Genomic DNA, 107,536 nt, shown 5'->3' on the forward strand with positions numbered 1-107,536 from the left:
TTGTATCACCAATTATACTCAAACGTTCACTCTATTGCCATTTTAAACTACATTTTATTTGTTTTAACTCAAACATGAAATGCACATAACATATATCGAAGTAGGTTATTCAAATACAAAATTAATCTATATAATTACTTTTAGACCATTTAATATATATCCAATTATAACTTATCAATATTGTTTAAGTAATTGATTTGGTTATACACTTATACAGTCATAGTACTCTATGTGATCTCAAGTTCTTTTGATACAATAGACTATTTTTGAGTAACAGTGTGTTATATGATGATGTGGCAGATGTGCAATGTGCAACTAGATGTCTCTTTAATTTCGAAACTAATTTAAAGATTAACAACCTTACATGATTCAATATGCTCATATCGTTGCTGGCTGCCTTGTTTAACAAAATTGGAATGAGCTATCCTACCCTCCCTGTAAGTTCATATTTCTTTCATCATGATGATGTCATCTTTACGTTGTTTACTCACTACTTTGATGATCTTGCATGAACTATGAAAATTTTTTTAAAACAGACATATTTGACGGGTGTTTTGTCAAACAAGTTTTGGTAAAAAAAAAATTATAAAACCAGTAAACCCGGTATTCGGGTGGTTGCCTTCACCTTTCTTTCCCCGTCTATTTGAATAAAGTTTTGGGTCAGTTGTGATGTGCCCTTATCTTCTGAACTTAAATTTTTTAATTTTTAGGTACATGCCGGTGAATTTCGAGAAATATTTTTAGAACATATATGCTTGTGTAAAGTAAATATATAAGAGCGTATAGAGGCGTTGCTGCCTTTGTGATGCTGGTTTTTTCTGCTTCAAAACCTACACGAAATGTCTTTATATTCATCGTTCTCTTGTATCCATCTATCATATCCATTATCAGTATACAGATTGTTTATTTTAATTAAACAAAGTCTTGGCTATACATAGTCTAAATTAAAATAGCAATTACACCAGACTGAGTTTAAGAAAGCTTAAACAGTTTTGTCATTGTAAATTGGTGTATACGAGCATAGTACCAGCGCGTTGCAGCGGTAGAGAAAGAGAGCAGCGGCGGAGGGTTATAGAAAGTCGATGAGAATGTGTAATGATTAAAAAGTGGGGAAATGAGGGTATATAAGAGTTTTATATTTAAGTAAGGGTATTTTGAAAAGAAAAAAAATGCTGAATTTTAAGAAATCAAATACTCTTTATAAGGGAGTAGATAAACCGCATTTGGTAAACTCTTTAGCATTTTCAAAAAAACTTACATATAGCCCCTGTAGTAGTTGTGACATTTCAAATGAACATTTTTATGTAAATGACACATTTGACCAATATTTTTAGGAAAAAATACATTAAAAGGTAACCTATTTAGTATTTACCTAAAATTCCTAAAAATGAGAACCTACTTAGTTTTCATCTATTTAAAGGATCCAGTTTTCATAAATTTCCTAATAAGGGGAACATCGTTAGTTTTTTACACCAGACATCCGTTAAGTGTCATATCACCCATACCACGTCATCATCTTTGCTTACGTGGCATTGACTAAAACATAAAATACATTAAAAAAAGAAAATAAATAAATCAAAATTACACATATACGGATATATTATACGTATATATATATATATATATTTCTTTACCCCTTTCTTTTCACTTTCTCTCTCCCCGATTCTCTTTTCCTCCCAAAACCCATGAACCCTAATTTTTTCCTTCTCAAATTTGATCAATTTCTAATCAATTAAAGAATTGTGGAGAGAAAAAATGGAAAGAAGGGGAAAAGAAATATATATATATATATACACGTAATCATGGTGATAAATTTACAATACAAATTTGACATTTTAATAATTCTTTAAAAAGAGTTGTATATTATGCTGTAATCAACTTCTACTTGTTGTAAATGTCAAAAATATGTCAATGAGTATTCATTACAAAAGTTTAATGAGTAAAAGCAATACGAAAATACAATTAAAGCATGATTAGTATTTATTCAACATGTATATGAAGAAAAAAACTAAGGATGGACATGGAATAGTACCGTGATACGAACGATATCGATCTCAGAAATAGTCAAAACATATATAGTAGCGATGTTAGTCTATTTGAATAACCGATTATTTACACGACTCCAACTTCAAAGATAAATCTAATCTTCCCCAAACCTTGTATCTTACCAACATATCAAGTTTCATCATATTTATATAAAAAATATAAAAGATAATAAAAGTAAAAACCTTTCATCTAAAAAAATTTAAAAAAAAAAAAAAAAAAAAACCTTTCATCTAAATAAGACTATACTAATTAACTTTTCATCTTAATTATCTTAATATGACTATACACGTACCAAATGGAACCCATAAATGGTAATAATTTGCAAATACGTAGTTAAATTATCAAAACCATATCCAAATAGAGTGTACTAATTAACTTTTCCAAATGGCGTTATACCCACCATACTTTCTCCCCAAGATTTTTCTTTTTCATTCCAAATATGAACACAACTTTTGTAACTATAAATACCATTCTCATATCGTTCTATTTCCTCATAAAATATAGACATGGAGATTAACGATGACCCGGTTGCAATGGCGACAACGGCGCCAATGGCACCAGTCACGGCCCAACGCTTAGTTAGGACTGACCTTGAGTCATCTATTCCTAAGCCATGTAAGTTATTGTTTTTCTTAATGACCCAATTTGTGCCTATTGGTTAGGCTAACCACGATTGTGTTTTACAAAAGACTTGGCTCGAGCCATGGCTGCACCAGATATGGAACATCCTGATGGGGCACCCGAACACAAGGCTCATGGCATGAGCGTACTTCAGCAACATGTCGCCTTCTTTGATCAAAACAACGATGGCATCGTTTATCCTTGGGAGACTTACACTGGTGAATAATATACATCTCTAGTAAAATACTCCATTTTTTTCTATTGTATGCTAATGGAGTATATATATTTCAGGGCTTAGAGACATTGGGTTTGGTATGCTGTTTTCACTGATCGCTGGGCTCGGTTTCAACATAACATTTAGCTACCCCACTCTACCAGTAAGTTGAAGTTCATTACTTAGTACTGATTTTAGTTCTCATTAATTTGGCTTCCAACTAATTTGGGGTTTTTTTTTTTGTTCTGTTATATATCTGTGTTTGTGTGGTGCAGGGTTATATACCCTCTCTTCTGCTTCCTGTTTACATAGCTAACATACATAAAGGCAAGCATCCAAGTGATTCCGGTACATATGATACAGAAGGAAGGTAGTTTCATTAGCCCCATTCAATCAATGTTATAGACACAATGGGCGGGCGGGTTGGGTAAACAGTAGACTAGTTCTGACAAAAATGCCTGGCCAACAAACACTTTCTAGCTAACCGGCCCGAATCAACCTCTCTACCCTTGGGCTTTAGATGTGGGTACTCCCCCATACTTAGTCATTAACGAGATTGGATACCGTTGTTATATTAAATCAGTTATTATAGTAAATCATTGCTTATCCATATTGGAAAATGATAATGACTTAATGACATCCGTAAAAAATTGTCATTGGAAACTTATTACATGCATAAAAATTAGTACTTGATACATTAAAAACCATCTCTTTTAGAGAAGTTTAGCATAACAATGTACATATTTTCATGCATCCAAATAAATTATAAAGTAGTTAACAGCCCTAGGGGTTGTTATTAACAAAACGTACCCATATAATATATTACTTTTAAAGTACCTATATTACGTTAAACGACAATAATTGGGTTACGACTTTCATTAAAATTTAATTATCAAATTTTTTTTATCATAATCTTAATTATCACATGATAATTATAATTAATTTTGTTTCAACTTTCATATATCCAATTTCAGTTCTGAAAACATTTTACTCATACTGGATATATAAGTCTCATGTTGATATAAATTCCAATCCGTTTATTGTGGTCGATAATTTCCATATTTACTCAATTGTGAAATTTGGGTATCACGCAACTATATAACATTATAGCCTAGTAGTATACAATAATTGACTGATGTGGGAGTTTATCTAGCACCACTCAAAATAATACCCATGTGGACTCATCTCATATGTGATTTAATCGCATGTGACTTTAAATATAACTACACGTGATGTGATGTAGGTTTTCTAATTTTTATTTTATACTCGTATTTTTATAGTCCATATTATGAACCTGTCAAAGTCAGATGTGGTAACCAAAGTGAGGCAAGAAGGATAATCCTTTCTTCGAAATTAAAACTTTACCGTATATTTTTAAAAATTTATTATAAATTTTCATACTTTATCCCCCTTTATGAATTATTTTTTATGAGTTTTTTTAATTTTGTATGTTCTTAAAAAATATTTTGATATCACCTCTCTCAAACTAATAATATAATCTATACATTTTTTGATAAAGCTATTATAGGGTTATTTGAACACCTCTCAGATGAGTTTCTACCCATTTGACTTGTTGAACCCGTTTGAAAAATATGATCCCATATCAAGTCTGATAGTAATTTAAACCAGTTGAAATTGCCACAATTATTCATACTCGGTAACATCTTCATTTTTTAGGTATTCGCCGGTTAACTTCGAAAATATGTTTAGCAAATACGGCAAAACAGTGCCGGATAAACTAAGTTTGAGAGAGCTATGGAACATGACAGAAGGAAATCGTGTGTCGTTCGACCTTGTGGGATGGTTTGTGCTTTGATCACTACTACAATCAAATTGCAAAATGTTAGACTTACAAAACTTTTTCAACCGTCTTAAAAAAAACGAAATGGCATGTGATGTGGATCAATCTCATTATATATACTTGTTTTTCCCCTTCATATGATTGGTTTCGAATCATTTTGTAAAAAATTGTAAGTCTAACAGTCTCCTTTACTTGAGACCGAGTATAGATTATAACTGATTGTCATCTAATTACAGGATACTGAATAAAGTGGAGTGGGGCGCCGTATACATTATTGCTAAAGATGATGAAGGTTTTCTCTCAAAAGAAGCCATGAGAGGTGTCTTTGATGGCAGTCTATTTGAAAATCTTGCCAAAAAGAATGCACCCAAAAAGGAAAAATAGATGTCGTAGAAGCAAGTAATTGTGCGCATATATAGACAAATGTTAATGTGGACCGTGGACGTTGGGAAAAAAACATGCATAGTATAGAAGATACGACACTTCAGACGCAAACCCATGTATATGCATATATAGACAAATGTATCATTTGGATACTTTGACAATAAAAATAACAGCTGTATGTTGGATTTAAATATAATAAAAAGGTATGCTACTTTAGTAAGAGTCGTGTTAGGGAGCCCGGTTTCGACGTGAGACCTCCAGCCACCACATAAGTTATTTTCTTGGTCGTTTTCACTTTTCAGGGTAGCCTGATGGTCTTGGCGAAGAGATTATCACGCAGTGGAACTTGGCAAAATGGCAAGGTTTTGTTTACTTTGAAAATATGTCATAATAACAAGTTAAGTAAACAGAATTACATAATCAATTAATCATAACTAGCTGACATCTTAAAGATCGCAAAAACTACACCCTAGAAAGTCCTTGATTGACTCATACAGGATCTGATTAGAAAATCACTTGTAAAATGAATTTCATCTTCAATTCTTGTGTGTTTTTCTGAACAACCGTGCAAATCTTATAATGCATATGATCATTGAGTTTTTGAAATTTCAAGAAAAAACAAAATACTAAAATAGAAGATTCGTCAATCGTTTTTAGAAAAAAGAAAAAAAAATCAAATTCTTAAACAAATATTACCTGTTTATTTGAAAAGTCTCACACCAACTTTCAACCATACACACTACCACCATCAACCAGAAATGGGAATAATTTGTACGGCTAGTAAGAATTTCGTGGTGAATGGTGTTTCTAGTAATTATGTCAAAAACTTTTACAAATCTAGGAAGTCCGCTGTTTATATAATACCGGACTTTTACCACATCACACAAGCCCGGCATATAGGTGGAGTTTTTTTTATAATCAATGTCTAACACGTGTTCAATAGAGTGCAAGTTTCTAAAGTTGCAGCAAGAAAAGCGTGTAGCAAGCTGTTGTGCAATTTTGTTCTTTTAGTTTCTTGATGACGTGTGTATTGTAGTAAAAGAGATCAACATATTTCTATTGAAAAGTAATAACTGGTGCATGTTTCTAAATTTACTTTTCTATATTGGAGGTTGATAATGTAAGCCTACATTAAAGACAGTAGTTTTAAAATAGAAGGCAGTCCACGTAATGTAAGGTCGGTATTGGCAATGCCGTGGTTGGTCAAAGTCCGGTGTTAAACACCGGACTTCATATATTTGCAAAAGTTTTTGACATAATTACTAGAAACACCATACACAACTAAATGGCTTCAAACACATTTGAGTATTTGACTCAGAAATAGAAACCCAAAGCTAACGGTCTGTAAATAAACAAGTCAAAACAATATCTGCAAATGGCTAGCAAAGCAAATACTAAATAAGAACACAAAAGCCAAAATCATATACTCTTGCATAGTTTAAAATAAAATATCTCAAATTAGAAACCCAAAGCAAACGATTTGTAAATAAACAAGTCAGAAACAATATCTGCAAATGGCTACCAAAGCAGGTACTAAACATGAACACACAAACCAAAATCATATATTCTGCATAGTTTAAAATAAAATATCTCAAAGATGTTGATTATCTAACAAGATCTAAACTCCACTAGTTTCGCACAATTAAAATGATACCCAATAAAACAGAGAGAAACATTTGTCATTCCATAACAGTAATTCAAACGATAGCATTTGCAGCACTTGCAATCCTTGGCCAAAGATCAGCACACTCTTTCCCGATTGGTCCAGTAATGGCAGAACCTACATTGGTAACAAATGTGTATTAGGTATAAAACGATACCATAAAATGCACACAAGACTATACACGAGAGATACAGTAGAAATAATGTAAATACCTTTCATTTCTCCTTTGGGGTTTACAATTACACCAGCATTATCTGCTCAAACAAAAAGGTAATGTTAGATTCATAACCATGAGAAAACACTATTCAAAATTGCTTTAAGTATTACACAAAAAAATGATAATCAAATGTAGAAACCAGATGTAGCAGCTGTAAGGAACAGAATATCACCAAAGCTGTAACGAATGGTCACAAATTGTTTTTCCAGACGTGTAACAGCATCAAACAACTAAAATGAAAGATACTTGACTAGTCTGGTTGAAACATTTATAAAGCCAAACACAAATACACAACTTATAAATAATATACATAGGAGTTAAAATGGGGTATATGTAGAGCCTAAATGGAACAAATATGAGCATTGTAAGCAACACATCTGTAACGATAGGTACAATAAATTTTCCAAACAAGTAACGGTATCAAACCGTTGAATCTAGGTAGATACCTGACTAATGTCTGGTTATACAAACTCAAAAAAGCAGAACCATAGTTGTCAAAAGCAAAGGCGAACTCAAAGCGCAATGACCCCAAATGTGGCATAGGCGAGTGGCGCAAAAAAAGTGTGGGCCCAGAGAAAAAAAAAAGCGCACTTAAGTAAAAAACAAACCAAATGCCAGTTAAATTACTAAATACCATTTAAATGACCTATAAAGCTTTCAGCCAATAAATTCAACACAGATTTTGTTCAAAATTGAAAACAAAAAACTTCAAACCAAAATATTCATGTTGAAACTTCAAACTTGTTTTGATATACACACCTGTTTTAACATGAAACCTGTTATGAAACTTGTTTTGAAATAGAAACCTCTTTTCAGAAACAAAAAACTCATTTTGATAGAAACCTGTTTTCATATATTTTATATAGAAACATGTTTTTGTTTGACTGTTTCTATATTTTTCTATAGACCTTAGAAACCGGTTTTCACAACCTCATAATCAAAACAGGTGTCTATATCCTTAAAACCCTTTTCTGTATCCTTTAAAAGCAGTTTCCTTTCTTTTATAGGGTTTTCCATCCCTAAAACTGGTTTCCTTTCTCACTATTGCGCCTTTCACATTATAGGCCTTGAGCCTAGGTTTTCAGACGATGAAGCTGGGCTTTGCCCTCGCCTTGCGCCTAGGCGCATGAGGCGCACGCTTTTAACAACTATGAGCATAAGAAAATCAAGTATTAGCACATTAGGTAAGATTGGTTTGCAGATCTTTACTTAAGCTAAAATAGTCATATACATCAACAATACATTTTAAGGATAAAAAAATAATTAAGCTAAAACTATTATATGAGATCACTGATTAAAAATCATTTTCAAAGCTAATCCAATTACATGTAGTATCGCTTTTGAAGTTAATATCAAACTTAACAAATAAGCAATCTCTTAGCTTAAACTACAAAATTGGGGTTTTCCTAGCCTAAAATAAACAAACAAGCTTACTAATAAGCAAATCCAAACACGCGTTAACATCAATAACCGGGCATGATCCTCCCATCCAAAAGAAAATTACAAAACTATTTGAGTATTCATAAACATAACATATATTATATGTAAATGTAGAACCTAAATGGAGCAAATGTGTGCATAAAAACATATAAACACATCTGTAACGATAGGTCCAAACTAAATATTAATATTCCAAACAAGTAACGGTATCAAACTGTAGATTCTAAGTAGATACCTGACTAATGTCTGGTTTCTATTCCTACACAAATACATATTATATACATATACACACAGATATATAGATATAGAATGAAAATGAGTACTAAACTACTTTCAAATAATTAATTTTCCAAACAAGTAACCTGACTGATGTGTGGTTTCTATACCTACACCTAGATATATACATATACATATATAGATATATAGATACAGAAAGTAGATATAGAATGAAAATGAGGAATATATAATTAAGCTACCTTCAAAGTACATGAAAACACCGTCCTTTCGGCGCCAGGGTTTGCGCTGACGAACAATGACAGCTGGCATGACTTTCTTTCTCAGATCAGGTTTTCCTTTCTTAACAGTAGCCATAACCATATCGCCGACACAAGCTTGCGGCAACCGGTTCAACCGTCCTCCAATACCTTTCACTGAGATGATGTACAGATTCTTAGCTCCAGTGTTATCGGCGCAGTTCACCGTTGCTGCCACCGGTAAACCTAGTGACATCCGGAACTTGTTTCCGGCCGATCCTCCTCTTCCTGTATATATATAGATATAACGATGAGTGTAATTAATTTTAAAAAGAAAAAAAGTAATGAAATATGAATGTGTTACCTCGCTTAGACATTTTTGAGTGTAGCTGCTGCTGCTGAGGAAATTAGGGTTTGGATTGGGGGTGCATACTTATAGTGGTTTTTGGTAGGGTTTGTATATTTTGGATATATATGGGCTTTTCTCGTTTCTTGGACTTGGGCCTGAGGAAAAGTTCTAAACAAAATTATAGAGCCTCTTTTGGGTTTGCTCACTATATTGTTTTTTTTTATTAAGGTATTTTAATTCCTTGTTTTGTAGAGTTTAAAGTATGGTGGACTCATGTTCTAGTTAGTATTAGAATGTGACAGGTATTTTAGGTATATTGAACTTCTAATTTAAGAAAAGGAATAAGGTTTGATACTTTATATAGGAGTCGAATACAATAATTGTCAACAACTTTTTGTTCCTTAAAAAGAAAATTCTTGCTATTTTACAAACAAATCACTAACATATATGCACTTGCAAAGTTAATCTCTTCTCTATACTAAATAAAAGACGACTTATTTAAAGTTACGAATCTTTTATTACAAACAAAGAAACCTTTTTTATAATTATTATGTTATTCAATTCATCATCTTTATATCGATTTATAATTAATAACAAAATTTACATGTATAATTTATAGTTTTATAATTTTAATTAAAACGTCCGGGTTAAACCCGGGTAAATTCGCTAGTTATGTATTAGATGTAAATTTATATGAGATTAATTTTATAGTTAAAAAGTTCGATTTAAATTTAAATTTAAGAAACTTTAGAAGCTATCAATCATCACGGATCTGCTTGTACAGTCTAGTAACAATTAGCAAGTGTTCGAGACATCATCATTTAAATCACTATTCCAATTGAGCAAACGATAACATAACTAAAGTTCTAGTTGAAATTAAGAAGTATTAGAAATATCATCATACAAATCAACTACTCCAATTGAGCAAAAATCTTAAAATGCTAAAAGCCTAAAAGAATTAGAATTAAAAAAAAAAACACTAGAATTGTATCTTTGCAAGGCACGATATTGTATGGTTTTTTTCTTTAAAAAAAATTAAATTCTTTTTATATCAATTAAAAGGTTTAAAAAAAAAATTCATAGAATTTGGTTACTCTACGCGATAAGGGATGATAGTAGCCGGTGGTGAGCTTCGCCGATTACCAGCTGTGTATTATGCTAAATAGGGATTTGGGTTTATATATGATTTGATTAAAATGGGTGACTTTTAACACTAATTAAGTATCACTTTACCGGTAAACTAGTTTCATAGTACATATTGTCATGTTTATGAACATGTCATGTGTAACTAGTCATATACCCGCGCGATGCGGCGGTACGGTGGTGGTAACGGCGGTAACGGGTGGTGGTGGTGGTGGTGTCGGCGGCGCTAGGTGGTGCTAGTGGCGGCGGTGTTGATAGTGGAGTGATTATTAATGTAAATGTAATTGATATAAAACAAGGTATTGTAGTTAATCATGGGTTGAGGGATCTATGTTAATAATTTTATTAAGGGTAGTATAGGTATATTAAGTTAGGATATTTATATCAGTTAATAAATGAAATGGGTAGTTTGGGTAGATCAAATTCTTTTTTGATAAAATAGGAAGGCCAAATGTTTTATAAGTTAGTTAAGATATATTGTTTATTGCATTTACTTGATACTGACATCCTTTACTTTTTTCTTACATAATTAGGCATGGCAAAATGGGGAACCCGATACCCGCATCCGATTTGACCTGGGAATCCCCGAGTTGACCGGGGATGGGGGTGTAAAATCCCCGATGTGGATAGGGGCGAGGATGGAAAACCGTAAATCCCCGATCCTTATACCTGAACCCGAAAATACTATATATATCTATTTAAGTCATGAAAACAAAATGTTCACAAAAACACATATGTATCCGTAAAGGCAATAGAGTTCTGAACAAGAGTGGTTGTGTGCACTTCAGTTTGTATACGCTCCGCATCTGAGAGTTGGGCTACGACTATGGATTGCTGCCACGGCAACTGAAAGTGATTGCAGAGGAGATAAATTTGATTTGTAACAGATACTATACAAACCATCACAGAGATCCACCATTTTAAAAACTGGTTCACTTTGTTTACGACCCTACAAACATAGAAAACTATCAAGATATATTACAAGTAGAACTGATTTTTTTGACCCGTTTACTTATGAATTTGTCAATTTGGTTTACATGTCAAATAAGAACTAACTATAAATAAAACATGTTAAATCGATCGAAAGGGTTCAAAGAAGTAGTAACTGGCCCAAATAGTATGATAAAATGTTACAGATATATCATATATGATAGAAAGGTGCTTTCATTATTTGTTAAAGATATATGATAAAAAGGTGCTTTTTAGACTTTTGGTCAACACAACCCAACCCGTCTTAGTCACTACTAATTTTGACAAAGAAATTCATTATCCAAACCACCCATATTGCCCAACTCTGACAATATTTCGTTTAAAACAGTATGTTTTGACAGTCGTGAGTCGAAAATACGATATGTTACCTGTACATATAAATCAAATGAACCGTTCTCCCCAAAACTGTGACCTTGGTGATTCAGCCCAGCATGGAATACAGTGAGTGGACAACCAAGGTCCCAACCACCACAATCGCAAGACCCGTCATTCCTCCACCTCTCAATGAGGGTAGACGGTCCACCACCCTTTCCTGTTCTAGGCCCACTATGGAAACCAGCAGGGACAAGAACATTTATGCTAGCATTTCGTTTGCAATCGCAATGTCTATCTTTTTTAAGAAATTTCAAGCCCCAACCACCAACTTCTACCGCTTTTTGACTCTCAAGGATATAATTTTTCACAACAATGGCGGCTAGCTCAAGTTTTGGCTCTAACATGTTTTCTTGAACAATCGAGAACCTCTGTCTATAAGAGCGATTCTTAGAAATAGTAGACTTTTTTGACAACCCGTTATTCTTGTCTTGTTTTTTATCTAAAGTATGCATATATCCTTCAATATCATCACCATTGACAGACAAAACAAACTTTGTCTCCATGATTTGTGTTCCATGTGGACAGAGTTCAAAAGAGGTACATACACTCATTTTGCCAAGAAGATGCAACTCTCTAAAATAAAACATGTAAACATAATCCATACCCTTATCGCTTCCCGATTCAATTTTTATAAGCTCTGCTGTTATAGAGACTTGTCTCTTTCCTGCTATATTGAAAACATAGTATGGAAATACATCTTTCCACGAGCAGTGCAGCGTCCCTTGAGAGTATTCCATGTATAAATTCAACTCAAAACAATAACGAATAAACTTTTCTTCAAGATTCTTGATTTGCTTTGGAAGTTTCTTGTTTAGACCATATATAAGGTGAATCCACAATTTCTGTATGCAAAAATAACTTACTGAAAGCAATAGAACTTCAAGCTTTAACTCCACACGCAATCGAGAGAAACAATGATATTCTGATGATTTCGTAGTATTGTAGTCAACTTCTTTGACATGCACAATTGCACAATAATCCATCCTCTCTAATTCTCATGAAGTTGGGTTGCAAAGGTGGAAAACTGATTTACATATTCCAAGTCAATTGTGTTTCAATGTTGTGTCACTAAATGTCAAAAGAAGGCTGCAAACAATAAAAGAGAACACGGGATAAGAATAATGCATCCAAACTTGTTACCTGACTACTTTTTCATGAGAACAAGATACATTTATTAATGAATTTCATAAGTAGCATAGATGGACTAACATGTAACCAGCTCTTATATATAGATATATTTGATTTTATACAATCCATCAAACGAACATGTTGCCATTTCATAAATCATAATGACATGAATTCTTATTAAAAATTTGCAAATAACTAAGCACAATAATGCTACCAATCTTATGCGCTTGAATAAACAATAAGCTCAATATTGTTGGTATTTCGATTATCTTATTGAGTCATTGTATATTCAACCACATAAGCTCATACGCCAGGGGAAATAACGCTTAGGCTTAAAAGATAAAACTTTTTTTTTTTTAAAGAAATACAAGTATCTCACACACGTCCACACAAATTTGCAATTTGTTCACCACGGGACTAGAACTCACAGCCAACTTATTTGATCGATGGGTCACATCGAATACATCTAGGCCAAAGACCATTTAGTAAGAAGAGTCTAAGCCAAACACCCTTCTCTTAAGAAACCGCTTACTGACATAGACAAAAAAAAAAAAAAAAATCATCTAATTTATCTCTAGCTTTGCACCTACAAATCATGGTACAATTACTTTCATAACACACACCATGACACCTTATAACACAATTTTAATAAACTATGTTAGCAAGCATATTCATAAAAATTCCTTACAATCAAAATCATATAATTCAAATAAGCAAGAATTGTAACATAACATCAAAATTCAAGCCAAAAGAAAAAACAAGAATGCATACCAAGTAGATGGAAATTTAGTCAACCCGATAAAAGCCAAGACAAAAGTGGTATGATCACTAGTAGTTTTTTCTTCTTTTTTGTTGTGTGTGTGTGTTTATTCCACAAACAAGAATTTGAATGAAAGAATATGTATAAATATTGAATATAGCATAAACAACCAACGAAAAAACTACATACAAATAAATTAAAATAATAATGATACAGAGTGTTATTTTAACAATAAAAAAATAGGCAGGACTATACCAACTTTCAGAATTTGAGTTGTAAGCCACGTTAATGGAGGGAAAACTGGGAAGCTATAGAAAAATAATAATATTCGATCAACTGGTTTATGGGTGTGGGTCCAGGTTGATTGAAATAATGCAATATATTTGCAGAAGAATTATATATAAATGATGATAGATACATAAAGTTGTATATGTATATATGGATAGTTGAGCAAGGGAAGAAAAGGCAGCTCATGAAAGAGTAGATAATGGTGGGGTCGACGGTTCCGACATGACAAGTTCGGACTTTAGATTGAGGGAATAAGTCAAGCATTCATGTAAATGAGTCAATGTTAGTTTGGTAAATTTGTTTTTTTCTTCTGTTTTTGTTATGTTATGATTAATGATGATTGATTTTCTTTATTTATGTATAGTAAATTAATAATAATTAATAATGATTCTTTTGAGATTTTGAAATTTGATTTGTGTTATACTCTTAGCATAAAGAAACTCCTATTTTAACAACACATTATCGAGTTCTTATAACATATCGAATCAATATAGTGTATTGAACTAACTAGTTTGTTTATATTACATCATTGTCCATATTAAATTAAAACATATGTATTAAATATATATATATACACATATTTTTTTATAGAAAGTACAAAATTGAAGCTAATCCTACAAACTCAATTTATCTTTGGTGTATTTGAGAACCAATTGATATGACAAACAAGTGGGGGTGCAATATAAGCAAACAGATGTTCAGTTTATTCATTCAAATAAACCGGTAAAAATTGTCTTTTGGAGTTTGCCTAATGGTGGAATTTAATTATATGATATTATAACATGACGACAATGTGTAGAAGTAGATGGTCCAATGCATCAAGTTTATCGAGCGTACGTAGAACAATACAAACAAGATAATATTTTTAACTTGACCTAAACAAAAACTTTGAGTAGCATTTTATGTTGTTGTTAGTTATTAACCGGACAGATTTTTTTTTAAAAGAAACGCGTAGATGTTGCACAATTTATGCTTTTACTTATAAACTATCACAAATATAATTGTAAATTATGCTCATTATAGACTTCTTAATATCATTAAGAGGCGCTAGCATGGTACCGTGCAATGTGGCGGTAGTCGTCGTGGCGACGGTATGGTGGTAGGGGCGACTGTTGGTGACGGATGTCGTGTTGAGTGGTGTAAATTATTGATGTAAAAGTAATTGATGTAAAGAGTTAATGAAAATATTTTGAAAGACAAATAATTGATAGTGTAATTTTATTATTAAGGGGGTAGTTTGGATAAAATATTTTTAAAGGGTGTTATGTGTAAATATTACATAACTTTCAACATTTCCTAAAATAAAAAACTATTTTTTTATGATATAGTATAGAAGTATAGATAAACCTCTACCAAGTTTGCTAACCCTACATTGACAACAACGAACGAACCTAAATAGCTCAGTCCCATATGCTTTATATTGAGTTGGTGTTTATACGTTTTGATTTAAATTCAAACCAGATAACTTGATTAAGTGGAACTTGAGTTATCGGGTAAAGAATTACCCTGGTCAGCTTTTATATAAATACTAAAATCAAAGTTCAAGCAATCTAGTAGAGTACTAGATTGAGTGGAACTTGAGTTATCAGTAATTACTAATTAGTAATCTATATTTATAGTCATTTATAAAACATGAATATGAAAAATAACGTAAATTTAGGATTTAAGTATAAGAAAAATACTATTCTACTGATATCTACATAATCATTTTTATGGTAGATATTCCATTAACAAATGCTAACAAACACAATTTATAATTCATGTGTAACAACCTCTTGTCCTAACTGAAGTTCATACAAAAAATTCCAATTGAAAAATCATTCAAACACCTTAGGACATGTTTGGTTTAAAGGAATTGAAATCTGAATTTCATTCCTTAGGTTGTTTGGTTGGAAAAATGATGAAATTGGAATTCAAAATTTTCCTTCAAATTCCTTAAAATACAGATTTTACAATTCCTTCACTAAATCTATGGAAGAAAGTTTCAATTCCAATGGAATTCAAGCAATTTGACAAAAAACCACCACAAACTATACAAACCTATTTTCTCTTGAAACTTGTAACCAGCGGATGTTCATTGTTCTGCCGCCACCAACCACCCGATCTACTGACACACTACCTCCCTGCCACCCTTATTTAAGGTTTTCCGGCCGACGCTGCTTATAATTCCCGGTAGCACCGATCAAACTCCATCAAATTTTTTTTACTAAACAATAGTGTGCTTGTTCTTTATAGTTGTTAGATTGGAAAATGAGATCTTGTTGGTCTAGAAGATTATAAAAAGAGCAGATAAAGACTTCTGGAGAAGAGAGGAAGTTACCAGTAAAGTAAAAGACTTTTGAGGGAAAAGTGATGGTATGACTTTTTGGTATGTATGTTTTATACTGCATACATCGACTATTTATATATCAGTTTATTTATTGTAATTATTATTTTTCTTTGTAATAAGATCCATTATTAATAATAATAATAATAATATTATTATTAATTACTAGTTAATTAACCCGGGTTCAACCCGGACATGTTAATTAAAATTTTAAAATATATTAAATAATATATATAAGGTTTGTTATTAAAATATTATAACTTGATACAAATCTAATAATTTAACTAATTAACGCAATAATTATATAGTTAATAAATTAACTAACACAATAATAATTTTAAAAATAAAAATGACTATTACATTAAGTAAATAAAAAAAAAGACATTTTATTTGTAATATTATATAATAAAGAATTTTTTTTCTTTAATTAAATGATTAATACTTTTATTAAAGATGTAAAAGGCTTTTTTTATTTTATTTATATATGACATCATAATTAAATAAAATAAATTTTTAAGGTGAAATATGATTTTGCCACATCAAAAATTTTCTAAAAATACTTATAGGAAACAATCTTGTTTTATTATATATAGAGATTATTATTATCATTATTGTTAAAATGCCAAAAAACTTGTAAATATCTATAAAAGGGTAATTGTGTCATTTGTTACAATTTAGATTCCAATTCAGTTAACTGAATCCCATTAAATTTTGTCAACCAAACACATACATATTTTAAAACTTTCAGATTCCAATTCTGAAAGGACTAGACTCGAAAAACCAAAACACGATTTTTTTTTACAACAGTACCCCACTGCGGCGCAGTGGAGAAGGACACTCCCACTGCGGCGCAGTGAGGCAGCATATGCCCACTGCGGCGCAGTGGGAACCTACTGATCAAAAACTCATTTTTCAGAACCAGCATTTGACACTTTAAGTTGCTTGAGATACATTCAGCTCAATTCCAACCTTTCAAAAACATGAACTAAGACTTCAAATCACATAAAATATCAATACGTCAAGTTTTAACATCTATACAACATGCACAACCTCATTGACCTCCAAATGGGTCAATTACCCTACTTCGGTAAACACCAAAAATGATCATGTTTTCCTTAAAAAGCTTATGACTCAACCATGAGTCCTTTACAAACTGAAATCTTGTCCATACCAACTAAATCAAATGTTTCCAAAACGTCCAAACCAATACCAAGAGCCATTGATGAGGTGAGATGTCTAAGTATCTACACACAAGAACCAAACTACCTTCAAGTCTTTCAAAAGTCTTTACTCCTATCACTTCAAGCTTCGATCAACAACTAGTTCCTTCGTCCGGAACTACCTATAAAATGGTAAACAACTAAAATATAAGCAAAGGCTTAGTGAATATACTTGCATACATTTATGAACACAAAGGAGGGCAAAGTACAAGGACTATTACATGCAACCTATGACACCGTCATGCCACATTTACATGCTCACCTTGCATACTAAACGCTATACATGGATCCATATAAGCTAAACAATCATAACAATAACAACTATCGGGATTCTTAGGCCCCGGAGGTTCTTAGGCCTCATCTCAAATCAACTATCGGGATTCTTAGGCCCCGGAGGTTCTTAGGCCTCATAAACACTATGCCCCATATGTGCCTACGTCAAATCAATTACCACACATGGATAAACAAACTTCAACATAATATGGTCAATTGACCCAACATATACATAAATGTATGCAAATATATTCGCCTCCTCCGCAACTTGGACAATGACTTGATAAAAAGATAAAGCACACAACAAGCTTCAACCTATGATCATAACATACAATGTATAAGCTTAAATTCACAACTTGACTAGCTCAACCTAGTCATACTCAATCACTAGCCTTTCTAAACCCAAACCCAACCCATTTGTCATTGAGTTACTTTCATTCTCAACAATAATACTAGGTAGTTCAACCTACCATTTTCATCAACATTTCAATAACTAGTAAAAACTCATCTTTTCTCATAAACTAAAATTATAGCATGAACTTATCAATTTCATAATCAAACTCAACACATAACTCAATGAAAAACTAGGTTATCTAAGGAATTGGGGAAAATTAGCCATAATTTATATTCTAGCAAAAACCTCCAAATTGGTTCACTTCATGAACCCTAATTCAAAAGGAAGATGAAAACTCAATTAGGGGAAATCAATACCTCCACAACAATAAGCTAATTCAAGACTTTAAATTTGGAAATCCTCCTACTCATCTTTTCCTTGAAATTTCGGCCACCACCACTCTTTCACACAAACCCTAACTTTTAATTTGCTTGATAAAGATTGTTGGTGGTGATTGTTATTCTTATCCTTAAATTAGAGAGAATAAGCTTTGATTTTGAAAGAATAAGATGAAATGCATGAAGAGGTGAAGAAGAAGAGTGGTGGGGGATGACTCAAGAACAAATTGGATGGCTGGCACTCTTTGGAATGACCCATCTCACTTTTTGTAGGTATTTTACCCGCTATTCGCTAAAGTTCCAACTAAATTAACTCAAAATCTAAAAATAAAGTACCAGGAAATTAATTTAAAACTATAAAAATGAGTTAATTTCTTTACTTTAAAAAAAGTTTTTGGGGTGTTACAAATTCCTTAGACAAATTTCAATTCCTTCAAAAACATTTTGTGAACCAAACGTCCCCTTAGATCGTGAGGATGTGTGGCTACGATTGTAGTAAATTAATAGATATGATGATGGGTAGTTCGAATATTGTTAATGGGTTGCTGATGGGCTCATATCAGGCTGCTGTATTGATGGGCCAAAAGCGTATGATAGATTATTGATCGGCATCATGGTCTCAACTAATTTGTAATCGAATCACAAAAAGAATAACATGTACCTTTCAATCGGTTTCCATTTTCTTACTTCGGAAAGTTTTGCACATTTTCTTTTGACAAAGTCTACAAAAATGACATTGCATCAAGTTGGTAAAGAAGGTAAGATAGATAATAAGAACTTGGCCAAATTCCATTCCGGCTACTTTTCCATCATTATCTTTAATTTGATTCTTCATTCAAAAGACTCCAATGTACACTTCCGTTTTGTATAACTTCACTATCACTTTCGGTATGTGTCAATCGTATACTAGAGATTAGAGAACCGGTCCGGGAACTCTCTCAACGAGTTCAAGAATATAAAAACGCCGCGTGATCCTTAGGTAGTCTTGTAACCTCTTTGATTCCTTGAGATTGAGATGGAGCATTTGATTTTGAGTGGCAATTAGTTATCTAGTGGTCCTTTAATTTAGTCTATTTTTGCATGGTACAAGGTTCAAATGCTTTAAAATGTGTTATCTATGAGACTATGACAATATTACCACATACACATATCCCTACCATGGAGTATTATTATTCAAGATAATATACAAATATATCAACAGAATCCTATACATATATATTATCATGGGTAGGCTTATATCACTTGAAAAATATCAAAGTTATTCCTTCTTTTGTGCCATCGAATTTGGGTTTAATCGGGTTGGTGCACTTAGCTTTCATATGGTGCACCATTTGACTAGAACTTAAGACCATATATCTCATTCTATTCCATTGCTGAGTACAAAAGGAGTACTAAAGTTGGACCTTAAACATGAGTCCATTCTTTGGAACAACGAATGAAGAACAATCGTACAAGATTTATGAAAACGTTTCAATTTGTTGAGGTTTATGTTATATGCTATTTACACATGTGTTTCAAGTTTCAACTATATATATATATCATGTCATGATCTAAATATCATATTTTTTTTTTCAGGAACAATTGTTGAGCCCATTGAGTGCTTTTGAGTTTTGTGACTCAGATTTGTTCCAAGAAACCATACAAAGCTCTGAAGTTGTATCTACCTCAAATTACTGCCACGGAGAACAGTCTTTTTACACCACGGACCTTACATTTCCGCCCAATATAACCAAATGCCCATCTCTCGTGGATGATGTCACCACGACTACCACCAATGACTTACCTTTAATATTCGAAGAAAAATTCGCTGATGATGGCCTTTCTACCCCTCTTGACCTCACAAACACTTCTGTTTTCACTAACCATCAATACCCCAATTGTAACCAAGTCCATTATGATCTCTCTTTGCTCCAAAACCAAATGCCTCCAACAACAAATAATAACACCACATCTAATGATCCTATCTTTTCTTTCCATTATGAATTTTCAAATGATCACGATTTTCCCATTATCGGGTCAAACACATTGCAAAGTATATGTGAAAAAGACAATCTATCATCTATCCATCCTTCGTCTTCCAACTATTCTTTCATTGACCCGTCCATAAATTCATACCTTCCAAGGTTAAAAGAGGGTTCAGAAATTTTTAGCGAAAACTTTCTCTTAGGAAACGACATTCAAACTCATGAACTTGAATTTCAAGGAGAAAACACTGTAAACTTTTGTACCGATCCTCTACCACATTCTTTCAACTCCAGTGAACTTAAGGTACACATATACATAGTGCTTTGATTTATATCGAGATGGTGAACTGTACACCATCAAGCATGTTTCATGTTATTATACTATACAACGCCTTAAAGCATGTTGGATGATGCACAACTTAAAAAAATAGGGGTGTATGGATCATCACCCTTTATATCGTGGTTCATTCTATATCTTTTATCGTCTCTTACAATGCTCTTATTGTTTTTTCAATTTGTATTAATGCTATACTACTCGTATCATTTTTCAAAAATTAAGGCACTTAGCAATGAAGATCAACATCTTAGAAACAATGTTGGGAGTTCTACATCTCAATTGGCAGCGGAAATCAAAAGTATGGAGTCAGAAACCTTCAGAGGTGCCAACAAACTCACAACTGAAGAAAGAAAAAAGAAGATCCATAAATACATGATGAAAAGAAACCAAAGGAATTTCAGCAAGAAAATCAAGGTAAAAACAATAATTATCTAAAGTTTAATTGATTAACCACATTCATTTGGGATCTTCATATACATTTTAATTTCTTAGATATGCATTAATTATTGTTAAATACAGTACTAAAATGCTAAGTGCAGTGTGTCTACATTTTATGGTTACAAAGTTGCTACTCAATAAGATAAGATTTTATAAATGAAACGAATTTAAACTCCTTTTGCAGTATGCATGCCGGAAAACTTTGGCAGATAGTCGGCCACGAGTAAGAGGAAGATTTGCAAGGAACGATGAGTTTGGGGAGAGCAACAGAACCAACGACAACCACGAAGAAGTTATGCACCATGAAATGAGATTTTTCCATGTAAAGTACCTTTCATAAACTTATTAGAAGCATATTTTGATCAATCAACATCGATTACTTTACTTATATACGCCAAATCACATTTTATTATTATATATACTGTGAAATGTTCATTTTAAAACTAAAATTTCGGTGAAAACTAGAAAACTGGCCAAAATACACTATGATCTGAATCTAATACAAAGCGTTTTTTAATTCTGTTTTTTAATTGCGTAATCTAAAAACACATTGTATTAAGTTTAAATCACAGTGTGTTTTTGATAGCGCTTGAAAATCAAAAAATTGTTCAAACATACTGTGATATGAACTTAACACAATGTATTTTCTAAAAAATATATAAAAACACATTGTGTTAAATTCATATCACAGCGTGTTTTTGCCAGTTTTCTAATTTCACAAAAATTTTAGCTTTCAAATGATCACAACCCTATATATACTATAGTGAAAGCTATACACTTTTTGTAAATAAGCAGGGTGTCGTGAAAGAAGAAGAGAAAGAGAAATTTGAATCGTCAGAAATTTTTGCACAATTTAGAGGACTCAATTCATTTACATACAGCAACTACCCAATGAAACAACTGATTTGAATCCAATGTGATGATGTTGCCTTGCTAAAATCTATCCTTGTGAAAAAATATGATATATATAAAATTTTACGTCTAAATGGAGTAGCTAGACAAACTTACCATCGAGTTCATCATCTTTATAAATTATGTATTTTTTGTATATACGACTATATGAGTATATGACCAATATTTATGGTATGTAGTACTTACATGATGCGTGCACTTGTAGTACCGTGTTACAGTCTCACATTATCCTTCATCACGCATCTAAAGAAAAAAAAAAAAAACATGCACCGTGCTACCGCCGTACCACATATATTAACCGCTTAGTAATATGCTATGTATATCGCTAGCAAATGGACTCTTACGTTATGTTCTTGAGTTTTATTTTAAAGGAAAAGAATTGAAGTGATGTGATAAGAAGAGAAGAGGTATTATCCTTTCAAATCATTCCAAATATGAGAGTAAGATTTTTAAAACATAAACCACTAAAAAATCCTTCCAAATCATATCACTTCATTTCCTTTCCATCATTAAAAATAACTTAAGAACTCAACTATGTAATAAATCATTTGGATTCTCTTCTTTTCTTACCTAAAAAGATCTTAAGAACACAGTGTTAAGGTCCTATATCAGCTATATGTTGAAAACATGGGTTTAATTTGTTACACGATAGTAATTAAACCAAGAAAATTAAAAGTCTGTTGCTATATTAAATTGGTTATAAGCATAACAAGAAATGAGAAATTCTATGTTTTCAAAGTCAAAAGTTGTCGTAAGAATATTATCCTTATCTTACAACTCGAAAAAAATACTCTGTACATTCTTAAGAAATTGTATTATTCTCGAGATTTTTTGAAAACAAATGATTGATCAAAGATTTTAGGGTTGATGATACAAATAAGATTAATACACCATAATGATAATGATGCATTATTGCTTCCTTTTTTCTTCCGGAAATAAAAGTGCAGTGAATAAATTATGAAATGCGAGATTCTTAAAAAACCACTAATAACCCATCTAAATAGATAAAGTTTTTATTGCCAGGAGAGTTGGATCGGAGATCCTTATAAATGTGACAAATGAGAATCGAACTCAAATGAATCCGTTTAAGATCAAAGATTTTACCAATAAACCACCATCCCCATTGACACTTCCCAATATTTTAAATCAATATTAATATACCCGGTCTACTAATTTTTTACGTGCAAATACACAATATTATACGGTAGCGATTTATAAATGGTTGAGTTACTAATTATTAATAAAGAACTTTTTTTCTTGCATTATACGAATTAATAATCATGTGTGACACATGATGGCTATTTATATAATTATTGATCTTTTTAAAAAAATATAATCAAAGTTTTTGTTGAGATAAATTTAAACGACCACAAAAATTATGTTTTATTTTTGTCAAACAACTTGTCAATGGTAATAAAATTTTCAGTCCAACACTGTAAATTTAGGGTTGGACCGTAAGTTAAACCATAATTTACGTTAATATTTTTGGACTTTTTTTTTTAAATACACTTAGATTTTACGCTGGCATTAACTTTAAGGTTCTAGACCAAAAAATTTACAACCCTACCTTTAGAACTTTGTTTTAACACCAAAATACTTTCCATAGTATAACACTTATTTCAAAAACTAAATTAAGTGTAAATCTACGTTGTGTTATAAATAAAACTCATTTTTATTAATTTTTACATTCAACAATTTATTAAAACCACATTGTATCAATCACCTACATCATTTGTTGTCGCCATCGTCGTGCACCACCAGTCCACCACCACCCGTCACTGCCACGACGACCACCATTAAAGTACCACCACCGCCGCCGCCGCTACTAGCGTTGCACGCTACCGCCATTGTCACCATTGCCACCTTTATTACATCGTTGTCGCATCACGTGAGTACCTTTCTATCTTTTATAATATATAATTCCTTATAAAGCAAAAGACTCTTTGATCGCCGCCGCATTGTACGGATACCCCTCTCGTTTCATTAAAATGATAAAAGACATGCCAAACTTGTTCAACATTCAATTTACCCATAAAAATGACCAAACGGGTCAATGGCCTAATTAACACATGATAAAAAAAAAGCAAGTTTTTTTATACCACGTGACCACTTACAACCTTACATATCATGATTATCCGTAAAAATGTTGTGACCATATATATACACACTAATTTGTCATCAATTCGACTACAACATCACAGGACGACCAACTATATATCAAAACAACCCGATTCTACTCAATCAAACTTGTAGCCACGTGGTCAATTTCCTAAGGCCAATCCTATTAAGTAAAATTTAAAAATTGCAAACTGAACACCAAAACTCATTTTTTTTAATGTTCGTGTTACAGGACGGCTATCCGTTACATCCATTTGGGCATACAGTCACTAGCGACTGATCCACGAAGTCAGGAACCACATGGGAGGGAAAACCCACCAATTTAACCGCTACAGAAGGCACGACGTTAAATTAAAGGTAAAACCTCGTCTGCTCAGACTCGAACCCTGATCTCCCAAGATCCAAACATCATTACAGGACTTCAGAATGCCACTGAGGTTTAAACCCATTGTCATTTTCGTAGGGGTATTGAATAGTTACATGTAAACGATTTGCGTGTGATAAGGTAATCATGAAACCTTGACCAATATACCTTGCGACTCGTACTGTTTGTTGACCATAATTCATGAACTCAGTTACCATAGGGAACATATCGTGAATATCTATAAAAAAAATAGGATACTTGTTTTTTTTCTTGTTTGAGACAAGTCGTGAATATAGAAGTATTTTTTTTTAGAGTGAAAGAAGTTGGGAAGAAGTTGTTAATACATTACCTAGAGAAATAGGTAAAAGAAATTTCCATCCAAGATTTAATAATTGGTCCATTCTCAACCTTGGTAAAGTTCATCTTGTTGCGATAGGAATGAACAAGAACAAATAAGTTTAGCTAATGTAATAAAGATACTGATGTGACTAATTTATACCCATTACCCACCTCGTTATTGGCCATTTTACTATATGTTTTAAGTCATTTTTGTATGCATTTGGCGCGTTTATGGTGTTTATTAGTGTTACAGGCTCTAAATAGGATACGCGTTCATTTGGTACATTTTCGGATGATTATTGGCCTGGAAATGCAATATGATTTTGAGAGTTGATTTGAGTGGAAGAAACGGCAAAGTTTGGCAAGTAATCGAGATCGAAAGTAGTTGGTTCTGTACAAGCCATGACTGCGCCGCAATAGGGATGCATGTAGCCTACTGCGCCGCAGCCAATATCCGCGGAAACAAATGAAGATTGCCCCACTGCGGTCGTAAGTAAATGACTGCGCCGCAGTCTGGAAAGGAAGAAAGGGGGTCGTAGATTCATACTGCGCCGCAGTGGTGATCACACGAACCACTGCGCCGCAGTCACTTGAAGTCAAAGTCAAACTATACCTCACTGCGCCGCAGTAAGGGAAGGCTCAACCCCACTGCGCCGCAGTGGGTGCACGGGAGAATCAGACTTGCCTTGTTTTTGCATCAGATTTTGGAGGAGTATAAATAAAAAACCCTAGGTCAAAAATTGGGCATCAAAAATCTTTCTAGGAGCTGTTCTACAAGGGTTCTTCTTCCTCCAATCAAGAATATTTCTTAGGCGGATTCGTTGAAGATTCACGGGCACCCATCTAGATCGTATCTACTTATTGTCTTGCATTTTATTTTCTTCAACGATTGGTACATCATGTTTCTCTTCTTTTTATTCATTATTGTGAATTGATCATGAGTGGCTAAACGTTTAATCATCCACCTTGATGAAACTAGACGGATAATGTGATTGCAATATTTTTAATTCAAAAAAGGGTTTATTTAATTATCGTTGTTCTGTGATCTTGATGATGTTAACTCTTTTCATTAATTAATTTTGATATTGGTTGAATATGATTCTTCGTTGGTGGTACCAGTTGAATGTGTATGTGATTTTAAAATGGTTACTTGTCTATAAGTAATTATCACTAGTTCATGGTATGATAGTGAATATCATTTTAAGAAAAGATTAATTTTGTCAACGTGATTGATATCGGTTGGTGGTACCACGCTATTGTCACATAGGTTCAATTGATAATTTAATAGTCAATAAAACTGATTGATAGAAGAATTGTCTTAGTTTGGTGGTACCGGCTTGGGTAATTTGACTAGCAGTTAGGTGATTCGATAATTTGTTCACGGTTGGTGGTACCACGTGAGTATCTTAATCTTGTCACGATTATCTTTAAAATCTAGAGAATTTGATCTTCATTAAATGCAATCACATTTGAAGTCGAGGGAAGTCAAGGTGGATGACTTTTAATTATACTGTCTGAAGTTTTCTTTTAAATTTATGTAATTATTTTGCAAACCCATTTACTTTATTTGTCAAAAGGATTTTCGAAGCAACACCCGTTTTCCAAACCATTTCATGAGCAACTAATCATTTCCCAATCCCTGAGAACAAACTCAGACTTACCTATTAACTATATTACAAACGATCGGGTTCACTGCCCGTGAGTGCGTAGTGACTTTTTGGGTAGTTTTAGTTTTATAAATTTAAAGCTCGATTTTGCGCATCAGATACCTATTATTGTCGTAAAAACTCTACCTCCTTTGGCAATTTCAAAAAGCTCAGGAAAAAATATGTACGGAATAGAAAGATTCCAACCCCCCAAGTAAAGATCTGTTACAAATAATGAAGAAACTAATAGATTTAAGTATGAAGCAACGTAAAATAAACCAAATTTGATACCGGAATATTCGGTTTGATAACTTGCTATTAATTATTCTTCTGCTTCTGGTAAATCAAAGGTAATCGTTAACACTCGGCTAGGGAAGAAATTAGAAAAAATAAAAATCCTATAGGTTGACACCACAAATTGCATCCCCAAAAACCATATTTTGACTGTGCTTCAACTATATCAACTATACTTAAATTGTTAGATAATCATAGTGGATGATAACATCACTGTGTGCGCCCCTATCGCAGAACCGTACATGAGATTTTCATCTCATACGGCTCCTCAAAGGTCACAAATAAATCTAAGGACCCGTCCATTATTATTTTTCTTGATATGTTTGTAGGATAGAAAGATAGATAGAGATAAAAAAAATCCATCATAAGGTCCCCTATTAGACGCTAAAATTCTGTCGGCCATATTTCTAATAAAGTGCTTCTGAATTCATCTTATCTTTTAATAATTTAAATTATTCTTTGACGAATAGGATTGGCCTTAAGAAATTGACTTTCCTTTTTTTTTACTTTACATCTTTAAAAGCTTTGCAATTTGCATTTTTTTTTTACTTTACTCCACTTTTCATTTTTTTACTTTACAGCTTTAAAAGACCCAAAACCTCATTTTTAAAAGTTTTTTTTTTAGTTTAAGTATATATCTAAAATACACTTAATGAAATAAGATACGAGATTTATCACTCAACTCCAAAAATAACTAAACTATCTTCTTTCACATAAATTAACTTTACATCAAGTAGCACCATATCCACGCAATGCGAAAATATTTTTGACATTAACGTTAGTGTAATTTAATATAAAAAGGATGTATAGTGTAATTTAATCATTAATGTTAAGGATATAATGTATGTGAAAATATTTTAAGGGGCGATAGGTGAAAATATTTTCCAACACTTCCAAAAATAAAGTATAGATAACCGCATCGCCACCACCGCTATCACCACCAGTCACTGCCATCGCCACCATATCATCGTCGCTATTATCTTCTAGTCGGATCACGCAAACATCCGTCTAATAATCAAACACATAAACATATTCTCTTATGTTAAATACTTCATAAATAAACATATACTAAATTAAATATAACCTAATGAAAACGATTTTTAATTAAGTTAAAGATGTAAAAAACTCTTATTTTCTTTCTTTATCAAAAGTTGAAACCATTTTCACCGACCCTTTTTTTCCTTCTTAATTAACACAAAAATTTACCCAAAACACAACTTCAAAACTCACATTAGGGTTTTGTTTTTTTTTTTTTTTTTTTTTTTTTTTTTTCTTCTCGTCCCTTTTAATTTTTATTTTTTTAAACCATAATAAACCATTCATCCATTCCTTGGCGCTGCGATATCTTCCGAAACCCGATCCCATTTTACTCCTCTCTGCGCCTCTAAAACCCTAAATAATTCTCTCCTCAGTCCTCACACGATGATCTGCTCAAGTAAGCTTCTCTTTCTCTTTCTCTCTCTATATCTATATATATATATCTATATATTTATATCTATAGCTAATTACACTTTCTCACTTTATTGTTAATATATTTCCACTTTAACTGATTCGTTTCATCTTTTTTTGTTACTCTCACAGTTTCCGGTGAGGTTCCGGAAGAACCTGTTGTTTCGAAAACCTCCGGATTGCTTTTCGAGAAGAGATTAATCCAACGGCACATTTCGGTTAATTCATATCCTTTTTGCTAGGGTTTATATAATATATATATATATATATATCTATGTTTTCCTGTGCCCTAGAAGTAATTATAGTTATTGCTGCTTAAATATGGTATTGTTTTAGTTAAATTTTATCGAATTTCAATTTAGATAGTTGCAAGTGAATATAAGAGTTACTTTTTGCTAGGGTTTATTTATACTAAATATTGCTCAGATGATTTAAAATCATATTTATTGCAGCACAAATATGTAATTGTTTAAAAAGTTGTCCATTTATTGAATTTGATGGTTTAAATGGTTTAAAGTAAATATAATAGTTATGATGTTTTTATTAGCTTTTCGATGTGTTTTGATGGTCTTTGTGTGATTTTGACTAGGATTTTGGAAAATGTCCGGTAACTGGGGAACCTTTGACTATGGATGACCTTATTCCGATAAAAACCGGCAAGGTTTGCTTCTGATATGGACTTTGTGTAGATTCATCTTTTACTTTTGAAATTTGTTTTGTAAGCTTATGGATGTAACTGAAACGAATGCAGGTGGTGAAGCCTAGACCAGTCCAGGCTGCAAGTATTCCAGGGATGCTTGGAATGTTCCAGAATGTATGTGTTTCTTGTTAATGATTTTTATTCATCCTAGTTTTGTAGTGTATGCTATTTTGTATGGCGGCTGGTGTAGTATTTCTTATTTCCTCTTAACTCGATATGATACGAAAACTTTTGTTTTTTAAAATTTTGAAATGTTTTCTGTTGTATATTTGACGCCAGGAATGGGATGCGTTGGTGCTATCTGCTTTTGCATCAGAACAGCAGTTGCATACAACAAGGCAAGAGCTTAGTCATTGTTTATACCAGGTATTGACAATAACTATTTTTTTTTTAAAACTGGGTTCTTCTCCTTGTTCCCTTATCATAACTATTCACATTGCTAGCTACTTTGTTTAGCAACCCTTATGTTAATATTTTTCTTTGCTCTTAAAAACATAAATTGAGACCGAAAGATATTCATTTCAGTTAAGGATGTCTCTTTCTTGTACGTCTTCCAGTAACTATAGTCTGTTATAATACATTCAATTCATACATGATACACCACCGTATACTTTGTAAGAAAGAGATATTTTGTATGTTATAGTATAATGGCTATATAGTTTCTAGTTTTCAGTATGGCTCATTTTCCTAGAAGTATCAGGTTAGTTCCAGATGCTTGTGATGTCCATCTTGAGATCCTAGGTTCCAAACGAATTAAGTTTTCTCTACGGTTATGTGTTCCTATATAGAAGTTCAACTTAAGTAGTATGTATTGTTGCAAGTTTAATTAGAACTCATCCGTTAGCATGTTATTTGAGGCCCTTTAAGGAGATGATGTTCTAATACGTTCATAGTCTTGATCTTCTTCTGATGAAATCCCATTAGGCCATTACTGTTAACAAGCTTGCGGGAACATCAGATTGTTGATGACTCTCATGTTATTTCCATAATAATGAGTTGCACCTTTCCATGAAAAGTCAACTTAAGCCGTGTTGAAGGAATGTAAGAGAATAGATTGTGTTAGGCAATGTTACACAACACGATTATTTGCCTTGATTGTTGGTATGCTACTTTTTAATCGAAGATGAAAGGTCTAACTTGTAAGTTGCTTTAGTCAAAATAACTAAATAAGCAACACATTACTAACCTAATATGTAGCTCCTTTATACTTTGAGGTTCAAAATTTTTAACAGTTTTTGTAATCCACACATTCTTCTATCCTTTTATTTTTATTTATAACAGTCAGAACAAAAGAATTTTTTTAACCTGTAATTATTATTGTCAGCTGGTTATTGAATCGAAGACTTTGATAACTAAATTAAACTAAAAGTATTGAAAAGAGCACAGTCGAAATATTGCACCTTCATCTTGCAGCAAAATATGACTTATGTGTAGAGCTTATAGGACACCCATATGCCAGCAATGTCATTACTGTACAATTTACTTTACTTCATACAAAACCAATGAAACCGAATTGATACCAAGTTCAAGCAAAAGGTTTTGATGCAGTTTATAAATTTGTCTTGACAGCATGATTCAGCTTGCCGTGTAATTGCGAGATTAAAGAAAGAACTTGACGAAGCCAGGACTATGCTGGCACATTTGGAAAGGCAAGCACCAATGCCAGCAGCAACCATGACAGCAAATACGTCTGCTTTAAGCAATGGGAAAAGAGGTCTCTTTACGTTGCTTCTGACTTTCTGGTCCCCCCTATGAACTTGTCTTTGTTCTTTGATGACTTATTTATTGAACTATCTAATTTAATCGTACAGCTGCTGAGGATGATGAGTTGGGTCCTGATGGGAAGAAAATCAGGCCCGGAATATCAGCAACTATAATTACTGAACTAGCAGACTGCAATGCTGCACTTTCCCAGCAAAGAAAGAGAAGACAGGTATCCATTCCATAACGAAAATTGTTACTGCTTTTTGGATTTTGGCGGGTGGTTAGTTACTTAGTTACTAACATGCAATGTAGACTCTTGTGGCTCATTTGGCATTTTAACTTTTTTCTTTTCTTCAGGTTCCTCCCACATTGGCTCCATTGGATGATGTTAAGGGATATACCCAACTTAATAGTTATCCTCTCCATAAAACAAATAAAGCTGGCATTTTATCTATTGACATTCATCAATCTAAGGTACACATTTTTGTTTCTACTGCATTTATACACAAGTACTTTATCAGTTTATCTTTTCGGTGTTGAAGCACTCACATTGTTTTTTGGGCATAACCCAGTTTGCATAAAATCAAGTATCTATAGCTTCTCTTCTTCTTTAGACTTTTGATTTGATTTTGGGTTTTCTGTTATTATGCTTTAATGTATGCAAGTTCTGCATTTTTGTGTGACCTTATAGTTTAGTAATTCACGAAACGGATTTCGTTTTAAGGATTAGTTGTGTAGTACATAGGGATCTTAACCTAGCGAATGCCAAACCAATTATAAATTGCTATTTGGATACAATGTTCATAAAGTTTTCTAAGGTTAGTGCAGCTGGATATGCTGAGCAGATGTCAGTTCTAATTTGTTAATTCATTTGCTGTCGACAAAAGTTTGTTAATCCATCTGCTCTGGACAAGTGTCTTTTTGCGGAGTAGTCCTATTACCTAAATGATTGCCCTGAACCTCAATGCTAAGAAATACTTTTTTTTGGACAAATATAATACTTTTTGAGTAAGTTTGGGTCTCTTAAACTAGTTCTTTTACATTGATTGAATATGTTAAGTTCTTATGGGTCTAGATTAACAATAAGATCATTGCTGTAGTGCTTAATTATATTATTGTAGTTTGAAAAGTCTGTATCAAACATGCTACTGTTTAAATTTGAAACTGTATATTTGATGGATGAAGAACGATCTGTTTTGCATGTCAGGATATAATTGCTACTGGTGGGGTTGATACGAATGCTGTAGTCTTCAATCGATCTTCAGGGGAGATCTTATCTACACTTAGCGGCCACTCCAAGAAGGTGTTTACTATTTGGTAAACTGTTGCATTTGACGTCACTTTTAGATGTTGGTGACTCATTTCAAGTTCTATTTTCTCTTTGTTTTTAGGTCAACAGTGTCAAGTTTGTGGCTGATGCTGAGCTGGTTGTTACTGGTTCAGCTGATAAGGTTAGTTATCCTTCAATGTGTATTTTTTACGTAGGAATTTTTAATTGATTTCGCCAACTTCAAAACAAAGTGTATTTTTTATATTTCTTTTCTCACATGCTGTGTTGATAAGTTATCTTGTATTCATGGACTTTTTTTCTGGCTATAGTGCTATACACATACTGTTGAATCAAGTTTTTACCGAAAGCGATCAAGCAAATGTTCTTGAGTTTTTTTGATATCTAAAATAAGTTGCTTGGTGGAGTTTATGGTTGTCTTTTTTGTGATTAAGCTAATTTTATATGTGCAGACGGTTCGTGTGTGGCAAGGGTCTGAAAATGGAAATTATGATTGCAGACAAGTCTTAAAGGATCATACAGCTGAGGTAGTTTTCATCATCTTACTTATCATTTCTGTTTAACATTAATGAACACTTTGTTACCAACGTTTGTCTACAATCTGTTTTGAGTTTCATCAAGAAATAGTATTCCAAAGCTTAGAAATCTATCTTTTGTAGCTTAGTTTCCTTTTTCTATCTGTGTATATTTAATAATGTGTATGGATTGATTGTTAGGTGCAAGCTGTTACTGTCCATGCTACAAATAACTACTTTGTGACTGCCTCTCTCGACAATTCTTGGTGCTTCTATGACCTATCATCCGGCTTATGCCTTGCGCAGGTTTCTTTTCTACATATAAACTTATAGCATTGATAGTTAATAATGATCTTTTGACCAAGAGATTATCCCTGTTAATTTGTAGGTTGAGGATTCATCTGCATCTGATGGATATACCTCTGCAGCTTTTCATCCAGATGGGCTCATTCTTGGAACAGGCACATCTGGGTCTGTCGTGAAAATCTGGGATGTAAAGAGTCAGGTATTCTATAACCCTTGATGTGGCATTACAGTTGCGTAATTGGTCATATAGGTTTGGTTCAAGGAAACATGTGTCTGGGTTAAAATAAGTCATGGCTGACACGACAACACTCTCTCCTCCATGCTTTACATGTAGTAATTAGCTAATGTATCAAATATAATCACAACAAGTACTATTAAAGTGTTAAGAATATACAAGTAGATTGATTTAAGTCATTCAACCTCATTTTTAGCTAATTCTATGGATTTTCTCTGTGGCACCTGAATTAATAAAATGCTATCTTAATTTTCAGTATGATTGGAAATTCTTTATATTTTTTCACTTAATCTAGTGTTTTTCTGGGTATTTCAGGCAAATGTGGCAAGGTTTGACGGGCATGTTGGGGCAGTGAATGCTGTATCCTTTTCAGAGAATGGTTACTTTCTTGCTGTAAGTGTGTATCACCGAATCTTCATGAAAACGGTTAGCTAGCTTCAAATGTACCAACAGTTTTTTCAAAATTTCAGACTGCCGCTCAAGATGGTGTTAAGCTATGGGATCTTCGTAAACTGAGAAACTTCAGGACTATTTCACCGTATGACGAGAACACCCCAACACAATCTGGTATTCTCAAAGTTTCTTTGATTTTTTATTTTCTTAGGATACCATTGGGAAGAACCCCCAAATTTTTTTTAGTTGATTGACTATGCCTAGGAGGTGGATAGTCTGATCTATTTATTTAGGAAGGATTAAAACTTGAAACGATTGATTTCTTTTTTGTTATATCTATAAAAGGGTCGATAGGCAAAATATCAAAGTTTACTCAAAAAAATGGGTCAGGACTCAAGAATCTCACAAAGTGTTTTCAAATGCTTACATTTGCTCTATTACAAAAAATAGGATATTATTTTTAATGATATATTTTATGTTTATATCTAATTGTTTAAAATAACTTTATAATCACATCTAATACATTAATTATATATAGTAATTAGGAAAATAGATTGAAACAGAACCAGTTGGTCGGCCAAGCCCAATCTATTTTGGACCGGTATTAAATTAAAAAGCTGCCTCATGTTATTTAATACCAATCCTTTTGCTTATTATAATATGCGCTGAGCTTATGTTAAATATGAAGTGTACAACTATAACAGAGAAAATCTGCTAGTTTTGTTAAGATTATCTTTTATAAAATTGGAAATTGATATTGTTTTCCAGCTTTCTACTGGAGCTTATTTTTGCTTGACATGTGTACTTTATAGTGTGAGCTTTAACAAAAGAGGTCATTATAATTTATCAGCTATTATTGGTTTATCTGCAGTGGAATTTGATCACAGTGGAAGTTATCTTGCCATTGGAGGTTCAGATATAAGGTACATATCGGTTGCAAGTATTGTCTCAATTTTGTTTGTAAAGGTGGCAATTCAAACTCGTGTGCTTATAAATGGGTTGAGTCGGGTTTAGTTCTATCTAGTTGGTTCAAATAAACAAAAGATCACTTCAAGCGGTTTGTAAGTCTTGCTAAAGTCTTTTGATTAGTATAGCCTTCTAAACTTGTTTAATTTAATTTTTTTGTATTGTTTTTGCAGTTATAACTTATAACACATAAATTAGCTTAATTTTTTAATGGTGGGCAGTAACTTTGCGTGTTTAAAGCGGACCTGCCCACTTCGACTCAAGCTAAAAAATGACTCTTATACTATTTGGACCCACATTAACCAACAAACCAACCCAGCTGCCTGACTCATCTTTCCACCATGTGGTGATTGACATCTGATCTAAAGCTTGTTTCCTGAATGTAGTTCTTTAGTGGGTTACATATTTAGGATCCTTGTTTACCAACATTCTCTTGTTTTGTTCATGATAATTATATTTTACCTAACTGCACTGCAGAGTCTATCAAGTCGCTAGCGTGAAGAATGAATGGAACTTAATTAAAACGCTCCCTGATTTGTCTGGCACAGGTTTCATTCTCTCTTGATACCATCTCTTGTGAGAATGTCTGTTGTTGATATCATCTAGGTGACTTTTGATGTAAATTATCTAATTGCAGGTAAAATCAACTCCGTAAGATTTGGTCCTGATGCAAAATACATAGCAGTTGGGTCAATGGATCGAAACCTTCGGTTGTTTGGCTTGCCTGGAGAGGACGGTCCAATGGAATCTTGAAACATCTGATCATGTGTGATTAGGAAGTTTTAGCAAGTTCGGAGTTATTTTGGGGGTCAATTTGTAAGAAACGGGTGTAGCATTTTTATATCCTTCATGTTTCAAGAGATTGGTCACTAGAATTTTACAATCATGCAAGAATTGAGTTTATGTAAAGACGATCCCTTTTTCTTGAGTTAACTTTATATCATAAATCCATTTCATTCTGTAAGGCTAACAAACTTATGCTAACTTATACAAAACAAATAACAAGTTGGGAGCTAAATCAAGATTATCCGTATACCATCATCGAACCAACAAGGTTATCTACTCCACCAATACAAGCACTTGCAATGAATTTTATTTTCTAGCTATGCCCATAGAATCTTCATGCATGTAATCATGATATACAAATCTCAAACCATATCGATACCAAAGATTCCCAAAACCAAAAATAGCTAAAACCTGCATCCTTAATAAAAGTACGATCATATAACAGCTATAGACGAGGAGAAAGCAAAACACAATTGTGGATTAGTATACATCCTGCCTATAATACAAGGATGGTGCCATGTATAAAATACAATTAAATTAAAATGGGCCGATGAGCACTCTACTACACAAATTTCACAACCTAAAATATATTTTCTCTTGAGCAGCTTCGTCTCTCAAAGTCACAAACCACAAAAGGCCAATGAACCATATTTCTCTTCCACCATGGCTTGCTTATAAATTTAGGGATACCGAGAAGAATGTGCAAAACTCCACAACTACAAGGACAAAAACGAAAATCAGTACATAATACGATGCATATAAACTAGTGTAAAATCCACAATTTCACTGGCAACAGAATAGAGAACATAAAAACATATAGTGAACAGATTATCGTTGAAACATGAAATTGTTTTCTTGAAAACAGCCTGAAATCCCATACAAATTATCGTTGGACTCTAGCTTGTTAAATGTTAACAAAATGCCAAACTAGAAAATCAACAGGCTTTAGGTTCAAGGTCAACATGAAGAGTATTCATAGTTAGCAATTTGGTAAATTATATTTGAGAATACCAAGGAAAATAGCGTTTTTGAAAGAACAGAAAAAAAGAATTCACTTTTGATGCTTTTAACTATTTTAAGTCCCAAAGGAAATGGTTTTGTCCGCAGAGGGTGAATGACGTGGAAGACAGAAAGTTGGAACCCCAAAACCCCATTGACCACACAATTTGCTAATACTATATATGCAATAAAACAACGCACGACACTTTTTGTAAGACGGAAAATCAATGTTCTAGAACTCCATGGATTGCACAAACATAAATGCAATATATAACAAAAGGGGGTATATTGTATTATCCGCCCATGACCCATCCACCAGACAGCCATTGAGTATTACCCCGACATTCTTTATCCTAAAGGATTCATCATGAGCCAAACATTGGTTTTCAATATATAAAGATATGGGGTTACATTGTATTTTCCTCCCACCCACCAGACAGCCATCGAGCATTACCTCAACGTTCTTTATCGTAAATGATTCATCATGAGCCAAACATTGGTTTCCAAATGTATCACAGTGTCCACTTGTTCCAGTTAACCTTTTTTACATGAAAATATAATTAGAATCACAAAAGACGACAATGCTATCTTAAATATAGAGAGAGTCTTCTAAAGTAAACATTACAACGGAAGTATGTAAGTGAACTCACAAATCTTCATTCAAGCATAAGGCAAAATTTCCACCGCCTCCTAGTGCTAGCATGTCATTTAGACACATGTAAAAGTACCTGTTCGCACCTTCACATTACAAATAACGAATATGATTAGCTTATGAGCATGATGATCCAATAAGCAATTAACATTTAGAGAGCAGATACATCTCTCATTATTTGAGTTTAAAAGGTTAACTGAATATCTCAAATTTACAATGCAATAGTCTAACCCCCTCGATAAATCTACTTACCGGTTGGTCTAAACAGCCTGGGTGAACCATATAACGTTGTGAAAACGAAGGTTTCATATGTCCCCTGACAACAAAGATGATTGAATACCATTCAGTGTTACAATAACTAGAAGAAAATTTACACAAAAAGCTTCAATGCCATTAACTTGACAGCTTACTTGATATTTCCTCTTGGGAGTAGGTATTAGCGGGCAATTTAGCAGCCCACCAAATACAGCACCTCGAGTGTCTCCAGTTATCTAAAAGCAGTGTAAACCTTCCATCCATCAGATACATGAATGTTACAAGAAAGTGCAATTTTCAGGAAACTCTAAACACCATAAGTTTAAGAACCCAGATAAGCTTGTTGAGTTTGTAAACATAGCCATACCAGTAAACAAGGACCAGAAAGATCAGCGCTCTTCCGAATAAGTGTGCGAAGTGATATGCCATGTTTCAAAGTACTGCCCTTAATTTGAAAGAAAAAGTAAATACATGTATTCAAGTTGACACACAGCATTAAGAAGATTTTAAACATTGGTTGTAACCATATGCAGAGAGAAATTACCTATACAACAAAACCCATCGACAACCTTTCACAATATTCGGTATTGAAGACTGAAGAAACTGGTATAGTTCAGGAGAAATGAAAAAGGAATCAAGATTGAAATCAATTACAGCTCTCATTGGAGTATTTGGTTCTGCAGCATCTACAAACATTTCAGAGCTGCCACTGCTCTCTACAGAACCCTGGTCTCCATTCTCTTCTCTAGTATTCGAAACTTCCCCGTTATCACAAATCATGCTCTTTGAAGAACTTTGACTTCCATTTTGTTTGCAAGGATCAAACTCATTATCGCCCTCATCATAGGTATCCAAGGGTATCTGTTGCCATGAATAATCTTTACTTTTCCATCTTGTTGGAAGTGATTGAATTGGCTTAAGATGGTTATCATGCTTGTCTGAGCCAGACTCATTTGAGGATCGCATAAAAGTAAGTACTGAAGAGAAATAACCACCATCCTTCGTGTGTGACCTGGCCTACACGTTAAAAACCCATGTTACAAATCAAGTATCTGTTCGATACCTTAAAATTACCACCTATGGCTTTCAGAGATAAGAAAAATGTAAAGCAAACAACAACCAAGTCTTCAGACATAAAAACCATCTTATAAATTACATGAAATTGACCAAGAAATGTAGCCGGTCTTCTCTAAAGAGTTAAGTTGAGCTCGGAAGGCAAGTGAGTTTCTAGCAGCAGTGGATCATTCAAGCACATAAAATACGGCTCAAGCATACAAAAATAAACTTTTTGATACTACATAAACAACTGTTCTTCTAAATGCACGATCATGTGCTCATATATGCTTGTTTACCTGGATGCTTTACATGCTTAGCTTTCTATATGCTTTTCATTTTTGACTTATACTCCATAGCTACAATATTCATACTCACATTTAAGTGCAACGACACGCACACACACATTATTTACTCTCACAAGTTTCTGGCCGGGGTCCTTCTAAAAGCAGTCGCTCTACCTTCGGGTAGGAGTAAGATTGTCTACATTTTACCTTTGCTGATTACCATTGTTGTTGTTGACATACAATTATTCTTCTAAACACCCATATGCTGCATTCTTATATTAATACAACTTTTATCTCAAAGTTACCTTCTTGTTCTAAAAAGTGACTTGATTTATCAAAATATTTGATGCCACAAGAAGAGATTTTCTTGTTCTTCCATTTCATGGGCGTTTAGATTACCTTATTTTCTGGGCTTATCGGCTAATTGAAAATTTAAAAAAGTCGATTAGCTCATTTTTACCGGCTTACGAGTTAAATCTCATTGCTTATTAAACCCCATAAGCTCAAGCTGATAAGCTCATTAGCCGATAGAAATCGAGTTAATGGGCTTTAACTAACAAGATTCAAAACCTCTAAATTTTGAATCTTTTTCTTGTATGTCCAAAGTACTAATTAACAAAACCTAATTACATGGATCTATAGCCTATTTTCTTGAAGAAGAGAAAAAAAAAAAGCAATACCCACAAAATATTAACACTAAAAAATAAAAAAATTTAATCAAATATAATAAAATAATCAAAAATAGTAGATACCCAGATCAGATATTTGTAGAAACTATATGTAAGAATGTACCTTATGAGGAGAGGAGGCAGGGGAAGAAGGGGAATCAGAGAAAAGATTTGTAAGCTTGTCTGTAACTCTGTCTTTCCATGAATGCATTTCAAGATAGATAGATATATATTGAAACTCTATAAAATGAAATGAATTGAAAGGGAGAGATGATGATGAAAGAATGATTTCAGGGGAAAAAGGAAAAATCAAAAATGCGTTTCGTCGGTGTGCAGCAAAAGGAGCCGTATGCCCACCTGTTATTATTTTATTTTATTCAATAAATAAATAAATATAAATAAATAACAGGGGTCATGCATCGTGTGCGTGATCAACAGGGTTTCTCTTCTAATGGGCTTGAATGAAATTATGGTCAAACATGAAGACATGTTTTAATAACTACGAGTAACATGTGTATATATATCACATTTGGAATTTTGGATTGATATTTTTGGTTTTCTCGCACGCCTTTGAGCTAAGTATGTATATTAACGAGTCATGTATATTCACGCTGTGATGTCAAGATCTATGATGTAGTTTTTCAACATTATAAGTTTGTATCAGGAGCTAGAAATTTTTTTACGAGGGTAAATTCAAAAGTTACTTGTTATATTTATCAGCCACGTATATTAAAAGATTAGGCCCTAAATAAAGAATAGAAAATGAGCCCTTTAAAATTTTTTATTAAATTTGGGTTTAATCATATTACAAAAAAATCGGTTTTGAGAAAACCGAGTTTAGCTTATGTGAATGCCGGGTATTAAAATGTCTGTCTTTAACATCAACGTCGATCATTGCAATTTTGGAACATGTGATGATCGATGAGTTGCATATATTAAACAATGAGTTAATTTCATATATACCCTCCTAAAGAATAAAATATCATATTTACCCAAAACTTGCTTTAAGATCATTACACATCATGTATTGAAAATTTGTAAATTGATATGATATTTAGGGATTTAGAAAGGGACTATATGATATTTACCCTAAACAATATAATATAAATACATCAAAATCAATGATATATGATAATTTATTTTATTAAATAATTAGTTCCTATATATCTTTTTAACTTACTATGTGATTATATTTATTACTTATTTAAAATAACTAGATATTATAATAATTTGAAAAGAATTTTTTCTTCATACAACTATATTATTGATGTATTACATTTACCCAAACAATAAAAGAACACTTTTTCAACCCTTTTTTTATTATTAAAAACTAAAATTACTCAAACTTTTTACTCTACCCGTGGAGAAATGTATCTCCAAAGTCAAAAGTAATACTTACGAGCATAGTTGTCAAGTCGTAACTTTTGACTGTATGCTTACAAGATTAATGACTTTCGAAAAAGAGACTTAAGATAACGAATGTGACATTTGTATGTATTTTTTTTTTATAAAAACTTTTAAGATTAAAATTATAAATATACCTTTAAATAAAAAATTTACATTGTACTAAAATTGGAGCGGGGGCATTTGCCCCCAATACCCCCATTGTGTCTCCGTCCATGTTTGTAACACACGAAAAATTAACAGCACAATTTGTTGTCCATTTGCCTTTTATTTTCATATAAAATGTTACTTACTCTGTCCCATTAGAAATGTTCAATTTGAATTTTCAAAATCTTATCTTTTTTTCAACTTTGACTTTGTGTTATAGTTATATGAAAAATTTTAGATGTTTTCATTAGTATAACTTTTACTGAAAATTATATAACATAATTAAAAATATTTAAGGTTAAAGTTATAAAACAAAGACTTTGAAAATTCAAAATAGGGGGAGATAGAGGAAGTATATGGTAAGATTAGTTATTAGTTAATAATAAAGTTAAACAAATTGTATACATAATTACGTATAAAAGAGATTGTTGAAGCTAATGTAATATTTCACTTGTTATTTCATTTCAAAATGTATTGGTTGAGGTCCAAAAAAACACACACCATTAACTAAAAAAAATGTTGCATTTGTCCACATTTTTAGTGAGTGTGAACAAATTAAAAGTTTTGTCACGCTTTTATGTGTTTAAAAATTTATAGAACTAAAAGTGTGCAGAAATTTATCCACACTAAAAAGTGTGTAGAAATAAAAGTTTACACTTTTTAGTATGGACTTTCATAATTATTTTGTAACACTCCATTTGTCCACGATAACTAGAAAGTGAGTGTGGACAAATGAAGTGTTATAAAATAATTATGAAAGTCCACACTAAAAAATGTGAACTTTTCTACACATTTTTTAGTGTGGTTAAATTTCTCCAAACTATTAGTACTACATAGTTTTACACACATGAAAACGTGACAAAATTTTTAATTTGTACACACTCATTAAAAGTGTGAATAAATATAACATTTGTAATGATTGTTTATATGTGAATATGAAGAAAACAAAGTAAATTGCGCAGAAGGCTTCTCTAAGATGGGTTTGAAATGAAAAGTTTGCTATATATTAATCAAACATTAAACAAATTAAATAGGCTATAAACTACTGTATATAAATAATCACACATATGGTGAACCCACGATAGAAAATTAAAAAGAGAAACAATATACACTACTACAGTAATAAACTGCTAAGTAAAGACCTAACAAACATGAATAATTAACCCATCTTTGTTCTGTTTATACGAGCCATGACCGCCCTTTGACCCACAAATTAAAGCTCCATTTTCCGTATTGATCATGACCCGTAAGTTGTGACCGTGAATCGTGAACAAACCCAAACACTTTACACATACAACAAGATCGAAGAAGTGATCACTTATTAAATTTCATAAAATGGTCACCATTGTAACTAGGTGGACCTAAACACATGTCAAATTCAACCTCATCATCTTCGTCAAAACTCTTAACGATACGATTAACATCTCCAACTGTTGGAATTTTTTCATTTTCATGTTGATAGTTAGTCGAATTATTACTATATACAGATTTTCCTCTGTCACCAACCAAAGCTCCAAACGTAGGAGGCGCCACGTCTGTTGGTGGCACTCCTGCTGCTGCTGTCACGTCTATAGTTGTCGGATGAGGGAGTTGGATGTCGGTATTAGAAACGGGCCGGTGTTTAACCACATCTGACAACGACTTTGGACGTTCTTCTACAAGGCGATCTTTTTTTGGGAATTTTTTGATGGAAGAAACGGCGTCTGGGCGTGTTGGTGATTGGGAATCCATTGAAAATGGTATAGAAGAAAGTTATAGGAATGGTGATTTGAGGGAGAGATTAGAGCTTAATTTACTTATATATGGCTCTTAAATAACTAAAGTCGTTTGCTTTTCCTTCAAGAAACAAAACGTGTGTCTATGTCTATATATATATATATAAGATTGAATAATTGATATAAAATTAATCTCATCGAATGGCTTCTTCTAATCTTTACTACAGTTTATTATAATTGTGTTATGTAATTGAATTTAAATTGCTTTTAAGTAACAATAATCGGATTGAATGATCGATATATGAGAAAGAAACGCGTTGAAGAAAACGTACGTTGGTTGAGTTGTTGAAGATTCTATGATCCTTCTCTATGTTTCTAACCATTTCTTTTGGTGTTTTTGATACGAATTAAACATGTAAGTTAAAGTTTATTTTGTAAAAAAAGTTATATAACTAATGAAATGCATAAATATTTTTTTATATTCTTAACACAATTAGACCAAGTCAATTGGTCATAAAATATGGCAAAAGAAAAAGTTGTGCAATTGGTTACAAAGCGACATTTGGTAACGTGGATTTCAAAGAGTTTGCTTATAAAAAATGAGAAGTGATATTGATATCATACAAGTTGATTAATTTACCCGTAACTATGTATTAACTGTTTGTACAATATGTTGTAATACTTGTACAGTGTAGTACGTTAATCAAATTATATGGTATGATTACCATTTTTTATTAAAAAAAAAAAATATGAGGCACCTCCTCCTTGGGGAACCTGGATAGGGGGTTTTGAAGGCTGTCCTACTTGGGGAACACGGTTCGAGCCTTGCACGGTGCGATTAAATGGGGAGGCATCTTCAGGAAGGTCGGATATTAGGTAGGTGTTGGGTTTGTCTAGTCTAACCATGTTTAAAAAAAAATAGGATAATATAAGGAAAATGTAAAAAAAAAAAACAATTTTTTTTACCACTAATATATAAATGTTCCGAAAGTACCTTTGATATGTTCTACTGATTACCGAAACCATCGCCAATCATAGTTTTTGTGAGTTTATCGATTCAAAGGAATCAACAAAAAGACAACCCATAACTCCACAAAACCTCATATCCACCCGAAAATAACAATTTTTGTGAATAAGAAGAAACTTCGCCAATAACAACTTTTGTGAATAAAAAAGTTAAAAGGTAACATGTAGCAGAAATTTCTAACACTGGTCTAATTAGTGTAAAGTAACGACAATAACTAAATTGTTATGATATTTAAGTAGTTGTGGTAATTTTTTTTTTATTAGTTTTCATATCTCATTTTGTTGGATAAGTTTTATTGTTAGTAAAATCTTTTGAAAATGTCAACACAGGAAATCAACAAGAAGATTTCCATATAACTAGGTGTGGATCTAGGTCCAAAATCTTAAAAAAACATGTCCAAATATTATTTGCCACATACACAACGTGTTAAAAAATTCCTCATCTCACCTAGCCAGGGACCCATGTTAGTTACATGCGGAACCGCCTCTCCTCGTAACCCCACAAGTTTGAAACGAGCTTTACTTACAAGACTTGAAACGAAGAAAGCTCGAGCAATTTGAACTAAACAAGCTAATACATGCTGAGGCTCGAGTCGTTATTTACCTATTTAATAGGTATTCAAGCCGAGAAATAAAAAACATTTTATGGTTTAAACTCTATATTATTATACGATAGGAATAGCTATATTAGCTATACCGGTGTGAAAAAACATTTATGGTCTCTTTAACTACATAATAATGCTACTGTATAATTTTCTTTTCTTAATTCATTCATAACCCTTTAAAGACCCACGGGAAGAGAACGTCTCAAGCGGTTCAATATAAACATAAAAAAAAAATATAAATAATGGGCTTTTCACACGGTATAGGAAATGGTTGTTGATGATGACAAAAACCATCGCCTTCACACCTTTAATTTGTCTAACAGTAACTTTATCATTGCCAAATAAATTTTCAAGACATCTCTTGTTAATTTATGTGCATTGTTTCTTTACATTCCCAATAAATTAAAGGAATCAACAATATGGAAGAAAAATTCGATCTTTAAAATGTCCACACGGACCCAAACAAAATTGTTGATTGATACGAAGTTTCACCTGATTTGCCTCCATGTGTAGCAGCGTAACAAGATATTATTACTCTTGAATATACAATATACATAATATTAAATGGCATAATGTACATGGAAGTACATAAACTGATGATTTTAAGAATGACAATGATTTATGTATTTAAACGGATATGGCAAACGACTTCGACAAGAGATAAAAACTTGGAAAATTACAATAAAAAATAAGGACTAATTAACCATTAAAGGCCAAGAGATACTAGACTTCTTAAGACAACTAGATATCAAAAAGAAAAAGGATAGAGATCCAATCGAATGAAAAATATTACGACATGTGTCCTAACTATCGCTATGGATAGTTCTCAGGCTTTCATAATGACCACCACCAAACAAATAACACACTTTTAATACCTTTTATTTTAAAAAATCTTATTCAGGTATAGTTTACTTTGTATCCAATTAAGAACCACCTATTGACCAATAGACTTCAAGACGCAACCAACTTGCCACGTAGTAACTGAGTTCAAGTGCGATAAATCATGGACTAAAGATATGTGAAGAAGACTCCACCGTGGCCGAACAGATCGAGCATGCTATAGATTGATCTTCTGCTCAGATTAATCCTAGTTGGGAGTCGATCACGTAACATCCTCCACCTCCGCATGAACACCTAATTAAAAAGCCTCCACATGACAATGATATATTTAGACAGCAATCGTTATTAATGTGTTAACCTAACCACTTGGTCTTATTGTAATCTCTTTTGCATTCATTGCAGTTAAAGTCATGTGGTTCATTTTGTAGGTAGGCTTTGCTTCATTGTAATTGTACTCTCTTAAAATCACTAGCATTTTGCTAGTCGATTTTGTTTCAATAAATCATATTCTGCCGTTCTTAAATGAAGAAAAAACACTTGGTCTTAGATCAAACGGCTACCTGGGCCCTTTTTTGGGGTTCTGGGAAAGGGAATGTTGGCTTGGAGATCAAAGATCGAATCTCAATTCCCCATGATATCGGACATTTACCTCTTCAAATGCGTGTGAGCCGTGTTATCGCACCCTCTAGCATACTATCCACTTAGATGTCACTGTTAAGGTTCAAACTACTAACCAACTAACACGTTGTTCTAAAATTAAAAAAATAAATATGAATGTTAACCTTCTATAAAAAAAATTCCAAGAATCAAAGAGCATAACTTTGTGATGGATATACAAAGAATGTACGTTGTACGTATGGTATGCAATCTAATCAATGTTTTCACTTTAACAAGTAAAAACAAGAAAAGATCAGGCAAAGGAATGTCTTGTCAACAGTAACATATCATGATTTCAGATCTCATTTATATGGAAAACAAATGTATTAGGTATAGTTGTACAAGTTTAAGTTGAAATTAAAATATACTAAATATATAAAATAAACAAATCAAGAATTTGTCTTTTGCACAAAGTATAACAGTTGACTAGGGGCATATAATTGCATTTGTATCATGTCTTTCTTACAAAGAACAGAAGAAAAAAAAATGTATCAACAACCGAGTACTATTTTTATGAAATGGTGGGACGGAGTTGACTCCAGCAGCTTGTCAAGTTTTTATGGTATTTTAATTACCTAGTCAAATGGCCATACAATACACGTATTCAAGCCATAAACACACATAGTTACCGATATTACCAATACTAAAGAAACAAGATAGAAAGTAAATTACAGTGATAGTTTGTATAAACTGTTGTTAATGGTTTTGGATCTAAATCCTTTTAGAATTCCTCTAAAAGAGATCTACCGAGCCACCAAAAACTTCAGTTTAGAGCATTTGATCGTTGAAGATGGTACTCGAAAGTTCTACAAAGGACAACTTTCAGAACGCTGGGGAAACAGAACAGCAGCCATCAAACGCCATGATCGGAATAGTTACCAAGAAGCACAAGAATTCTTTAACCAGTTAACATTGATGTCAGATTTCAAGCATGTAAACATTGTTCCTTTCATTGGTTTCTGTAATGAAGGCGATGAAATGATTATAGTTACCGAGTATTCTATGAATGGAAGCCTCTACAATCTACTGGAAAATGGCAGGCGCATGTCATGGGCACGGCGCCTAAGGATTTGCAATGGGGCAGCTAGAGGACTCAAGTATCTGCATTCAGCTGTTGGCGAAAGGAGCCGAGTTATACATAGAAACTTTAATAGCAGAAAAATTTTGTTGGGCGAATATCTGGAAGTTAAAATTTGTGGATTTCGGTTTTCCACATATGAAAACAAAGATCATCCACGGTTCTATGAGTTTCCAACATCTAGCACCTCTCATACTGACCCCATTTACAGGGAAAGTGGTATCTCGAGGACAGCTTCAGACATCTACTCATTTGGGGTCATTCTGTTCGAAATGTTGAGTGGTATTCCGGCTTATCGTGTGAAGAGTACCGGAGATGTTGAGCAACTAACTCTGATAAATTGGGTGCGTCGATACCATGATGTTGGACTAGACGAATTAGTTGATATCCATATAAGAGACCAAATTGATTCCCGTTCTTTGCAGATGGTTACAGAAATTGCTTATAGATGCATTGGTTTCAACATCAAGGATCGGCCTACTATTGACATAGTCATCAAGATAATTCAGGATGCAATGGATATCAGTGTAAGTCTTTTTATTCATTTATATGGCGGGATATCCGGTTTCATAAACAATATGATGAATACCATTTTTTCTTTTAACAAGACATAACTCGACGACAACGGAACCTGATCCCGGAAAAAAATGGGGTACGGAGAAGGTATGATGTAGACAGTCTTGCCCTTACCCAATGGTAAAGAGGTTGTTTTCAGAAGGACCTACGGCTTTACCCTTGAAAAAACATGACGGCAAGGCAAAACCAAAGCTGAAAAGGAAACCGAGATCTCTCGATCTCAATCTAGAGAGAGAACTCTCTCTAAACAAGACATAACTCATTTTCTTTTAACTAGCATAGTACATCATGATTAAATTCTTCATTGGCAGTTTTCAATGATTGTTCTTCTTACTAGAAAAAGTTTATTTAATCTTATAAATAAATTTTGAAAATCTTATTTTTATAAATAAAAGTATAATATATTAAGTTGGTGATTGAGTGAGATAATTATATAAATGATAAAGTTTGACTTAATTGCTTTAAGAAAGTATAAATTAATGACTTAATGTTACCGTGACAACTGACAAGGGTAAATTAGTAAGTTTGTATTTTACAACTTGAAAAAACCGTGTAAACTCTTTATAGGTAAGTATAAACCAATATAATATCCGCACAATGCAATGAGATTGAGTATTTTTTTAATGATGGTGTTCAATGATTTTTAATGGTGGGTTTCACAACTTGCTAGTTGGTTTAATAGTATAAAAGATAATGTGATTTTTTTAATTTTTATAAAATAAGAAAATGTTCAGATGAATTAAAAATTTATATTAACTAGAAAGTTTTGGACCCGCGTTGCGGGTTCTCAATTGTCTTGTTGAAATGATTACGTTATTTTAGTATATTTGCGTCGAACCTATAACCGCTTAATTAAAATTAATTCTGTCATGAATATGTTTGTTTAAAAGTTTGCAAGAAATCAAAAAACAACCCATAGTAGAAACCCGAACCGGATGTGATAAGGAAAATATATCAATATATTAGTTTAGAATTCAAACAGATGCAATGTAACAAAATGCAAATAGTGGTACATGGTGTGCCAGATAAAGGTTGAATGACTCAAAAGGAAAAAACGTGTGAAAAAAAACCAAAAAGTAACCTGTAAAAAAAACCCGAAAAGGATGCAATGTGGCAAAACTCAAATAGTAGTACAAGGGATGACATGAACGAATAATAACTCGCCATTCATAAGCATGGTCTTTAATATATAGTATAATAAACGAATTTTTTACAAAAACTAAATTATGAATAACTTCTGTATTATGTTTTTAATGTGTATTATAGTTACCGTAGATTGGTAGTTAATTTCAGGGTTTTGTATCAATTTTGAACTCATTTTAACGTATAACTGACAAAAATATATGTTTATAAGCATTCAGATGTTTATGAGTATTTAGACGTTTATAAAAACAAAAAACTATCCTCATCCAAATTTAAGACATTTGAACCAACTCTTAACATTCAAAAATGATAGTCACATTCAGACATAAACCTCTTAGCAAAAACAGACAGACCCTTAGTGTGCTTTTATAACCTTGGTCATGTTTATATTCGCAGAAAGACGGATATGCTTCTTTCATCACAATAGGAATTCACCAGCATCAGAACCCAAATATATCTCGAATTCCGCTACGTGAGATCAAACGGGCCACTGGAAACTTCAGCAGAGAATATTGGATCGGGGATGATAGATTTGGATCTGTGTACAGAGGACGAATCTCCATAGTTGGGCAAAGCCGCATGGCTACTATCAAACGACTAATTGTGAAGGGTCACCAAGGAATGAATGATTTCCTTAACGAGCTTGAGATGTTGTCTATCTTTCACCATGATAATATCATCCAGTTCATTGGTTATGCTGATGAAGACAACGAGAAGATCATTGTCACCGAGTATGCTAGTAATGGAAGCCTTGACATTCATTTTCAAGATCCGAAGAAGAGATCTAACCTAACATGGACACTACGCCTCAAGATTTGCTTAGGGATAGCTAGAGGGCTGGAGTACCTTCATTCAGGTCTAGGGGAGCGTGGCAGAGTGATACACAGAGACGCCAATAGCGTAAACATTATGTTGGATGATAACATGGAAGCAAAGATATGTAATTTTGGGCTTTCAAAACTAATCCCGAGAAATCAGTCACAAGTCTATGAACTTCCTGTTGGTACCAATAATTATATAGATCCTGTTTACTATGAAAGTGGCTTCCTCAAAACAGAAGCAGACATATACACATTTGGTGTGGTTATGTTTGAAATACTGAGTGGGATGGTGGCTTATAAGACAAGGAGATTAGGTTATGCTAAACCGCAATATCTAATGCATATGGTCCAACGCTACTATGGTGACGGCCTCCAAATATTAGTTGATCCTTATATAGAAGAGCAAATTGACAGTAAATCTTTAGAAACATTTAGAGAGATTGCTTATGAATGCATCAGTTTCAACTATAAGGATCGCCCGTCGATGAAGAGTATCGTCAAGAGGATTGAGACACTGTACAATGAGGTAAGTTATTTATCAAACTGTTTTCTAGCTAGTTTCATAGAGTAAGTAACTATATACATGACATGACATCATTATACATTTTGTGATGAGAATCCTTAAGAATTCAGTGATATAAAAAGTATAATGATAAAATCAATATGCTGATTTAAAAGTGTATACTTAATACTGGATTGAGATCTCATCATCCTAATGTTTTGTGAGGAGAAGAATGAATCTTTCATTGAGGACAATACCTTTTTCTTCCTGTCACATTACCTATCATGTTGAAAATAAAACAAGAGAACTTAAGTAATTCATTACTTTGAAAGAAATCTGAAATAGAATTGTTACATTAAAACGTACTAACGATGAAATTGATTCGTACTCTTTTATCAATTTAATGTATCGATTTAAAAAAAACCCAAAAAGATACTAATATAGTGATCCTATTTCTTGTTATATTTATGTTCACAGAATGCTTCTTCCAATACTATACTCCACCAAAAGCAAAACCTAGAAGATTTTTTAATTCCACTGGAAAAGATCAAAACTGCAACAAATGAATTCCACAAGAAAAAACTGGTGGGGGGTGGTGGATTCGGTCTTGTCTACAAAGGAAAACTCTCTGAAGGAAGGAAAAAACGCATAGCTGCCATCAAACGACTTAATCGTAATGGTTACCAGGGAAATACCGAGTTCCTTAACGAGCTGAAGTTCATTTTCAGGTTCCGCCATGAGAACATCATCCCTTTCATTGGTTATTGTGATCAAAACGATGAGATGATCATAGTTACTGAATATGCTACCAATAGTAGCCTTGATCGTCATCTTCAAAGCACAGAAAGGAGAAGTCACCTAACATGGGAAAAACGGCTTCAGATCTGCTTAGGGGCAGCTAGAGGAATCAGCTACCTTCACGCGGGTCAAGTAGAGGACAACAGAGTGATACACAAAGTAATACACAGAGACATCAAGAGCGGGAACATATTGTTGGATGGGAATATGAAAGCAAAAGTTTGTGATTTTGGACTGTCGAGATCATACCCAAAAAACCAGACAGATACGGGACTTCGTACAAAAGCTGCAGGTACCAAATATTACATAGACCCAATTTACCAAGAAAGTGGCGAGCTACGGACTGGGTCAGATGTGTATTCATTTGGTGTTGTAATGTTCGAAATGTTGAGTGGAGTAATGGCTTATCAGGAAAAACCCTTTGGAGATGATAAACCACAATTTCTCATTGATTTAGTCAGATGTTCCTATGCCCCTAGTGTAGACAAGTTAATGGATCCCCTTATAAGAGACCGAACAGATAGACAATCTTTTCTAATGTTTCAAGAAATTGCATTTAGGTGCATCAGTATGATTTATGAAGAGCGTCCTACCATGGAAGCAATCATCGATAGAATTGAGAAGGCATTGGACTATCAAGTAAGTCTTAACTTCTTCCTATATAGTTTCAATTGCTATTTCCAAATTTATACAAAATATTTTCAAAATATTTTAATTTTATATAAAATAAGACTCCCCCATCCCTGTCTTCTCTGTCAAACAGTCGAGACATTTATTATTAGTTAAAATTGTTGACAGCCTAATAAACTCTTAGTGTCCTATATATGATTAAACATTAGTTTATACAATTTTGCAGGAAAATTTCATACAGCTTCGGAGGCAAAGGATATTCATTGGCAACAGGTTGTTGATTGGAAGCGGTAGTAAGAGCGGGACGGATCAAGAAGACAAAAAGTAGTATGCATATCAAGTCCTATGATCACAAAGTTCCGACACATACAGAAACTAGCCAATTATACAACCACCAGGCCAGCCCACGGAATTTGCAGACCTTTAACTTAACTTAATTGCTAACTTAAATGGAAAATTCTACCATTCACAAATGTAACTGATTATTATCATTCATTACTAACAAGTTTTTTTTTTTTTTTTTTAAATTAAGCTTCCATCACTCATTATTTTCTTTGTGGCAATTCGTCTAACACTTTTTGTGCATCTATTGCCAGAGTAAGTTTCTACATTTAATAGACATCCAAGCGAACCATACAATAATAATATTGATAATATATAAACAATATGTATATATATATATAAGCGTATATATCAATAGAAAATAGATAGGATTAAAAACATACTTGTAAAGAAGACAATCAAAGAATGATGTGCCTGTAAATTCTGACTTATGGCAGCCATTTTTACTGTGACAAGCTCGTGTATGGAAGGAGGCTATCAGGGTAGAGGTTTTTTTTTTTGTTCCTTTGTCACCTGAACGAAGCAATTTTTCTCACACAAATTTATTTTCTTCTATCAGCTCGAGTACTACGGTATAATTCAGAAATTAGTTATACGGTTGACGGTTTGTCCGCACTTTGTTAGTCCTAGACTCGTTTTCGGTTGAAGGACGTCGACACACCGTTGGATATGACTCGTTCTCGACTAATCCTTGATGAAATCGTCTTTGGATTAATGTGTTCTAGACTAATCGAGACATAAAGATGTTTTGTGAGATTAATTATTGGTTAACCCTTTTCTGATGTAAAGTTATGAGACGCTGATATGGATTAGTCCGGGCCATTCACGTTGTGAGAGTTCTTAGAACTATTTGATACCATCGCTAATTTGTTGCCATACAACTTGGCATCTGACAAAAACTGAATACAATGATCTTGATTAGTCATTCAATTATGTTACGGCATACTCTTCTTTTACAACAAGTCACAACTTTCAAGTTGTTATTCCCTACATGGCTAGTGGATCATGTCTTCACGTAATGAAATCATCTTTCGAGACAATTTTAAAGAATTTGTTATTTTTGTATTACTTAAAGAGGTTCTTAAAATGTTAGTTTAACGATTTGATCACCACGTACTTTTTGTGTGTACATGATTACACCTTAAACTTTTTAATTAATATTTGTCAGCTACAAACTTTATAAATTTGTACATAGTTGGTACTTGGGTGATCGGTTGAATTGATCAACAAGCGACCCATGTATCAACCATGTAAAAAATTTTTGTATAGAAATGTATCAATAAAAGAAATTTATGTGCAACCATCTACAAAAAGAAAAATACGTTGATAAACCGGTAACTAACTCATATTGTAATATCATGATTAGGTTACGTTGTCATCAAGTTTAGTTAAGCCTATTTATATGACCTTTTACAATCTCATTAAACCATGCACTCATCAATATACAATGTATATCATTTTACCGCATAAAGATACCAAACAATATTATCACTCTTAACAATTTTTGCTAATATTTTTGGAAAAATCAAATGTGTTTTCACACTACATGTTAATGGATACAAACTTGAGAGATATCAACACATCTGCAATATAAATTATAAGCTGTATCAAATTTGTCACATTTCATCTATAATATATATTTTAATTGTTAATCATTGTTATGACTTATGAGTGATGATATTATATCTATTTCCATCATTGCTATAAGAGTTATATGAAAGATGAATACTTTAATACGAATCTTGTGAAATCCAAAGACTAACAAGAAAGGTTTTAGTAAGCAGGGAAAACTAATGAATACGATAACGATACAATAAAAACGGAATAAGAAAAATCATTGTCGACTCAACTTGATGAGTCAGTAGATGCTTGTAGAGTTGGGATAAGTAAGGTAGCAACTAAGATTAACTGAAAAGATTATCTTTTCGTTTGGTGGGAAACTTTTAATAGTTTCAAACTTTTAACCAAAAAAAATCATATCCTAACAAAAAAACTTCGTTTGTTAAAAAAGACTTTAAGTTTTTTAAGATTGATGAAAACCTTTGTACATAAACGCTTATAGACCTAGTGTTTCATAAAAGCTCTAAGCTTTTGTGTATTAATTTACCTATATATCCTTACTTTATTATGATGAAGTAGTGTAGATAAGAGCTATAACATATGTCAACATTCACTTTTATATATATTATATATATATATATAATGAAGTAGTGTAGATAAGAGGCTATAACATATGTCAACATTCACTTATATATATATATATATATAGGCAAAAGTGAATATAAGACTGTCCGACACCTAAGCTTAGGTGTGGAACTCCTCACATACTAATATTTTGTTATATATTGTTTAATGAATAAATGTCTGGGCCCCATGATTTTGATGGTTTAAAAAATTAATATGTGAGTGTCCGACATCTAAGCTTAAGTACCTAACAGCCTTATATTCCCATCCTCCATATATATATATATATATATATATATGAGCTATTAACACATTTTTAAAGGTACCATAAACTTTTTAAGTCTTTGAGCTTTAGCTCAATGGTTGAAAGGTCATCCCCTTTGCAACATGTCTTGTGTTCAAACATTGAGGATGACATATGAATTAAGTTTCTTTATGAGGGCTTGACTTGGGTATACCTAGGTTCAAGTTCGAGGGGACAGAGTTTACCCCTATTAATCGTCGTTCCTTTGAGCGGATTAGTAGGGTCCCCCCCCATCGGATATTTGAAATAGGCATTTCTGTTTCGAGGGAGTTCTCTAGCGCAAACCTGGTTAAAACAACGTATGCTAGACCTCCTGCTGTCGAATTACGACACAAAGTTTCCAGCGAAATTCAACGTTTCATAAACAAGGTATTACACCATGATCAAGATATTATTTTACTCTAAAGTATAAAATCTTCATTAAATCTCTTTATATAACTAAGAGAGGATATATTTTTTTCTATGTGACATTTTTAGTTTTTTACCACATTTGATTTTTAATTAGTTGTCATTTTTTCCATTAAATTTGCTATATTTATGTTGACATGTATGATTTTAATCATCACATTAATATTTATTTTTCTATTTTCTATATGAGTATAAAGATGTTTATAAACATTACTATGTTATTTTTATTAACTCAATGATAATTATCTTTTTTCAAATGAGATTATTTACTATACTATGTTTTTTTTTAAGTATTTATTATATTATATTTATTAAATATATATCGTAAAAAAGATTTTCATGATATATAAATATTATGTTTCATTAGTCATGCTTTAAGATATTTGGCGTATATCATATACTCATAAACTATAATTTTATTGTTTGCATCAATTATAATCTGAACAATTTTTGTATTATCATAAATTATGAATAATCATATAGTTTGTTATATTTATGTTGTCGTGTATGAGATTAATCATTAATTTTAATCCTAATCATCAATCCGAATATATTTTTTTAATTTTTATATGAGTATAAAGATGTTTATACGCATTATATTATTTTTTTATTAATTCAATAATAATTACTTTTTCAAATGAGATTGTTTATTATATTATGTTTATTTTTTAAAAGTATTTATTATATTATACTTATTAATTAAATATATATCACAAAAAACATTTTTATCATTTATACATATTTATAATTAGTCATACCCTAACATATTTAACGTATATCATATATTCATTATTATTATAATTTTATTGTTTGCATCGGTCATAATCTAACAACATTTTATATTATCATAAATTATGAATAATTATAAACATAACTATAAATTATTGTAATTTTTTATGTGCGTATTTAATCTAGTTACAAATAATCTCCCTAAATTTCATCAAGACACCAAAAATCTCAATCTCTACACCACACGTGCTTCTCATAAAACAATAAAAATAAAATAATGATATAACGCGCCAACGCTCCACTTATGACGGCTCTCTAAAACCCTCATTTTTCATTTCTTTTCGCACCCCTGTGTATCAAAAAAGGTCTCTTGTTTTTCTTTTTCCCTAAATTTCATGATTTTTATTCAATAAAAATAAAAAATCTTATCTTAATTCTTTATTATTATTTTATCCTTTTACAGATCTTGAGCTGAACAGCCGCATTGCGGATCTAGGGTTTTTAATTAGGGTTTTTCTTTTTCTTTTTTTCTTTTTTATTATTATGGCTACTCCGTTTCATCTACCCGTCACTGCTGCTCAGGTTGTTACCTTCTTCTTTTACTTCCCTGTATCTATAGTTTATATCTATTATATATTTATATATATATATATATATATTTATTGCATTAAGGGGGTGTTTGGGATTGCTTCTTTTTCTGTTTATTGCTTGTTTTTTATGAACAGACAAAAATTGACAATCTTTCTTTCAGAAATTGCTTATTTTAGTAAAAAAAAACACTTTTTTTATAAGCAGATAGGTACTTTCTTGCTTTATTAAGTAGAAAAAACCCTTTTTTTAAAGCAATTCCAAACACCCCTTAACTTGTTAAACTTAGATTTTAGGGCCTAAAGTGAACTTATGAAATCGGGTCTTATCGATTACAAATTTTATGTGCAATTCGTCTCAAAAATACAGTTTTAGATTTTTTTTATATACAAAAGGACTTCGATTGCGAAAATCGGGGGTGTAAAGCCCTAGTTTTAGCCTCTTTACCTTTTAAGTACCCCTGTTTAGGTTGCATTTAGTTACAGAAATTTTGTTTTTTCTTTTTGTTTAAAAAAGCGATTTTTTTTTTAATCTTTGAAACCAGGGGAGTTTTCCACAATTAAACGCGCTGTTAGGTTTTCATTTTTGTAGTTTTTGTATCTATACTTTAACTTTATATGCATTTGTTATTGCATAGAGTTGATTATCAAGGTCTGTTTGTGTATAGGTGGGTACGTATTTCGTAGGACATTATTATCAGGTCCTGCAAACGCAACCAGATTATGTTCACCAGTTTTATACCGAAAGAAGTACGTTGCTTCGTGTTGACGGTCATAACAGAGAGACTGCTACTTCCATGCTGGTAAATTTGTAAATATATTTTTGATTCTTTTTTGAACTTTAATTCTTATTCATTGTGATAAATTTTAGGTATATTGATATGTATTACCTAAGAACTGTCATATATATAGATATAGCAAGACTGTTGAGTTTTGTTGCCGGTTTACAAAATAAAATGGTAGGAAATTATGTTGCCCTTTGAAGTACTAAGTCATTAGGATTGCAGTTTGTAACAGATAATAAGCACTTCTTTAAGTGTTTTGATAAAGCTTACTTGAAAGGGTTTATTAGCTTATTCAGGGGTGTAATGGGCAGTGATAAATTTAAGTTAGAAGCTGCTTTTTGAAACAGATTAAGCTGATTCTAGTAAGCTTGTCCTTATTTCAAGTGTTTAGAAATAAGCAATGCTATTGGTTCTTTTCCATAAAAAGGTGATTACTTTCAGTGTAGAGTAAGCAAGTAAGCACAAAACAGCTTATTCTTTTCGACAATAAGTGTGTATTTAGTCGGTGTTTATGGTTACAACTGAGAGACAGTTATTTTGATGTTGGTTTTTATTGCGATTTCATTTTGGGTATTATGGATTATCATTAGAACTGTGTGTGCTATCGAAGTGGTCGTTAGATTATCAGCTGTATTAAATGCAATCAAGATAACGTATTTGGATTTGCTTACTGTATTAAAAAGCAATAAGCCAATAAGTTGGATTTGCTTATTTTCGTTCTTCAGTTGGATCGATTCGCGTGTGTCTTGTACTTGCTAGATTCTTACTAGCTTTTTTTAATAAAATTTTAAATGCCGTTGTAAAAAAAAAAATTAGCCGACAAGTTGTTTTTTTAGTGTGTGGCAAATCCTGATCATACATGTAAAAGAACTTAATTAAGCTGATAAGTTTTACATAAACGCACATCAAGCAGCACTTTCAAAGTTAACGTGAATAACTGATAAGCAGAAGCACGTGGTGTCCATTGTAACACTCAAAAGTTTTTAGGAGCTGTACCAAGAACATTAACGCAATAAGCTGAAAAACTCTGTAAAAAAGGAATAATCTCAACCCCCTCCCCCAAATCACTAGGGAATTTGCATTTTATATATATGTGTATGTGTGTGTACTTCATAAAATTTGAGTACATTCACAACTCACAAGTTATTGGTTATTGTTGCTCCTCACTATGATGCATTATTTTCATATACCATCATGTTGGTCTGTGCCATACTGTAACCCACTTTATTAGGAGGGTTCGAGTAGATATTGTAATTGTCTTCATGTGGTATTGTATGGTATATTATCTCTTGTTTTCGGTACTTATTATGTATCTCCATTATATATTGCAGCAAATCCATGCAATTGTCATGTCTCTTAATTACACTGGAATAGAAATCAAGACTGTGCATGCCCTTGAATCCTGGGATAGAGGCGTTCTTGTACTGGTTGCTGGTTCAGTGCATGTAAAAGATTACAATGGCCGGAGGACTTTTGTGCAGACATTTTTCCTGGCACCGCAAGAGAAAGGTTACTTTGTCCTGAATGATATCTTCCACTTCACTGATGACCAGCCATTTCATCATCCTGTTGCGTATGTGACTCAAAATGATCTTGTATCCAAGATGAATGGATCAATTGTTATCCAGGAACAAGGTATTTTGGTTTATTGCCTCGCGAAATTATGTGTAATTAAATTGGCATTCAAGAAAGTTATGCTAGCTGCAGATCCAACAATCGTATACTTGAGTATGAATTTTTCTGATTTGAACAAGAGTTGTGGGTCCATGCATGATAATTGAAAATGCATTTAGTTTCGATAATTAATTTGGCTATGTTTTAGCAAATATTCATGATGGCATGAACTAGGAAATCCCATCTTTCTACTGAATCGTCCTGGATCAAATATATGCTTCATATATGTGACATTTTATGGTGTTCTTTGACTGTTTAATAATTTTTTGCTTGAAAATTGTCTTGTTCTCAGCATCAAGCTACATGGTGGGAGGTGATGTGCAGGCATTTGTGCCGCCGACGACCGTTGCAGAAAATGGTAATGTGAACAATTACTCTTTCCAAGAGCAACAGTTGCAAGTCCCCGAGTCTGAAAGCGTTCTTAAAGACAACTATGCTGCTCAGACAAATGGTTCTGTCCCAAATACGCTGAAACTACAAGACCATTCAACTCCGGTTGTAGAAGTTGTAGGAGAGCCTCAAAAGCATACTTATGCTTCCATTGTATGCAATCTATCTTTGGCCCTTATTAGTCTATAAGTAACACATTTGATACATGTATTGTCCTTGTCCTGACACTCAACTATTGTCATTATTGTTTCTGGAAGTTGCAAGTTGCCAAAGGTCATTCTGCACAATCAGCACCAAGAGAGCAGCCTGTAACGAAGAGTAAATCTCCTTCAGAGTTGAATCATGTAATAGAGCAACCTGCACAGCAGTCTACTTCTGCTCAAACTGCTGAAAGATCTGGGGCTGAGGCAATGGAAGATATATCCATGGCCGATGATGAAGGTACCTTTCTATTATTTTATCTGCTTTTTAGGAGGTGTTGTTTGTGCTTTTTGATACTGATTATCTGGTAGTGTCACAATAATGAGTTTTTAGTGTGGATAAACAGAACTTCCACATCATCCATCTTTCCTTATCCCATTTTACAAGGAGTGGTCATCTCTCATTTCTTTTAATTTTCTCTTTATCTTACTTTTATATTCACTCACAAATTACTTAGATAAGACAATAATCGTTGTCACAAAATGACAGCGAATAAGAGAGAGAGTGCAAGATCAATTGGTTGAAGACCATCCCAATTTTCATCTTGCTAACACCATCTTGCAAAGGAGGGGGCGGTGTAGCTTGTGGTATCACATGGTACCACTCCTCCATCTCTCTCCACTCCCTACACTCTTAAGTGTTAGTGATGTGTTTTGGAAATTGGTTCCATAGCAACTGCAACAAAACTGATATGGAAGTATGATATCAAAATAATATATTTACCTCTTTTTAACTTTGTTTAAGAGATCATTTCATTTTATTTATTCAATATCCTATAATTGGTCTTCAAACATTTACAACACCCCCGTGAGATGTTTTGATACCCGGGGGTTATGTTATTACTGGTGGCGTTTGATAGTTGTGATTATGTATTAGATACAATTCCTTTTTTCTTTAGTATATCCGTGTATATATATATATATACACACATTTAACCCCGTCTCTGTCAGCAGATATATGATTCTGCTCTTTAATACGGTTATTTTATTGATACCTGTATATTGGCCATATACTAGGTGAGATGAAGTCTGTTTATGTGAAAAATGTTCCATCTACTGCAAATCCTTCTGATATTGAGGTGGTATTCAAGAAATTTGGTAAGATCAGGCAAGATGGTGTTGCTATCAGAACCAGAAAGGTTAGTTCTATTTGACATACTTAATGAGTTAATGTTGGTCTGTCTTTTGAGCCTTTAAAGATGCTTATTAATGAGTTATTGTTATGGATGCAGGATCTGAACGTGTGCTATGCATTTGTCGAATATGAAGACATGACTGGCGTTAACAATGCTATCAAGGTGTGATTTGTAACTGTTATTATTTCATTTTGTATGTTTTTTATATCCTTGAATATTGTTCTTGTTTAAGTAGTAAATTTGCTTTGTACTGAATCTCATAATATTACTTAACATCAACTGTGCAGGCTTCGACTGCTGAGATTTGTGGGAAGCAGGTATACATTGAAGGAAGGCGGGCCAATAGGAGCAATGTGTACCGAGGTGGAAGTATGTGCCTAGAACTATACATCTATACCCACTGTGTCTGCAAATTGAAGGCCAAATTATCCTATCTGTGAATTATTCTATTTTTAAATATCCATGTAGAATCTATATGCTTACTACATCTAATGTATGTAGGAGAAAGAGGAAGAGGCAGGGGTGGCTACCAAGCAGATGGAAGAGGGCGTTTTGGAGGCAGAAACTATAGCCGATCGAATGGCCATGATGGCAATGATCATCGTGATCACAACCGAACAAGAGGCAATGGTTACTATCGTCAAACATCACGTCAAGACCAGAACTATTCCAACTCTCAGCAGGCTCCTAAAAATGGTCACATTACATCGGATTGAAGGAATTGCTTAGCCATGAAACCCATGCCTACATGTTATGTTTTTGTCTGTTCATTACTAGCATTATAGCGTTGAAAGAAAGCAATTGATTAATGAGTTAGTTTGTACTGGGTATGCATCTCGATATATTTAACTTTGGGATGCCCCTCTCAGTTGAGATTTTGACCTACAGAAATAGATTAGTGTATGCAGTTTTTGTGTCGTTTACTGTCTGTTCTCTTTCTTATATACTGTGTAAGTCTATATTGGTGCGTTAGTCCATCCACTTAAGCTAAAAGTTTAGTAATTCCTGTTTTACACTTGAAAACATATAAGAAAACACAGTATAAACTACAGTAAGTTTACATCAGACATGACATTGCTCAAGTTTCGATCTTAGTGTGCTATTGATTGGCTTATGTTTAGTTAGCTGGTCAAAGCTTTTCTGCTTGTTTGTCACTGGCTTCCTCATCTGCTTCCCAAAGAAACTTGGCATATGCAGCAAGAACATCACTGAAACACATGAGAATAAAAGTAATATGATTATAAATGTGCTGTTCTAAAATGAAAATAAAAAATATGATTATAAATGTATTAGCTGTTCAGAATTTGTATTATTGTAGTAATATTTTAAAGGGATGACGGAAAAAAAAAGTGCCTGAAAGTTGGTCATTTGAAACATCTATCGACTATCGTGTGCTGCATATCAACACTATAAAAAGGGTAAATGGTACCTATTGGTTGGAGCAGCTTCTACTGCTTGTTCAAAGTAACCAGAGGCTTTGTGTTGATCGTGGTAAAGTTCCCACACCAATTGAGCGTATTGTGAAACCAATTGGCCGTCCCCAGGATCGGCTTGCACTGCACGTGAGTAATACTCCTCGGCTCCTTTAAAGTCTCCCTTGGTCTGTGAACCAAAGACCAAACATATATAAATAATTCTACATATTTGCTCTCTTATAAACGATCCTATAACCTCACAGCCAAAAAGTATGTCTGGGTTACGGAAAAATTACCTCTTGAAGAAACTGGGCGTGGTTTCTAAGAAGCAAAGGCTCACGGCAATTTTCATCTACTGCCAAAGATTCCTGAATTAGAAACATTCTAGCTCATGTCAAATATGATTACTATTCAAACATGAACCGTTGTCTGTATGTTAATCCATGAGGAAACGCTCACGTAAAAAAATTATGTGCAGAATTACCTTAGTGGGTGTAGCTGCCTCATTATTCTCTGTGTCGTCATCTATTTCCCAGAGGAAGCGTGCATATGCTGCAAGAACATCACTGCAAACAAATATACTTCAATCAGATTTTCGACAATATCATTTTAAACAAACATTTGAGCTTTTCAGCAATTACTAACTTCAAAATCAATACAAACTCTCAAAATCATCTACTAGAAGTCCTTGGGATGTTTTAAACTTTATATCATATAAGAGCTTTATCATCATAGCTAAATCCATATCCATTATGGATATAGCAAGTCATTAGATTTAGAGGTGGCATATTTGGCTCATTTAGTCATGAATGGTTTGACACGGGTTTACGTGAAAGTCTTATATTTCACAAATCAGTTATTTACGGAAAAACTAAAATGGGCCGAAGAAGATTGGGTCAACATGGTCCAAACTAAAAAATTCTACTAACTATAATTCATTATCCAACCTTCAAAATACTCACCAGTCTTGAGGAGCGGCAAGAACAGCAGCCTCAAAATAACCTGAGGCTCTATCTTGGTCATGATGAAGCTCCCATATCAATTTAGCATACTGCATTAGGATTTCACCATCTTTAGGATCTGCCTGTGTAGCACGGAAGTAGTATTCCTCAGCTCCATTAAGATCCCCATTCGACTGTCATGTCAGTGAAGTTTAAATGCATTAATTCACTTCATAATAACGGAACATTGTATAATGACTCACAAAAGGACCCCATATGCCCTTCCATTATCTAGCTCTTAGACTTATATAGTAAAAATAGTTCATAACTTTTATAATATTTAATGATCAAAATGACCAAACAGCATATAAATGTAAATAGGTTCTGCAAAAACAGAAAAAAGAAGTATGGAAACAGCTTCCGATAACAATATTACTTCAACTATCTCTCAGTTAATTAACTTCTAATCTGGATCTTCAAAGTAGCAATAATAATCAATATGAAAATGCATATCTGAACACTCCAAAAAGGGTTCCATTTTTGCCCTTTTTTTGTGTGCCAGTTTCCACTGTATATGCATTTTCAAAAGTATCAAATCTTGAACATATGTATTTGTGTAACTGACAGTGACTTAAAGAATGTAAGCAGATAATCAATTTCTAAATTGTTTTTACATGTATGTAAATAAAAATCACCTAGCTTGATATACCAACATTTTTTAGAGATAATAGTTATAATACACAAGATAAGAAGGTCCCCCTAACTATGAATATTTTTATTTCAGGCCACCCATTCATCATAATTTTCTTGATTAATAAGCAATCCTAATTCCTAAAGGCATCCTAAATGGACTATAAAACATTATAACTATAATCACCTAAACAACAACTTATTAAAGTTAATTGCTTTCTCTTCTTTATAACATTTGCTGAAACTCAAATCTGTCTAAACCATTCCAAGACTAATGAACAAAAAGCAAATATAGTTATACATATTTGGTAAATGTATTTTACCTTCAAAATATGAGCATAATTCTTCAAGAACAAAGGGTTTGAAGGATCTTCATCAACCAACTTCATATAATTCTCTTTAACATCTTCTTTTTCTACAATGCCCAAATTCTCAAATCCCATTATCTCTCCAAAACTGAACTCACCACTCCCTTTTGTATCCCTTTTTCCAACATCAATTAACCCCTCTCCATCTGCATATACAGAAAAAGATGGCTCTGTATGCAACATTATATATATATATATGTATAAAAAGATTAAACTTTATAATAAATCTTGATTTATTTTGTGGATAGAAATCAAAACTATCAAAATAAGGTATATGGGCTACAATTTTTTTATTTTTTTTTTGAACATTACTGTATAAGAAAAGAGTTTTTTTGTGTTTTAAATAGAGCTTGTGGTGTTGATAATTTCTGATGACTGTTCGTTTGGTTCAAGATTTTCTTAGTTGACTTTTCTTTTGTTTATATATTTTTATTTTCTAAATAAAAAAATCAGAAGATCCACAAAAAAAGCTACAAAAGAACACTTCACCATTTGTTTATCTAGTGAAATAGAATTTTAATCTAGTGAAATAGAAGAAAATAAAAAGCAAGTTGGATGAATATTTTAATCTAGTGAAATAGAATTACTATCAAATTAATCGTTTGATATAATGACATTAACTCATTACTTGTATTTTTTTTAGATGACTAATATTGTACCCGTGCAATACGGCGACGGTGGTTTAGTGGTATTGGTGATGGGTGGTAATCGATGACATCGACAATTGGTGTCGAGTGATCTAACCGTGTAAGTTAATACAATGATGATAGTGATATTTTAGAAGATAAAGGTTTAAAGTGTAAATTAATTCATTAAGGGTAATTTTGGTAATATCTAATAACCCTTTTCATAAGGTTTGTTTATTAAAGGCAATCTAGTAATTTTCCATCTAACTATTTTCTAACCCTTTCCTAAAATAGGAGGTGAATAATCATTATAAAGGAGTAATAGATAATCTAAGCATTTTATAAATTTTTTACTTTTGGAATAAATAAAGAGAGTCGCGCGCGGCGTGATGGTTATGGCTTCGCGAACATGGCTAGGTGTAATAAGTTGGTTGTGATAGAATACTCACGAGTTATAGTATGATAATATATCAACCTTTAATAAAATACTAAAGGTACTCACATGTCTACAAACTATAGTTAATTTTTCGATATTTTACGTTTAGAAACACACATTAGTAAGCTAACTTTGTAAGCTAAGCAAGTCTAGCTCTCCGTTTATCATCTAGCATGTTCACGAGTCTGGCTACTTCTGGTTGCAAAGATTGCATATGCAAATCTAATATTACTTTTCCTTGGTTAAAAAATTAGGTTTTTACACCAATACACCATACACTAATAGAAAAGTGACTTATAGTTTTGATATATTTTTGTTTGATAAGGATCGATAAATTTCTACAAAAGATGCAATTATGCAAGAATATTTATAATAATGTTTCTTGCTTCAAGTTTAATTATTTTTTATTTACTAGTAAATATTGTAATGTTCCGGCTGTTGGTTATTTTGTATAAATAAAATGTTAACAAGTTACTCATTTTATCTTGGTATAAATATTTTTGAATATTTAGTTGTAGTAAAAAAAGTTTTTTTTTACTAGACGTTAAAAAGTAAAGAGGAAATAACAAATCAAATTAGTTACGACAATATATGTTAGACATCATGATATTCATGATCAGACTCTAACTGCTGGGGACTTATTTTGTAAAGGGACTTTCTAATGCAAATTTAGTTACGACAAGTATTGTAAACTCCTTAGGGGGTTGGCATTGGATGAATTATAGACGAATAATTGGTGTGGCACCACGTTGGAACACCGCCGTCAACCCCTCACCACGAGTGGTCGTGTCAAAATGAGTGGTCAGACCACGCACTCCATAATCCATTTTCTTTCAATCATTACATATGATTTGATTTTATTTTTGTTTTTAAGTTTACATTTTATTAAATAGTAGTGAGTGGTAAAGTGAGTGATCGGATGACAACAAAATTCGGATGAGTGGTGAGTGAGTGATGGAGTTAAGGTGACATAATATGATTGGTTAAAAGTAAGTAGTGAAAAAAAGAGTGGAAGGTGGGTTGTCATCCCCTTATATTCAATATTAACTTATGTCTTTCCAAAAAAACGTACGCCATGCAAAAGTCTGACTTTGACTTTATATTATTTTGACTAAAAAGTGTAAAATTGATGGCCATCACCGGCCATGGTGTCAATGGTCATGAAAGACAAGTTCATTTTGCCTTAGTGTTTTATACAAGTATACAACAAAATAAAATAATTCATTTCTATCTCTTACGGCATAAACAAACACACATTACTACGCAATTCCTTTTCGTAGCACCGGTGGCGACTGGCGAATATCCAAATGTCGATAAAACTCTATATATTTAATGGAATATCATAAAATTTTATGCGTATTAGAATATTTGTTAATTGCTTTTTACGTTTTACCTGACTGGTATGTTCGTAATCTATAGCTGCATGAGAAGCAAGCCTTTGTACACGGCTGTTGGAATGGTTATTGTATTCGATTTAATGGAAGTTGGGGATCATCATCATTAAACTACCGTCCAGAATCGAAAAGACGAATAATGTAGTAAAAAATTAGCCTAATATTACTTTAAAAAATTAGCCTAATATTACTTACTTGTTACTTTGTTGGAGAAGGGAAAGAAGTTCATCGTTTGAACATTATCTATCGGTTACCAAGAGTTGCAATCTCACTAAAGCCGTATATAATCCTTGTATTTTTCAAATGGGTCATGATCATTATGAAACAAGATAAAGTTTGCTTGCGCGGCATGACTTGCACCGTTTTGGTCTGTACTAAAAACGACAAGTTTCAACTTTTTATACGTCAACCAGATCGCCTATATCACATCTCCTCACAAATTGGTTTACAATTATAATGTAAAACCTTCTTCACCTTACTAAAAAGAAAACAAATCAAGTAAACCTTGATTCTTGAAACAACTAGCAATTATAAGGCAAGCTTGGATACTCGAAAAGATGGCAAAACGAAAGTAAAGTAAATTCAAGACTCAAGTGCAAGGCCACCATTTGGTTTCAAGTCAGCATTCAATTAGGTCGATTAAGTTCGATGGCAGTACTCACAGAGAAACTATTCATTGTATGTTTCTTTTCATTTTGAGTCATTTTCTTATTTTAGTGGTGTCTATGTTTTCAATTTCGTATTTGGGAAAATTACCACAATGGTCATACATCAGTGTCTATATCCAAATAAAGACACCTACAAAATATTTTACCATAATAGTCAATATTTCCTTACCACCTACTTATTTTAGTAAGAATTACCAATAGCCAATGTAATAATGTCAAGTGTTTTTTGTTCCACATGTGACTTTCCTCTCAATATAATCCATCTTTTTTTATCTTGTTTTATTTTTCAAGTCAATCTAAAAATAACTAAAAAGATGAGCAGCTAGGTAACATAGGTAACTATTAGTAAACGATCTTCAATTGTTGTGAATGTGCACAATCATAGAAAACTGGTTATGTATGATCCATTTAACCTCTTGTAAATTATAAAGATAATACTTATTTTTTCAAACAACAATTAGTTCAAATGCTTAAATTCTTTCAAAGTTCTTTACTTTGTGCAGTTCATATCTCGTTTATTCATTTTACAATCGCTCATTAATTAGTGCTCTAATTTAGAGGTGGTAGTATCAACTTATAGTTTTTGAAGCACTAAAAAAGCCTCTGAAACAACTCAAGATTACAATATTATGTAAATAACTCATTCAATTGGAAGTTATCCATAAAAAAAAAAGCCCCCAACAAAAAAAATCATTTTCCATCAATATACTAATCATGGAAGAAAAGAAAAAAAAATGATCGTTCACTAATTGTTATTCATCATATTACCTAATTGTTCATCTTTTTAATTATTTCTAAATTGACTTGAAAAAAAAAAGAATTAGATAAAAAGAGATGAATTATTTTGAGAGGAGAGTACACATGTGGGGCCTAACAAAAAACACTTGGCATTATTACATTGGTAATTGATAATTCTTACTAAAATGAGTAGGTGGTAAAGAAAAATTGACTATTATGGTAGATTTTTTTTATAGGTGTCTATATTTGGATATAGACACGCATATTTGGCTATTGCGGTAATTTTTCCTTCATATTTGGTAAGTTAGAAGGAATTAGCAATAAACATGTGTAGAAATATCAACTTAACAGTATGTGAGAGATGTTGGAATGTATACAATGTTAATCCTAACTAAAGTAGAGAGTCGACTTCTTGATTATTCCAAAGGTAGAAAAGAATCCACAGTCTTGCTGGACATGAGAATCGAACGTTTGACCTTAATTTTCACACACAAAAACTTTAACCATTTGATCCAACCGAGTTAAGGCTAAATAAATATCAAGTTAATGACATTGCACGTAATAAACTTATTAACTTAATAAAACTCTACTAAAAGTCGTTAGCGATAAGGGTAAACGGTGATACGAAACTTCACCATACGGACATCAAAAATTCCCCAAATGACCTTGACTAGTTGACCCTCATATTTTCAATTTGCCTTTTGAAATCTCGACCGTTATCAATTCCCAAAATTTAAAAAAAAAAAGACCCACCTCTAAATTTGAATCCCCTCTCCCATTCTCTTTTTTTTTCAATACATTTCACAAAATTATAACGTATCTATTTCTTTCTCTCTCTCACTATCTTTTATCCATTCTTCTCAAACCCTAATTTTTTCCCTCTGATTCATCATTTCTTCCAATTATCAACCATATAGTACTATATATATATATATATATATATATATATATATAACGATCAGAAGTGTCCGATTTGGTTGAAGCAGGTGTCGGTTTTAGTGAAAACGATCCCCGGCCGGAAAAAATCAAGTATAGTTGTGAAGGTAATTTTACTAATTTACCCTAATTTCCGTAATTTCATTTTTTTTTTTATTTTGAAGCTGTTTATTAGGGGTTTTTTTAGATCTGGATATTAAAGTTTGCTGCTTTTTAGATGGATTTGTGTTAAAATTGTTAAATATTTGATAAGTTGTGAATGAATGAAATTTTTAGATTTGTTACTATGTATTTTATTTACTATTTAATTGTCTTTTTTCAAGCTGTTAATGAATATTTGAAGCTTTAAATTTAGGTTTTCTTTTTTCTTTTAATTTGTGCCCCAGGTTAGGTGTTATACTCGAATATCGGTTTAATGGCTCCTCTTCATCCTCCAACAACACCTTCTTCGAAATCGAATCATAGTACGCCTTTTTCGTCTTCAAAATCGAACCATAGTAATCATCAAATAATAAAAACACCTCATTCGAAAAATCGTCTCAATTTCAATTCAATGAAACCCTCCCCAAACCCTACTAGTTCTACTCTCGATCACCCGGTAGAAGTTGTCGCCCGAATAAGGGACTATCCCGATCGTATACAGCACCTTTCTGTTTTGCAGCCTCATGAATTAGGAATTAGAGTTAGAACGGATATCGGGTATAGGGATTTCACCCTAGATGGTGTTTCTTTCTCTGAAAGCCAAGATCTTGATGGGTTTTATAAGAGTTACATACAATCAAGAATTGAAGGGGTAAAAAAGGGGGATACCTGTACCATTATGACGTACGGCCCAACAGGATCCGGGAAATCCCATACGATGTTTGGTAGTTTCAAGCAGCAGCAAGAAGGGATTGTTTACCATTCGTTGAAGGAAATTTTGGATGATCAACCGCAAAATGCGGGTTTTGTCCAAGTTACTGTTCTGGAAATCTACAACGAGGAAATCTATGATCTATTGTCTACTAACACCAACACAAATACGGCTGGTTGGTCCAGATCCAACAATTCTTCCAAGGTACTTACTGAGTCATTTGGGTATCGGTTGGAGGGAGTGATTTTAGATTTATTCAATTGTGTTTGTGTATCTTGACATTTACATATATACGTAAGTTACCTTGGTTCATACGCCTTAGTATTAAACTCACACGCTATGTTTTTAACACTCCAGGTTAAATTAGAAGTAATGGGAAAGAAGGCAAAGAATGCCACTTTCATCTCTGGAACCGAAGCAGGGAAGATATCCAAAGAGATTCAGAAGGTTGAGAAGCGCAGAATTATTAAAAGCACCTTTTGCAATGAAAGAAGCTCCAGGAGTCACTGCATGGTTACAACCTTTCTTGTTAATCATTCTTTTTTCTAATATGAAGTGGCTTTGATTAAATCTGTGTCATACCGGTGTAGATAATTCTTGATGTGCCAACTGTGGGTGGACGCCTAATGCTTGTCGACATGGCTGGATCTGAAAATATAGAACAAGCTGGTCAAGTTGGATTCGAAGCCAAAATGCAGGTACTTTACTGAGTTTATAGAGTATTTTTTACATATCAAGCAAGACATTTTGTATTATAAGTTACCTGCTAACTATCTATTTAACTTGCAGACCGCAAAGATCAATCAGGGTAATGTAGCATTGAAGAGAGTGGTAGAGTCTATTGCGAATGGTGATTCACATGTTCCATTCAGAGATAGCAAGTTAACCATGCTTTTGCAGGTAAGCGCTTGATCTCACATTTGACATTATATGGTGTATATGATGGTCGATGGATGGATTCATTCCGAAACAACAACATAAGTATGATTGGTGCCGTGGCTAACATGTATACACATCTGGGTTTTGAACAGGACTCATTTGAAGATGACAAGTCGAAGATTCTTATGATTTTATGTGCGAGCCCAGATCCCAAGGAAATGCATAAAACGATTTCAACACTGGAATATGGTGCAAAAGCCAAATGCATTGTGCGTGGACCTCATACACCAATTAAGGCAGAAGATTCCTCTTCATCAGATGTGGTGTTGGGATCAAGGATTGCAGCGATGGATCAATTCATTAGCAAACTGCAAATGGAGAATAAGATACGAGAGAAGGAGAAGCTTGAAGCTAATAAACAGCTTTTGAAAAAAGAAGAAGAAATTGCTGGTCTGAGGGCGAAACTTGCTGAGGCTGAAGAGAAGAAGAGTGAGGAGGAGATTAATATTAAGGTTAATAACATGTTGAGGGAGGAACTGGAAAAGAAGATACACGAGTGTCAAAAAATGGCTGACCAGGTTGTTGAGATGGAAAGGAGGAAAATGGAACAGAAGATGTTACAACAGCAGAAAGAACTTGAAGTTCTCAGGCGTCGTTTGGAGGAGATCGAGTCTGAATTAACTTGCTCCAACGAAAACAGGTATAAAAATGTCCCATCGTCATCTACGGAGGGAAGCAATTTTGCAAAAAAACTGATGGATATGTATGCTGATGAGGATCCGGGGATGGAGAAATCCATGGATTTGGATAAATCATTGGATATGGAGATGGGTAAACGTGACCATAAAGCTAATAACAGCTCTAGCATTCAGGCAATTCTTGGTTACCCCTTTATGGAGAATCTGAAGAATGAAGAATATGAGGATAATGTTTATGTCCCAAGTTTAACAAGTAAAACTTATTTGAGTACCGTGTTCGAGGAAGATGAGGAGGAAGAACAAGAACAAACAGAGGAAGTGCAGAAAGAAGTCATTGAGGAAAAGAGGGTATATTTAGATTCAGTCAAGAATTCTCCCACCCCTGCTCTTAAATTCGATATCGATTCCTTGTTAGCACCCTCTGACTCTGAGTGTACTGGTCAAGATTCAGCCTCGTCTAGGCATTTACGCATCCAAAATATATTTACACTCTGTGGAAATTACAGAGAGCTTTCTCGCACAGCCACTCCATTACCTGCTACTAACAAGAGTACTGAGAGTCCACTAGACAAGGCTGAAGTCAAACAGAGCCTGGTGGACAAAATGACGAGCCATGCTGTCTCTGATTCGAAGGAAAACTGCAGCCCCTTGAGTTGTTCAAATGACAAGACCGATGTGGTGGAAGTTGTTGTGAAATGGGAAGCTGCTTCGACTGAAAATGGTGGGAAAGTTATTACAACTGTGAGACTTGTAAAAGATGCAACCCTAGCAGACTTAAGGAAGCTCATTGAAATCTATCTTGCTGCTGATAATCAAGCTTTCACATTTCTTGCACTTGGGGAGGTATGTTTTTGACCTTTATCATCCACACTGGCTACTCTATTTATCAGTCCTTTTTCTTTGTCTTACTGTTTAACTTTGAGATTAACTTATATTATGGATATATGTATGTATGTGTGCAGGACCCAACATGTGCACCAGTGGCAAAAGAAGAGGAGGCATGCATGCTGGCAAGCAAACTCCCGACATGCAGCACTGCCCAAATGAAGAGGCAGTATCTTGCTTGTCTACGTCCAGGAAAGAAACTTAGCTCAAATCCTATCCCAATTACTTCTCTGGAACACAAGCTGCCATTCAATTCACCAGAAAATAAGCTCCCGTTCACTTCTCTGGAAAACAAGCTCCCGTTTACTTCACTGGAAAACAAGCTCCCGTTCACTTCACTGGAAAACAAGCTCCCATTCACTTCACTGGAAAACAAGGTTACATCAGTTTCTTCCGATTCCTTTTCACCTAACCTAGCTGCATTACCGCATTTTTAGGAAAAAGTTAACATTCTTGTCTTTTGCCAAGTATATACATTTATGTACTCTCTCTTTTGGTGAATCTTATCTGATGTTTAGCTGTAAGATGCATTGTTCAAAAATCTGATTCGGATGATGCTAATATGAATTTGTTATGGATACTACTTCTATTGTAGAGCTTGAATGGTTTGTGAATTCTTGTCAGATGTGGCTTTCCTTCTCCAGTGTCCGTCTCTTGTGGGATTCTGACTTAGCAAGTGTTTTCTTTCTTCTTTCTTTTTAACATATAACAAGATATTCTTTTCTCCAAGAGGGGGTCAAGGTTTAATCTGTATATGCTTGTTTTTGATGGATCAAGTACTTTTTCATTAACACTGTTTATCCAGTTTGGTCATTACCTTTAATTTAGTTTCATTTTGAGAATATATATGGCCAGGTAGGGGAATACGGGTTTCTAAATTTTGTTGGTAAAGGGAAGCTCTGGAAAGCAATATCTTGTTAGTATGATACGTATAATTCAAGCGGCTCAAAGGAGTAATCAAAATCACAGCCTTTCGCTTCTTTTGTAAGGAATCAAAAAAGAGTCCTTTTCGTTTCTTTTATAAGGCATTTGCATAATAAACAGAGAGGCTGAATTATAACTCCCGTGATTTTGTGTCATTGGTTAACATTGTTGAGTTTGCTGGTAAACTTGGCAGTTGCCCAATGCACTGTTAGAAAATGGATGAATTGGATGGGTCGGGTAACAGGTTGGAAGACTTCGTATGCGGAACTGTTAAAACAGGCTTAGTCAAGTTTTTTTATGCTTCATAAGTAATCGATGCCTCAGCTATAGGATAAATAAACAGTATTGTTACAAACAATTACAAAACGAATTTCAAGAATGTGCCCTTGCATTAAAAGACTTTTGAGCAAGTTTCACGCTTTTGACCCTTCTTCCCATGACCTTTCACAAGAACGAGTAATTGCCATCCTTTGTCCGACAACCTTTAGTTTGGCTGCCTTATTTGATATATAAGCTAAGATAGTAAGATCCTGCCTAGATTGTATCTTAAACCTACAAGTTATAGGACATCAATTTACAAAGCTTAGAACACCAACAATGGTCAAGTCATCCAATGACTTTTTTTTTAATTCCACCTCATATTTTCATTTCCCTTTTTTTTTTATTAATCTAATAAGAATAGTATTTTCTATTTTTATTTTTTAAAGGTAACTATTATATTCACACTCACCCTAACAAAACACTACTCACCCTAACAAAACACTGGCGGTACAATATACGGAGATTCGCTTTGACGAGATGTTTTCGATTATAAATTTTGTTTTTATGAAAAATATAAATATTTAGTGTGATTATCAAACAAACTAAATTATTATGCAATTTTAATTAAGGTAGAAAACAAAAATATAGAAAAGCAAGGTTACAAATAAAAGTTTTGAGGGGATAAAATGAAACTTTCTATTAAAAAAAAAAGTCTTTTATCAAAAGTTTAAAGATTTTCAACCTTTCGTCCAAAAAAGCTTTTACTCACACTGATATCAACCTTTTTACTATAGCTATTTTTCTCAAAAAACAAAGCTATCCTTCAAACACCATTGCAGATGCTCTTAGGCCGGTTTTGGTTACTCGTATTTGTCTCTGGTAGTTCAATAGGTTAGTTTGGTTAATAAAACAAATTAGATCATCTTTTATACTCATATGCACCAAAGCCGTGCCTGTTGCCTAACCCCACCCAAACTTGACATGTATGACTAAACCCTTGAGCACTATCAGCAACCTCTAATAAAACGATTTTCGGAGGGAGGTGCCTGTTCAGGCTATCGGAGAAAGTCCAAGCTTTGGCTATCAATCTCAATTTTTGGCTATCATATACGTGGTTTAACCAATACCACAACGATGTTTTTCCTTGACCGTCCAGGATGTATCCTCGGTGAAATTTGAATTCTGAGAGGTTTCTGACTTTTCGACGCTTACCACTAGGCCACCTGAAACATGTCAGCGACATCCACATTTTAGTTTATTTTTCACAACAAAATTACGTCACATGTACAAATGCAAACAGTAAATTATTCTTTTTTACATTGTACAACTACATACTTAAGCTCATTCCCCGTTTGCTTATTTAGATATCCTATTTGGGCTGATCCCCGTTGCTTACTGTCAAAGTCATAACTTTGCAAAATCCAAACTTAATGAACTCCCATGTCTCCAAGAAACAAGCGTAACAACATAGATCTTTTCCATCATTTTTGCTTCATTTATTAGTTGGAATTCTCAAAGTTGTGTATCGTATCAAACTTTTAGATTCATTGATCAGGCAATCTAACAAATGTGTAGTCAAAAATCCTAGTTTATATGTAAAATTTATTGATTAAGCTTCTGTATACATGTTATTTGTCGGAAAAACGTTTCAAATCTCCACTTTGTTGAAGTGGTACTTTAAAAATGCTTCAATTTTAAATCTTTTGCAATGTAATCTAAAATATAAGTCATAGTTTGAAGATCAAGGTTATATCGATTAAACTTTCCCTGCTATTTAGTATATGTATGTATGTATGTATGTCTGATTCTGGAAATTTGATTACCTCTCCTGGGCCCGACTCTATTAATATAAGTTGGGGGCAAGCAAGTGTTTGGTTATATAACTATTATCAAATCAAATCACAAAGTACGCAACGGAAGACAAGATCTATGTAGTTAATTAATTAACCAAGATAGAAAACGTGTACCTTAAATTGGAGAGAATAAAGCAAGAAACCTTAATAAGAAGGTTTGAATTAAACCTCTCTACGATTGCACATACAATGTTAGAGTGTATGTATGCTAATACTTGATCACGAACCGAACAACCCTTTGTTGCTAGCTCCTTAATTCGACCCAAACAAAACCCCGAAACCCTTTTGTGTTGTTGATGTCGATTGAACCAAAGAAGAAGAAGAGAGAAGAAGAGATTTTTAGGGTTTTAGAAAACCTAATGATTGTGTGTTGAAAACAATTAACTTAGGCCTCTATTTATAGTGTTTAGGAAACTTGATGACCAAGTTTAGGGTTTTAAAACCCTTTGGACGATCGGCCCCCCCTCTAGACTATTCTAGAGGGTTTCCTAATTCCAACTCTTCTCCGTTAAGTCCGTTAGTTAAGTACCGTTAACTTTTAACTCTTTTAACGGACCTCCGTTAGTTCTTCGTGATCAAATTAATTAATAAATTACATTTAATATATTAATTAATTTATAGTTACATTCACGTTGAGGTGTGACCCCGTAGGTTTAAATACTTTCCGGACATACGTTCATTTTACGTGATCATATTCTAACAGCAAGACCATTTTAGTTTAAAGTGACCCGAATCCTAACTTCTTTAAGATCTGAATATGTATCCTCATTATTCATATGATTTCATGACAAGGGCAAAAATGATATATGTCGTGTGTATATCATTACAAATCTGATTTTGTGCTTCTTCAAGTTTTATGGTCCATCAAACATGGATATATGATTTCGGCTACTTCATAGTCATTCCTTCCCATGTATAAATGCAATAAGGTACAGTACACAATGATACATATATATAGTTGTGTAACTCAATAAGAAGACGTTTACATGCGCAGAATTTAAAGATACAAATAATAATCTGGAATTTCGTTAAGGGTTTATTAGGTTGGAGCATAATTAAGGGTGGCATGGTGACTCAAGGTTGTTGCGCACGGAAAAAGACCATGTTAGACGGATACTTGTCTGGGGTGTCGGTGCTGACTTGGACTCCATTGGTGGTGGTAGTCGTAGGGCAACACTGGATACTAACCCCTTCTTGGCAGCAGGGGATGAATCGTGCATCTGCTTCTGCCATTATTGAGATGGCAAGGAAAACAATCATCATGCTGCAAATACTTGCTCTCATACCCATTTCTTCTTACAACTATGACAAAGACCATTTGGGTGCTACTGCTTATATATTTATGCCATTGTACGTATGCGTTAATGACAATGGCTCTATTGTTAAGACCAAGAATTTGCTAGCATAGGTTTACCCGTCCTTTTTGTATGCACATCCTTTTACATAGTCGCGGATTGATTGGTTATACAAAAATACCAAGATTGACACTTATTATCACAGAGAGGATACAAATTTAAGCTCAAGTAATCGATAAAGGGTGTTTCTATCGAGCCATACACTTTGTGAGCTTGAGCTCTGCTCAACTCGTTAACTAGTTAAACTTTAATAACCAAGAAACCACATAGACCATATTGGAAAGGAACTAGCAAAGTAAAAGTTCTTTGCTTATTAGAACAGCAAAAACAACCCTCACTGCAAAATTAGTACTGTTAAGTGCAAATAGTTTTGACAATGCACACATTAATACCTCAAGTATATCTCATTAAGTAAGGTTTTAAGCAAGTTATTCGTACAAAGATATATAACATTATTACATATCTACATATAAATGTTTTAACACTATTAGCTTTTGTTTTTTTCTATATATATACACGGAACTTAAATCTAATTTATGAATGAAATGGACCACATAACCAACAACTGTAAAATACAACCCACGACTCACACACTACACGACCCAAAAACTATAATACATCGTCCAACAACAATAAAACTATTTACCCTCACAACAACCTTATTTGATATTGGTATAGTAATATATGTCTACATTATTAGAAAGAAAAACAAAATCCATTTAAGAAAAACAAAATCCATTTTTAGCATAAATATAACATTTTTAGCATATGTATATAAGTCACTGGATAACTAATGTACTTTCACTCATTTACATGGTTGTCCATTAAACTTGATTATTGATATGTATCACCGACATATTTTTTAATTTTTTACATGGTTGCCCATTTTTAACCTGATGACCTGCTATAACAGGTTAAATGTTTTTCTTTTTAATTAAAATAGAGTTAATTTTCAGATTTCATCAATATCACCCTAAAAAGATATCTCTTATATTAATAAAAGAGAATTGTTTTTTGAACTTTTTTCCTTATGTGGCATGCTAACATTTTTTGTTAAGCTATTTTTTACAAATTTATGATGTCATAATTGTTTTTCTTTATTTTCAAAAACTCCTTAAGCTCTTTATTTTGTTACAAATTATTTTTCTTAAGCTCTTTAATTTTAATTTTATATCTACCATTGATTTATATTAGTTACGTTTTACTTTTTCATCACCCTAATCAGTTTATATATTAATTTTCTTCTTTATAAGTATATTGCTATCTCCATATCAAAAAATATACTCGTAATAGATTGACAACAAATTACATACAACAACAACGATACCCAATCCGGCAAAAGCCGAGTTTGGGGGAGGTAGAATGTAGACAACCTTACCCCTACACGAAGGTACAGAGGTTGCTTCCAAAAGGATTTATGGCCAAAAAGAGGCAAAAGATAGAGAGTGTAAAAAGTTTAGTAACTATACATGTCGGTCAAATATCGTCTGACTACATTACAATTAGAGAAGAATAACAGACACCACATTACACACTTTAGCCCAAAATGGACAATACATAATAAAAAGGGCATTTAAACCTATTAAACATGTCCATGTGCATACAACCAAGCATGAATCTGACAATTACGAGTGGTATGTGTAAGAACTCCCCTAAACCCCTCCCAGCAAACCAAAGAAGCAAATAGGGTTGAACCAGACATACATAAGTCTATATATTTGTTCGTTTTAACTTTTTAATTAAGCGGCCCGGGTTGAACCCGGGTTTATTAGCTAGTATCTTTCATTAAAAAAAAATTATTACACTTTTTCCAAATTCAACATTCATCCATTTTTCTATCAATATACAAGTCAAGATATCCCTCGTTCTCTAAAAAACGGATAAAAGAAAAGACGAAAAGGACATAAATACTAATAAATCAAAACAAGTAAGGATAGATGAAAGCAACAATAAGTCTTGGGCTTGTAATTTGAGATTAATAAAATGTAAATGAAAATATCAAAACAAGACTTAAATTCATTCGTGATAAGTGCTTGGAAATGTAACTAAGTATGGTCAAATGTTTATTGTAGAAATCAACTATCACTTTTGGATATTGTATGGAAGTAACTTGGTAAAAGAGTCTAAAACATTAAAAGGTAACTTGTTCCATCATTAGCCGGTAAATACTTAAGTGCCTAGAAATGTAACTAAGTATGGTCAAATGTCTATTGTAGGAACCAACTATCTGTTTTGGATATTGTATGGAAGTAACTTGCTAAAGAGTCTAAAACATTAAAAAATGACATGTTCCATCATTAGCCGGTAAATACTCTATTTTCTTTTTAGTTATTTCCGACGTGGAATATGTGAGCTGGTGGCAACTGAACCTGTAATCTCGCACTCCTGTATCTGATAACTGTAAGAATCGGGTCTACTTGCTTTCCTTTACACAACTCAACAATTTTGAATTGCCTTCTATTCCGCCTCTCTCGTGGCAAATATACACAAGCAGCAATACAACAATACTCATTCTATCTGTAATACCCCTTTATTCATCTTGCATTCCTGTGCAAGAAACCAAGCTATCACTTTTATTAACTGTTAGTAGTATTCAAGAAATGACACTTACTTTTAACAGTCTTTCCAAAGATACTTAGTATTTGCGGTCAAAGAATATATGAGGAATTGAATCTTGTATATTCTGACAGAGAAAGCAATTGCAATAAAATTTAAAAAATTGAAAAAATGAAAAGTTAGGGTTTTCGGTTTTCCCCCTTTCTATATCTGCTACAAAACATGAATTACTTGTAGATAAATGAAGTACATACCTTGATATAGGAGTAGAAGAGTTAAATAGACATCGATCGAAGACGAATTTTGGATTTCGTATGTTGTATGTGTGGATTTGGTTTGGAATTTTCGTGTGTGTGTAAAAGTGTGTGTGTGTGTGTGTGTGTGTGTGTAAAAGTGTGTGAAATGAAAAACCGATCCAACGTTTTTTTTATATGTTAGTTTTTGTTGTTATTTGTCAGCTCACATATTACACGTCAGAAATAATTAAAAAGAAAATAGAGTATTTACCGGCTAATGATGGAACAAGTTACTTTTTAATGTTTTAGACTCTTTTACCAAGTTACTTCCATACAATATCCAAAACTGATAGTTGGTTCCTACAATAGACATTTGGCCATACTTAGTTACATTTTGGGGCACTTATCACAATTTATTCCTGATGCATCTGTTTCCATTGATACATAAAAAAATACTCCACGTACTATAATCTTTATATATAATAAAGGAAGATTGTTTGTTAAAGTATTTTTAGAAAGATTATTATGTGTCAATATCACATATTGTTTAAAAAGGTTTTTTTCTTATTTATGATGTCATATTTAAAAGAACCCCATTTTAATGCTTATTTAAAATTCCTAATCTTTTAATTGAAAAATATATAAATATATATATAATGTGATAAAATGCCTTTTATTTCTTATTAACGAAATAGGTATTATTATTTTATATATCATTGTATTGGTCGATTCACTATGTTCATATCAAGTTATAATATTAATAACAAAAATTACATACATTTTATATATATATATTTTTGAAAGTTTTAATTAAAATGCCCGGGTTGAACCCAGGGTTATTAACTAGTTATATATATGTGTGTATATATAACATACTAGATTATTTTCACGCGTAATACGCGAGATAAATATATTCAACTTCCATAATAACATAAAGATTATTTTAACATGTACCCACAAACACATGTTTAGGATAATTAAATGAACTTAAATTTTCTTTAATTAAAAAAATATTTGATCGTCATTAATTAAATATAATATTTACCATTTTATGATTAAGATTTTCGTATTCTAAAAAAATTTAACTTTATTTAATTCTTTAAATATGTGTCTTGTGGGCACATGTTAGAATATGATGATGTTATTAGCTAATAAGTATTTTGTATCAAGGATGGTTAATAAAAATATTTGTGTTATGTCTTTGTATAATGATATAGTAAAGTTAAATATATATCATTTTCTGTATTTACCAATATCAAATTCTAGCTAATAAAGTAACATGGAATTACATTGACATAAGTCCATTAAATATTACTCCATCCGTCCCATTTTTTTTAATTAGTCTACCTTGACTTTTTAAGTCTTTTTCTTTTAATTTGGCCGTAAATATTTCACATGTGTTACATAATACTTGTTATTATAAGATATATGAATGAATTGAGTATTAAATGTATTTTTCATTGATATAATTTCATCAACAACTATATAATACAAATAAAGATATTTACGGTCAAAGTTGAAAAAATAAATAATTAAAAAGTCAAAATAAGACACTTAAAATTTGACGGATGAAGTAACTCATATGTGTTAAAGTCATGTTCATAATAAAAACTAGATCAATACCCGGTCGTTGACCGGGTTATAAACAATATGTATATAGTTAAAAGTATACATAACATGTTGAACTTTATATATAGAGATAAAGTAAACTAACAAAAGTGCATGAATCCAACTTTTATTAGTAGCGCGTAACATAAAACGTTGCAAACCCAAACATAAAATAACTGGAAAACAATTAAGTTCTAAATGTTCAAACAAATAAATTGACCGAGCAAGAAGTTCATGAGAAAGATATAAGACTATCGAGCATATCCTTGACCCGGATGTTTGATCAAAGATGGGTTTGTGCCGTATGACATCTCCTCTTTATTTAGAGGGCATATAGTTTGGGTGGAGGATAGGAGAGTTAGGGTAATTGATGTGCCAAATCGAGCTTTAATATTTGTAAACTAAAACTACCAAAGAACTAACTATTACGCACTCACGGGCAGTGGACCCGATCGTTTGTAATATAGCAAAGAGGTAAGTCTGAGTTCGTTCTCAAGGACTGTGAAATGATTAATTGCTTGTTAAATGGTTTGGAAAACAGGTGTTGCTCGAAATTCCCTTTGACAATTAAACAAATTGATTTGCCAATTGATTGCATAAAATTAAAGAAAGATTCAGACAAAATAATTAAAAGTCATCCACCTTGACTTCCCTTGACTTCAAATATGATTGCATTTGATGAGGAACAAATTCTTAAGAGTTTGAAAAGTAGTCGTGACAAGATTAAACTATTCACGTGGTACCACCATCCATGAATAATTTATCGATCCACCTGACTAGTCTAATTACCCAAGCCGGTACCACCAAGACCAAGACAATTCTTCTAACGATAGTTTTTATCTACTTATCAAATTATCAATTGAGCCTATGTGACAATAACGTGGTACCACCAACCGATATCAATCACGTTGACAAATTTAATCTTTACTTAAAATGATATTCACTATCATACCATGAACTAGTGATAATTACTTATAGACAAGTAACCGTTTTAAAATCGCATACACATTCGACTGGTACCACCAACGAAGAATCATATGCAACCAATATCGATTTTAATTAAATGAAAAGAATTAAAACCATCAAGATCACAGAACAACGATAATTACATAAACCCTTTTAAATTAAAAATATAGCAATCACATTATCCGTCTAGTTTCATCAAGGTGGACGATTAAGCAGTTAGCCACTCATGATCAATTCACAATAATCAAAGAAACGGAAAAGAAACATGAAGTACCAATTGTTTGAAGAAAATAATTTGCAAGACAATAATGTAGATACGATCTAGATGGGTGCCCGTAATATCTTCAATGAGTCCGCCTAAGTGAAACACTTGATTGGAGAAGGAAGAATCCTGATAGAGCAGCTCCTAGAAAGAGTTTGAATCCCTCGAAATTCGTGCCTAGGGTTTATATTTATACCTCTTGAAAAATAAGGCTTTAAGTCGGCCGTTGACTTTTGTTGACCAGCCTCCCACTGCGGCGCAGTGGTCATGTAAAGGCCTCCACTGCGTCGCAGCCAAATATCACTGGAATTCCCTTCGTATGCAACATGGATGACTGCGGCGCAGTGGGATCGTGCATGCCATCCACTGCGGCGCAGCCAAATATCTCTGCCAAATCTTCGCGTGCAAAAGGGGTGACTGCGGCGCAGTGGACTCGTACAAACCCACCACTGCGGCGCAGTCGTGCCCTACGACTTGTCTCTGTTGACTTGCTTGATCACTGCAGCGCAGTGATCCTCGATTACGCCCACTGCTGCGCAGCCAAATCTCACTGGACAAAAATCACTCGTGCATGAATAACCACTGCGGCGCAGTGGGCAGATGTGCATTTCCACTGCGTCGCAGTGGACACAAAAACTTCGACCACCTCGTTTTCAACTTTCAACTCGCCACTTTCATTATTTCTTTTGCATAAATCAACTTTCGACTTCATGAATTATTGTATTAGCCAATAGTCTTCCAAATGTGAGCCAAATCACTACGTAACCTGCTAAGCGCCTGAAACTACTAACAAACACCATAAACGCGCCAAATGCACACAAAGTAGACTTAAAACATATAAATAAATGGCCAATAATGATGTGGGTAATGGGTATAAATTAGTCACATCAAATCCCCCCACACTTAAGCATTGCTTGTCCTCAAGCAAATCCAAACTTAAAGTAAACATTCCTTGACAATCAAACTATCAAACAAATGACAGGTTTCAAAAAGAAGCAACACCAAGCATGTCAAATGACAATAAGGTGGGTGAAGCAGTTTTAATCTTAAATGAAAACTCGAAATGTTTGACAATACCTGAACAATCCGTAAGCCACGATAATCAACTAAGCATAAATGAAACAAACGATTCTACCAATATCATTCTACTCCAACAAACTTACATTTGGTGTTGAATATATGAAGAAACCCTCATAGCTTAGTCGTGATGTATACTTTTTTCTACCATAGGCTTGAACCAGGATCGTCACTTCACCATTACGGCGCAAGGATCGAGTACATCGTCAAAATAGGCATTGAGGATGGGTGTATAGTTAAGCTAAAACTAGTTATATGAATATGTTCAAATGGAATTTATGGATGAACGTTGATGATAATTGTGAAAAATGAAAAAGCATATAATGGATATGTTAAGTGTACAAACTAGTCTAATATGAATTCATACTATTGATTGTCATCAAACCACAAACCCAAACTAGCCAAGCAAAACCCGACACACTGTGGTGTATCACTTCAAACAACCAAATCCTCCAAAATAATACAACAAACTTCCTAGACATTTGGAAATGAGAAATATTTACTAGTAGCCCGAGTGTTTTTTTTTTTTTAAACCATTTTTATTCTACTAGTAAATAACCTCTTACAATGATAACATGTCTATAAGTCTTCACTTTCTTTGTTTGAACAACCCAAGATAATCTTCAATAACTTAACCCGTTCACGTATCCTCATAGACAAGAATATTTCACAAATCAACCCATGAAACTCTCCCAAACATCCAAACAACCATGACAATCAACGGCCCCCCAGACTATGGGTATAGTGAGGTTTAGTTTACAAGTATGAATGGGAATTTACAGTGAAGTTGTTAAGTTACAAGGATATGTGAATGTACAAGGAAAGGTGAAAAAGTTGTATGTATAATTGTATAAGGTTGTATAAGGGTATGGGTATACAAAAGAAAATTTGAAAAAAAGAAAGAAAGATGTGTAATCAAACCTAAATGCCAATTCGTCATCCAATGTACTCATCACGATCACCAGGCCAAGTTCTAGAATCAACACATCATCTGCACACTCTTATCAATAGAAAAACCCGGAAATGGCTTAGAAATACCTCAAACACGCACATCCTAGTGCAAGGCATCAAAAATAATTACCCTTACTCCCGAATAAATCCAAGAGCCTAAGAGAGGGACGTATTTACGAGGCAAACAAACCAAAACCATCATCTGAAAAACTATATATGAAATGATGAAATCTCACATTTGGGTGTTTTGGATATATATGAGTATGCAAGTAATGATATCAATCCCAAAGGACTAGCCAAATAAGCGTTCAGGACACACTTCGCCAATTAAAAATTTGTCAAGGAAACAGTCTGTAGTAAAATTGCTTAATAAGTAATCAATTAAATGTCAAAAGCAATTTACCACAAGGACAAGTTCAACTCAAGTTTAAAAATCAATATCAGCTTCTATTATCCCGCCAAATTGATAATACCAGTTTCAAACATGCACATCACAGTTAAGAGTTCAAAAGAGAAACTCAGACCCCTGGATAGAATCCAAAGGCCTATGAGAGGGACATATCAACAAAACCGATAGGAATCTCAATGACAAAACAACAAAAGTGATATACCCGGTAGCTTAAACCTATTTGCCACCCCCCCACACTTAAGATGGACAATGCCCTCAATGTCCATATTCGGACACAAAAGGAAATAGGGGTAAGCGAAAAGAAAAAAAAAAAATAAAATAAAATAAAAGCACATACCGGAATAAGGACACATTTCGTGTTGAAACAAGTTATCGACCCCGTATAGCAAATGGCACTTCCGAAATAGGAAGGACACGTTGGTGAGCGGGATAAACAACTTGTGCCAAAACGGAATGTGCGAAAGTCGAATACATCAAACAAACCAAACACAATGCGGCGCTGAACTTACTGCCAGCATATGCAGGTCATCACACAATCAACAATTAAAGGGTTCCCCCCACACTTGGCGAAACTACAACCATCCATACCTGCTGCATAAACCATCAATAATGAAGTCATAATAATACGCCCATAACAACCTATTGTATTTGCAACCAACATACAATCCTAAGAAAAGAAAAGAAAAGAAAACAAGTTCAACGTCTCATCACCCCGTAGGGTGGATACTACAGAAATAAAGAGGAAAGGGAGAAATAGTGTCAAGTACATTCATCTAAAATACCAACATGAAGGAATACCAATTAACCATCACATGACCCCATCCCACGGATCCGGACGGAAGTCATCACACGCTAGCATCATCAATCATAATGGCCGGGACTCGTGAAACTGGGCGGTGCAAAAAGATCTGTCACCCAGTTGCGGTCCTCTTCCTGTCCCGATCCACTACCTCCATAACCTGTAGCCGGCGGATCACCAACATGTCCAGAACCAGTAGTAGCATCAGCAACTCCCGAACCAGTACCTGCAAAGAAAGAAGGCATAGAAGTAGAAATGCCACCATCCCCACCCGTGTAACGCCCAAACTGGACTGGCCCCCTAGGAGAGCCTCCCAAATCATGGGGCTGAGAAAAGAAATCCATCTGAGCAGGTGTAGAAAAATAAGATCCGCCATCCTGTCTATAAGGTGGCACACGGACGGGTGGTGGGTCAAAAGCAGGAATCTCCGCTGGTGGCACATACTGTCTCCCCTCGAACTGGGTCTGCCACATCGGCTGATAATATCCAAGTGTATAGTCAATGCGGGCATTCTGTGAACCCAACCATGAGACCTCCATATCCATACGGCGCTGATAATTTGCAAAAGCTCGAGCACTAGACTACTGACCCTCGTATATGTCCTGCAACTGCGTGGTCAAAGATGTCAAATCAATATCAGTATGGCCACGCCTCCTCGGTAGCTGGGGCGGTGGCTGAGGCTGAGGCTCCTGCGGAGCATCTTCCATATCCTCATCATCCTCGTCCTCCGATGGCGGTGATCCGATCTCTCCTACATCGTCAGCCAATCTATCAGGAATATTTCCTTCCTTCTTCCTGAGAATCCTCGCCCTAAGCAAATCCTGGCGAGTAAACTCAACCTGATACACAGGAATGGACAAATAAGTCTGACAATCCTCCGAATCGAAAATCCCCATATACTTGTAGATCCGAGTAATAAAGTGCCCCAACACAAGATCGGAATCCGAATGATTACACATCCTATCCAACAAAACCATAGGGGGAAGAGCAAACTTCCGGGGAGAACCTTCCGTGAACAACTTCATCAACCATAAATCTAACATGTACGCCTTATCCCAATGGGACGACCTCTGAATGAATGAGGTCACCAAGATCCGATGCAACAAGCGCAATCTTACACTTTGAATCTTATTCACACTAACATAACCTCCCGAAACCCATTGATCACCACCCGAGATCCGAGACCAATACGCCGGAATAGACTCACCATCTTCCAAATCCGCTTTGACACGATACCCCTTCCTCAACAATTCCCTAAAAGCTGGGGTACCAAGCTCCTGCATAGTATACATTCCCACATATGCTCCAAATTCGGCTATGGAAGCCCTCCTTTGAACTCCCCCACACATAAACATAACGATCCTTTCCTCGAAAATATCTCTCACTTTACTTAACTCCTTAGTCAATCTCAACGTGGAATAAAACTCCAAGCAAAGTTCCCGATAAACCGGCTCGCGATTCAAGAAAACGTTATCCCAAATATTACAGTTGACAACTCTATTGCTCACTCGCATTCCAAGCGAAAACCACTCCTTAAAGTCATCCGCAAGCCCAGAGTACTGAATGTAAAATTGAGGCAAAAACTTTGGTGGGCACACCTTGTGCCTAAAGATCTTATACAACTTGTTCAAATAATTGTTCTTGTGGGGCTGAGGTATCTGCTCGAAATTCAAGTATGCATGCCTTTCATTTATCTCGTCAAAACAAAGCAAAGCCGGCGTTTGAACTTGCTTTCGAGATCTCTTAGGAGCGGGACGGCTCCCTTGACCTTCTTGAGCTTGACGGCGTTCTTCGGCGGTCTGCAAATATACCAATTAAACAAAGAAACATAAGAGAAGTGCAACACAAGACCATATTTCAACAAAACCAAAAAAACTGAAAATTACGAACAATGTCATCCCACTGCGGCGCAGTGGGCTCACATCGCCCCTCACTGCGGCGCAGTGGGGTCTAAAATATGTGCAAGAAAAAAAAACAAACCACTGCGGCGCAGTGGTTTGTGCACACCCGACACTGCGGCGCAGTGGTGTGGATGTCCAGGGCAAATTCGACATTCAAACGACACAAAATCAATTTTTCCCGGGTAATCCATTATCCTTACAATATCATTAATCCTTTGCCAAAACACTTATTCAGTTAGTAAACCTCCCCCACACTTGTTTATCAAAAATCCCCAAACTTTCAAAACCCTAGTCTCTAATTTAAAATCAAATCTGGAACAACAAGTGGTTTCAAAGAGAGATTAACCATCCCATTGGCTTTACTAACATCAAACTATCCAAAACCATCAATCAAATTTACAATCACAAAACTAAAACTTAAAGAAAAACGAAAATTAAAGAAAAGAAAAAGAAAAGTCAAGAAATCTTACCTCTCTTGCCATGATAGATGAGAAAGTATGATAATCTAAGAGATGAAGAATCAAACTAGCAGATTTGAGGGTGGATTAGAGGGGTTTTCAGAGGCTTGTAAGGAATTTACTGTAGACCCGATCGGTTCTTTTGTTTGAGAGAAAAGGGAAGCTTTGAATTGTGTGGTAAAAAAAAACTTATCCTCTTTCCTTACTTTATTACCCAACCCTTTGACCAGTCAAACATGCCCACTGCGGCGCAGTGGGCTTCGGCCATCACCCACTGCGGCGCAGTGGGTCACAAAGTGCTTCGGACACAAAAGGTGGGGACTGCGACGCAGTGACCCCGTTCACACCCTCACTGCGGCGCAGTGAGGGTTTTGGCAAAAATCCCATTACGATTAGTATGGCTGCGGCGCAGTGGCCTAGTTACCTTGACCACTGCGGCGCAGCCAAATTTTACTGTTCCGAAACCAACCTTGTTACTTACAAAAATTTTTCTAACTTACTTACCTTTATCAGTTCCACCTCAAATTTTGCACCTGCACTTTTCTTGACAAAACTAGTTAAACTAACTAACAAATTGAAAATGAAACAAAGTCAAACACGGGTTGCCTCCCGAGAAGCGCTTAATTTATTTACGAGTCTAGAGCTAGACTCGACCAACTTCTAAGTTTCCGATTCAAAAATGGGAACCTCCTCAATCGTCCCTTCCTCCCGTTCTTCTTCCACATACAATTTCAAACGATGACCATTCACAATAAAAGATCCATTCCCATCTCTTTTAAACAATTCAACATAACCGGATGGGTACACATGTTTAATCACAAAAGGACCTATCCACCTAGAAGTCAATTTAGGTTGTTTAATTTTAAACTTTGACAAAAACAACAACACTTTTGCACCAACCTTAAATTCCTTCCTACGGATCCTTTTGTCATGATAAATTTTGGTCTTTTCTTTGTAAAGCCGGGAATTTTCATAAGCTCCCAATCTAAGCTCATCGAGCTCATGGAGTTGCAACAACCTAAGTTCACCGGCCTCCATCATGTCCAGATTCAAATTTCGCAAAGCCCAATACGCCTTATGCTCTAATTCAATCGGTAAATGACAATTCTTACCGTAGAGCAACTTATATGGCGTCGTGCCAATAGGCGTCTTAAAAGCGGTCCTAAACGCCCACAAGGCGTCATCTAACTTTTTTGACCAAACCTTGGGGTTATCCCCAACCGTTTTTTCCAAAATTCTTTTCAAAGCCCTGTTGGTGTTCTCCACTTGACCACTGGTCTGTGGGTGATAAGAAGTTGAGAAGTAATGATGAACACCATAACGTTTAAGAACCTTATCTAATTGATGATTAGCAAAATGCGTCCCACGATCGCTAATTAAGGCTCTAGGGCAACCAAACCTACTGAACAACTGTTTTAAAAAATCTATGACTACCCGCGCATCGTTTGTAGGTAAAGCCTTGGCTTCAGCCCACTTAGACACGTAGTCAACAGCAACTAGGATGTACTGGGATTTGTTAGACGGTGGGAATGGTCCCATGAAGTCTATGCCCCAAATATCGAAAACTTCACATACCTGAATCCCTTGCTGTGGCATTTCATCCCTTTTTGTTATGCTTCCTTGGCGTTGGCAAATGTCACAAGTTTCAACCAATGTTTGGGCTTCTTTGAAAATCGTCGGCCAATAGAAACCTGCATCAAAAACCTTTCTACCTGTGACTGACGGACCATAGTGGCCTCCAGTTGGCCCGTAATGGCAAGCATCCAAAATCTCTCTAGTCTCAGCTCCTGCAACGCATCTCCTGACCATACCATCTACACAAATTCTAAACAGATATGGGTTATCTCAGTAATAATGCCTAGCGTCCGATATGAGCTTCTTTTTCTGTTGACCCGAAAAATCATTTGGTATTTCACCTGCAACCAAATAATTAGCAATATCAGCAAACCAAGGGGCTTCATCGGAACTAGAAATCACATTCAAATATTCATCGGGAAAGTGATCCTTAATCTCCCCATCTTGAAGCTCCTCCCGGTCCGGGTCTTCTAACCGGCTCAAATGATCGGCAGCTAGGTTCTCGGCACCTTTCTTATCCTTGATTTCGATATCAAATTCTTGCAACAACAGAACCCATCGAATCAATCTAGGCTTTGCATCTTGCTTAGAAAACAAATACTTCAAAGCAGAGTGGTCAGTGAAAACAACAGTTTTACTTAGTACAAGATATGACCGAAACTTATCAAATGCAAAGACTACCGCTAGTAACTCCTTCTCTGTAGTGGTGTAGTTTTGCTGGGCGGGATTCAAGGTTTTACTAGCATAGTAAATCGGCTTGAAATGCTTATCATCCCTTTGCCCTAGCACAGCTCCAACCGCATAGTCACTAGCGTCACACATCAGCTCAAACGGTAAATTCCAATCCGGTCCAACCATAATAGGAGAATTGGTCAACTTATCCTTCAACACCTGAAAAGCACTCAAACAAGATTCATCAAAAACAAAAGGGACGTCCTTCTCCAATAAGTGGGTCATCGGACGAGTAATCTTAGAGAAATCTTTAATGAATCTCCGGTAGAAACCGGCATGGCCAAGGAAACTACGTACCCCTTTCACATTTGAAGGTGGGGGTAACTTGGCTATCACATCAATCTTAGCCCTATCCACTTCTATTCCGGCCCTCGACACCTTATGACCTAGAACGATTCCCTCGGTCACCATGAAGTGACACTTCTCCCAATTCAAAACTAGACGAGCCTTTTCACACCTAGTCAACATCTTATCTAGGTTATGCAAACAAGACCTAAAGGAATCCCCGAAAACCGAGAAATCATCCATGAAAACCTCCATTGAGGTTTCAAGCATGTCCTGGAAAATAGCGATCATGCACCTTTGGAAGGTGCCCGGGGCATTACACAAACCAAACGGCATTCGCCGGTAAGCAAAGGTGCCAAATGGGCATGTGAAAGTGGTCTTTTCTTGGTCTTTCGGGTCGATGGGTATTTGAAAATACCCGGAGAACCCATCCAAGAAACAAAAATATGCATTTCCGGCAAGTCTTTCCAACATTTGATCAATAAAAGGGAGGGGAAAATGATCCTTACGGGTGGCATCATTCAATTTACGGTAATCTATGCAAACCCGCCAACCCGTGACAGTCCTAGTGGCCAAAAGTTCATTATTTTCATTTTCAATGACCGTCATGCCCCCTTTTTTGGGAACACAGTGGACGGGACTTACCCAAGAACTATCAGCTATCGGGAAAATGATCCCCGCATCTAAAAGCTTAATCACTTCCTTCTTAACCACCTCCTTCATATTCGGGTTAAGCCTCCTTTGTCTCTGGACAACGGGCTTAGCATCATCAACAAAATCTATCTTATGCATGCAAAATTCAGGACTAATACCTGGAATGTCGGTGGTTTTCCAAGCAAAAGCCCGCTTATGAGCTCTAAGCACGGCTAAAAGAAGATTCTTCTCGTCACTCGAAAGTGCGGACGAGATGACAACGGGTAAAGAGGATTTACCTGCCAAGTAAGCATACTCCAAGTGGGCAGGCAATGGCTTGAGCTCCAAATCAGTAGGGGGTACATCAACCGAGTTTGGCACCCTTGAGCTCCCATCAGCGACAACTTTTTCAAAACTCTCATTTTCTGGAGGTGTCTCATCCATATCAAGCGCCATCACCTCTGCAAACAAGTCATCATCATCAATGTCCCCAGCTCCCAAGCAAACAAGCTCCTCATCAACTTCTGTCTCCATGAACTCCCGAAACTCCTGGTCCAAAGCATCATCGATGACGTCAATCCTGAAACAAGATTCATCAGTTGAGTAAGAATGCTTAATCGATCGTTCAACATTAAACACTATTCGATCTGTACCCACACCCAATGAAATTTCCTTATCCTTCACCTGGATGATAGCATCCGCGGTGTTAAGGAATGGTCTACCTAAAATCAAGGGTACCTTAGTGTCTTCTTCCATTTCCAGGATCACAAAATCAACAAGAAAGACTATATGACCTACTTGGACAGTCATATTCTCAGCAATTCCAATGGGATACTGAAAAGAGTGGTCAGCTAGTCTTATACTCATACGAGTGGGTCTCAAAATACCGGAAGCCAACTTACTCCAAACCGAGTAAGGCATCAAATTAATACTTGCACCTAAATCTGCTAACGCCTTACAAGTCAAAGTACGAATGGAACAAGTTATAAGAAAACTCCCTGGATCCTCAAGCTTAGGCGGAATCTGTTGATTCTGCAAGATGGCAGAACACTCAGCATTAAGATATGTCGCCTTCACCTCATCCATCTTTCCCTTGTCCGTAACGAGTTCCTTGATAAACTTCGCATAGTTGGGCATTCCCTGTATCAAATCAACTAAAGGCACATTAATATGAACATTTTTAATCATGTTAACAAATTTATCATATTGTTCCTTTAATTTGGCCTTCCTGAACCGCTGTGGAAATGGAACCTTAGGCTTATATGGCTTAGCCTCGGGTGTCACCGCCGGTTCCGGTTGGGTAACCGAAGTCTTCACAGTCGGTTGATCTTCCATCACAATCTCCTCGTTCACATCTTCAGCTTCTTCATTTCCTGTATCCTGCACATCTGAGACAACAACATTAGGATTAGGAGGAGGAGCATAGGATCTACCTGTACGAGTAGTAATGGCCTTCGCTTGCTCCTGACGAACAGGTGGTGGAGTGTACTTCTGATTACTGCTAGATCCTTGATTCTGTTTTGGATTCTGCTGAGTATTACTAGGCAAAGACCCTTGGGGCCTAGTTAGAGCAGCCATCCTACTTTCAAGATCCTTGAAGTTAATATCTTGATTCTTGGCATTCATCTCCACCTTGCCATTAATCCTGTCTATCCTCTCACTCAACTCCCTAGTATCCTCCCTTATGTTCTGTATACTTGTATTCGTCTCGATCTGATTACTCATCATTTGCTTCATCATCTCTCTCAGCTCGGCATTAGGATCGGTAATAGAAGAGGAAGAACTCGATCCTTGGCCTTGCCTAATCTCCTGCTGCTGTGGCTGACTTTGATAGTTGCTCTTTTGCCACCTGTTACCAGAAAAACGAGAACTATTAGCAGGAAAAGAAGAGTTATAGGAATTGTTACCTGATGTCCGATTCTGAAAACCGGCGTTCCTCTGAAAACCTCCTTGCTGATTCTGAACAAAGTTGACATCTTCAGGTCCCCGGTTGGGGCACTCTTCTGAATAGTGTATGTCTCCACAATGATCACATCCATCAGCTAGCACCTTCACATCTCGTTCTAGATACCCAAACCTCGCTTCTTGGTTAGCAAAACCTTTATCCATCCTTGCCGATAAAGCTTGAATCTCATCAATTACACTAGAACTATTGCTTCCATCGGCCCTTGCAACCTTGTTTTGCTTGAATCGGCTCTCATTCTTCATAAACCTCTTATCATCCATGGCCGCATTATCCTTCACTATCCTTTCCAAAATGTCAAAACCTTCATTTAGAGTGATCTTGCTAAAACTTCCACCAAAAGCATATCCCATCTCTCTTTTTGAAACCTTGGTCAATCCATCGAAGAACAATTCAACATATTTCTCCTTGGTCAAATCATGACCCGGACAATTCCTCAACATTTCTTTAAAACGGATCCATGCATCTACCACATCTTCCCCTTCTTCTTGCATGAAAGACCTAATCAAGTTTTCCAATTGCCTTTGAGTCCTAACCGAGTAGAATTCGCCGATAAAAGCTTCCTTGAGTTGATCCCAAGTTGTAATTGAATTTTCGGGAAGATCATTAAACCAATCCTCGGCTTCCCCGGTAAGAGTAATAGGAAAAGTTTCAAGTTTCACGGCATTCATTTGGTTTTGACCATATTGGTATAGCCGTGCCAACTTCTCAAACCTCTCCAAGTGCTTATATGGATCCCACTTCTTCTTTCCATCAAACTTTTGTTCCTCAATGCTCTTTAAATGATTTGGTTTCAAATTAAAGTTCTGATCGACTGCTGGTGTTCTAACGGCGGAACCACGAGCTGAAGGGATATTTCGGGTTCGGTCTCCATACTTGACATCATTCGGATCCATTGGCGGATTATCGGCCATCTCTTCTTTTACAAGTGCAAGGTCAAAGAATTCCTCAAGAAAGAAACCTTCTTCGTCCCAATCTGGTGGTGCCGTGTAGTTGATCCTACGTCTAGGTGGATTTTTTAGTGGACTAAATAGAGGTCTCCCCGAAGAACGCAAAATCATCAACTATTGCAGTATCCTGCAAAACACAACTAACACCACGCGTCAAATGCACCTGTGATAATTCAAATAAAAAAAAATCTAAACCAATAAAGCAATTAACTTCCTCACGCGTGAGGAAGGATCAAACCATAAAATAAACAACTAATTAGGCACACAATCCCCGGCAACGGCGCCAAAAACTTGATGTGCCAAATCGAGCTTTAATATTTGTAAACTAAAACTACCAAAGAACTAACTATTACGCACTCACGGGCAGTGGACCCGATCGTTTGTAATATAGCAAAGAGGTAAGTCTGAGTTCGTTCTCAGGGACTGTGAAATGATTAATTGCTTGTTAAATGGTTTGGAAAACAGGTGTTGCTCGAAATTCCCTTTGACAATTAAACAAATTGATTTGCCAATTGATTGCATAAAATTAAAGAAAGATTCAGACAAAATAATTAAAAGTCATCCACCTTGACTTCCCTTGACTTCAAATGTGATTGCATTTGATGAGGAACAAATTCTTAAGAGTTTGAAAAGTAGTCGTGACAAGATTAAACTATTCACGTGGTACCACCATCCATGAATAATTTATCGATCCACCTGACTAGTCTAATTACCCAAGCCGGTACCACCAAGACCAAGACAATTCTTCTAACGATAGTTTTTATCTACTTATCAAATTATCAATTGAACCTATGTGACAATAACGTGGTACCACCAACCGATATCAATCACGTTGACAATTTAATCTTTACTTAAAATGATATTCACTATCATACCATGAACTAGTGATAATTACTTATAGACAAGTAACCGTTTTAAAATCACATACACATTCGACTGGTACCACCAACGAAGAATCATATGCAACCAATATCGATTTTAATTAAATGAAAAGAATTAAAACCATCAAGATCACAGAACAACGATAATTAAATAAACCCTTTTAAATTAAAATATAGCAATCACATTATCCGTCTAGTTTCATCAAGGTGGACGATTAAGCAGTTAGCCACTCATGATCAATTCACAATAATCAAAGAAACGGAAAAGAAACATGAAGTACCAATTGTTTGAAGAAAATAATTTGCAAGACAATAATGTAGATACGATCTAGATGGGTGCCCGTAATATCTTCAATGAGTCCGCCTAAGTGAAACACTTGATTGGAGAAGGAAGAATCCTGATAGAGCAGCTCCTAGAAAGAGTTTGAATGCCTCGAAATTCGTGCCTAGGGTTTATATTTATACCTCTTGAAAAATAAGGCTTTAAGTCGGCCGTTGACTTTTGTTGACCAGCCTCCCACTGCGGCGCAGTGGTCATGTAAAGGCCTCCACTGCGTCGCAGCCAAATATCACTGGAATTCCCTTCGTATGCAACATGGATGACTGCGGCGCAGTGGGATCGTGCATGCCATCCACTGCGGCGCAGCCAAATATCTCTGCCAAATCTTCGCGTGCAAAAGGGGTGACTGCGGCGCAGTGGACTCGTACAAACCCACCACTGCGGCGCAGTCGTGCCCTACGACTTGTCTCTGTTGACTTGCTTGATCACTGCGGCGCAGTGATCCTTGATTACGCCCACTACTGCGCAGCCAAATCTCACTGGACAAAAATCACTCGTGCATGAATAACCACTGCGGCGCAGTGGGCAGATGTGCATTTCCACTGCGTCGCAGTGGACACAAAAACTTCGACCACCTCGTTTTCAACTTTCAACTCGCCACTTTCATTATTTCTTTTGCATAAATCAACTTTCGACTTCATGAATTATTGTATTAGCCAATAGTCTTCCAAATGTGAGCCAAATCACTACGTAACCTGCTAAGCGCCTGAAACTACTAACAAACACCATAAACGCGCCAAATGCACACAAAGTAGACTTAAAACATATAAATAAATGGCCAATAATGATGTGGGTAATGGGTATAAATTAGTCACATCAGTAATCTATTTCTTCTTTAGAGATATCTGTTAGGTTTTTTAGAGAAGATTGTGATCGGATTATTCAATACTGTGTCCAAGGTATTCGGTATATAGATTTTGTTCCTTTATAGGAGATTTGGAAAACTGTGGAAATGATTTGTATTAATCCAATCTTTGATGAATTCTTCCAGAGCTGAGCGAATTACTTTAAGAGGTTTCGGGCTATTCTGATTCAGGATGTAGTGCTTTGTATTTGGCTACGAGCTTAATGCTTCGTATTATAGATGAGTAATTTTACTTGTACGGGGGTGGAACTCCGTATAGGGTATATCATCATCAGACTATTTTGGCATGTTTATAAACTTACCTGTATTGACCCTAGCCCAATTTGACCCGCACTTATTTTGACCCGGGCCCGTTTTGACCTATTACCCAATCCAATTCGACTCGTACATTTTACCGTCCCACCAGCAAATGCCCAACGACCATTCTTCGTTTTGTTGGTTGAAAAATTATTCAATCTTTTTGGTTAATAATATAATGCATTCAAATGAAAAGAAAAGATTAATGCTTATTATAATGCAATTTAGGGAGTAATAGAAATTCTATGAAAATTAATTACATGATCATTATTAATTACGTTTAATTTTTGGGATTAGTTTCCTGGAATGTAAGAAACTTTGAACGAATGTCTATAGTAGGAAATAACTAAAGTTGTGTGTATTGTATGTAAACAACTCGAAATAATGTTTATTGTATGTAAGAATTTCGTTTCAACCAATTAAAATCTGACAAGTGGCACCTGTATATGGTTGCCACGTATGTTTTCTTACATACAATAAACATTTTTTCGAGTTGCTTACATACAATACACACAACTCTAGTTTTTTCCTACTATAGACATTCGGTGAAAGATAGTTACATTCCAGAATACTAATCTCTTTATTTGTTTAAAGAGCCTACTGAAAATAAATTTTGGATTAGAATTCATTTTATAAAATAATAGTAATAATAAAATAATACTAAAAGCTTTAAATATTATGTGGTAACTTCGTTTGTTATCAACTAATAAACTAAAACAGGATTGTGGCTTTTTTTAACCACACATGGCATTATAATTGAATGACATGTGTCATATTAGTTATAATTAAATAATTTTGATTTACGAGTACATATCATAAAACAATTCAAACTCTTAAATTAAAACGTAATTATCTTAGTTTTGAAATTGAAATAGCTATTCGTCCGTATTATACTATTATGTTATCCATATAGTTGATACCATAGTTAATAATACTAATATCTTCACCTCTTATTACTTATATTACTTAAAATAAGTTATTTACATGGAAATTTCAAAATTTTGAGTTTACGATCCGAAATCATAAGGCTATTTGCCCTCATCCACTATGTTTACAAGTATCGATTTTGATGTGATTATAAAAACTTAAGGTAAATTCAAAACGCTAACTAACATATTTTATATTTATCATTACTGTTTATTATAATTTAGCTTCGATCATCAGTTTACTTTAGCTATAATTTATTTCATACGCACGAATCATGTGTGAGGAATATTCGAATTTCTTTACGGTACAATCTATATAAATACCGTACATCGTACGGGTATTAGGACTAGTTTGTATATATATCCACTAAAAAAAATTAAACCGTCACTGACAACATTTTTAACACCTTAAATAGAAAAATAGAAACATATAATAATCAGGTATAATATTTCCAATTGTATCAAAAATTGAGAGTAAGTTTTATTTTATTTTTTTTAAATAAACAATGTAAACAAAGAACGTATAATTAAACTGGGTTAATTCTCGAACTTACTCGAATCCGACTTGAAACCGATACGGAAAAACCGGGTTAGGGCTGTGAAATCTGGACTCGACAACCTGACTTAGTTTTGGTCAGGGAACATGTTGACTTTTGGGTTAAAAGGTTGACCCAAAATATTTATAATTATATAATATTTTTAATAGGTTGACCCATTAACTCATATCATTCGACAACCCACCGCTTATTTGACTTAAAATAACCTGTCACCCACCAATCTATATATCAAGAAATCATCCATTTAACCCGCCAACTAACCAGTTCATTTTTTTATTGGTATAGTTGGGTTTTAGGTTGACAAGTCAGGTTCGGTTTGAATATTTGTAACCCAAACCCAATATACTTATATAATAATCATACATATATTATTTTAGTTATTATTGTATATAAAGTTATTTACACGTATATTAAAAAATTTAAAATTCGATGATTGGTGAAATCAACCGTTGTCATCCTCGTCCCTTTTCATGAGTAAAGTTTATAAGCATTTTTTTAAAAAATTTGATCTAAACCTAAATTTAATTTTTTTGATAAATCATTTAGCATCTATGATTCTAGATTGTGAACAAATCGATATAAATTTTGTGTTCCCATATAATCATAGCGGTTTTTTTTAATTCAAAACCTACACTCAAAATGTTATTACACAAACTAAGTATATATCACAAATAACGGCTGTTAAAATATTCTTTTTTAATTCATAATTTATAATAATAAAGATAACTTTTTTATTACTCGTATAATCTGTTAGTAGTTTTAAATAAAATTTCAATATTTACAACAATAAAGAAAATCATATCAAATCTTTAATTTTTCTGAAGTTTATCACCATTTCACCCAATATTGGATTTCTTGAGTAAGTTGGGGTCTCATGCTTTCATAATTTAAATTATACTATAAACAATTAATTGAACCTGATGTTGCCATAAAAAAAAAAGAGTGAATTTCATATTTACCCTCATCAAACCATACAAATATCAAATATACCCATCTCATATTAAAAATATCAAATTTACCCAATCTAAATATTAAAATATCAAATATACCCAAATCACTAATTTAATAATATTTATACATAAAAAAAAATCAATAATAGTTATGTTTTAATCATAGAATGACAATAATATCCTTTTAAAATTGTTAAAATTCTACTTATTTTCATTCTTATAACATGCTTTCATGAATCAAAATTGTTATGATAACGCTCTCCATTATTGTTTTGTTAATTTTTTTTTTGTTTGTTTATTTTTCTCAATGTTTAGACTTTAGATGATTCATAAGGTTTGAAATTACCCATTACGTAGTCAATGACCTACTGTGTTTTGTCAAAAACATAATCTGCTAAGAACGTACAAGATAGTTAATTTAGTATTTTATAATGCATATTTAGTTTATAAAAGTTTGGATGCAGCCGTGTAGATTTCATGATCAGGCTAACAAGAACAAGAAGTGTTTTATTAATCACATGGAGCAACTTATCGAGAAGTCTTTTTGTTAAATATTCGTATTTGGCATTTCAATAGTTACACATTTTAAAAGAATGTTGCAGATGCATTATCGTTGTTTCAAGTAGGGTATTGTAGTCATTATATGATTAAAAAATAATTATCATTGATTTTTTTTATGTATAAATGTTATTAAATTAATGGTTTGGGGATATTTGATATTTTAATATTAATATTGGGTAAATTTGATATTTTTAATGTGAAATGAATGTATTTGATATTTACATGGTTTAATGAGGATAAATATGAAATTCACTAAAAAAAAGAACCCCATATTTTCAATTTGAAGGAATTCAAGGTATTTAATAAGACACATTCCTTCCAAAATTATGTCTTTTATTTTTAATGGTGGAGATTAATTTGTTGATTTATTTTCATTGGTTTAGATTAAAAAAAACTCATATTTTTTTCTCTTAGTTGTGATAACCATATATTATATATATATATATATACTATATTTAATACCCGTATAATGTACGGATTGTTTGTATATATAAAATAATAAGTCATAGGGTTTACTACATATAGTTATGTTGCTATTTATATAAGATAAATTTTAATACATATGTTTTGTTAGAATTATTTACAACGTAAAACAATTGTTGCCTAACTATATGCTAATTAACTTTCTACTATAGATAGATTTAATTAATCAAACCTACCAAAGAAGATCCACTTATTTAGTATCAGCTGCTATATATTTACTCTATAAAAATATACTCTTGAAAACACAATCTATATATGGAAATAAAAAGGATAAATAACAATATACTTATAAACAAAATTTAGTGGTACGTATCATAATTATAACAACTATGCAGATAAATGAAGAATTGTTAGTCCAAATAGAATACACATCATAGATTTAACTATAATAACTTATTAAAAAAAATAAGAAAAAATTAAAGGATGCCCTTAGGGCTTCACTTAAGGTGCATAAAAAGATTGTATATTTCTATATTAAATGTCGGCCCCCTGTATATTATGGCAAGTATACAACTAATTAATGTACCTTAACGAAAGCCCTTATGGCTTTGTTTAGCAAAACCCAAAAAAATATTAGCAAAAAGAAAATATTTAATAAAACTAAAACATAAAAAATACATGTAATTAAGAGTGTATAGTACCTTGCCTTTTCAAAAAAAAGAGAAAGATAGCACGTTAACAATTGTTATACGTAGTATCGACTATAAAAACCATGTGTACTACAAATCTCTAATGGTGTTGCGGCATATATACGTATCTATATAAATGGATAAATTAACAATCCTACGCATATTCAAATTAATGGTAATGCTAATGATAATTTTTTAATAGGGAAGTAATTAAGTAAACATAAACAATATAAATATAATGATAATTTGATTAGTATAAGGAAAATACAATTAGGATATAAGCTAAAAAGGACATATGTCGCTTAAATATTAAGCCACGTGTCGATTAAAGAATACTACAATCATGTTTTAGTTTATTGATAGATAGATAGATAATAACACACAAATAAAAAATATATAATCATCGTATATATGTTAATTGGATAAAGAATAAAAAAACAATATATAAACAATCTAACATATTAATATGATTTTATGTTATTATTTACTAATATAAAAAAAATAATAAAATACTGTGTCTGTGGATCACATTGGAATTAAACATGGATTATAAAGATTATTATACCTTTATTTATTTATTTTACAAAAAGTTGTGTTTGATCATGCAAATTCTCTGTGTACATTTTTATTCGATAAGACTTGTTCGTAATTTTTGAAGCATGATGATATTTAAGCTAAATATATAAATATATATTAGGAAACAAATGTTGTTTATTTAACTAGTAGACAAACGACATAATATTTTTTATTAACTATTAAAAATATACATGTGTTATTATAGATATTTTAAAAGTAATATATATAAGGGATATATTTTGACTAATTATATAAAGTAAGAGTATTAATATTGTCATTGATTAAAGATGAAATAATTAAATTTAATCTAATTGTTAATAAATCAAAGATGGAGTTCATCCAAGGGTTCTTATTTGTTTAAGAATGAATTTAGGATCTTGTTATTATATATATATATACTAGGTATTTTACCCGCACGATGTGCGGTTATTTGAATTGATTGTTCAATAAAGTTTTTACCACTATTGGTTATAGATGGTTATGGATATAAATTACATTGATTAATTACTAAATATTAATTCATTACCTTAATCGATTGAAACCCCCTTTTTTTGAGTTAGATATATTAGTAATACAAATAAAATTGTTAAGATTTTGGGCTATAACGTGATTTATTGGGTTAAAAGGATATCATCTATCTAATTAGAAGATTGAAATTCCTATAATGAAAGAATTATTATATATTATCTATACCTACTTATAAAAGTTATAGCCCCTTTTAATTTTAGAAATGTTGAAAGTTACATTAGGCGATATGACATAAATACTCATCTTTTTATTTTAATCACCCTTTTTTATCCACTAATTTAATTATCACCATCAATATACCTAAAACACTTTTAACAAAATAAATTACACCACCAATCCTTAAATTTTTAAAATAACTACACTAATATCAATTAAATTTACATGAACAACCTATACTACTCGTCGTCACCACCCATCACCAGTCGTCACCACCCATCACCACCGCATTGTCGTCGTCACTGCCGCATTGCGCGGGCACCATGCTAGAATTATTATATATTATATATTTTATACATATATTTATAAAATTAAATACATTGTTATCTTCTTTTATTATTTAAAGCACAGTTGATCTAATAACTTATTAACCAATCACATTTATCGATTTATTCAAATTTTCAATTTTCACTTTTATTGACTTTTTAGTATATAAATAAAAATATAAACGGCGACCATGAGGTTATTAAATATTAAGATAAACATTACCTTATTATGAAATATTAAAAGTAGAAAAAATGGTGGCTGCCCATGTATCCTAGTCCCTTCACTGAAATTTACACAATAATAAATTAGATAAATATATATAAAGATATGAATATAAATAATTAATTCGAAACTTAATATAAAAAACTCTAAATAAAAAAATTATTTCAAAAATTAATAACTTATTAACCAATCAAATCGCTCAATTTTATCAAATTGACTTACACTTATGTCATCAATTAATTTAGTTATAATTACGAATCCTAAGAATCATTATCCGAATATATTATTATATTAGTATTTATATTAATATTTGTAGAGAAAGTCTCATTAGTTTACACATTTTTGTTTTCCGTCAATAATTTATATCTTTTAACCCTGAATGAACTTAATTTATATTTCATTTTAGCCATCAACTTGAGTAAAAATTTTTTTTAATCATTTAGTTAATTAAAAAAAATTCAAAATATGAAATATTGTCTACAAAAAAAGATTTCAAAAAGTAATGAATTATTAACCAATTAAATTACCCAATTTAATTAAATTGACTTCTGCTTATATTATCATTTAGTTTAATAAATAAAAATTAAAAATCTAATAACATTATCCAATATATTATTACATTAGTATTTATATTAATTTTTGTAGAATAATTCTTATTAATTTACACATTTTTGTTTTTCATCAATAAAATGTGTATTGTAAAATGACTACGGCAAACAATTTTATCTATATGTTTCAGCTAATAACGACAGTGACGAACCTGTGATTATTATACTACAACTTGCAAAATATAACACTTTAATTGTTTATCTTCATTATAAGCTTTTATGACTTAAATATATAAAATCTAATATTGATAATATCGTAAGTCTTGTGTCCAATATTGGACACGGGCCTAAATTCTAGTCTTTGACCAAAACATATGATCTAATTATAAATAAAAAGTATCATTTTTCATACGGATTGAAGAATAACATACATATAGTTTTTTTAATACTACTAACTATTATACATATTTAAAAAGCAAGTAGTTATAATTTCTAAAAAAACATAGCATGTCTTTTATAATTTCTCAAAGATATAGTATCATTTTATAATGCGATATGATTTTGATAGATTTGTATATATATATTTTTTAATATTTTTTGGAGGATATATATAAATATGATAGGTAAATAATGCCAAAATAATATGAAGATGCCACCTAAGATTAAATCATATGTGACAATATTTTAAGCTAGTTTTGAGTTGTAAATGCTTTAAAATCGTTCGATTTACTACTCTTTTAATAATTATACTAAGTCTTTTACCCCGCGCGATGCGCAATTGTTTAAAAATATAGTTCAATTAAGTGTTGGCTAAAATTATATATATACGCTAACAATTATTAACAAATTGTTTTTCTGCTTTAACAGTATATATAAACTCAGTCTATTTATTATTTATGTTGTTAATTATTAATTGAAACCAAAAATTTTATTTACAAAAACGAAAGATTTTTCACTAACACCTTTGATTAACAACCATCATGAGATTTGCTATTAAAAATGGTCACCCAAAATCTAAGAAAAGAAGTATTGTAGTTGAATAACAATAACAATAAAGCAACGAAAAGATAAATCTTACTATAATTGAGTTGTGCCATAACTAATAAATTAAGAAAAATAAAAAAGACATGCAATAGAACACATGAAATATAACAAATCGGTTAACTTGCATATTGAATGTGGTGAAGAATAAAATTAAAGAGAAAACCTAAGAATTTTATATAATTGTGTCGATGGGCATTATGAAGCATATATGTATAGAAATAAACAATATATTTACCACAAGTAATGTTTGTATTTTTGGAAAAATATTTTTTATAGAAATAAACAATATATTTACCACAAGTAATGTGTGTATTTTTGGAAAAAAATAAAAAATATATTTAATATTTTTTTATAAATATAAATAAATGAAAATATAAATAAATATATTGTAAAAAAAATATGGGGATGCCACCTAGGATAAATCCTATGTGGCAATATTTAAGGATAGCTTTATAATAAGGAGATGTCTTAAAATACTTGGATAATTACTGTTTTATTAATTATATATATATATTGGTAGATATGTATGTGTACAAAGTTTGAAAAACAAAAAGAGAAAAAAGATCGAAGAATTCAAGCCTATTGAATCTGGAATGAAAAGTTCGCATCTGAAAACAAAGAGAATCTGAAAAGCCGATCGGGTCTTCTTCAACTTGAATCTGGGTCTTCTATGGAGTGTTCGGATTTGGGTCTTCCATGGGATATGTGTAATATTAATATAGATCGAAATATATCAAAGAAGTTGGTTTGTTTTTGTTGAGTTTGTCCCTCACGAGATGATCTTTACCTTCCTGATCCAAGTTGTATATTGGATCTTTGATCTTTGCCAACCTGATCCAATTTTTTTTATAACTAATGATTAACTCATATTAGAAGAGAAAGAAGCAGATAAATAAATGAATTTATGAATGTTGGATTTAAAAAAAAAAAGTTTAACTTACTACAACAGGTCTTCAAGTCAAAAATGGGCAACTATGTAAAAAATTAAAAAGTATGTGGATAATACATATCAATAATCCAGTTTAATGAGTAACCATGTAAATGAGTAAAAGTACATTAGTCATCCAGTGACTTAACCCTTAATTTTTTCACCATTAAATTTGGTTCGATATCCTGTTTTCATATACCCAATTTCAATTTCAAAGGAAATTTGGTTCAAAAAGAAACGTATTGTTCACATTTGGATTTTAACTTGAGATCTCAAGGTTAATAATGGTTGATATTTAGTTGCTTTATTACAAACTAGGAATTTCATGCCGCCCGATGGGCGACATAAGTTTTTGAATACGTTTACGTTTATGAGTGGGGTTAAAAAAAAACACAAATTTATAGGCGACAAAAAGTATTGAAAACCAAAAGTTTAAAAATATAAAAGAAATGTATTAAACCAAAAAATAAAAAAGAGAACAAAAAAAAAAGAATACGAAAACCAAATGAAGAAGTTATAAAAAAAACAAATGTTACATATAAAAATGGTATAAAAACCAAATATTTAAAAGAATATAAAAGATATATAATGCAACAAAAAAACCAAAAAAAATAAAAAATAAAAAATGTATAGCTTTTTTTAAAAAATTATAACATTTTAAAAAGCTATAAAAAAATGTTAAATACAATAAAGGTAAAAAAAAAAAGCAAAATGTTACAAATTTCAAAACATAAAATTTTTTTTATATAAAGTTAGGAGGTTGAAGTAATAAAAAGGAAATAGGAGGGAGGGACAGAATAATAAAAGAAAAAAGGAGAGGCTAAAGTGCAAATACTTTATTACTAAATAAAAACCAAAAAAAATAAAAGAAAGGTGGAGGGTTTACCCCATAGGCATAGAGACCAATCACTCAACTAACTCCATATTTTGTTTTACAATTGCTAATTCTTAGATTTATATTGAAAACAGAGATAAAGACAAAAAACCCTATTCACATCCAACTCCTTTATTATAGTAATTAACTAGATTTTAGGCCCGTGTCAAATACACGGGCTTACAAATTTATCAATATTAAATGTTAATTTATTATGGTTTAAAATTTAGTTTACAACTTTTAGTAATAAAAAAATCGATCTATATTATAAAACTTTGAGTTTATAGTAATATATTTTTTAAAATATGTTTTTTGAAGTTGTTTACTGTGACATACATAACAATATTTGAATATTACAAAATCATAATTTGTCCATAAAAGTTGTACATCGTAACATATTTAGCGATATTTGAATATTAAAAATCATAATAAGTCACTATCATTTTATTTTATTTATTGTTACAGAAGGTGATATTACATTCTTACGTTACACTTTTAGAATTATATCTTATCTTTAGATGAAACATATTTTAAATATTTAAAATATTTCATTTAGAATATGATAATGTTATACTCTCTCCGTCCTAATTTAAATGTCTTATTTTTACATGTTTTATTTTTCATTACGTATCATAACAATTATTAAAAAAACTTATAAAAAATGATAGTACAATTACTTTTAAAATAGATTGATTACCTAGAGATCAATATTATTTAATGTCATGAATGAAAGAAAAAATAAATAAATAAAGATGTCGATTATAAAATTGTTATTATATTATACTTACATATGGATAAAGGTATATCTTTACGGATATAAATATTCCCGTTAAATTAAGTACACCATAGATATATTATTTTATTATAAGTATATATCTATGAAAATATAATAAAAGGCGTAAAACTAACTTCTTGATTTTTTTATGTAATTAATTAATTAATTTCATATTATAAAATATATTTATGATATCAGAGATTTTTAATTTGATGGAATTGAGAGTTGTTATTGACTAATAAAACATTAAGTGAGTTGTTTTTTATTATATATATATATAAATAAATATAATGAAAAATGATATTACAAAATCAAAGAATATAATAGTTTACAAAAACCGTAATCTTAAAGTCTATCTAATAAGTAGAGTCTTGGGTTTATAAAATAATAAATGCTTATATATTAATCCAAAACCAAAATTTAAAGATAGTTAGTATTATCCAAATTAAAGCTACGTGTGGGTTTTTTTTTTTTTTTTATCTTTTTGAAATTCTTTATTTTTTTCTTAATTAAATTAATTCATGTATAAAAATAAATAATGATATCATCAAAAATCAATTTGATAAATTGAAAGCTGTGATTGGTTAATAAACTATTAGGTCAGTTATCTTTTAATATATATAAAAATAAAGATTATCAAACTGTAAAAAAAAAAATGTTTCAGTCGATATAAACAAACCTGGTTTCAATGATCATACGAGTATTAAAAAGTCCAAAACAAAACATGTAGAGTGTAAAATTTGTAAATTCAATTAGTGTGGGCTATACATATATGTTGGCGGGGCCCATAGACTGGGGTGGTTATCGATTGAAACAGCTGTTAAGAAATGAGTACGAGTCTACTTTCCCGAGCAAAGATTTATGGTCTGTGTCAACCGAATGCTCGACATAAACAAAATAAAATTTTAAAAGTATTTTTCTTTTGTTTACTTATTTATAAGCCTATCTACGATCTAAACTCAATTTGAACTAATCTTCAATGGCAATATGCTTATTAATATGTAATAATACTCTAAAGTTGTATTAACATTATAAGTTAAGTTGGAATCATCTTAATCATTGAATTAAAATTAAAAAGATCAATTTAATCTTTACATCTTAATTCTTGATTTCAATTCAAGAGTTTTTATATCAAAAATGTATCCCCGAGCTTAATGATAGATAATACAATTATTGATGCGCGTTAATGGAAAATTCTATAAAACTGACATTAACAAGTCTTTTAATAGAATAATACTTGGTATTATAGATCCTTTTGAACGTTCTTCCATGTTCTTTTATTAATACAAAAATACTCGGGCTTTTCAGACTTTAATCCTTAAACATCGGACAGTCTAAATCTTATTTAAGATCCTCACAATCCCTCTATTTTAATCCAGACAGAAATATTGCTCTATATAATATAACAATAACAATATAATATAATTCATTTCCTTATTTTAATCATATATGGAGAATAAACAAAATAAAGTGTGCTATGGATTTGGGAAAATGATGATGGTGTTTGTTTAATTTAATATTACAAACTAAAATTCAGTAAGAATATATCCAAAGGAATATTTTTGAAGCTTTATTCAACGACATCAACCATTAAAATTGTCATGTAATCTCTTTAGGTAGGTTGGTTGGTGTTGTTATTAATGAAATACGAGTACAAAACTCATATTATCTTGTCAAAACGCCAATAAAGATCAGTCAAACTAGTCAGAGACACTTCCGATTTTAGCTAAGGTCTTGAGTTCAGGTTTCCTTAATGTTGTGTTCCGACTGAATGTTTTGAAAAAAAAAATTGTCAAAACCTATTACATACCAAACCAGTCAAACCCAAGGACTAAAAATAATGAGAAAACTAAGACCAGACCGAACTTGGACCGGTAGGCGAAAACATCAAAGTTGTTTTGGAATTGTACCTTATGTTGAAATTAACATGTTGTGACCAAACTGACCCGAATATGAATAAAAATGGGAATCACATTTGAAGCAATCGGCAAGTGTC

The 107,536-nt window shown here is 33.2% G+C and overlaps 10 protein-coding genes across 11 annotated transcripts; 6 read left to right on the forward strand and 4 right to left on the reverse strand.

Annotated features, from left to right (window-relative positions):
* The first annotated feature begins 2,528 nt into the window (after positions 1–2,528).
* On the forward strand, positions 2,529–5,286 carry LOC122581856 (probable peroxygenase 3). The gene is made up of 6 exons (XM_043754165.1): positions 2,529–2,661; positions 2,736–2,885; positions 2,959–3,044; positions 3,157–3,251; positions 4,559–4,684; positions 4,919–5,286. The coding sequence occupies exons 1-6, from the start codon at positions 2,553–2,555 to the stop codon at positions 5,064–5,066; spliced, it is 714 nt and encodes a 237-aa protein (XP_043610100.1). The 5' UTR covers positions 2,529–2,552; the 3' UTR covers positions 5,067–5,286.
* A 1,320-nt stretch (positions 5,287–6,606) lies between these two features.
* On the reverse strand, positions 6,607–9,330 carry LOC122582731 (60S ribosomal protein L23). The gene is made up of 4 exons (XM_043755153.1): positions 9,224–9,330; positions 8,863–9,147; positions 6,942–6,983; positions 6,607–6,846 (listed from the first exon to the last, which is right to left on the reverse strand). The coding sequence occupies exons 1-4, from the start codon at positions 9,234–9,236 to the stop codon at positions 6,764–6,766; spliced, it is 423 nt and encodes a 140-aa protein (XP_043611088.1). The 5' UTR covers positions 9,237–9,330; the 3' UTR covers positions 6,607–6,763.
* A 1,684-nt stretch (positions 9,331–11,014) lies between these two features.
* Positions 11,015–13,977, reverse strand: LOC122582752. Of its 2 annotated transcripts, none has more exons than XM_043755178.1 (3): positions 13,860–13,977; positions 11,710–12,802; positions 11,015–11,300 (listed from the first exon to the last, which is right to left on the reverse strand). In XM_043755178.1, the coding sequence occupies exons 2-3, from the start codon at positions 12,697–12,699 to the stop codon at positions 11,136–11,138; spliced, it is 1,155 nt and encodes a 384-aa protein (XP_043611113.1). In that variant the 5' UTR covers positions 12,700–12,802; positions 13,860–13,977; the 3' UTR covers positions 11,015–11,135. The 2 variants fall into 2 exon arrangements, with proteins under 2 accessions (XP_043611113.1, XP_043611114.1); XM_043755179.1 differs by having other exon boundaries at positions 13,864–13,876.
* A 5,890-nt stretch (positions 13,978–19,867) lies between these two features.
* On the forward strand, positions 19,868–22,240 carry LOC122582961. Its single transcript, XM_043755398.1, has 5 exons — positions 19,868–19,926; positions 20,019–20,711; positions 20,967–21,158; positions 21,367–21,504; positions 21,978–22,240. Exons 1-5 carry the CDS (start codon positions 19,879–19,881, stop codon positions 22,089–22,091), a joined length of 1,185 nt encoding a protein of 394 aa, XP_043611333.1. The 5' UTR covers positions 19,868–19,878; the 3' UTR covers positions 22,092–22,240.
* A 5,937-nt stretch (positions 22,241–28,177) lies between these two features.
* Positions 28,178–35,375, forward strand: LOC122581149 (pre-mRNA-processing factor 19). The gene is made up of 18 exons (XM_043753313.1): positions 28,178–28,290; positions 28,437–28,522; positions 28,894–28,965; positions 29,056–29,118; positions 29,284–29,370; positions 30,574–30,718; positions 30,816–30,937; positions 31,066–31,182; positions 31,916–32,011; positions 32,100–32,159; positions 32,449–32,523; positions 32,713–32,817; positions 32,900–33,016; positions 33,368–33,445; positions 33,523–33,619; positions 34,317–34,368; positions 34,889–34,959; positions 35,049–35,375. Exons 1-18 carry the CDS (start codon positions 28,278–28,280, stop codon positions 35,162–35,164), a joined length of 1,572 nt encoding a protein of 523 aa, XP_043609248.1. The 5' UTR covers positions 28,178–28,277; the 3' UTR covers positions 35,165–35,375.
* Positions 35,376–35,582: 207 nt separating this feature from the next.
* On the reverse strand, positions 35,583–39,463 carry LOC122582207 (TLD domain-containing protein 2). The gene is made up of 8 exons (XM_043754565.1): positions 39,236–39,463; positions 37,648–38,120; positions 37,471–37,543; positions 37,259–37,339; positions 37,101–37,164; positions 36,847–36,934; positions 36,651–36,735; positions 35,583–35,913 (listed from the first exon to the last, which is right to left on the reverse strand). The coding sequence occupies exons 1-8, from the start codon at positions 39,320–39,322 to the stop codon at positions 35,878–35,880; spliced, it is 987 nt and encodes a 328-aa protein (XP_043610500.1). The 5' UTR covers positions 39,323–39,463; the 3' UTR covers positions 35,583–35,877.
* A 6,741-nt stretch (positions 39,464–46,204) lies between these two features.
* Positions 46,205–51,550, forward strand: LOC122583472 (tyrosine-protein kinase JAK2-like). The gene is made up of 4 exons (XM_043755872.1): positions 46,205–47,110; positions 48,699–49,649; positions 50,103–51,062; positions 51,280–51,550. The coding sequence occupies exons 1-4, from the start codon at positions 46,205–46,207 to the stop codon at positions 51,379–51,381; spliced, it is 2,919 nt and encodes a 972-aa protein (XP_043611807.1). The 3' UTR covers positions 51,382–51,550.
* A 3,747-nt stretch (positions 51,551–55,297) lies between these two features.
* On the forward strand, positions 55,298–60,715 carry LOC122581311 (nuclear transport factor 2-like). The gene is made up of 10 exons (XM_043753521.1): positions 55,298–55,385; positions 55,484–55,602; positions 56,276–56,410; positions 57,724–58,027; positions 58,359–58,609; positions 58,714–58,897; positions 59,674–59,795; positions 59,889–59,954; positions 60,080–60,161; positions 60,294–60,715. Exons 2-10 carry the CDS (start codon positions 55,564–55,566, stop codon positions 60,506–60,508), a joined length of 1,398 nt encoding a protein of 465 aa, XP_043609456.1. The 5' UTR covers positions 55,298–55,385; positions 55,484–55,563; the 3' UTR covers positions 60,509–60,715.
* Positions 60,716–60,774: 59 nt separating this feature from the next.
* Positions 60,775–63,405, reverse strand: LOC122581312. The gene is made up of 6 exons (XM_043753522.1): positions 63,162–63,405; positions 62,170–62,342; positions 61,692–61,773; positions 61,504–61,575; positions 61,222–61,394; positions 60,775–61,000 (listed from the first exon to the last, which is right to left on the reverse strand). The coding sequence occupies exons 1-6, from the start codon at positions 63,387–63,389 to the stop codon at positions 60,922–60,924; spliced, it is 807 nt and encodes a 268-aa protein (XP_043609457.1). The 5' UTR covers positions 63,390–63,405; the 3' UTR covers positions 60,775–60,921.
* A 4,607-nt stretch (positions 63,406–68,012) lies between these two features.
* On the forward strand, positions 68,013–71,902 carry LOC122582217 (kinesin-like protein KIN-10A). The gene is made up of 7 exons (XM_043754578.1): positions 68,013–68,111; positions 68,391–69,061; positions 69,215–69,370; positions 69,448–69,555; positions 69,647–69,757; positions 69,889–71,277; positions 71,397–71,902. Exons 2-7 carry the CDS (start codon positions 68,420–68,422, stop codon positions 71,754–71,756), a joined length of 2,766 nt encoding a protein of 921 aa, XP_043610513.1. The 5' UTR covers positions 68,013–68,111; positions 68,391–68,419; the 3' UTR covers positions 71,757–71,902.
* The last annotated feature ends 35,634 nt before the right edge of the window (positions 71,903–107,536 follow it).

The sequence above is a fragment of the Erigeron canadensis genome, chromosome 9, assembly GCF_010389155.1.
Source record: "Erigeron canadensis isolate Cc75 chromosome 9, C_canadensis_v1, whole genome shotgun sequence".
Taxonomy (NCBI): Eukaryota; Viridiplantae; Streptophyta; class Magnoliopsida; order Asterales; family Asteraceae; genus Erigeron; species Erigeron canadensis.

What these genes read in the sequence shown, in the direction of transcription:
- LOC122582731 (XM_043755153.1), bottom strand. An exon ending in TGTTTTCATGTACTTTGAAG is followed by an intron (nt 6,984 to 8,862) that starts GTAGCTTAATTA and finishes TTGTTTGAGCAG; the next exon opens with ATAATGCTGGTGTAATTGTA. An exon ending in CCCCAAAGGAGAAATGAAAG is followed by an intron (nt 6,847 to 6,941) that starts GTATTTACATTA and finishes TTACCAATGTAG; the next exon opens with GTTCTGCCATTACTGGACCA.
- LOC122583472 (XM_043755872.1), top strand. Translation starts at nt 46,205, where the DNA reads ATGGTTTTGGATCTAAATCCTTTTAGAATTCCTCTAAAAGAGATCTAC. An exon ending in TTGAGACACTGTACAATGAG is followed by an intron (nt 49,650 to 50,102) that starts GTAAGTTATTTA and finishes TTATGTTCACAG; the next exon opens with AATGCTTCTTCCAATACTAT. An exon ending in AGAAGGCATTGGACTATCAA is followed by an intron (nt 51,063 to 51,279) that starts GTAAGTCTTAAC and finishes ACAATTTTGCAG; the next exon opens with GAAAATTTCATACAGCTTCG.
- LOC122581311 (XM_043753521.1), top strand. Translation starts at nt 55,564, where the DNA reads ATGGCTACTCCGTTTCATCTACCCGTCACTGCTGCTCAG. An exon ending in ATCCATGGCCGATGATGAAG is followed by an intron (nt 58,898 to 59,673) that starts GTACCTTTCTAT and finishes GCCATATACTAG; the next exon opens with GTGAGATGAAGTCTGTTTAT. An exon ending in CAATGTGTACCGAGGTGGAA is followed by an intron (nt 60,162 to 60,293) that starts GTATGTGCCTAG and finishes TAATGTATGTAG; the next exon opens with GAGAAAGAGGAAGAGGCAGG.
- LOC122582207 (XM_043754565.1), bottom strand. Translation starts at nt 39,322, where the DNA reads ATGCATTCATGGAAAGACAGAGTTACAGACAAGCTTACAAATCTTTTC. An exon ending in CTGCCTCCTCTCCTCATAAG is followed by an intron (nt 38,121 to 39,235) that starts GTACATTCTTAC and finishes TTTAACGTGTAG; the next exon opens with GCCAGGTCACACACGAAGGA. An exon ending in CTCCCAAGAGGAAATATCAA is followed by an intron (nt 37,165 to 37,258) that starts GTAAGCTGTCAA and finishes CTTTGTTGTCAG; the next exon opens with GGGACATATGAAACCTTCGT.
- LOC122581312 (XM_043753522.1), bottom strand. Translation starts at nt 63,389, where the DNA reads ATGTTGCATACAGAGCCATCTTTTTCTGTATATGCAGATGGAGAGGGG. An exon ending in AGGCAGCTACACCCACTAAG is followed by an intron (nt 61,576 to 61,691) that starts GTAATTCTGCAC and finishes TTTCTAATTCAG; the next exon opens with GAATCTTTGGCAGTAGATGA. An exon ending in GAAGCTGCTCCAACCAATAG is followed by an intron (nt 61,001 to 61,221) that starts GTACCATTTACC and finishes CATGTGTTTCAG; the next exon opens with TGATGTTCTTGCTGCATATG.
- LOC122582217 (XM_043754578.1), top strand. Translation starts at nt 68,420, where the DNA reads ATGGCTCCTCTTCATCCTCCAACAACACCTTCTTCGAAATCGAATCAT. An exon ending in GATCCAACAATTCTTCCAAG is followed by an intron (nt 69,062 to 69,214) that starts GTACTTACTGAG and finishes TTAACACTCCAG; the next exon opens with GTTAAATTAGAAGTAATGGG. An exon ending in AGTTAACCATGCTTTTGCAG is followed by an intron (nt 69,758 to 69,888) that starts GTAAGCGCTTGA and finishes GGTTTTGAACAG; the next exon opens with GACTCATTTGAAGATGACAA.
- LOC122581856 (XM_043754165.1), top strand. Translation starts at nt 2,553, where the DNA reads ATGGAGATTAACGATGACCCGGTTGCAATGGCGACAACGGCGCCAATG. An exon ending in TCCTTGGGAGACTTACACTG is followed by an intron (nt 2,886 to 2,958) that starts GTGAATAATATA and finishes TATATATTTCAG; the next exon opens with GGCTTAGAGACATTGGGTTT. An exon ending in TCGTTCGACCTTGTGGGATG is followed by an intron (nt 4,685 to 4,918) that starts GTTTGTGCTTTG and finishes ATCTAATTACAG; the next exon opens with GATACTGAATAAAGTGGAGT.
- LOC122581149 (XM_043753313.1), top strand. An exon ending in TTGACATTCATCAATCTAAG is followed by an intron (nt 31,183 to 31,915) that starts GTACACATTTTT and finishes TTTGCATGTCAG; the next exon opens with GATATAATTGCTACTGGTGG. An exon ending in TCTGGGATGTAAAGAGTCAG is followed by an intron (nt 33,017 to 33,367) that starts GTATTCTATAAC and finishes TGGGTATTTCAG; the next exon opens with GCAAATGTGGCAAGGTTTGA.
- LOC122582752 (XM_043755178.1), bottom strand. Translation starts at nt 12,699, where the DNA reads ATGGATTATTGTGCAATTGTGCATGTCAAAGAAGTTGACTACAATACT. An exon ending in CATTTGATTTATATGTACAG is followed by an intron (nt 11,301 to 11,709) that starts GTAACATATCGT and finishes CTATGTTTGTAG; the next exon opens with GGTCGTAAACAAAGTGAACC.
- LOC122582961 (XM_043755398.1), top strand. Translation starts at nt 19,879, where the DNA reads ATGAAGAACAATCGTACAAGATTTATGAAAACGTTTCAATTTGTTGAG. An exon ending in ATTTCAGCAAGAAAATCAAG is followed by an intron (nt 21,159 to 21,366) that starts GTAAAAACAATA and finishes CTCCTTTTGCAG; the next exon opens with TATGCATGCCGGAAAACTTT. An exon ending in ATGAAATGAGATTTTTCCAT is followed by an intron (nt 21,505 to 21,977) that starts GTAAAGTACCTT and finishes GTAAATAAGCAG; the next exon opens with GGTGTCGTGAAAGAAGAAGA.